This window comes from Dicentrarchus labrax, unplaced genomic scaffold, assembly GCF_905237075.1.
Source record: "Dicentrarchus labrax unplaced genomic scaffold, dlabrax2021, whole genome shotgun sequence".
Classification (NCBI taxonomy): Eukaryota; Metazoa; Chordata; class Actinopteri; family Moronidae; genus Dicentrarchus; species Dicentrarchus labrax.
In genome coordinates, this window is record NW_026136711.1 from 11154296 (window position 1) to 11298474 (window position 144179).

The following is a 144179-nucleotide window of genomic DNA, read 5'->3' on the forward strand; positions in this document are numbered from 1 at the left end:
TGAAATACTCCATGCTTTTAGAGTATGGACACATGGCATCAGGCAATATATAGCAGTTAATCTGCTTGGGAAAATAGCCTTTGTCAGAGCCCTTCCCATTTTTCTGTGAATTTTATGGATATTGTCCTGGGATGGTAGCAGGACCTCCCAGATAACTAGTTTTACAGATTCTGATACATAATCATTGTATGTGTGAAAATGATTTCTGCTACATGTGTATCTAAACACTTCAGTGGTTCAGTGATGTAATCCAGTCTTAACCTCTCCCAATGGTCCTAGCAGCACAACATCAACTCTGTCCTAGTTCAGTACCTCCCAGTAAGTTGGTGTGAAGAGGAAGTATGACGCATACTAAGCATGAATCATATATGACCCACCTAGAGGACTTCGTTGTGTTTCATTTTTTTATAATCAGACCCAGTCCTCTGCTGAATGAAATCACCATTCAAACTTGGGTAGATGGATTATTTGTTCAAATTTTGCCACTCAACTTTACAGTGACAGCCAAAAAAAGACCCCAGACGGCCAGGCTTGGAGAACAGAGGTGTATTGAGAATCTCAAAGTGAGTTGGTTATTTCTCCTCGGGCTGATGTCTCGGTTTGTGATTTTATTCAATTACAGAGTATTTACCTTTCACGTAATGTCAACACTGATGTAGAGCAGCGCCGGCAAGAAATGAACTCACCTGTTCCTCAACACAAACATCATATTGTGTCCAACAGACACGCAATTTAAATGACACAGAAACGCATATGCACGCGCACACACACAGTGGCATGAGTTTGTTTATCCAGCTCGGTCAAGACCAGCGTACACTCCTCGTTCCTTTCCCCATTTGATGTGTGAAAAGTGGAAGGAAATCAAGCCATTTCCTTCATTCTGGCCGGTGTGGGTTGTGGTTCCCTGGGGCAGGAGGGGCGAGACTGGCAGTAAAGTATCGTTGAGCCTGCAGAGTCTGGGAAGTGTATGGAGCACCACGTGTTGCCAAAATCAACAGAGGAAACTGTTGCTCAAAGGCACCAACCGCAGGTAGGGGAAAAGGAAGGTGGTCCAAGCACTGAATTGTAATCTCTGCTCCAAGGAGTTGCATACTTTCTTTCAGTGTGATCAGAGAGCCTAAAATCCCCTTCTTCCATCCTCTCCTGCCTAATTTGTTCACTCACCTCAGGAGATGAAAAAAGTTTGTTCTATGCACTCTTGAATTGTTGAACAAGTTTTATACTATTGAGAGTTTTCCTGTGATCTAGATATGATGCTTTTCTTTTCTCATTTAAATGCTAATAGCTTTTAGGACATCATCTACAGAAAGTGCTGGGAGCAAAGCTTTTCTCCTATCTGGTGGCAGCACAAGGTGAGCACCTGCCTGCTGAATTTGAAATATGACTAAGTCTTGTCGTTGGTGCAACAAGGCAGTTTGAGCTTTGTTTGAAGTCTTTTTGCAAGTGTACGTGCACACAAATATGTGGGTGTGTTTGTGTGTGTGAGTTAGCTGCAGACAAAATACTTTCAGGAATCAGTATTATATTCAGAGGCCTGGCAGTGATGTACTCTTATCCAATGTGAAACAAAGAGCACATTGTGATTTAAATTCACTTTTTTCAGAGAACGCCAAAGTCTGTCCTGGAAACAGCACCCCAGGTTGGGATCAGAAAAGCATTAGGGAACTAACAAGTGAAAATGTGATTTTCAAATGTGACTTTTTCCAGCAACCAGTAGGAATTAGAACAAGAAATTCAGTAACTACACTACAGGCAATCCCTGTAATGATCCATTACTCCAACAATGTGGGCTCGACTTGTTTACTGTCTTATCAGGAGTTAGATGATATGAATTTTTGCCTGCATTCATAGGACAGACTGTGACACGTTAGCTTGGCAGAGGGGTTGGAGGTGTGGCGGTGTAGTTAGCCAAAAAGGAAGCAAAAGAGGATGAATACCTCCTGACTGCTGGGTGGCTGCGTGTTAAACCTCATGTTCTCTACAGCATTGGAAAGTAATATTTACTAAAGTATTGTACTTGTATGATTTTAAGGTACCAGTAGTATTTGAGTATTTCCTTTTATGCTACTTTATAGGCTATTTCTTGTCCATATTGGAAATATTGTAGCCTGTTAATTCAGACTTGACAAAACATGTAATGAACTTATACAATATGATGCATGGTTATAGATTGAACTACCCAAAAGTAGGCTATAAAGAAGCTAACATTAGCTTCACATTGACCAACCATTAAATTGCTACTACACTTTAATACACTCACAACAAAGAATACTTTTATACCTCAAGAACTTCTATAGATGTGACTTGTGGAGGGTTGAAATAAAGTAACAAGTAATGTAACTAAATACTTTTTGTCTTGAGTAATTATAAAAAATAAAGCACTGTAATTACTTTTTCAATTAGTAACTGATTTTTTTTTTGTAATGTGCCCAACACTGGTTGTGATACATATGTCAGTCTAAACAGATGTAAAGAGCGACGCCAACTGAAAAGTCTCATGACCACATTTTCACTTCACCAGCCCAAGATAGAAGCTGAAACTTTACATGGCCCAACACAATACAAAAACACAAAGCAGCCTCTACAGAGCATGTACTAGAGTGTCACATCTCTCCACACACATTGAAAGTGTAATCGTGTTACTTATGATCGCTTGAACTGTGTAAGAATTACAAATGCTGATATAAAACCTGTTCAAGCCCTGCAGGCAGAGCCCTGTAGAAAGCACTGTTCACACCTCAGCTGGAATGCAGGTTCTTCTGCAGAACATTAAAACAACTTCATACACCACTAAAATAGATATCAACGGCAGCTTGGAATCATGCACTGGCAAGATTTGTATCTTATATTAAAGTTCAGGCCCACTTACGTCCTTCTGTTTAATGTAGATGGCTCACCTTGGATTCCCATCAAGCAGAACAGATCGACTGTAGGCAGTCAGGGCTGACAGCTTTTTTTCATATTTCTTTCACCAAACTAGACTGGGCTAGGAATGTGTAGCGATGTGGCTTTGGAGGAGCTGAAGGCCTTGCTTCTCACAAAAACTGCTGTGTCCGTACTGAATAGATACTTGTCCTGAAGAGGAAGAAGTCTACTTGGACTCATCAAACTGATACTTTACTATTTGAGCTCTGCCAAGTCACTTTAAAAAAGACCCTTTATGTTGGGTCAGCTGCAGAGTGAAGGCTACAGACCCAACGTCGTGGCTTCATATGGAAGAAAAGTTGAGCAGGACAGCTTCTTTTGACCCCATTGAGCAGACACATGAAAACCTGACAAACTTTCTCTCTAACACCCCGACGGGCTTCATGGTGAATCGAGTGCACGTAATTTAAAGCTCCAGACTGAATGAGGGGCAGATAAGTCAGGTGTGAAAAGACACTGAATGGAATATGATTAAAAATGGGAAAATGTTTAATTTTCTCAATGAGCTTTAGAAAATCTTCACAGGCGGTAAGTCTGTGACTTTGAAGTGTCCAATCAGTGTTTGAATAGAGGAGCAAATTAAGCATTTTAATGGACATTTTTCATGTACCATCAAACGAATTACATTCCTCAACCTTTTTTCAAATCAGTGGGTACATAACGAAGATAAGACTTTTAATTTCTGATAAGTTGGACCCAACAATCATTAAATTGTCTGTGCTCTAAGTCACTAAAATTGACTTGGCAGGTCAAATATTCAATGCAATGAAGTCAATGTAACACTGTGATAAACTTGTATAATGAAACTTTTACCAAGTGAATGGTTTTTAAAATACACACTTTTGAAAGTATAATAGGTAGAGGTGAACTTGTGAGCATGTAAAAATGCATTTTATTGAGTTCAAATAAAAAAACTGACAATCTCAGACAGTCATATAGCATAACCAAAAAAGGGAAAAAGAATGATAAAATACAAAGAAATAATTGAATAAGATTAAATAATGATACTACAAAAAACAAAAGTAAAGCTAAATATACATTAGAAAAAGTATGTTAATTAGTCATATGAAATTAAGTAAAGTATAGTTTCCACTCCACTTTATGTACATGACTTTTAGGGTGTCGTCATCAGAAGCCATATTATGTTGCGTGTCCCATAAATGAGCTTATGAGAGGGGTCTGCATTTACTGTATTTTAAAGCCACTCGCTTGTTGATTGAGAGAAAAAGAACACATGTAGGCCCCATTTAAGCCAAATCTTGTTGAACATTTTCCCTCCACACCTCATGTGTGGGTGGCAGATGGTAGCTCGCTGGTTGTCACAGCGATAGAAGATGGAAATACAAGCGACTGATTCAAACACCTCCTTTGTGAAAGACACTCTGCCTTACTATAGCAGCTGTAGAAGAAATAGGAGACCTGAGCGGAACACGTGAGCTGATTTGTTTTTTCTCTTATCAGTTACAACAAAGCACAAGTTGTTAATGTCCTGATAATTAATATATGCATTAACAGCAACAGCAGTGGCAGTGGTTACGTCATGCTCACTATACTATGTTTTCCTCTTAACTGCTGGTGATACTGTAACTATTTCTGTTATCATCTCATTTATAATAATAATGTTATTATATTGTTCCTTTTCTCTTCCCCTAAGTCGGTTGCGACAGGTGTTGTTATGTGACGTATAGACAGTGATAATGTAATTCATTTTCTCACAATTTTGAAAAAAACATTTTCAGTGTTCATTTTTGTAGCTTGTACCTTACCTTTGATATTCTGACCAGCAGATTTGATGGACACCAAATAGCCCAATCAGTGACTGAAGACCCTAAAGTGCATCTCCTTTTTCTGTTTTACAAATTCAGGAAACCCAAACCATAGTTAAAATTATGTAAAACTATCCAAGTGTAACCAAGTGTTTTGGATAGCATTAGATAATATAAGAGCCAGAAACATGACTCAGATGAACGCTCATGTTGTATATCTTGTGTTTCCGAACATATTATCTAAATCAACTTAAAAGGTGATACATAATGTGTCAGTGTTGTGTTAACAGCTTGTTTCCATGGCCCAAAGATCGGGTAATGCAGGTTTAAATGTTGTACAACTACAGCATCAGCTCAGTATGCACAGGCACTTGCATCTGATCATATGATTTTAAATTGTGCTCATACAGGTAATATTTTGGTCAATTTGGCATACTTATATATTTTTTATGACCACTCTCTCTGATATGGTAAATAAATAATTTACTAATGCTCAATAGATCCAGTATAAGCCATTAATTAATGTTTGGGCTGCCAGGTCTGCCTTTGGTTGGTTAGACCTTTTGAGTATTTATTTCAAGAACAGGGCTGCAGAAGGAAATCTTACAATTTACAACTGCACCCTTTTATTACATACAACTGCAGACTTGTGGCTAATTATGTAAGAAACCAATAAGCATAATATATTACCACCATTTATAACTGCCTTATTACCAATAATTCATGTCCTATAAGTGATACAAAGTAAATTAATTTTTAACCATTATTTAAGCCAGTAGTTACACCGAATCCTATAGAAAATATTACCACACTGTTTGCCACGTTTTGCGCTTAGTGTAATAATAAAGATCATAACCAGTAATGATCATAATAAAACTTCAGTATGGAATTTAGATGAGCAGTGCTCATTCTTTGCCCCAGCATGCTCCTGTGACAGCACACAGTGGTATAATACCGTGTTAAATCATGTCTGATGGGCGGCTCGGCTCCGCGATGCCCGCCCTGTGGGTGTGTTTAAGGCAAATGGGCCCCTGCATCCACCTGCTAGCGCCCAGCCTCCCTACAGTCAGGAGCGCCCAACTTTCCTGAGAAGAACACGCTGCGTGCCTGGACCTCTGTATGCCACAGGGACTTTGTTTCCAACTGCTTTTTCCCACGAGATGTTGGTTGTGGGGGCGCGCCGACAACATCTCCTCGTTTTGCGGTCTCGCACAAGGTTGAACTAGAGAAATATTTTCATTCATTGTCATTTTTCTGTTGTGCACTGACAACTCCGGGGCCAACAACCACGCAGTGCGCACAGGTACAGACTGCACCTCCTGAACAGGGACTGTCCAGAAGCTGCGCAAGGATTTTCTATTGTTATTATTGATTTCAACTTGGAGACGAAAGTGACCGATCTGTTGGAATTGGTTTGTTCAATGAGTTGCAGGGTTGGATCTGAAGTTCTATTCGGAAAGCTGTAACAATAAGGTAAGCATTATTGTGCTGCTGCTCTTTGCTTGTTATTTTCTATTTAGCCTGGTTTATTATTATAGTATGAGAAAAGGTTACCTGTCTGCAACTGCGCGCTTTTTATTTCTGATTTTGTTATTTGGAGAATGACTCTTTTGTTTTCTCCTATAAACGGTAAATAGACATTTTAATTTCCGATAGATCCCCACACAAGTAATTTCCCCACGGGATTATTAAAGTATATCTGATTCTGATTCTCATTCTGACATTCCTTCTTACATGAATCATAATTACTATTTATTTAATTGCTTTTCAGTTTACCGTGCGCTCTAATACCACACCAGACTGTTTACAGTTCTGTCGTCCATGTGTAGCCAAGGCTGCCAGTCTGTTACACACAGATTTCTATCTATATCATATTTCAGCAACACTGACATTTTTTGCATACATTTTGTATTGCTCATTGAAATAGAACATAAAATATATTAATAAAGTTGTATATTGGTTTCATTGTCATATTTTCTGCGATCGTATCGTTGGTAGTGGAGTCTTTTTATTTGTCTCTGTTGTTGTGAAATGTGACAAATCATCATCAGTGTCTGTAATGTTTTGGACGGTGACCAAATGTAGATCCTTCATTGTCCACTGAATAAACCAGCAGGATTCAGGGGGAGGGTGATGTAGCAACTTTACACACTGATCCCTGTGCTTTTCTCTTTATGTATAAGTTAATGGTGGCATTACATTTCTCCAACATGTGACAGTAAATAACTTGCGATACAAACAGTGAAGAAGCTGAGAGCATCAGTGGTTGTGATGTGCTTTTTCTTCAGTGGAGCAGTTTAAACTATTGTGATGGATTTAAATGCTTATGTGTTTCCATAGATGTTGATTTGTAAAATTGAACTTGTTCCTTTTATGACAAAAAATCTCTGGAGGAGAGCAGATATATTTATCTTTATAGTCTAATGTGAGTGGACTGTGTCTTTCAGTCTCCTCAGTGTTCATTTGTGAGCAGTGCCTTGTTTGATTTCATCTGCTTGTGTGAAGCACTTGGCCTCTGTCTCAGAATAAACAGCTGGATGCTTCACAAATTGTCAGTAAATAGCCGAGGTTTAAACAGCTGGCTACGCACATAAACCCCTTCAGCCAGTCTGAAGACACTTTGGCTCTGCTGACGTCTCCAAAGGTGTGTTTGAGATGGAGACCTGGTCCAAAATGTCCAGTGTTTGTGGTAGAAACATGGGGAAAAGAGCTTTGTGTCCAACCAGTGGGGTCAGGATGCTGGAATAGAGTGCAGTGGAAAACTTTGGTACAACCTTCTGTGAGTGGATGGAGAATGCAGGGCAAGAGGTGACCTGTTAGACCAGTCTTTCTGATGATTTGTGACATATTCGGGGATCTTTGTGGTAGCTCCCTGGGGTCGATCATTCATTAACCAGAGACTTTATTGATGACCATCTCTAAATTGTTTGAAACACTTGTTAAACTGTTTCAGTTAGTGTTTGAGCCTGTCATCATTTGTAACCCCTTCAGCAAGCCTTTTAGCAAGAAGTTAATATTTTATTTTAGATTGCAATCAATCACATTTTTTTGTCTCTATAAGTAAGCATGAGGACGTGATATAACCTGGCATTAGGGGGACCTGTAATTACAGAGCAGCACACACGTGTGGCGTCATGAAGTAGGAATGTGTGCATGGAAAGGAGCAGAAGAAAAGCTTCTCTCACTAGAGTCAGCATGATCTTTCCATCAGTTTGTCACACAGGCACACACTCTGAAAAACAATCATAATTTTTACCAAATGGAAGTGTGTACACATCTCTAAAAGCTTGGCTCCTCTCCATCAGGACTCATCAGTTTTGCGAAGCTCCCAGAGATCTGGGTGTAATCTCCACACCTCGGTGCTTCATCGCTAAAGCTCGCAGGGATGGGGCCCTTGGGAGCCATTCATTTGACATGTCACATAAATTGATAAACGAAAACAGACTTATCGTGGCAGATTTAAAAAAAAATTCTTGCAGTGTCAAGTTGAGAAAGCATCTTCTCTTCTCACATGTTTGTTTTTGTCCCTGCAGAGATTTTTCTTAAACACTTTTTGCGTGCTCCTGGAGGTTGGTCGACCATGCAGCTGGACGGTCTGTGGACGGTCCACACCCTCCTGGCACTGTCCAGCTTCGTTCTCGGGAACCCAGTGATCAATGACCCATTGGCCGCGCCCCGTGTCTTCATCTCCTTCAAAGGTAGGAACCTGAACCTCACCTTCCACTCTCTTGTTCACGCCTGCCTCTCCTCTCATTCCTGCAACTGGTGCTCTGATGTTTCCAACTCTTCTTATCCTCTGCTGGTTTCTTAAACTCTGTTTGCTCATTGTGTGACTGATGACATGACAGTTGCAATTGGAGCGATTGTGGCTTTGATAAATGCTGAAGGTTGTTGCAGAGGAAGAACCAGACTATCATGTTTCACCACAGAGCAGACCGCAAACAAATTATGCAATTCTCATTTGCTGCCCCCTCCTCAGACCTCCAGGCATTGTAATAATCCCCAGATGCTTCCACAGGCTTATATTGTACAAACAATTAAAAACACAAACAACGACTGAGCTGATGTACATATTGGAAATATTGTGTGTGTCTTGTTTGTACGTTTACAAACAATATACATGATTATTGTTTTAGTTAACCAAATGCAGCATCTTTATCTTCAATCATCTTTATTATGGAATCCCTAAATTGGAGCCACAAAGAGAGACGGGATAATAAGGAGCATGTAATGACTCTATGGCCATTATGTGATTATTCCCTGGTGAGGCAGACGTGTACTCTAGGGGGGCTGTGTTTGTGCGTTTCAGCGTGAGGTGGGTTGCCGGGTTCGGAGGGGTGCAGAGTGAGAGAGAGAGGGTGTTATCATGAGCAAATTGCCAGGATCAGCCAAGCAGAGCGACGTCCCCGAGGCCTGTCCTGCTCGAGATCAAGCCTTTGATTAGCATCCAGAGAAAAGCAGAGGGAGCGAGCAGCAGCGCCCCTGTTTGCTTTGCTTTTCATTTCCCAGCGCTCCCTGGTACAAGTTGACTTAATTAAGTGGACTGGCACAGTTCGTTGTTGAAGGCGTTTTCCTGCTTTAATCAAGTAGGATTTAACACATCAGTGAGCGCGCATCCAGAGCTCAGCAGTTTCTTTTTCATTTTCCAAATATCATTTTAGTCAGTTCTTTACACAGACGCCGTGTTGTTTTTAGAGACCTACGTAAATTGTGTTTATTTTTTCTTTTACTCTAAAGGCTTTTATGCTAGACGACTGGATGCTTTTGTATAGGTGCATCTTTGGATGAGCTCACCCGAAATATATTTGAAAGCAGCGGACTACATGCACTGTTCTTTGGCTGACAAGCAGGGTGGAAAAAGCTCGGCTCTCCTGCTTACCTGTGTGTGTTTGCCTCTCCAGTCAATATGAATTTCACAGTCTACTGCTGCTGCCTCTCTCAGAGGAATGCACCCCCTCTCCATTCAATATTATGACTCTCTCTCCCTTAATTGCTTTTTGAGAGGCCCATGTAGTCCTTACCTTGGCAAGCTGGCTGCACTTCCCCTGATGCATCATGATGGTGTTAAGTTTTTGCTTGAGCTGTTTGGAAAGGCAGTTTGCCTCTGAGCAGCAACTTTAATGGAACACAATATGACGACAAGTGTGGACAATGTTTGGGTTTTTAACGTGAGACTGAGGGAAAGAATGTGTTAATTATCAGTCCCCTGTTTATAATTATTGATCATTATTGCAGCGTGTCACACTGTGAGGAAAAATTTTAATTGCAGCTATAAAGTCGAACGTTTCTCTCAGCGTTGAACTAAACACATGTTCCAAACTGATTAACTCGGTAGCTGAAGAGCGAGGTTCAAAACCATGACCTCCATTTGGGAGGCCCTCACTTCCCTAATAAAGAAGGTAGAGTAAATCATGTGGTCTAATTGCTTTGCTTTGGCTTCATGTAGTGTGCACAGCTTTTATGACAAGGAGAACACCTTCTGTGATATTAAAAAAGGCAACACAGACCAAAATATTCAGGGAATATAGTAAAAAAAGAAAAATAAGCACATTTCAGTAAGATTAGAGTTTGTAAAGTCTGGGGGATAAACCTTGGAAGTAGACTTTGTTCCGGCTTATCACGTCTTCTGTGCTAATAAGCTGAGGAGAAAGGGCAGAGTTAGCAAGAAGAAAGAAGTCTGCCTCAGTTCAGACAGCAAATAGGTGTAATCAATGTCAGATGAGCAAACTGAGTGTTTCGTTGAAATAAGGAGAGGGAGCGAAGAGAATGTGCCATAGATAATCAGTTGACATTTTAAGGTTAGTTGAGACGAGACTGCTGTCGCCAGCAAATCCCAAGAGAGGACTCATATTGAATAGTCAACCTGGAACTGCTGAGAATCTGATAGTTTGAGTTAACACACACCCAAAGTGACTCCTGGGATGAAATGTAAGAATATTGTGGGCCAGTAGTAAAGTCAAGACATTTGATGGTAATATAGTTAACTGTTTGGGATTTTTTTTCTTGAATGCATTTAAAGTAGGGCTACAACTAACAATAACTGTCATTATTGATCGGATCTGATCTGCTACCTATTCTCTCGATTAATGGATTAATTGTTTTCCCTATTGAATCTCAGAAAATAGTGAAAAAGGTCTGTTATAATGTCCCACAGGTCAAGGCAATATAAAATATAAATATAAAAACCCAAATATATTCAGTTTATTGACGTATGTATATAGTTAATGGATTTATTGAAATAGTTGCCTATAAATGTTGCCTATAAAATTTCAGACTATTAACTAAACTAACTCATTGCACATCTAGTTTTTTTATTTTTTATTTTATTATTTCTTTTGCACAGTGTTTTTTAAACTTTATTTCAGTTCTCTAAGTTCTGAATTTAGTGACAATGATTTTTCTTTGTGTACAAGAACGTAGTGTAATGTCGTGTAGTATACTACAGTATTGTATAGTATAGAATACTGTGGTATAATAGTAAAGCCATTATTCTTGATTTAATTCTGTTGTAATTTAGTGCCACCAAATCAGCCCATTTTTTAAGCTGTCCATCACTGAAGTGAGCCACTGAATTAACATTTGAAAGGATTGTGTGAGAGCGTTGCCTCTCCGTGAGACTCTTATGTCATGCAAGTGCCTTTGTAGCGTAAATCCATTAAGAGGTCAACTGATTTATATGTGCAGTTGTGTTTAGTTTCTTGCCTGTGTATCACACTGTGAGATAAAAAAAAAAAACATCACATTTTCTGAATGGACACAGCACCCCTGAGGGAAGATTTACGCAGTGTAACACTACTGCTGTTGGCCCACATTCCCCCTATGACATATTTGAGTTCATGCATTAAGCAGATCCATCTAAATCCATGCTTATGGTTCTTCAATTCCTCACAAAATGTCTTTTTACCCTGTGCACCTTAATGCAATATTGAAGCAAGGCGCTGTGTATGCTTTATATGCAGTTGTTTACAAGGAATGTGTAACTGGTGACTAGAAGCCTTTAGTGACAAATAGTAAGAGCTTTAGACAAGGACCTTTCTCAGTCTGCTTAGATAAACAGGCAGCAGGTAAACACTGGTTCCGAATAAACAGAGGCACGGGGTCAAGAATCTCCATGATAGTAAATTTTCACTTTGGAAAGCCGTGCAGATGTAATCTACAGCTGAGAGTGGAGTCATGTGAGAATTACCACAGTGCACCTCTCACCTCCTCTCACTTGGTGTTAATGAAATTTGAAACGGCTGCTCTGACAACTACTGCAAAGAAATTATGGTCTGTCAGTACAAAGGAAGAGTCCTTTAAATACCATAACAGCGCACAGGATTACAGCACACACACTCCCCTCCTCCCACTGAGTACATACAAGGCCAAATCCACACAGATGACAGTAGAATGTGGGTCAGATTTGCCACAACACACAAGCTCACCGCTGCCAGGACAGGTGGCAGTGAAAGGAAGCAGCTCTGGCTCATCATTATCCCAAATATTTCTCATCTGCACGCCCTCCCATGAAGGGCTAACAGCAGGCTCCTATTTTTACTCCTCAGCAAAGTCTTTAGTCTATATCGGGTGCGAGTGTGTGTGTGTGTGTGTGTGTGTGTGTGTGTGTGTGTGTGTGTGTGTGTGTGTGTGTGTGTGTGTTTGGGTGAGTGTGTTTGTGTGGGTGGGTGGCAGAGTGGAGGGGTTAGAAACTCCCCTTTGGGGTTAAATGTCAGGCATTCTGGTATGTGTCGGCCCTTGCTACACAGTAGTTAAGTTTTGTGTTCTTTTTCTTTAAATGCCCAGAAATAACAACAGATGAGGGTTAAAAGTGAAAATGCGAGCTGAAAGCAGTTTAGGACGGTATCAATATAGTGAAGAAGTTGTTTTGATAAGTCAGCAGTTTGATATCAGTTCATCGCTGGGCTTCCCCCTTTACTGCCGCCCCGTCACTTATACTAGTAAATGTTTAAACTGTTGTTCCTGTTGTTCACACTATACATTCCAGTGGTCACTTTCTGCTTGCTCTTGCGCTCCGGAGGCGTACATTAGTGGTCAGAATTATCTTGCACTCTTATCACTGCTGAGCTGAGTGGCTGTGACATCATGCTTTTCTGAGGCCCTGAGCCAAGTGTTTTATCAATATTGACTGAATGAATAACTATAATGTGGTTTCTTTGGCCGCAATGTGAAGCAAATGCAACATGACTTGTATATTTGCTCAAGGTGATCGTCACTAAAACTTCCTATTTAGCCTTCCCTTTCTGTTTCTAATTCACAGAATACCTCAAGCATATTGGCACACCTTTGTCCTCACTGTAATATTGCAGTATTGTTGAACCACATGTAAAAGCCACAAAACCACTGCCCCAGTAGTCTGGCACCACTGCTGATGTTTGGCTGTGATCTCTAATTACTGTTTGTGAGGGCTGAGTCCATATCCCACGGCAGCAAAGTAATGACTGACAAAGCATTGAAAACCACTATTACTTTGGCCATGTCCCAGACCTCAGCCTCTCTCCACAGTGGCTAAGCCAGGTTATATTTAGTGTAAAACTCTCTTCTCCCTCAGCAGGCACACAGCAGTCATTTGTAGCACCGTGGTTAACCATTGAACACAGTCGGCAGGGTGGTGACGGTGGTTTAAGTGCAAACGCAGCTTGGTCCGGCACAACTTGCACTCTGCTGTGATTTAGCTGTCAAGACTGTCACTTTATTGTTAGGTCCCGGTTGGCCAGAAGCCATCCTTAACTGTGTAAAACATTTGAAATTTGATTGAGTGGGTGTAGAGAAGACAGTGCGTGTTGAAGCAAGAGGAGGCTGTGGTGTGAGGTCTTGTCTGAGCCCAGTGTTCCAGAAACAGTGTAAATCCTCCACTGTGGTGCACATGACTTCAGAATGGGGATTTTTTTTTGTGCATTTTTATCTGGGAGGTAACCCAACAGATGCTCCCCCAACTTCCAAAATTCATGCATCACTGTGGAGTAATATAAAATGGATCTGAGTCATGGACATGCCTTGTGTTGATTAGTTTATTAGTCTGGAAAATCACGTTGCTTTGTCTCTGCGCTGAAAAACAAAAAGCAGTGATTTGTTTCATGTAGCCTTGAAATGCATTCATCTCCTTGATAAAGCTGAATTCTGAACGCAGGTCTGTATATTTCAAACTGTCGTACTCTTCATTGCATTTCAATCAAACTCATGCAACAATCGTCCTCAAATGAAATATGATTGCTGACCTGCCGTAGTCCTCTTATAAACTCGAGGTATGGGTGATTATCTAGTCAGAAGTAATCGTTAAACGTATATACGTCCAATAGTCTCAGGCTGACAGGTCAGGAATCGGGAATTGATTAGCTGTCTGCCTGTGAGCCCTTGCTACCTACACTATGCCCTCTATTTGGTGGATGACTGATAGGACCATGTTTACACTTATTTCCAGTTCAGTTGGTTCATTGGAATGCAATAGAGATGATAGTGACAGCTGGAGAAAAAAAATCTTTAGTGCACTTTTACATGGGTTTGGTTTAAAGCAGAGCACCAGTGGAATTCAATAAATCTGCGTAGATGGTATTTCAATGCTTTTAAAGCAAACCTTCACTCTCTGCTTGTCAGTGTAGCAAGTAATCAACATAAAAGAATGAGGGTTTTGCATTTCATTTTAGCATGTTTCATGCACATCAGTAATTAAAAGTAATGTTATGTGGCACAAATTCATCTCCATAAAGCTTTGCTATTAAATCTGTCAGCCATGTGCATCAGTATTATAGGAGACGGTGCTGCTTCTATTCTCACCCCTCTCATCGTCAGGTGTATGTGTGGGACAGAAGTGTGATATTCCTCCAAAAAAGATGAGTATGTTGGTGCCTTTCAGCACATTGACCCTGAATCCAGCAGTAATCTCGTGTCCATCTCTCATGGTGCCAGTTTCCCTCCGCAAATAAAATCGCGGTCACAGTGTCATCTCATAGCTGTGTCAGCCAACCATTAGTGCTGTCTGTGCCTCCCACCCAGCGCTGATGCTGCAGCTCCTGGAATATCTGTTTTATTCTCCCCTTCCCATGGTTGTTAAATGCACACAAGCCTTTCTTTATGATGGCCGATGAATCAAGTCATTGTATTTGAGTGTTACAGAATATAACTACTTGGCACCTTGCTGTACTTGATTCTCATGCCATATGGCCGCAAGGTTGTAAAGTGTATCGCAGGCAGCTTGGGTGGTCCTAATGTTTGATAAAAGAGGGAATAGTATCAGCTCTTGTCTCTGGATGTTGGAACATCTGGCCAATGGTTGCTGGATATATTGTGTGTTTGCAGGTGCAGGTGTGTTAGCAGGTAACAAGGTTCCTATACATCTCCAGGGGATTATTGTGGGCAGGGGAAACTGAAGGTGACAGAGTGCCGTCTAAATATAGTCTAACTCATCTTTGAATGCTCGGTTTCCTGCTGCAGTTCTGTCTGTCGTCCCTCTCCTACTTATTTCTCTTCCCCTGGCATGGGAACGGCAGTAAATGCACGAGGACCGAGGTGTTTGGGATTCCTGGCATGGAAGCCCTGCTCTCTTTTAGCATCTGCAGAAAGAGGGATATGTTGTGATGAGAGCGTGGTGTTCCCTCTTTGGTCAGGGTTTCACCTGTGGAACAGCCTCCTGAGTCGGGTTACGGGCTCTGTCAGTGCCTCGCCTCCAGTGAAACCAAGATCGTCTCTTGAAAAGACTGAGGACCCAGTGTTGTCTGTCCGTCTTGTCTTTCACGGGCATGTTGTTGCATCTGTTGCCTTCCCCCCACTAAACCCCCCCTTACCAGACTGGAAAATACCAGCCACATTGTCCAGATACTGTGAATCACTTTCTCCCTACCAGTGCAGCATCTTTTCCCATATGTTTTTATTTATGGAACTAAAATTGTCCTTTTTTTCCAGCTTTACATGAAATGGCCAAAATTACAGAATTAGGGCAACCATTACAAACAGAGCGCAGCTCATGCAATTATATCTTTTATGTCTATGCAGAACATAGTCAAACATGTTGGAGCTGTAAATGATCCCACATGGTCAAACCAAGTAATAAGACAGTGCTTGGTTATTTCCTGCAATCACAAAACCTGCCAGGGCAAGGTTTTGTTCTCTATTGTAGCTGGAGACCATGTCAGTCACTTCATGGGAGCCCTGTCAGGTGTGATTAAAGTTTATGAAACTTTTCAGTGATGTGGAGAAAACTGTCACTCACAATCTTTTGTTATTATGCAACCCCTTTGTTCAGGAAACTGTTAACAGACAATGTGGTAGCATTCTCAGGCTTGACATATTGGTCGAACCAAGTAGGCAGCCAGGTTTTACGACTTGGTATCTAGCACACATGCCAAGCTTCAAGGTTGGTCCTTTTTCTAGGTGGCATAATTACAACTTCCTTTGGGATTTTATGTCTTTTCTCACCTGTGAAAACAGGGCATTAGTGGAGACTGGATAAACAGGTTGAGGACTCAGACTGGCTTTGTCTCTGTAACGCTGCTGGGGCTCAACACTGTATATTCTTAGTGCTAGTGTTTCTCTTGTGGCAGATTAAGGTGTCAGGTAGAATAATGGTCCAGACGGATTAGACATGTTTGTGGATCCAGCTCAAACCTGCGCCCAGGTTTCATAAGGGATTTACACTTTAAAATTAAGAAAATAGACGGGAAGGAGTCAGTAAAGGTGTAGTAAAAACATGCAAGGGAAAAATTTACTCGTTGCCCACTCTAAATTGAGCCCCTACTGTAAAGTGCTTCTTTGTCTTGTCACCTGGACACATTGGTGATTTTACCCCCATCGTCATTGTGCTACTCACAGACAAATTGTGTTATCTTAGATCAGCAGACAATGAATTGCTCTTAATATATCGGATGATATTCAAGTGTTAGTCATCTTCTGTCAGCCACACAGTCAAAGTCCTCCCTTCCGTCCCTGTACAACTCATCCAGAAGACTGCAAACTGCCTTGTCTTCAACCTCCGCAAGTTCTTCCGTATCACCTCCCTCCCTCCACTGGCTGTCTGTAGCTGCTCGTATCATATTCAAAGCCCAGTGCTGGCGTAACAGCCTTTGAAGGGATCGGCACCCCTGTACTTCCAGGCCTGTGGCTCCAGTCCTACACACCACACCACCCCCTCCCTGCTCTGGGTTAAGGTACAAGAAGCTCGCTCTTTGCTACAAAAAGCCATGTCATCACTTGTTCACTCTTGCGCCTTCCTTCTGGCTCCCAAATGTTTGCAACACTCCGGTGTGAACAGCAGAGTCACTCCCTTTCTGCTGTTGTAGGCTTTGAAGTAATCTCAAGAAGTACCTCATATCACACTCACATCTCTGAATCATATACACTAGTTTCTCTGGAAATACTTTCTTCCTGTGATCTTAGATTATGCTTTATGTGTCATACTTTTCTTACATGGACATTCTGTGGCCATAAGCATACAGGAAACATTGGATCCCTGCTCTCCTTACTATTGGTTGGCAGTAATTCTGTTAATCTCAGACAAAAGGCTATTGCACTGTTGCACATATATGTCCCTCTGGCTGAGCATGTTGGCCTTTAATGTATGCAGTAATTTAAATGTCTCTTTTAGTTTTTTTTCTGGCTTGGATTGTACCTCATTTGTACATTGCTTATGGACAAAAGCTTCTGCCAAATGAATAAATATAAATGTAAGGTCAGTGTCCCCAAATACTCAAGTTTATGGCGGTTTCATTATTACATAGGCCCATTTTATATGGATGCTGTATGTTCTGGCCAATAGGAGTGTAAGTAAAGGTTTTCTTAAAGCCCGTCTCCAAGCATGTGTAGATCCCTGAAGACGTTAAGTATATGGGAGTTTCTTCAAAAGGTCAAGTGGGAGGGCGTGACCCTGACCAGGGAGGTCAAGGCCACTGCCCCCCTCTGATCTACAACTTCAACATAATTTCTCACCCTCTGTCAGTGAGAGATTGAGTTTCAGATGTGTCTCGCTGCCTCAGAGCTGAGGCATGGGCCTTTTAATATGACCTCTTTTCTTTGAGGTCCACAATATTTACACCATGACTGAGACGATGCATTGTAATGGAACCTGAGAGAGAACCTTTCAACATTTTCTAGACTTTAACATTTTCTATTACTACAATTTGGTCTTTTACAACCTAAGCAGAACTTACAAATACTGTATGTAACATACAAATTCCATCATATTAGGAGTAGTTGGAGGGCTTCAAAAGACACAAGCATATTTTTAGATCTGCTGCAGTGTTACAAGGAACCAAGGTATTCACTGGATAAAACAGCTAATAAGTTGTTTTCAGTTCACTGGCACTTTATCTTTATTTCATGATAATCTTGATAAAGGTTGCACAAATATTGATTATAAAAGTTGCGTAAACATTATGTCAAGCCAATGATGGTGAAGTAATTTGCTGACATGTGAATTACGTAAGTATTAAAATGGCTGAGTATGTTCTAAACACAGAGCTATAAATGCGTAGTATGCAAGAATAGAAGCCATGTATAAATAAACTCCTCATCTGCAGCTTGTTCTCCACATATGATGTGTCTGGTTGCTGTTAATCAGTAGCTAATCAGTGCAGTTTCGTGCATTGAGTCGGTTGGGTTAAAAAGCAGATCAAAAGGTGAAACGGAGACTGATTGGAGCCAGACATTGTGTAATTTGGCTTTATATTACAAGTTCAGAAAATCTGAACCTACATGACAAAATACAGACATAGTGCACCATTTCACTGTGTCACTGCTCGGTGACAAATAAAGAATCAAAATGCAGAAGTTGCTGTTGAGTATTTTAAACCAACGTGTGGTCAGTATCAAGCCCTAATCATATGGTTTTGTTAAGAAGACAGAGGAAATGTAGTTTTCAGTTTAAGTTTAGAGCACAGACACTGGATGATATACTGATCATTATTTTAGAGTTCACTCATGCATGTTAAGAGTAAATTGCAGTCAGCATTTCACCCAACCCTCTCATCCAATCCTTTCAGCGTGTTGGTCCCTTCTTCCCACCTCCTCATCTGGTCAGTGATGAGGTCATATACTAGTCCACTTTTGTAAGGGGAAATGAAGCTGTTTGCAAGACACACTGAAGAGTTTAGCCCATAAGAGCACTCAGGCATATTACAATGCATGTACTTTGATGCCTTTGTAGTGGCTTGGTTTTGAAATGCTGATTTGGAGATTTCCCTATTGCTGCCTCCTGCCTGTTGGTGGAGTAGGTGTTAATTGCAATGTGTGGGGATGGACTCTCATTCACATCCATTGAGGCCGGGCCAGGGCCAGCGGTGACCCCCCGACAGGCTGTTTTTGTCATCGACCCATCCTTTCAGGCTCCCTCCTGCGGTGGTGCCTCCTCTTGATTGGAGGAGTGAAAAAGAGGAACCCTGGCATGCAATTCCCCTTGTTGTTGTTGTTGTTGTTTAGCGTCGCCCACACACTCTTCCCCCTGTGAAGGTCCTATAGCTGCAGGGGAGTTTGTGTAGGTTTGCCTCTTATTCACAGAAGTTCATTCACATTCTGGGAGACCTGGGGGTGGGCGTCAAACTGGCATCAGGCCTTTTTTGTCAATGAATGCGGTGCACGGCATCCCGCAGGCCTTTCTCTGTGCTGCCTATAGATTCCTCAGTCCAGGTCCGAGGAGTACCACTGTGGAGTTGCAAAGGGAGGACAGCAGTTTAGAATGGAGGTGAAAAATGAAGTCCTCGGATGGAGGGAAAATGAAAGTCAAGAGGATCTGAGGGCATTGTTTACATCTTCCACTCTATCCTGGCATGCTGCCAAACCAGTAGTGGCCATGTGTTGTAATATGAAAGCACGGAGGATTATGAGTATCAGGGGTATGTTTGTGAAACTATTTGGTAATGCCCTAATGTTGCTCACTTTGTTCAATCCCTCCCCCCCCGTCTTTGATTCTTTGATCTCCCTGCTTGTCTGAATGGGATGTACATGCTCTTGAGCTCTGAGTCCTCTTATTGTTTTGTAAATCTTCCAATGAGAGGGGTTGGCGTTACTGTGTGTGCTAAATCCCTGTTTGGCTTCTTAACTCAGTTGCTCGTTTTCCTGCTTACCCCTTCAATGGAGGGTTAATGAATACTTTATTGCCACTTTACTGTGTGGATCTTAGTGGCCATATTTAATTTCCTCCCCAGGGACGTCCTGTGGCGTTTCCCAGAGTTTCAGAGCAGCCTACTTTGCATTTCCTTTCTGTGAGAAGACAAACGGGCCTAGAGTCCAAGATGAACCGCTCTGACAGAGGGAGGGTGAGACAGAGAAACCAGGGCAGAGAGAGAAAGAGAGGCAGGCACACTGCAGGGTTGGATTTCACTCCTACTTCTTTCCCTCCAAGCTCTGATCAGTCCAAAGTCTCTCTCGTGGGCTACAGTGTGGATCGAATTTTACCCCACTTGTCCAATCCCACCTTCCCAGTTTTGACATACTTATGTTTTACCTTCCAGGGTTGAAAAAAGACAGACAGCAAGGGTTTCCAGTTAGGAATGAAGTTGCAGAGAGTGCTGAAGAAGTTTGTTGGATGAGATTTCCAGGGTAGAAAGTTGCACACACAGAAAGTCCTGTCAGTAACTGTACACTGTTGGACGTGTCCATATTCTGTCACTTAACTGGAGTTCAGCTCCACTGGTGTGTAATCAGGCAGCCGTCCATACATTTGTCACCATTGTGGTTGTATTTCTGCTGCCTTCACTGCTAGAACAAACTTCCCAACTCCACCTCAGGTGGTTAATGACTGATATCATCACCCACCTTTGCAGTGTTTCTCCTCTTCAGCTCATAACTCTGTCAGATGGAGCTCAGTAAGGCAGCTCAACTGTGACGAGTGTTTGCTATTTTAAAGCCTCTAATTAAGTCAGTTAACCTCCCTTTTTTCTGTCATAGTGCATGACCCGAGAGGGGTTCCAGGGGGTCCCAGCGCCCACCTCTGTCACATGTTGGACCCAATGGTGAGCGATGGCTTTTTAATGGAGGCCTCCCTGTAGAAAAAAAAGGCCCTAGCTAGTGGAACAAACCCGAGGGAATATTTAACGGACTGGCAAAGAGAGCAGCAATGAATAAGCAGCTTTTCCTGTTTTCTTAAATGTGGAAGCAGCATTGAGTAAAGGTAATTGAACGGAACTAATTAGCGGTGGAGAGATAAATGATGGTTAGGTGAGATGCGGCACTTTTAATGACGCACTGTGGGGATGGAATGCACTGTGGAATTAACTCTTCAGTGAGTCTGTTGAGACTGTGAGCCCACGGTAAAGCTCAGTCATGTGTTTGTGTTTGTGGGTTAATCTCCAAGGCACCTTAGGACTCACTGGCTGCAATGGAGCGTGTGGAAATTAGTTGTAAATCGGGTGAATTTTTCCAACATGACTTTTGAGTAGCGTCTGAGCTGTGATTAGTGTCCGAAAGATTCTTTTCGTTGTCAACTTTTGCATTGGAAATAAAAATTGCTGTTGGGGGACTGCCTGTTTGGCCTGTGTCCTTTCAGGTATGTGGGAGGTGCTTCCAGTTTAAATTAAGACACGTTTTCCATGTGACAATGTGTAATCCCGCTAGTTATGACCATCAGCTTTGAAACAGGATGAACATTGCATCAACAAACTGCCATCATTTAGAATTAATTCCATGATGACTCCATTTATTATGATTTGCATGGTTGAAGGAAAAACAGGCATGTTTTCTGGCTTGAGCTAAAGCAACAGCACAAAAGGGGCCACTGAACAAGGGAGCACAAACCCTGACATTTTTAAATGATGTGCTGTATGAGGTGCATAATATCAACTTGTTATTTTCACCTTGTCAAAACATGGCAGGAAGAAAAACCTCTTATAGAACCCAAGATCCAAGTTGTGTCAAGTTCTAAAATAGTTTTACCTCGCAGACACCAGAATCGCTGATAGATGTGGCAGCGACTCTTTTCACAGCTGGGGCCGACCTCTGCCTCTTCACCCTTCTTAGTTTAACACATCCCTGGTTCTCTCTCTTAGCAACATGCTTCAGCTGCTTGGCAATGGTTGCCTCTTGAGATGTCAAGAAAATTCACTTTCATGCGTTAACCAGAGGGGAAGTCTGAACGAGCTCTGAAAAGAGCTGTCATGACCCCGGACAATCACTGACACACCTGATGCTTTACATGTCAAAGGGTTTCCTCTCCTTTTTAATTCTCCTTTATAATTTAAGTTTATTGTGATGGATGCTTTCATGTGATCTTAAATGTGTGTTGATACGCCTCTAGACATTATCATTCTTTCGTCAGTGGTTTGTGTGTGTCTCACATAAGGTCTACTGTGAACAATCTCTTAAAAATGAGTGCCATTTAATTAAATGCTATTTCCACAAGAGATGTAAGATACAAGACTATACCAGTGTAGCCTACCATTAGATCTGTATTCTCTTTAATGTGACACACAACTGATCTAATCAGAAATTAGGATTGGCAAAAGATGAATGTTATGAAGGTAAGAGCTACTGTTAAATGCTCCATTTCAGTGGAACTTGAAGCTGCAGCCTTGGTTCAGACTTCATCCTTCACATGCTTGTTAGGAAATAAAAAGGCCTTGAGGTTGATTGTGATAAATATCATCTGAAAAAACGAGCACTTGCCGGTGATACATCATTGTTAACCTCACTGGGCTATGGAGTAAGCGGATATTTATTTATGACTTATATCTCCTTCATGTCAAGAAATCTACTTAGAAAATCTGTTGCATTTAAAGCTATGTATTATATTATGTTGGGGATATAGTGAATATACAATAATGTGCACATGTAGAAATGTGTTTTAGCCCATTGTCTGCATCATACTACAATGAGTGTTCCCAGATCTTTTCTTTTTTGTGGCACATAGCAGCTCACCCACATTATATTGCTGCCAAACCAAGTGTGGTTTATACAAACGATGAAATGGATGATATACTGCATGTCTTTAAAGGATCATTCCAATAATGCATGTCCTACTCCCTTAAGTACAAATTGCACAGACTTTACTGCTGACCATAATGCAAACCATGATGTAATTTTTCACATTTCTTAATGTGTTTGTCATTCTGCATGACATCCACCAACATCATCGTGATGTGAAAATCAACTTGCAGAGACCTGAAACTTGAGATCATGCCCACTTTGATTTTAATCAAAATTATTGTTGCAAGTAAATGCATTTGAGAGATATTAATTAATTTCTGAATAGCAACATTTTACTGTAAGAAACTATCTAATTCACATCTAAAAGGCTTTACTTTTTACAAGTTTCAACCCTATGTAAGGAGATTTTCATACATAAATTAATGAAAACATTTTTGGAAGTAGACAAAAGGGCATAAATCTAGTAACCCATTGTTCGTTTGGAAAGAAAAAAAGCAGATTTGTAGTGAAGGGGCTTAAATAGCGAAAGCACTGGCATGACCCTTTAATGAAGATACACACAAATTAATCTCTCCCTGATCTCAGTGGTGATACACTGCAGTTAATCACACATTATCCCCAAATATTTTCTTTGCAGTGAACTCTCTCTGGCTGCGATACAAGCCATACTTCTCTGATGAATACTCGACATTCTCAAGATAAACTTGCCCGGGGAAGCCGATTATTCTTTCCTCACACAGAGGTTCCAGAGGAGCTCTGTTTTGACTTGTCTTGCTTAATTGCTGTGTCAATTAAAATATTTTTCAGAAACATCATGCAGGCGGGACAGGGGCCGGGGGATCGCGGGAGGCTCTGTCTTGTTCACAGCTGTGCATTGCCTGCAGTGTTGATGCAAAGAGTGAGAAAAAGTGAGGTTGGGTTGCTGTGGAGCAGCCAAACACAACCATTAGGTGTGTTATGACCAACATATTGTTCTGAGATAACAGTAACTGAGAGGCACCTTTGTCAAGATGTAAATGCAATGTGTAAGGCTTGAGATAAAGCTTAGCTGGAAGTGCTGTTGATTTTATTAGTCTAGATCTACTGTCAAGTAAGATGGACTTTTAAGGAAATTGTTAGACATGGAGCAATTCTGAGCAAATTGATAATGAAATGAATGAAAGTCCCCTAAATACAAGGCGAGTGTGTGGCAGTCACCTTTACCATCTAACTGTGAGACTGCTTATTTAAAATGATGTGAAATTATGAGACCATTATTGTCATGGCTTTCTGTGTATCTACTATGTATCACTGGGGCCAATGATAACATACCATATCAACTGCTTACACATTGGTGTTGGATTTGTTCTGTTTGGCAAAAGTATTAATCTTGTCTTTTGGGACAAGAAGGACTCGACCCATGACGGGTTTCATACCAAATTGACAGTTAATTGCTGAATGCTGCAGGGCCACAGAAGAGTGTGAGAACGAGGCAGTTTCTCCACAGTGGAGTTTGCCGGGTATTTGCTTTTTAATATAGCGCAAAGCTGGATTTTCATTTGTTTCAAAGGGGTTATGGCGTAGCTACAGAAAAAGGTAAAAATATAAGTTAGTACCTGTCTAATAATAATATTATTGGCAAATTAATCTAACCTGGTGGGTAAAGTTACACAAAAATATTTAATGTCAACATTGACAACGTTGAAGATTTAAAATATGTTTTATTTAATATTTAACCTCAAAACTTAAAGTGAACGCAGACTTATCATTTGTGTTATTATATCTCAAGTCAAGTCAAGTTACGAGTCTTTAACTTTCAAGTCCAAATCGAGTATCACATCAACCTCATGATAGCTGAGAAGGAGAATAAAATTAATATCACCTTGGTGGATAACTCTGCAGTTATAAGATACTTCTTAATAGTATTATGAACCACTGTGTAGTGTTTTGGCAACTGATAAACCTTCAAACTCTGTCACTCAAACTGAACTAACTAGATCACATTTAATCTCCCCCGTACCTGTAGCAACACGTCCCCACCAACACAGACCCTTGTGTTTTTTACCCCATACTAGGTTTTGTCTGAACACCCACTAAGGTCTGAGCTCCAAGGATGAGAGCCCTCAAGGTCCATCAAAGCAGAACATTGCCTCAAACTGGGATAAAGCAGACATAACTGCAATTATCTCAGTTGCACTTGTCTCCCGCTGTAAAAACTTGTGGGCCTGGGTAGCCTTCTCCCCGTTGGTTTCTTGTCTTTACCATCTAGGAATTCACTCTGAACAAAAGCTGTATTTTAGCCACTTTGCAATCTATACTTCCGGCCTCTCCCGTAGCTCATTACCCGCTGCCAGAGCTGCTCAAGAGGAGGGCTGCAGGGTCACAGAGTAGGATATCCTGCCTGTCAGTCAAATGTCAGTGCTGTCAGGTCTGTCTCGCTGTTGCAGATTTAAACTCAAGTGGGAAAAGACGGACTAGTCATTAAAATCTCGCGGGGAGGCCAAGTTTTGATTTTTCCCGAAGCTCAGTGTATTTTCACAACTGTCAGGCTGTCTGTATGTCTGCTGCCATGTGTGGATGTCACCTCAGGCACGACTGAGTTGAGAGAGACAGCTTTCCTCTGGGTTAATGAGGAAGAGGGATGATGACGGTGGGATAGAGATGAGGAGGTGTGGGGAGGATGTGATCAGCTTTTCTGAAAGTGTTTTCTTTATGTAGACCCAATACTGACTGCGGGTCATATGGAATTAATGTTGTGACCAGTGGATGGATGCAGAGTTCCTGCGCACAGAGTAGATGCACCACAGGATTTAGAGTGTTTTTTAAGGAAATGCATGCTGGGGCTACACCACTCTCCCTCTCAGCCCAGTGACCCTGAAGAAATTATATTGAAAACACACATCATATAGTCTACAGTGTTTGTAGTTGTGGTTCTCTGGCTTCATCATCAAAAATGATGTCTTCCTGCACTCTCAGTAGCTCTGGCCAATAGGGAAAGTAGGCTAAATGAGCCTGCTGATGTATTGTAGCACAATGAACTTGTTTGCTCCATACACACTTTTCATTTACTGTTCTCCTCCCGTTGGCCCTCTCCTCCCCTCCCACTTGCTGCTCTTTCCTATCATGCCAGCCTCAAAAGTTATAAATGGCTGTGGATTTGGGAGCCTTTCATGGGTTTGCGTAGGGGGAGTCCCTTTGTAAGCCTCAAATGTTTGGGGTCAAAGCAAGGCTATCACGCACCCAGAAGAATCATGGATGTGTGAAGTGCAAGTTTGTTATTGAAATGATAAAAAGAACTCCTAGAGGGACAGTATATCTTACCACTCCAAAAAAACAACAGAATGGTTGTTAGAGGGAGTGTGGACCTGTCAAAGAAAAAGAGCGAGTGTTCAGAAAGATACATAAAGCTTTTTTTTTTCTCCACCTGGTCGTAGTGCAACACTACTGGAAAGCGGCAGCGCTGACCTCTAAGTGCACTCAGTCTCTCGGAGAGATTGCAGCCCGTGACACACCATGATGCCTCCACATTAGCCGAGATAAGGCAGGCAGGGATTGAGAAGCTCAGATCAATGAGTCATTATCGGGAGTGCTGAGCTCTGGCCACAAATGCTGCCAGAGCGGGATGCTTATAGTCGTGGCTTAGCGGCAACGCAGCACAGCAATCCCTTAGCCTCTTCCCACCAACCTGCAGTGAGGCCATCCTAGTAAAAAAAACCCAGCAGGATTTTCTCTGGATTAACAGTTGATTCCATGTCAAATATGCTATCCAGGAATGATGAGACAGGGCATCAACCTTTTCACCTGACACTTTTTCAGATTGTCAGAGCAGCCAGTAGGTTTATTACCTTGACGTGGTTTACTTGAATTCCCATTTATGGATTCTACTTTTCTTGTGGAATGCAGCATGTAAGGCTTGGATCGCTTCTTTGCCCCGTGGTCTCAGGTGTTCTTTCATGTGAAAAGAGGATTTAGTTCCTGTTTAAAAGAAAACTGTCTGGCAAAAGATAGACACCCAACAGGTGTTTTCATTGGCTGAGCTCAGTGTTAAAAGGATAATTCTGGTTTATTGCAAGTTAAGTTCTTGCCAAGAATATCGGTAATGATCTCTCATTGCACGGAAAACTGTGAGCGTGCATTAGGTCAAAGTTGAACCAGGACGTTGGTGTGTAAAGTATATTGGATATTTACAACTGACACGTGGCGTAATAATTGTACCCTTTGCTTTCATTTTCTCTTCCAATGATAAGGTTAATGGAGGGTGTTTGTTTACAACCTGTCATATCATCTGACTGCTTGAGTTTGTTGCCTGTTTTCGACCTTTGTTTAGCTGAATTCCCAGATTACAGCAATTCAAAATTTACAATAGTATTATAAAAGACATTATTATTAATCATTGCAATAATTAATCTATCCTATTATCTTATTATAGTTGCTTTATCAGGCTCTACCTCTGGCTCTCATAATGGCTCTGACAATTTTAGTCTTAATAGAAAATATAGTATGCGTTCTTAACAGCGACGCCACCAAGTAAACAGACAATGGCCACTCGTATAGGGTCGTAATGCATGACCAACAATGTCATCCATACACAAGTTGGCAGACGACAGCACGATAGATGCAGGATCAAGTGTGTGTCTTTATTTTAGAAATCTGTTGGTGCAGTTTGATGGGTTGTGTTCTGAGACCCCTCCCTCAACCCATTCTCCTGCATAGGCTGCCCATTTAAAATGCCCTATCTTCCCTAAGGCTCGATGCTCCCTTAATAGCCACTCCTCTGTGTTACTCCCTGACTACTTTTTGGCTGATATTGATCAAACTTGAAAGGGGAGCCCTTAAGTGAATGTGTAAAAAGTCCTGGTAATCAATGATTGACAGTTGGTATATCCCCCATCAAGGTCACTTTGCCAATTTCAGTGTGTAGAAGAGCTGCAGGGCAATCAAATGATGAGTGAGAAAGAGAGTTTGTTTTGTCTCTTCGGATTTGGCTGTACCAGAGGGAGGTCGAGCTGAGAGAATGACTTTCAATCACAGTAGTACTTCAGCTCCAAGAGCAGGACAGAACACGGCTGAGAGGAGAAATGGGGAAATCGATCTTTGTGTCACTAGCATATCTGCACCTGGCTAGACATAATGCTGCTGGGAGGTGCTGTTCCAGTTTGCCATTACAGCTATAGCTTACACAGCCACAGTGCAGTTTTTGTGATGTTAAATGCAGTCAGAATGAGTAAGTGACGCTTTTGAGGGTGTTTTTGTTAGCCATTTGATTCCTGTAATATATCCACATTGTTGAAAAGAAGCTGTATTACCCTGTAGTTAGAACTCAAGACAACCTGTGGAGTGGCATTTCACCCCAAAACATTACTGCATATTTCTGTTTAACCTGGTTGCACCTGAAGTCACTAAATACATTTTGACAAGCACATTTCCTCGTAATGTGTTGAAATAAAAGCTAGTGACTAAATTAGGTCGTACTGTGCTGTCAGTGAAAGGTAAGACCCATCAGGTTCACCACTCCTGATTTAAGTTTACATGCCTGTATTGCTTCTGGTGCAGACAGGCAGCAGGGTTTGGTGCATAAAGGTACTACCTCTTTGGATTAATTCTGTTTGGCTGGGAATGTGAGAAAAAAAGGAGAAGCCTCCCCTGATTTAGAAAGCATATTGCCTGAGTTGGGAATGAAATGAAGTGTTTATGGTGGGGCAAAAAGAGGCCGTACAGAGGGGGTTTGAAAGGAAGAAAACGAGGATGCTTTGGCTGTGTGTCTCTCTTTTTCTCTCGGAGGGCTGAGGTTTTGGTCAACATTGCCAAAGCAAACACCTCCATATTCCACCTCAGAGGAACCAATATGAACCTTTCACACGCTTCTTGCGTTCGCCTGTTCTCTATCTTCCATCTGGGCTTACCTCATTTCTACTCTGCTTGGTGATTTTGCATGTGTAGAGGAACGGCTGTAATGGACACTTTCAGTTTGTAGCCATTACAGCATTGTTGCATCTCATGATTAGATAGTGTTTACATTTCTACAGCTGCCCCGTGTCTAAACCATCACGAGTCACACTTGTTGTGTGCAAGGTACTTAACTTGCGTGTGTATAGTATGTGCATGCTATACATATTATCTGTGAGTGTGTAAGATACAGAGGGATGAGGTCCAAGAAGTCATGCACACACACATCTCTCTCTCACCCACTCTGTCTGCTTCTCTCTTTATCCATCTCCTGCAGTTATCGGGCTGATTCTATCACCCTGTTAGCTGCAGGGGAGATTACCAGTGACAAACTGGGATGGCTAAATCGGCTTGGTAAACTCACTGACCCTGCAAACCACTACCACCCCCGCTCCATTATCTCCTTAACACCACCTTAAATGGAAGTGGAGCGTGGTCTGCCAAAATAACAGTCTTAACAAAGATAAAGCTCAGAGGAACAATCTAGGTGTAGACTGAATTAAAATGATGAACTCCCAAAAAATCAGTCAGATAAAATGCACTCATATGGTGCAAATTACTTTGCTAAATGGAGGAAATGAAATGGATTTTGTTGATAGCAATGGCAGTTTCTAAAGATGATCTAGAGTTACAGTTAACGTGCATAGTAATTTGTAAATGTTCCAAAACTTTGGATTATACTTTGAAGCAACATTTTGCGTCAACCAAAATAGAACCTCTGAAAAGACCCAGAAACATAAATTGGTCAGTTGGGGACAACCTCTCCCAACAGATTGATTCCTCACGTCTTAGGGGAACCTATTATCTCGTTCTGACTCAGAAAGAGGATAAGAGTGCAGAGCCTTAGAAGGCCCTTTAAAACGACCATGGTTTACCAACAGCAGGCTTATAGCATCAGTGAGCACGATGGAATCAGTGACTTTTGATCTTTACTGTCTTGTAACCTCAGACTGGGTCTCCTTTAGTTGCTGTAGAACTGAGCTCAGGGTTTAGGGGTTAGGGTAAGATTATTCTTGAAAGAAGTAGTTTGTACGAACTGTGAGGAGTCAAATGTGTTCATATCTGTTCTAAATGGCCACACTGTAGAGTGGGGGGGCGCTCCTGGCTCCTTTCTCATCTCCGCACAGCTGGCAAATCGCAGCGTGAAGTGGGTGTCAATGTTGGATTGTTGGTTTCGGAAAGTCGTGGGACACAGCCCCTTCAATATGATATTGGAAGGTTAAAGGGAGGGGGTTTCCAAAGTTATTCGATAATCCAACAAGCACTTCTGAGGAAGCATTTCGGCAGCTTTAGCCCTGTGACCCTCCATTCCCATGGGAGCATGTGTTATAGATGCAGACCATTTCAGGCTTTTCCTGGTTGACGGGCCCGGTGAGGCAGCAGCAGCCGAGAACACAAAGCTGTTTATAAAAGGCTAATCACCTTCATTTCAGATGAGCGCCCTTTGAATAGTGAAAGTAAGTGATGAGGCAAAATGCAATGACACTGCTGACATACGCATGGAAAAATGGGATTTGTCTTCTAATCCCACTTCCTGTCCCCAAGGCCTGGGAATCAGGGGCACATCGGAACTCAACTGGTCGCCTGCCTCTGTTCAAAGAAGGGATGAATTAGAGGGATGTCCCATCAGCCTCCTGCTTCCGTCAAAATCATCTGCCCCTTATGTAAAACTGATGATAGAGCAGAGGAACTCTACATGGCAAATAAAATGGTAAAGGCTTTCCTGGCCTAACCCACAAATTCTTCTTCACCCTGCCCCCCAAGGAACAGCAAGATCAGCACTGCAGTGGCACCGCTGCACTTACTCAGGGTGAAGGAGCGATGGGAGCCTGGTGGGAGGAAGAGACCTGGAGCAGAGCCACAATGGCTGCTGTCACAATCTGTCCTGCCTTCCTGTCATTCTCAGGAAGGGGCTGGAACAACTGGCCTCCCACACTGTGACCCCACACTGTTCTAACAAATAAGGCATTCATAAGCACAGGGCATGATAGTGGGTCACTGGTGTCACATACATTAGGTTGCCATATCCTGTGTCTGTTCAATTGTAAATCTTTTACTGGCCTGTCAGGATGCACCTGAGAGACACAAGGATGTATTGTCGGATTGAGACATTTTTCATCTCTGCCTGACGTAGTTTTCTCACTGGTGGATTGTAGCTGCCAAGAAAGCCTTTTTCTTTAAATTCACTATTTTCAAGGAGAAGATGTTGCTCTGTTGATGCAAATAAAACTAAAATCAGTTACCTTCTTTTTTTGGACGGAAACTACTTGGCCTGCGAAAGATGCAGGCTTACTTTACCAGAGCACAGGGAGACAAACAGTTGACATGGAGTTAATAACGGAAAAAAAGTCAGCCTGTGGCAGTTCAAAACCTGCCTTTTTGATGCCTTTTGATGCAATTTGTTGTGTCTGGCAGATGACTTTAGCATAAGATACTCTCTGTTATAACAGAAATATTACAAAGATCAACATTTAATATTAGTTTGGAGAGACAGTGTAAGTGAAGTAAATATTCTTCATGGAACCCCCTGAGCATATTCTTACAAAGTGACAGCTCCACTGTAGATTCAGCTATAAGACAAATCACTTTGGTGCTGCAATTTGACAACAGCTTTCAGAAGTTTGAATACAGCTGAATTTGTGGCATTTTAAGCGCTGCGAGACAGTGGATTCATTCAGCTTTAATGGGCTAGCTGTCCTTAAACAATCTTTCAGTCTGTCTACCATATCTATTCCAGTTCTGTTTTTGCTTAAGCACAGCAGGGTTTCAGTACTTTTTCTTTCAAAGTTCTCATAGAGCCTCAGTTTAAGACCTCTCCTTTTTCACTAGCTTTAACATTTTACAGAGAGAGGGAGACTGAGATCCATCTTCTTTACAACAAGGCTGTTCTGGTCTCAGTTGACATAGCTCCCAGGTGCACCAGCCTCTGGAATCAGACAGAGATGGTAGAGTGTGTCTCTGCCTCCAAGTGTGTCCAGTATGTGGGGATTATAGTCTGACATGAGGCTGAGACAGGCCAGGTTAAGATAAAGGGGGTAACAAAGCTCTTTCACTCAGGGCTTGATGTTTAGTCTTTGTGGCTGCTCTCTCAAATATCATCTGCTTATTCTGCAGGGCTGCTCCTCTGATTCCTCTGATACAAACTCTTGAGTGCATGCTTGCCTGCTACCTCCTGTGGCTTCTGTTCTAAATCAGCATTAAAATGAATTTACCATGCTACATGCTCTCAGGAAACCAGAAGGTATGCACATAACTGTGGCTAGACAGACACCATATACCAGTGATTCATTGGTTCATGGGGTGTAGTAATTCACAGTCTTAGTGCATGTGAATCTCTGCTAAACTGGAACTCAGGGCTGGGAAGTGTTAGAGGGATTGCAGAGAGGTTATAACCCTCAGCCCAGCGAGTCATGCTGGACATACACTCTCTCTATCTTCCTCTTTCTTTCTTTTACCCCATGTTGAACACAGGCTCATTGCGATTCTGGACAGGCCATCCAGTAATGCCACTTTACCCCAGGCAATCCCTGTTTCCTGATTCCTCTCAGCCTGAGGAGAGATAACCCTGACCCTGAGCTAATCCCAGATTAAACCAGAACATAAAGCGCTGCCACTGCTGCCCAGCGACCTCTGACCTCCTCACGTCTCCTGGCCCAGGCTGCAGTAGCCCTGCTGACCAGCACTTGATAAAGCAGATCTTATCCTAGCGCTGTCCAGAGCAGGTTAAAGCATTTGTGCCATTTAAAATAATCTAAAATTGACTGAAAAATATAGTTGATTCACAACAACAGACCGTATGCAGAGGTTGCTGAAGGATTGCGGGAATAGACATTTGGGATGGGAATGGGGCAAGATGTGTCACTGTTGAGCTGGAGACTGTTAATAAAACACATGTCAGTTAAAACAGAGCCATGTTTGTGCAGATGTGTGCGATTAGATCAAGACTCTCATGGGAGGATCTCCTTCCCTACTAGTTCTCCACATTTCACATCCTCCTCAGCTGGATCTCCATCTTTATACGTTTCTGCTAGATTGAGGAAAGAAGGTGTTCATTTCTTTGGAGAGAGAGCTCAAGTTTTCTAGTTTGAGGTCTAAACAAGAGGATTATTAAAATAAGAGACAGCGATGGTATGTGTGATTTAAGTTTTGGTCATAGATTTCTCATCCCCTTTTGTTAGTGTTTTTCAAATAATTCTGTACCAGTGCACATCTGTCTGGTGTTACTTGAAAATGGAGACAGTGCACACCTCCTCCCCCCACACTCACCTCCGCCCCCTCGCCCTCTCTGCCTGTCCGTCAGTGTGCTGGGCTTGGCAGGCAGCAGGAGAGGGGCTTAGGTGATGGGAGCCAGAGGCCCTGTGATAAGGCCATCTCTCCGCATGAGAGCTCATCAGAGCTGACAGTGAATACAAATTGGTGCCATTAGCGAAAGGGGGGTTGGGCAGAGGAGGGGCAGGGCACTACAGTGGATCCTAATTATAGAGCGGGTGAGCCCCCCAGGTTGGAAGGGGAGTGTCGGGGTGAGGTGGTAACGAGGTGGCGACGGTGGTAAACAGTAAGGTGTCATGTCTCACAGAGCATCATGGTGCAACTTCTGGATACTGCGTGGTGGTTAATGATGTGTGATATGGGAGCGCTTTAAGTGCGGATCCATTATGACAGATCACATTCAGCGTGTGTTGAGACAAGAGAGGGTCAGACCTTTTCCCTGGTGAGGGAGCTCACAGCAACAGAATACAAACAACATGCCAATGAATAGCTAAGTAACTTCACTTTATTGTGGTTCAACAGCTGGTAAAGCCCGACAGAGAGTCAATCACTTCTATTTAAATTACAATCAGAATTTGATGTAGTATATTATCTGCAGATTTGATGTGTTTATGATTGTTTTTGGGATTTATTTTTGTCAAAGAATGTGGGGGTCTGCATACTGGAGGTGTTGCCGGTATGACTGATAAACTACAGCTTTTGAGTGCATAAAAACCACTGTTTGTCGCCATAATGACCACCAGAAAATCTTCAAGAAGGAGTCTTTGGAAAGTCTAAACAGGTACACTTATTTTATTTTCTGTTCTTAAGCGTGGACCATCATTTGTCGTGTTTTAGTTTAAACAAGAGGCGTCAGTAGGCTTCAACCAAAGTACATGCCAGTCAATTAGTCTCTGAAATCCCCACTACCCAATACTTTGTCGGATTGTCGCTTTTGGAAAGATACAAAAATTGTAGAGGCAGCCCCAATCCAATGCCAGTAATCACTCTCTCTTCATGCTGTGATTGACCAGGTGTGTAAAAAATATACAGGACTTGAATGTGTCTTTTAGGATTTCTTTCTTTTCATTTTTCACATAACTACTTTGTATGTTTCGTGCAAGAGTGCAACACTGAGTGCTTCTGACAAAAGAAGGGCGGGAACAAATTAGTTGTAACAACTAAAATTAAGTTAGAGACTAAAAATAGGTTAGAGCCAAACTTCAACAAAACCAAAAAGGACAGAAGCCAGGTGAGAGAGGAAGACTGGCTCAATGTCATCAGCTTGTCTTGCAGCTGAACTTATTTTGCAATAAAATAAAAGTAACTATACATGTTACTTTTTAAACTGAGACGGACAATCAGGACTAGTAATGACTTTAAACAGTGTTTTCGCAATAACTGTGCAGATAAGCATTGTAATACCATTCGTGGCCTCATGCCTTATTCAATTTCAAAAAGTTTGAAGGTAAGGTGAGAGCGAGCAAAGTTGCTTGTGTTGATGCTTTGTATGTGTGGGGCAGGTGTTTGTACAGGCATTGTGTTATGTCTGTGTTTTCTCTCCTAGCAGCAAGCTAGTAGAGCCTGTCCCTCCTCCCAAGATGCACACACACACACACACACACACACACACACACACACACACACACACACACACACACACACACACACACACACACACACTCACAGGGGATTCAGTGAAGCTTGACCACGTCGCTGAGAGCACCTCAGAAAAGATTACCATTCTTTTGTAGGCCAGGCTCTTTGGCATTACCAGTGGGTCAGATCATATCTCTGGATCCTGTGCCCTTGCATATTTGTTATCTGCTGAATGATGCGCCCTATCTGATGTGACACAGTGGCCGATCCTCTGACCGCTTTTATTATCTTCCGTCCCACAGAGTGACTAAGCCGAGGCAAGCAGCTGCTGCGTTCACATGCTGTTTTCGTTCCTTTTCATTTAGCAGCACAGCTAACCTCATACCCACTCTCCAGTAATCACACAGGCATTCTTGAACAACTGTGTCACTTCTCTACTGGCTTTGGAGCGTGCAGCTTACACAAACCCAAATAACTCCTGTAAATGTTTGACATGAAGACAAGTTGTGTTGAAAGGAGCTGTTGAAGGAGAGTGAAGGAAGACGCTGTGGGCCCAGAGAGTGCCTGATTAGAAGTGACTCTTCTAACAAGATAGCAGTGCAGGTGCCAGTTCAGCCCACCAATGGCCATACACTTGTCCATGTGCAGGAGAGCGATCTTTAATCTCCATCTTCACGATTGTGAGCTCAGTGATCGCCCCTATATTAGGCATTTCCTTATCTAGCAGATACAGGAAATCACTGTGAGAAAGTTTTGCTAGATTAAGATAAGAAAGAGAACCACAGCTGCTCTCAGATACAGGCATCTGGATAGAAGCCAACTCCACTCCTACTGTGTAAATTCTGTAAAATCTTTTTCTTTAAATCTGTACTCAAAGATCTCATCTGAAAAAATAGTGTGTGAGGTGTACACAAGAAGATTCTTTTTGTGCTTCAGCTTTGTCAGGATACTTTGTAGGAAGCTGCAAATTAATTAACACTTAACAGTTAAATACCACACAGCCAGTTATATGCTCAAACACAATTTAATTTTATTCAGGCCAAACGATCACACACAGAAAAGCCAAGAATATTATCCAGCTGAGAACAATTGGCATGTTCCTAATAGATAAATAAACCGAAATCTGCTGAAGCAACATCAGAAGGTCATGTTACAGTAGGATGAAGACAGATTGACACAGTCCTCCCTGATCACACAGCAGATAGCAGCTGCTCGTGCTCTCAGTCTCACCCTGATTCTCAGGTTCATCTCCACTTTTTTTTAATACAGATATATGGGCGGCAGACATTTCCTACATATTTCACCGACTAAGACAAAATTAATGAGAAAGTCTGGGACTTCCATGAAGTAATGCTTGTCATGTCGAGCAAGTCTCTTAAACTTGTGGCATTGTCGCCTGTGGCGTCTCAACTCATTACTGCTCCTTGTTAAAAGTTGACCCAACCTCGCAATTTTCCCCAAAAAAGCATCTCTGAAGCTATTTGGTACAGAGCTCCATCATTACTGTTGAAATCAAGTGTGCCTTCTGAAGAGTTATAAGACTGTCTTAACTCGAGTTTTCCTCCTGTTGCATTGACAGCGTTCAAAATATTTGGCCAAGATTCCTGACGAGTGCTGCCTTTGATGTGTGAGAGCATGCCACCACTCCCGCCCCCCTCTTAAACACCCTAATTATCACTCCTGCCACTCCGGTGCGTGTGAACTAACACACGTCTTTGTGACGGGTTGGAAACTGCCTCAGGACACTGCTCAGGTAGAGCAGCTTGTTTATGATGTGCCAGGGGCTAACAAGGTATTTATGTCACTTTATTGCATGAACTTAGACTGAATTAAACTCTATTTAATGCAAGATTCTTTAATTTAGTGTTAACTTGGCAGAATAGATGATAGCTTATGTGTTCCAGCTTTAGTGCCTCACTGTGATCTTTGGACAGAAGGACGGGCTGATGCAGCGGCTGCAGTTTCTAATTATCAGCCACACGTTCAACAAGGGAAAAACCACAGACCCCTGAGGTGAGGAGGTGATTGCTACGCACTCTTCTTCACATTGCTCATCGTTCCCTTCCTGTTCAGTGTCAAAGCACCAAACCGCAAAAACTTTTGTCTCTTACCATCCCCATCCCCCATCCTCTTTACCTTCAGTTCTCTACAAGGAGCAGTCCAGGCTTCAAGCAGCAACATGCTCTGCACTGTCATTGGCAGAGGCCTGCACTTTTAATTTACCCAATTTGAAACCAGAGAAATATGCAGTGGGGTGGAACACCCATATCAGTGTCACGTCGCAAGTGTGTACTGCACTGTCAAGTGGCAGGATGTGCGTTTACTTACTCTTAATTCTCTCTCTCTCTTCGATGTTTTGTTTAAACACACAGTCCAGAGTTTTCCATGATCCAGTCACTTCCCCCAGTGCTGCTTGTGAATTTGCCAGGAAAGTTATGAGTGGGGTGGGCTGTGTACTGTTAAGTCACGCTGCATGCAGTAATCGTTTCTTAATGAGAGGAAGTTCTGATGTTACCAGCAGGGTAGGACACATTAACAGCTGAATATGATACATACAATCCAGTCTCCTCTTTACCTTATGTGGAACAACATGGTGAGAAATTATTTCATATAAGACAGCATTAACCAGTGTGCTTTCTCATTTCTGGAGATGTGATGAGAGTGCTCACATGCCAGTGAACTTTTCCTGTCCAAACATATTTCCAAAGTAAACTGGGCCCGTTGGCTATTAATTTAAGATGGAGAGATATGCTATAACATGCAGGCCCACAGCCCCTGAGATCGCCGTCAGCAGCCAAGTATTCTCTCAGGAGGAGGAGGCCTGGCTCAGTCTGACAGTGAGGCATGTCCCTCCTCTGTGCTTTTATACCTCATTTAAACAGGCAAGCTGACAAAAGTACATTCTTATTTATGATGGTCTGAGCAAAGGGCTGCAATCATATGGGGGGGGCACATCCAGTACTTCCCAGTACAACCACTTGTATTGTACTTCAGCCTGCTGACCAACTCCACTGTAGCAGCTGAGGGTTTAGCAAGAAGCACCCTCACACTAGTCTGAAAACATGCATGCGTGATGTGCACATGGGAAGACAGTGTTGCAAATGACCAAACCAGAATTTACAGGTACTCAGTCACAGCAACCTGTTTTCAATCTCAGAAAATAAATCTAATGAATGCAATAAAAATATATTCGCCAATAAATAAAATAAACCATCTGTGTGCTTTTTGCTATTTGGCTCCTTGTTTTAGTGTTGGCCCAGCTTCAGTGCTACTGGATAGACTTCCCGGCTCAGCAAATCAGCATTTTTTTTCATGTGAAGACCATATTTGTAGTTGAAATGTTGTAGTTATATGTGCAGGCAGAGAGATTAAACAAGTCACCTCAGACTCTCAGCTGAGGTGGCGCAGGTAGTGATGGTGTGTGAGATGTTGTGGTGTGTGTAACGATAAATTGCTTTTTTAAAGGTTTAAGCGTTTATAGAGTCTCAGAGTATTCTCTGGAAGCATCTGGACATGCATGTTCATGTATGCCGTGGACCATCTATATCTGCAGAGAATCAAGGTTTCTGACCATAAACAATGGACAATGAGTGTGGGCCAATGGATTCTACTTTAACTTTAAATAAGCTAGGATTGGCTCCTGTGCCCCGTTATCCTGCAATGGATGAGTGAAGATAATAGAAAACCTCAGCAGCAAGGACTTTATAAAAACAATCAGACATGCTTATCTATAGTACAAATGCACTTGTTGTAATGGACCCAAACCTCTGTGTTGTTGCTTGTGGCTGTATTCCACTTTTGTTGTGTTATTAATAAATGGCTCTTCACATTAATCACCATAATTGATTTGGGTTCTTTATTTTCTTCAGGGAAGGTCATGCTGCTTAATCCAGGTTTCAGTAAACACCAAACTGACCATTATTGTTAAGCTTTATTGGCTAATTTTAAACATGTCCCCTGTGACTAATATGGTATTATATAAAACATGAATAGATGGTTAATGCTAATGCATACACATGTAGCATTTTACTGTTGTGGCTAGTCAAGGTGGAGCTATTTTTAACTTCTTTATATACAGTTAGGTAGCTTAGTCTAGTGGTTCCCAAGGGGTCAGGCCCCCTCCAAAGGCTGACAATAAATATGAGGGTCATGAAATGATTAATTGGAATGTAAAAAAGAAAACAAATCTAATATAAAAATGGTAATTTAATCTCTTTGGGCCTCTGAATAATGAAACCATAAAAGTTAGTTGCTAATAACCCATATACATCCCATATACATTACATGACAAGGGTCCACAGCCTTTTCTGTATAGGTTCACAAGCTAAAGGAAATGGGACAGACTGGTTTAATCTTTGACAAGGTAGCTGTATTTTAGCTTATCCTGTGTTGTTTTATGTAAAATGTTGATCAGTGAATTTGAGTACTGCTGTGAAATAAATGTAGAGGAGTAAAAAGTAAAATAAAATGGTAAAAGGTAAAATGAAAATACTCAAATAAAGTAAAGTAACTCAAAACTGGAGTTGTACTCAAGTACAAGACTTGAGTAAATGTACTTATACACTTCCCATCACTGTTCATTGTATCAAGTAAATGAGAAGAGCAACATGTAGTTGGCTGTGATGCTGACATTAAACTAGAATGTGTGCAGGACTCATCTTACTGAACTCCCTGTTCTCAAACACCGGCAGAAACCCTTCTTGCAGCCAGAGCAGAGTGTTGAATTGTGGGAACCGGCAGTGGGCTGTGTCAGCCAGCAGCACCTTGAGATGCTGGGAGAGAGGAGAGGATTGTCTGTGTTCAGCAGACTGAAGCGACGGGACCGGATTGCCTCTCACTGGAGGACTGACTCACTGGTCAGAGCTCACTCCTGTGTAGTCACCTAACTTTTTGTGTACTACTTAAGTGCATTAACAAGAAAGATTGAAAATGAGAAAGAAAAAGAGAGTGGTCTTATAAACTGACCTATTCTCATTTGTGTGCAAGGTCAGGGGTACTAGCTAGCGTTAAATAAAACCTATGTGAATGAGTAAAGGCAGAAAAATAGACTGCAGGGATCAGGTTCCATCACAGGTTTACTTTCACCTCTAATAGAGCCATTGCCATTCCACAGCGGGAAGCGGTGTGTTCCCTGAAAACAAAGCGCACGCTGTGTGTGTGCAGACCCCCCAGAGTGAACCTAAACCGTACACGCAGTAATGGGCTACTTTATCTGGCTCTAATAGACACACTTGTACACTGCTCCCAGCCTCTAAATCTCCAGGATAAGTCTGTGTATGCGGGAAATGCTGTCATGCCCTAATGTGGCTGACAAAGAGCACAGTAGTTCAGCCTCTCTGAGCCCTTCCTGTTCAAATTGTAATCTGTGTGTGTGTGGTTGTGTGTTGCAGGGGAGACAGTGGCTCGAGCACGCAGTCGAATATATCTGAGCTCAATAATATGTGACTGGTTGAATAGATCAGGGATGTTTAATCAACCTTTGTCTTTTTGGTCATTTTAAAATGAACGTACCAACTCTTCAAATTTGTTAGGTAAAACATTCTTCTGCTACCTTCTTACACAAACAAACAAATTCCTCTTAATCTTTTCAATGAAGGCGCCACAAGAGCAACTCCTCGGCATTTGATCTGGCACACAGCAGCGCAGTCTTTCTGCCTTTTCAAGCTGATTGTGACTGGGGTGTTTGCCTGGTACCAGTCTGAGTCCAGGGACCTGCTGGGATTGTTTCCACAGGCGGCCTGACCTCCGGAGCAGTGTAGCAGCCGAGCTCAGTCTGCTGCCATTATACGTCCTCGATCAACATTTCATAGGAACACAATGCCATGTGCCGCTGCCTGAGGCGTGGGTTGACTTTGGGACTCAATTGAGAAAGGCTGACAGAATAGGGAATGATGTCTAATAGTTAGGATGACTTCACACTTTTTGTACCACATTTCTTACTCTTTTTTTCCTGTCTTTTTTTAACTTGTGGTGAGAGTTTCAACGCTTCCATTTTTGTGGTATCAGAAGGCCCTAGGGCCTTGAGGCTTTAGCATGAGCTCCATATGTAAATCATGTGCAACATTACGTCTACAGAGCCTTAGAAAGTGTTAGATAGTTAAAGATAGTTAAGCTCTGATTCATTCTTAAAGTATAAAAGACCAAGGTTTTCTGCAGGGTTTGATTTCTACAACAACACCATGATCTAATAGGTGTAGCTCTAGCTCTGGTGTAGTCTACATTACAATTGGTTATGGAGGATAAATAGAGGATATGGTGTGAGGAAAGCTTTTCCATCATTACAGTGGGCCATGTTTTTGCTGTGATGTAGAATTTGGACATGCTGTGGAATGCATTCAGATCAGACTACCTGTGCATTATCATATGATTATGAGATTACGTTACTTGTGTGTTTGCGTGTGGCTCTTATATAGGGTGTTTTGTTACTATACACCATTCACATTCCCTCTTCAGCTGACAGATGGTCCCATCCAGCTACTCTCTGACAGCAAAACACACACTGAGGAGTTGCTGACAACCTGCCTCAGGAAGGGCTTTGACTGGCCTTCGGAATGTGTGTGTGTGTGTGTGCAATGCGTTGTTATCCGGTGTGTTTCACGCTATCTGCACACACACATAAACACAGCAAGAGTGTATGGGGACTCATCATTCAACTTCAGTCTCCAACACAAATAAGCACAGGGTCCAACCACATGTTGCAGCTCCTCTGCTGTGTACTCTGACAGCTGTCAATCACTCTGCTGACCTCTAAGCATTCCTTTGGTGGGCACAGTTATTAAATCAAACTGTACAAATATAGCAAATCTAATGCCATTAATCTTTGCTTATTGACGTAACCCCGTGGTAAATTTAGATCTGGCTGGAAAGACTGGTAATATCAGATTCCATAGGGAGTCTGTTTAAAAAGGTCTCTAGATGGTGTTTATTTTAAGGCCCAATGGTGGACATGTTGATGGCTTTGCATGCTTTGGTGTCCAGACTTCTTCCGCATAACCACCTTACAACCTCACAGGAATGTTTCTTAGTACCTTCAAACATACTGAACATGACTTCACATACAGAGCCTGCATATGGTTATTTATTGACTGCCTGAAACATGTCTTGAAATGATTCTTATTTTTATAAGTCTAGGGTTCATGCTGACTACATTTCAAACTTCCTTCCCTTTATTATACACTGGCACACCTCTGTTCTGATAGATCATTTGTAAACAGTCACACAAAGCTAACTGTATTTGACAGTTTACCCTCTCATTTCCCTTCACCACACTTTTGGCTGCTAAATACACAGAAGAGAACTCGCGGTAACCTCAAAGTGTGGTTCCCTGGTTCGGCTTTCTGTGGTCTGTTGGTAGTAGAATAAAGCTAAAGAGTGTAACGGGACTTTCCTGCTGTTTGAGTGAAACCTCAGTGTTTGTCCAACAATATGTGAATGCCACCCTCGAATGCCTCTCCCCTATAGATTGTGGAGGAGTGTGTTTGTCTATGGTGTGGCATGGGGCCTTTGCTGTCTTAACAGTGGCCTCTCTGCCCTGCACTAACGTGGCTGCTGAACCAAGATGAACATATCAAACAAACACTCCAACACAGACCTATAGGAAGATTGGGTTACTCTCGACATGAGAGGACGTGTCGACTGCGTTGTGTTACCAAAGGCACACGCTCCTCTGACCTTGTGTCCAACCAGGGATGGAGCAGTTTAAACACACCTAAAGTCAGCTTAGCCACCATACCCTACCTTATATATGATATGAATTTGTAGTAAACATCATACCTAACTGTCAAACTACTTTGCTTTGTCTTCTCTGGCTTCCGACTGGAAGTCCAAGACAGCCAATGATGAGAGACTTTCTAGATCTTCTGATCCACTCAGGAGGTATTAAGCCATCAACACAGTGTGACAGGCTCTCAGTAGCACTTGTGTCTAATGTGCAGTGTTAAGTTACAGCAGTGTTGGTGGAAAACCATCAGATAGCTCCACATGGGGATGCAGGAGTGGCATGAGGAATGTGTCAGTTGTGCATGCATGTGTGTGTGAAAATGTGCATGTGCACCACAGCTGTCATTAATGGATATATTTCTGTCTCCCTACAGAGCTGAGATCAACCGGTACTGCTCATCACTTTGCCTACCTCCTCAACACGTCTGACTACCGAATCCTGCGTATGGATGAGGACCATGACCGCATGTACGTTGGAAGCAAGGACCACATCCTGTCTCTGGACCTCCATGACATCAACAAGGACCCACATATTGTAAGACCATTCCCATGCCCTGCCTCCCTTTACCCCAAAGTATGGCCCCTCAAATGGGCTGTTATACTGGGATGAAGCAAGCGCCTTTACCTCAGCGCTACAGCAGCTGCCCCCTGTGTAAAATGTTTGGCTCTATTGCCCCAGCAGCAGCCATTTTGGTTAGCTCACATCTAGTTTTTGTTGGAGTGCATTTTTTCTGGTGCCGGGTCATTAAAACACTGTAATTGGGTTATGACAATCCCAACAGGACTAATATTAGCCTGGGTGGATATCCCTTTTGCAACTTTAGCCCAGAAATCTAATAAATGCCAGTGATGTATAACAGGTTGGATTGTAACTATAAAATGTCCTCTGTTCCCCCCTGGCAGATCCACTGGCCAGTGTCCGAACGAAGAAGGATGGAGTGCCTTGTGAGTGGGAAGGATGCCAATGTAAGTACGCCTGTTGACAGCACTCATAACCTCAGCAGGGTCGTTCAGCTGAGGTGATTTGCATCAACTTGATAGGCTGAAAAAGGAAAATGTGTAGTTTTTCAGATGCATTGCATTAGAAGCATACAGCTCCCTCCATTGTGCACTTTGGCTTTAATGTGAAGAACCTGTAAAAATAGTGTTCACCTGAGGGGTTCGGACTTGGCCCAGTAAAAGCGCTGGTTCCCTCTTGTCTAGCCAAGGAGACAGGAATGGACTGGACTAGAGAAGCAGTAGAAGCACAGTATTACTGGTTTATTTTTAGTCACTTATACTTGAGCATTCAGTAAATCTGCAGGAGGTGTACCAGTAAAATATGGCTATGACTGGCTTTTCATTTAGATTTTCATGCAGTTTAATTAATGCTGTTCTTTGTGTCTCTAGGAGGAGTGTGCCAACTTCATCCGTCTGATCGAGCCATGGAACCGGACTCAGCTGTACATCTGTGGGACAGGAGCTTACAATCCAGTCTGTACCTTTGTCAACCGCGGACGCAAACCTCAGGTTAGGATTAAAGACTTGAGGAATGTACAAACCACGAAGTTGATCTCTCTGTACATCAACTTAGCAAACAGCTTTCTCCATCTGCATTATGAATGGCTAGCTCAGCCTCTCCTTTTTCTTTCTCTTACCCAAGTTCTTACTCTCCATCCACCTTACGCTAGGTTCTCTTCACAGTGATTTCCTCCATCATTAAGCCTGCTCGTGGTACCATGTCTCCGCGTCTGGCAAAGCAACCAGCACAGCTTCACCCGCACACAGCTGTCATCCCCAGTGAGCTGTTAAATCTACTCTGTTTAGTCTCAGCCTTTAATGGGACCTCTTGAATTTCCTAAACCAAGCCAGGCATCACTACCTCGCCGTACTCCCCTTTAACACCTCACTCTTCTTTAAATATCACACTTGTTCCCTAATGATGACCAGGGGGCCTTTTAAAAAAGGATAAATAAAAAGTTAATTTCCCATCGGACTCTCCCTTGAGATATACAATACAGTGCAGAGAACTTGCAACGGTAAGCGTGGCTTGCACAAGTCCCTTGTTGCATACGGTTCATACATGACCCTTTACTAACGAAGGGCTTCCATCCATTCACTCACCTATCCATTCACCCCTTCATGCATCCATCCAGGCCACCAGCCAGCCTCCACCATGTGAGACGTTGGGTAATTGGAAGTGGGAGCTCCCATTATGGGGTGCCAGTGGAATGTTCCAGTTCTAGTCCATTAATGAGAGAGCTGTTTTTTTCTCCGTCACATTGGACAGACAGGTCTGAGTCGTCCCCCCGTGAGCACCTTTCTCAGCTGGGCCGGGGAGTTAACTGTGATTGCAAAAACATGGAATGACATACAGATGCATGCGCACACTTCAGTCAGGACCACTTTCGTCAAAATATCTTATATTCCAAGCAGAATTACATTTGGCGGTATGGTTTTGGCTGTTTCTGGGACCTCCTTGTCCTTCCTACGTGCCTACGTGGAAAACCTTAAGGCAGGGAGAGCACACCTCCCTGCCCTTCCATGTGTACATGGAAAAGTTTAAGACAAGGAGAGCGGCAGCAGAGACCCCGGGTACAGAACAGAGCAGCATCAATGGCAATCAGAAAATGACATTGATTAATTAGAAACAACATAAAAGGAGGAGCTGGGGTGGAGGTGGGTGCAAAGGCTTGTAGAGGGAGCAGCAGAGATAGGCAGGCAGGCTAAAGCAGCTTAAATAAGGCGCCATGCATGATGTTTGCCAATTGGATGCTTGAGGAAATCAGGTGAGCTGTCAGCTGACTGTGTATGGTATCCAATGGGAAGCTTAGAGGAATCAGCGGATGTATGTTTATGACTAGCTGTGCTCGTATGATATAGCTGTAACTGAAAGCTAAGCCTGACTTCGTGCCCTGCCTGAACTAACGCTATGCTCAATTTCAGTCAGGACCACTTTCGTCAAAATATCTTATATTCCAAGCAGAATTACATTTGGCGGTATGGCTCTGTTCTGGGACCTCCTTGTCCTTCCTACGTGCCTACGTGGAAACCTTAAGGCAGGGAGAGCACACCTCCCTGCCCTTCCATGTGCATACATGGAAAAGTTTAAGACAAGGAGAGCGGCAGCAGAGACCCCCAAAGAACCATACCAGGCAACCTCCCTTCCATGAGCTACATGGAAGTGCCAGTAAGAGGAGCCAGCAGCACAAATTTTTGTAAGAAATAAATGACAGTAATAAAGCCAATAACTTGCAGATACTAGTTTAAGTAACTTGGCTGAGGATTGATAAAGAGATCCCAAAGAAGTTATGCTAGAAGAATATTTAAATTAAGCCAGCAAAACATATTTCCCAAACAGTGTGTTATATTTAGTGGTGTGGCTCTGTATGGGACCTCCTTGTCCTTTTCCACATGCCTGAGTGGAAACCTTAAGGCAGGGAGAGCACATCTCCCTGCCCTTCCATGTGCATTCACGGAGAGTTTAAAACAAGGAGAGCGGCAGCAGAGACCCCCAAAGAACCACACCAGGCAACCTCCCTTCCATGAGCTACATGGAAGTGCCAGCAAGAGGAGCCAGCAGGACTATAAACCAATACGTCTAAGCAGACTCTAGTTGAAGTACATGGCTAAGTATGCTAGAGATATCCCCAGAAATTGCTATACATTAATGAATTTAAGCCGGAATTACAGGGCACTCATTGCTTTCTGAGCATCAAGAATTGCTTGGCCTCAGGCCGGAGATATCGTTCGTAAGCAGATAATGAACATTACCCATAGCCTTAGCATCGAGACAGGAGCTACGGATGCTGCATTGTTGCTGCTCCTATGCGAATTGAATGGAGGAGTTATTTAATGTAGATTAGCTAAGCCAGATCGCATATACTGAGCAGTAGATAGCCTGTAGGATTGCATGGTTGTGTTTAGTCTAACACGGTTTGAGAAAACGGGGGGCAAGTCAGGCTGGATGGCACTGCCTCCGGGCACAGCTGGCGAAATTCTGCAATTCAATCCAGGCCAAAATCAGCAATTGTTATCCAAGCATGGAATATGAGCTGCTCTAATAATGAATTTACCCAACATAGATAACCAAGTGGGCGCCTTACAAATCTATTAATGAATGGAACTGAAGAACGCCCTTGTAAATGATGTTGGCAGTTGCCTCATGTGTCACGAAAACATGATTGTTACCTTGACCAGTGTTTTCCCACAGAAACATGAAACAACAATTGGTACATTCATTAAAAGGTAGATGAGGCATTAGCTGGCGAGATGACAGTATTTTAGCCATATGTCTGTGAACCACTGATTATTAAATACCCCCCAAAACCTACAGAAGGGCGGTTATCATACAGGTCAATCATGCCACTTCTACTGTATGTTTGAATTAATTATATCTCCATTATTTCTGTACACAACACCGAAAACTGTGGATCCATTGCTCTTCCCTAAATGCCCCTCATGTCTGCTCTCTGTTTCTAAGCTCAGCAAAGCTGTTCATTAGTGATCTAGTAGATCATAGCAGTCACACTATTAGACCTTGCTGTTGACATAAAGCGCCCAGGGTGAACTGGCACACAGTGTTCGATTCATTTTATGTACTCAATATGCTCGTCTTTTATAATTAATGGCAAATGATGATTCTAGCTGCTCATTGTAAAATAAGAGATGCCTACCATTATCACACAGAAGAGATCAGGACTGGGGCTCGGATCTGCAGCCCTCATCCAAGCTCTCCATATCATGGAGTTCTCTATAAATCGGAGAGGTCCAGAAGCCTGGATATAAGGGAACTTCCCTGGGGAATACACATGCCAATTTAAGATGTCTAAGCAAGGAGAGCAGTTCTCTTTGAAATTACTACTGCCTGCTGCTTTCATTACCTCTCTGATGCGATTTGCATCAGTACACTATCTAGAGTGAAGCCTAGAACTCTATCCTTACAGGGTCTGATGTTTCTCCTTGGATAGCGGAAGACCTAATGTTTAAGGTATATTTAAGAGCAAAATGCATGGTCTGATTTTGAATTGATAGTCAACTAACAGAAAACCGTCTATGAGATGGAGCATGAAAGCAGTTGCAGTTATTAAAGATCCAGCAGAGAGCCTCTGACAGTGTCAAATATGTGGGGCTGCTGTAACAACCAAAGGTGAGCCTAACTGAGAAGTACATTTCTCTTCATTTAAACCGAACAGATGCCAATGTGAAGGTGTAATACATGACTTAAATGCATCTGTGACATCTGCCTTGGCTAGCCATGTGCCTCTACATGCTTCTTTAATCAACTGATGGCATTGTAGATTATAGCATAAAATAAGGAAAAAGTGCCAGAGGATTTAAACTATTTATACCTTAGTTTCACCTTTGCAAGAGCAGATAAATTAATAATTATGTTTATTTATTTTCCCTGAATATTTCCTGGTAGCTATACCTTAATGCTTGTTGAGAAGGCGATTTATGAATGGACCAATATGAACCTTGTTAACCTTTCTTCAGTAAAGCATCGACTATGTCAGCTCTTCAAAGCAGATTGTAGGTTTGCAACCAAGTCAGCCCAGCTAAGAACCATGAACCAGCCCTATAACAGAATGCTTTCTTAGCGCCTTCCCCAGCTCAGGGACGTTTACTGGGGTTGAAGGTTTATCTCTCTGCCCCCTTTTTGGAGGCAGCACGTTCTTCCCTATGGTGATTGGGACTCCACTTCCCAGCATTCTCGGCGGAAATGTGACGCCGTCAAACAGCTGCTGTGACGTCATCGTCCAGCGCTGCACCTATGGGACCATGTGCTCTACCTGCAGACAGCGAAGAGGGAAACAGGCCAACTGCGGACGAAGACTGGCCGGCCTGACGTGCCGAACCGAACCCTGGACCCTTGAACCAATGACGGCAAGCGACAACCGGATGTTGGACAGAGCTGACAAGCAAGACAGGTGGAGCCGGCCGCTGCGCTGGGACCCGCGCTCCCTGGAAGACAGTGCAGCGCCGGGCCGGAGCCAGGACCACAGCGGAGCCGCAGGAGCAATTCCTCCCCCTTCTGCGGACCCTCCAGAACCAGAGCAGCTTGACACAACTGCGGATGTTGTTCAAGCGACACTCCCCCAACACCGAGATCGCTGCTGAGACTTCACAATGAAATCGACCCGCCATCATACTCACCGCAGACAGGACAAGTAGAAACAAACGACAAACCACAAGTAACGCACACAACATCCTGGTAAACAGGCTTGTAGAGGGAGCAGCAGAGATAGGCAGGCAGGCTAAAGCAGCTTAAATAGGCGCCATGCATGATGTTTGCCAATTGGATGCTTGAGGAAATCAGGTGAGCTGTCAGCTGACTGTGTATGGTATCAATGGGAAGCTTAGAGGAATCGCGGATGTATGTTTATGACTAGCTGTGATCGTATGATATAGCTGTAACTGAAAGCTAAGCCTGACTTGTGCCCTGCCTGAACTAACGCTATGCTCAATATATCCTGACATACATAAGGAAACTTGTTTTGTTATCATTAATTCAGATGGATTGTCACTTGATTACACCACTGCAGGGTATATTCTTAAGTCAAGTTATCCCGTGCTGTAAGTAGGAGCTTTTCTAAACTGTAATAGCCAAATGTTTTGCTTTGGCAGCAGCTTTGAGGGGAATGTATGTAGCATACTGTGAGGGCCTTTATTGACTCAACCACAGGATAGAGAACTATTGTTGCCTTTCCACCATCTGGTCAAATAAAGCTACACACATTTGCTTGACAATCTAGCACACTCGCACATTTATTTTCCTCTTTCACTTGCATTATATTAATTCCAATAGTATTTGTTCGGGCAGTTTCTCGCCGGGTTTGGAAGTCAGGACAGATTCAAGCGATGCGAATGGAGGTCATGGAGGTCAGGGAGGTCCTTAATCCTTCCTCATCAGTGGCGTAACATCCAGACTGTGTTGCTGTCTCCTGTTTTAGACGTCCATGTATCTGCAGATGGCCCAGGCCAGAGGAAGGGCTAGCCGCGCAGCTGAACCCAGCGCGGTGCACGAGACACTTGGACTAAAGGTGCGATGTGGGCCCTGTCTGCACCGCAGCCCTGCACACTGCCTGGGCTCGTGGTCACCAGCAGCATGCTCCCTCTCTTTATGTCTGAGCACATTTTGTCAACACCATTTTTAACTTGGCCATCATTTGTTTATCTCCATAACATTTGGCATGCATCTTTTCCAGTCCGTGCACAATCTTAGTCTTGTTTAATGTGGAGTTGCATTTAATTTCATGTCATTTTGTTTCTCCCGTGTTTCACCCATAATCTCTTTGTGTAAGCCTCATTGTCTGAGCACCCTTTCGTATTAATCATCACCATTGTATCCGTTTTGTGCTTTGCATTTGTGCTAAATGTCATAGTTTGCATGAGAGCTTGGTTATCAAGTCTAAATGGCTTCTCAGGCTGCTTAAAGATTCTGTTGACTTTTGCTAGGCACAAATTTAATTAAACAGGCTTTCACTGCTGTTCAATGCATGGCATATTCATTTTTATTTAGCATATATTTAGCATTTATTTTATTAACGGATACCCAAATCATTCATCCCGCTTATCTGAGGTAATGCAGGATGTTCCACCCATCAGTACTTCACCCCATCGAGCCCTCCACCTTCTGTAGGAATGTGGTGCAGTCGCTCCCACAGAGACTGCAGGACTAGTCAGCATCTGACCCACTCCCACAACAGGCTCTGTTAGCCCAGAGCAAACACCAGCCATCTGTAGCCAACTAGCTGTGCAGTATAGGAAATAAAAAAGCCACATACTTGAACATGTCTCCACTGTTTGAGCTCTCCAAGCACTTTGAAACACAAAAAGGGACTTTTTCAAAGTCGGACACTTTGAAAATGAAGTTTTTTGCAGTCTGATTTTTTTCTTTTAAATATGTTGCAACTTTTCTGAAGGGTCATATTTTACAGCAGGGTTGTAAAAACATGTTCAGGGCACAGTTTCCCTCTGGTGCACATAAATGTTTGTGACCTTTTTTACACGTCAACATCTGGCATGGCTGGGAGTGAGCTGCCAGCACCTTCTTATTTGCACAAGTGGTGATTTTAATCAAAGATGAGTAGGGAATTGCACAAGGGTGCGTGTATGATCCAATGAAGTGAGTTTGGCACAGTGCCAAATTCTCTCTCCCTTGTTTTAGTGCTGATGGACAATGACAGAGATGTCTCCATCTCTATACCCGTTGGGAGTGAAAAATGGGGATTGGACATGCTCTGGTCTGTGGGGCGGGGCTACAGGACATGTCATTGCATGCTACTGATTCATTTTCCCCCACTCTAATACGCAAATCCTGCCAATCACCTTTCAGTGCTTGCGTGCAGGGATGCCACGAGCAGTGAGCATCAGTCATCCAGCCTCCATCCCAGGTTTGTTTTCATTGTGCTGGATTACAGGTGTCAGCAGTACTGTAGGCCGGCACAGCCATAGGCACCAAGAGACTGAGAGATATCTGGCATGCAGCTTATTATGCCAAGAGAAGCAGCCCACGACATTGTTTTCCGCAGTGGAGTGGCACAGAGATGGATTAGAAATTCCCTTCTTTCCCCGCATGTATTTTTCTGTATGAACACACGCTCATTATTCTAATACTTCATCCCCCATCAGGCCGTAAAGGTCCCACAGGAGTCAGAGGGAGCACATTTGCTGCCTCATTTTCCCCTACACAAGGGAATCACAGTGACAAGATGAAGAGCGCTGAATTTATTACCGTCTCCATATGATTTTTCCATTTCAGGAAGAAATCTTCCATTTGGAGCCGGGCAAAGTGGAATCTGGGAAGGGAAAGTGCTCCTATGACCCGAAGCTCAACAGCGTGTCAGCTTTGATCAGTGAGTATCATCTGGGTTTGGTCACATGAGGGCGTAGGCATGGGTACAGTCGGGCCCAGCACTCTTCATAGCAACGACAGTGTCGTTACATATGGATTCTTCATCTTTTATCTCCTGTTTCTTTATATGGCCTTCTCTCCGCTCACAATTTATATTTTTGGCAAACGTTGTTAACAGAAAATATTTATCGTCTGCCAAGAAGAAGTCAAGAAGGCAAGGCCAAGTGTCCTTTCCATCCTGTGCCTATTTCCCACAGTGGGCTGCTTAATCTAATCAGCCTAATCATTATTTTCTAAAGAATTTATCCTTATTACGGGGAGATGGACACAAAATAATATGTGCCTATTAATATGTGAATCCCTTACTTGGGAATTTGTGGTTTCCAAGCAAAACACTTCAGTGCTTGTATCACCATTTGAAAAGTAAAAAAAATTCTTTATTCCCATCTTTACTTCCCATGGATCCTGAAGTATTCATAGACAAACAATGACTTAAAACTGTCATATTTACAGACGGGTGCCAAATGAAAGGGAAAACCTGAATAACTCACTAACTCACAAACTCACAAACACACAAACGTAGACTCTGCCATTAAGAGAGTGAGGAGCCACTTAATGGTTTGATGGGAATAAAAATAATGTGAGTCATACACTATTGCCCTCGCAGTTACCAGAGCTTAACTCAACACATCATCAAATTAATGGAATATTTTTTGGAAGAATGGAAGAATCTGTCCAGTAGAGGTCCAGTCGGGGATTGCGAAGCTGTCCTGAAAGGCTTATGGTAGCCAACACCTTACTAGTGCATTCCCTATTTTATTCACTATCTAGCCATCCTGTTATAGTAAATTTACAGTCTGGATACTGTAGCTTATCATCTGTTGTAGCATTCGTGTAGGCAGTATCCTTTGTCCCTTTGCCCAAGGTCACTTTGTTAGGTCCAGACCACACAGTTGCCACCAGTGAAAGGCGATCTTCTGTCTGTGGAGTGAGACAGCGGGTGTAAATCACTGGCACTGCTTTCCCACATTAGCACAGTGCCAGCTGACCAGTATGGAACCAGTGCTGTCATCCAAGATGGATTTACCTCCCACTTGCACCAGTTAGCATCATACAAGGGACACTGTAGTTGGTGTTGATAAAGATTAAGAACCCTGTACCACAACAATAGATTTACCATTGACCACTAGCTGCTCAGCTCTCCACCACATTAGACACCCCATCATCCGTGGACATTTTAATGATATAACATCAATCTCCATATAGCGCTGCCGAGGACCATGACATTGAATATAATGGTGGTAGGACAGATTTTTTTTGTTTCCTCTGCTCCACCTCCTGCTGTCTCCTCACTCCATCTCAGAGCTCTGACAGTCACACCTGCTCTCCAGTGGGGCCCTTACAGCAGCTGGAGAACCAACACCTTGCCTTCCTGTGGCTTAACAAGGCTGTCGTATACATTTGTCAGTCTGCACACATGGATGTGCTCATATTTTAGGTCTTTATGGAGTGCGTGTGAAGGCTCAGGAAGTTTCAGCTGGTTTTTTAAAATATTTTTATGTCCCATAATTTCTTACTGGTTTCCTCTGAAGTTTCCTGCAAAGAACAGTGTAAGTTGATACTAATTACAAGGATAAGGACAGTAAATATAGATATACATTTATTTTAAGTTTTAAGAAGAGAACTAGAAAAAGAACCACAAAATGTTATATTGGTTTAGAGGTTTACAAGCAGTTGTTGATTTCCACAGTAAATGCTAAAATCTTAATGACAGGAGTATCTAATAGAGATCTATTTTAATTTACAACTACATTACAAATAAAAAAAAACATTTGTTTAGTTCTCTGGCTGACTAAAACTTTGGACTAACTTAAGTAATAGAAGGTTACACAACCAATTAATTGGAATGAAGGGAGTTAAATGTAGGGAATGGATTAAAAAGTGAGTATATCTGCTCTAACATTAGTTGCAAATCAGGCTTGGCAAATATTTAATTGAACAAGGTTTCCGTTTTCCATGTAATTAATAACATATTACACAGTCAGGTTAAGTTATCAGTTCCTCTCTAGGAAATTTTAAGAAACTATGCGACCTCTGCAATAAAGAATTATCCTGCTTTGCAGTCTGTCAAGAATTGATCACTCTCATCTTGAGTTACAGTATCATCCACTTATCATCCACTGTGTGTCTAAATGAAGACAAATGTGTAGATGATGACTTTGTTATGATGAGCTTCTGTATTATTGAATAAGGAGCCCTGAGATGTTGGATTCTAAATATACATTTTGACATAAAATCCTTGTTTTTTGTGCCAAGAGTGGTGCTGGAATAATGTCAGAGACAAGGAATTTCACTAAACTGAACTTTTTTCTCTCTTTCTCAGATGGTGAACTGTATGCTGGGGTCTATGTTGACTTTATGGGAACAGACTCTGCCATTTTCCGTACTTTGGGGACAAAGACTGCCATGCGAACAGATCAGTACAACTCCAGATGGTTAAATGGTAAGTGTCCTATTTAGCCGATAAATGATGTGTGGGGTTTTCATCCAGCTCGTGCAGCCTTCCTGCATGATTTTTCAATATACAATCCAAACGGGGTTGCAAATGTATAGCTGAAATGTAAAGGTTTTGGTGTTTGCGTATGTTTAGAATCCCATCAACAAGTGATAAACAGGAAATGCTGACGGTTTATTAAAGATTTCAGCCAGATGTTTTCCCAAATCAATCCTCCCCTTTAACATCTCACCTCCTCTCCTCCTCACAGACCCCACTTTCATCCACGTACACCTCATCCCCGACAGCGCAGAGAGAAATGACGACAAGCTGTATTTCTTCTTCCGGGAGAAGTCCTCTGAGATGGGCCAGAGTCCTGTGACCCAGTCCCGCATAGGACGCATCTGCCTGGTGTGTACACAGTGAGAGGCGTGTTTATTTTGCGTTGTAAACATAATGAAAAGAAAACCTGCATCGATACGAAAAACAGGCTGGAGTCTCCTGAGGCAAGTCGCCCGCTGTGTCTGAATGTTTACTGGCGCAAAACTAGTATTTGGCTGACGCTGATGTGCTGGAATCCACATGTGTCTTTAACCTTCCTGTCTACAATGCATCCCTCTGTCTGTGAGATTGCCCTTTGACCTCTGACCCCGTGATCTTCTGACCTCTTCTCCCTGGTAGTCCTAAAAACACTTGAAGCTCTTAGTGTAAAATTTTATAAAACCTCTCTTCTAGAGTCCTTCTCAGTTAAACTGGGCTTCCTCCACAAAAGCCTGCGTGTCCTAGAAATACAAACTGAGCTGAGAAACAAACACAAATAACAACAAATATCTCTGGAAAGCTTTTAGGGCATCTTATTGTGTTTATATGGTGCGAGTGTGAGTGTATGTGTTACCTTACGGGTTTGCGTGCATGTGTGAGCGTTACAGTGGGTGTTTGAGCACGGGTATGAGTGAGAAAATGTGGCGTACGTGTGCTCGTCGTCTCAGCTGTTCACCATTGTATTTATTTGAGGGGGTCAGGCGCTGACCCGGCACACAAACACTCATCCCCCTCTCAGTGGGCTCTGCCACGGCCTCCAGAGAGCCGGTCATGTCATTCTTACTTCGACACACATCTGGATACTCTTACTACCATTCTCTGCACCCTGCACACCACCAAAAATACACTCAGCCAAATACTGTAATTACACTGGAAAGTATGAAAACATTTCAACTCCCAGAATGGGATCCATCAGACGTGCATGAAGAATGTGAAGCCTACAACCAGCCTTCTGAAAATGTACATGCTTCCTCTAAAGATGCTGATTATGGAGGACTCTAAAGCACATACTGGTCTCAGCTCTTTCTTACTGGGATAAATTCTGGCCTCGCTCCACCACAGATGGAAGAGTCTAAATAGGAGGAGACAGTGTTTACCATCTCACCACCCTCCCCTCCCTCCTTTTAGCTTCCTGGCTTTGCAAACCAACATGTACTGTATAGTGTGTGTGTGGGTGGCTCCACCTGGGTTTGTTTTCAGTAGGAAGACAGAGGAGGATGTGCGTTTGAGTGATGGAGAAACTGTGTTGTGTCTCCACCCTCTCAAACACAGAATGATGATGGAGGCCACTGCTGTCTGGTTAACAAGTGGAGCACCTTCCTGAAGGCCAGGCTCATCTGCTCGGTGCCAGGGGCCGACGGCATGGAGACACACTTTGATGAGCTCCGTGAGTACAAAGACCTTGAGATGATGCTGTGGTTCATTTCACTATTTCCAGTTGAAGTGGTAATCTGCAGGTTACTTGGCGGGGGTCGGGGGATGTTGTATAGACTTCCTTGTCTATCAAATCTGACTGACAGTCCAAAACCAAAAGATATTTAGTTGGCTGAATGACAAAGAAATGCATTTAAATGCCCACATTAGTGAAGCTAGAACCAGAGAATATGTGAGAATATGTGGTATTTTTGCAATTAAAAAACCTATATGGATAAACGTGTAATCAATTTTTAAAATAGTTGACTAATCGATCAACCATGAGAATGAGAATGATCATGTTTAGAACAGCAAATGTAAAAGCTTATATGTATTAATTGCAGGTACTCTAATAGTGTGACAATCTGTGACATTGAATAGTGAAATGTATTTTAACATAGAAATACTACTTTCTTCCAAAAAGATTAGAATTACTAACACAACCTGTAAAAGTTATTTTTTATTAGCCAAGAACTTTTGTTACACCCAGCTTCTTCTTTTTTTAAAGAAACTAAATCTCTTCTTTGTGCAGTTAATCATTTTGACAGCAGGTATCGAATGACAAAGGAAAAAGGCAAAAATGACATGAGCGGATTTATTTCAGACATATTCATTTTCAGGTTCCTGTCATGTATGATCACATCTGAAATATTAAGTAGAGAACAGTCCACAGCAGTTTCTACTGCAGCACCTGCCAAGAGTGTACTTGTGCAAACACACTCACACTCCAGACCTCAGTCCTTGGCCCATATGGCGGCCCACTCCCATCATATGGCCCATACAGCGTACTGTAATGGGAATGACATGCATAACCCCACCACTGTTGTTGTCATTTTCTTTCAAGATGTCTTAAACAAAAGTATCTTTTTGTGTGTGTGTGTGTGTGTGTGTGTGTGTGTAAGGGGGTGGCCGGTCAGATCAGATCACCAAGCAGGAATGTCTGTGACTGTGAGACTGTTAGCCTTTCTCTCTCTGTCTCACAGGTTTAAAATAGAGCCAAAGAGTGATAGAGGAGTGATGCATGAGGCTACTGTTGATCTTGAACTAATCTCAAGAATGAAAAGTGCCATGCCTGTTGAATCCGATGATACTCTTTTGTCTCTTTATCTGACACTGACTGCTTTTATCTCAACCTGCCTGCAGTTCTAAAGGCACTGCTTTGTTGTTACAGGTGACATTTATTTTATCCCTCTTTGAACGACAGAAAAAGTGACGCACACTTGAAAACTCTGTGGCCTTTTCGTGTGTGAAGCCACTTTACCTAATGATGTGCATGCGGTTCTGAGGGGGAATGGGCTCACTTTGCCTTTACAAATGAGGGCGCTGTCTTTACTCGCCAGGTCAGTGGTGACACGGACATGCTGTGCAGAGTGGTTCTGTGAGAGAGTCAGACAGTCGTCAGTGTCTGATGATGATTTTAAGGCTGTAAATGTGTAGTGGAACGGGCTGGTGAATGACCAGGGACAGGCGTGACTGGTTAGACATGCCCACAGAGTAGGAAAGACTGCACATGTCAGTTTGCAGAGCAGCCATCTCTGCCAAGGACTCCTAGAGGGACAGTAATTTGGATATGATAGAGTTTCATGCTAATAGCTTCACATTTACTGTCTAGTTTGGATGTTTGTAAAGCTCTCATGATGGAGAGTTTGTCTTTCCAGAGGAAAGTGAATTTTTTTAGGATTTCCCAAGGGCAACTTGCTATTGCACACATTAAATGCAGGTCATTAAAGGAATAGTCTGACATTTCAAGAAATCTGCTTATTTGCTTGTGTTTCTTATACTTCACTTGGATTTAAAAGGGCTGGAAGGCCAATGTTTTACCTTTGGACTGAGCTAGGCTAGGTATTTATCCGGTTTCCAGTATTCATGCTAAGCTAAGCTACTATACAGATATGAGAGTGGTGTTAATCTTGTTATCAAACTCTTGGCAAGAAAGCTTATAAGCATGTTTCCCAAAATGTTGAACTAAGCGTCTACACTCATACAGCATGTAGTAAGTAGGCACTGTAGATGCATTACACTCCACAACTAAAGATTGTTCCAAGTCAGGACAAGTTCAGAAAGCTCACTCAGTCATGCTTGAGTGAGAGGATTCTTAAACTTCCCACTTCCTTTAAGAGGTTTAATAAAACGACTCTACAAGTCATTACTGAGAAGTTTGTTGAAATGTCGAGACCAGCTGTATTCCTGGAGTGGTTGTATTATGTAGAAAGGCGTTATGGCAAAGCACGCCTGAGACCTGGGGAGTTTTTACAGTTGGAATATGTAGCACTTATTGGCTCTACCTGACAACTTGCACCTAAATGGCCCACAATGATTTAAAACACAGTGTTAATATGTTTTTTTTACTGAGTAACATACAAAAGTAGAAAGACCTTCTTGTGTGAAACACTTTAAAGTCTAAAATCAATACCTAGAAAGATGAAAAGGCAGAGAATGAGGGAGAAGGGCCAAATTGAGAAAGAAGCAGAGACTAAAAGATATGGACAGCAGATTAAAAAAAAACAAAAAAAAACAAACAAAGGCCAATCAAGTAGAAAATGAAATCTTTTTTGGGGAAATGGCATATATGGCGGCTGAGATTTTATTGCCATTCAAACATAGGAAACAGTTGTGGAATCTAGATCCTATCCTTGCTGTTATTAACACACAAGATCCCCTGCAGCTAAGTCATCCCTGTCCTGTCAGGATAGCTTTTATTGCAAATCACATTGCTTTTTTCCCTCATTTTTTCCTGAAGCTTTGATCGTTTTTTAGCGACTGTCCATTATAGCTCTATCTTGGCCTCAGCGGTATCTTGTCTGCATGTTGCATATCTGCTTGCGTGTTATTGCGTGCAAATCGCCCATTTCTGCAGTACAACAGCTGTATGTCATGACAAGGATCATCTGTTGTGTGACACCCATGGCAGCCCGGCGTGCTGCATCCACGCTAACCCATGACCGTTCCACTGCTTCGGCTAGGGCAGCTGTGGAGGACGGCATGGTGGTGTGCGTGTGTGTATGGGTGTGACTTTGGGGAATTAGGTAGCCACTGAGAAAGAAGGACGGTGTGCCTGCTGTCTCTCAACATTATCCGTTTCTCTAGGAATGAGCTCACAGCTGTAGACAGTCCCCAGAGGAAGGCTTGACTGTACAGACTCACTAATGTGGAGCCCAGCACTTCAGACTCAAAGACAATGCTCACCCCATTCATGTATCATTGTATCTGCGTAGCAGCCTGACAGCTAATTTCTCATGCTGATCTAAATGGGACTGCAAGTGCATAAATCAGAATTGGTATACTTTTTTTGCATCGATCAGTTCTCCCTCTGTTTCCACAGTTCCTGGGCTCTAATAGTCATATTTTTAGCTTGATCCCACCATCTCTCGCTTGTTGACTGTCTCACCAATCACATCTATACTCCACGGTCATTTCCCTGCACAAATAGGTTGGGAGCACATTCTCCGTTTCGTGCCGAAGGCCCTTGTCCTATTGTTGGCAGTGAACATGCCTCCTGGGACTAGTATTTAGGTCAGGTACCGAACAGGAGAGAGACTTATCACCCATCACATGTTTAGCTCCTCTTTATTTGTTGCCGTGGACCTTTCCTCAGTATCAACAAAAGGATCATGTGAATCTGGCATTGTCCAATGTCAGAGCCCTGTAGGACAGAGTATGTGAGTTTCTGTGATTTAGAGACCTCCAGAATTGGCTAAAGAGTATATGATGCAGTTCTCCTTTGGGAGGGAAGAGATATTTCCTTTCTCTCGAAGTGGAAGACATGAACTATGGATGCAGGAAGAGGAGAATCCCTCCACATCGTGTTTGAATTTTCTGCCTCCTCAGGAGCAGTCTCAGGTGGTTCAGCAATCATGTTGTTCTAGTCTGGACTGAAGAGAACCAGACCATTTGATTTCACTGCTCTTCTGTTAAATATCATTGCTCTGGTGCTTGGATTGAAATGCTTCATTTAGGATGGTTAGGTGATAAAACCTCTCAAGGTTCAGTCTGCGATGTGTTATCTTCAATAAAACCTTCACCTTACGTGTCCTTCCTGAGGCCATTGTTCAGTTTCCTGTTGCACAGTTGATTGCTTGGTTTTACACTTACTCTTTCCGTCAGCAGGATAGGAGAATGGCAGGAGGGCTTTCTGGATTGAAGAGACTCACTTTTTAGTTTTTACCTCTATATTATTTCGGTTAAACAGTTTTCTGCTAATGTTTCATCATCAGCATGCTAACACGCACAATTAGTATGTTTAACATTGTAAACATATAAGCAGCATATTGGCATTTTCATTATGAGCCATGTTAGCACCATCGGTATCTGCATCTGTTCAACCAACTAAATTGTCTGTATTTGTATCTTTTCCCGGAATGGGTGAGAGTTAAACCAGACACAGCTGGTGCTTAAACCAGAAGTGGGAGTGATAATTTAAGCCTGGAACTGATATGGGTTGATCAGAAGTTGCTATATTTATTAGAAAACTATTTAGAGAAAAGCCTCAGAATGAGAATTGAGCTTCAGAGAAATGATCGTAATAGTAAGAGAACTATTTCGTTTTTTGAATAGGTTGCTATACTTTTGGGTATGAATATTGACTATTTACTTGGATGATACACCAACCAAGTACCACGGTCAACCCTACTGCAACATGAGATCCCACTTTGCTCATTATCCAAAGCCAACAGTGGGTTCCATGTGTTTTCAACAAAGATGAAGGTTCAGCTTCTTTTTCAGTGCATCATCCTTCCGGGGAGGTGTAGCCTAAAGGTCTCTCTGGCTAAGAGAGGTTGGGTGGACTGAAGGCTGTGTAAATATTAGTTAAGAAGAGTGCTTGTGCTATGGAGCGTAAAGTTTCCTTCACCCATTCTGTTTGTACTGATGTGATTTCTCTCTTTTCTCTTATAGGAGATGTTTACATTCAGCCAACACAGGACACAAAAAATCCTGTGATATATGGAGTCTTCTCTGTCTCTGGGTTAGTGTACTATAACAAATACTGTGTAAATGTCTCTGTTTTAGGATAGAATGTCCAAGTTGTTTTTTGTTTTTTTTTCAATATTTCATGAGATGAATTTCCCTGACCTTTTTTTTTTTTTTTTATCTTCATTTATTTTCTCTCCACAGCTCTGTCTTTAAAGGCTCAGCGGTTTGTGTATACTCCATGGCCGACATCCGCATGGTCTTCAACGGACCCTTTGCCCACAAGGAGGGTCCCAATTACCAGTGGGTGGCCTACACTGGGAAGATCCCCTACCCTCGACCCGGCACGGTGAGTTAACAATCCACATTGACCCCACACATGATTCCCACAGCAAGCTGGCATAACAGCAACTTCTCTCTGACATAGACCTCAAATAGAAACCATCTGAACAAAATGCAGGAATCAGCATAACCAAACCAAATATGCTTTTTGATGTGATTATGTCAATTTCTTTTCCTGGGTTTTGACCCACGTCCAAAATGTTCATGCTTCCTTTACTCTTTCAGTGCCCTGGAGGTACATTCACTCCCAACATGAAGTCTACTAAGGACTATCCAGATGAAGTGATTAACTTTATGAGGAATCACCCTGCCATGTACAATGCCGTGTACCCGGTACACAAGCGCCCCCTGGTGGTTCGGACCAACGTGGACTATGAGTTCACCACCATCACTGTGGATCAGGTGACAGCTGCAGATGGCAACTATGAAGTGCTCTTCTTAGGAACCGGTGAGTGTTTTATGAACATTAAATTTGATTTAATTTGATAGTATTGAGGGAAGGAAATAGATCTCTGGCTTTTGTCTGCTTATAAAATCATCACAGCTTCTTTTAGGGTTATTTTAAATGACTAAGGTGTACATGAAGTCAGTCTGAACCCATGAACCCTTTGATCAGAACGGAGAATGACAGTGTCAGGGGGAAGTTGAATAATGGGGGGAAAAAATCCCCCCATGGAAGTAAATCCCATGTAAGTGGAGGGCTTGTCTCCCCTGCAATCATTTATCATTAAGAGAAAAGCATTCTTGCCTTTTGTGCTTGAGTGGAAATTTAACCAATCAAAGGGTTTGTACCTCACTCTATTCACATGAAGTAAACAACAGGAGATTTGTACCTGGAGGGCAGGGGTGGATCAACAGTGGGAGGGAGTGAAAAGAAACAGGGGGTAAGAAGAATAAGTGGGGGGTTAGTGAGGATATCCATCACCTTAATCTTGCCTACTGGTTTGTCATGCCTTGAACTTTTAATAAGGCCCCAGTATGACAACAGCAGCCACCGCACAGCATGCAGCCCTCACATGTTGTATATGACACCTCTTAGCTGGCTCCTTTGTTCATGTGTGCATTACGGGGAGGAGACTAATGGGTCTGTGTGCGATGGCGGCCACTGTGGAGGAATGTGCGTCCTTTCAGCTGCTGTCAGAGGCAGCCATTCAGCCCTGCACCAGGGCTCAATGCAGAAGTCATAATAAATCTCAGGTATCCTGCTCACAGGAATGCGTAACTCTTTACAGAAATCAAACATGCCAGGGAAGGCCAGCAAATGTCTTACTGCATCCCAGATGAATAGGTCAAGGTTTCTCGCAGAGCTGAAGATGACAGAAAGGGTTTGTCATGGTCGTGGCAGCGAGTACATTAAGTGTAACAGAGATTCATGTCATTACGTTAAGCAGAGAAACTACGTAACAGAGGTGAAGAGTACAGTGGAGCCTGTTGATATGAGGATTATGCCTTGTTGGAGGTTGCTGAGAGAATAAAATGGGAATCCAAGGGGCTGTTGACAGGCGGAGGGGTGTGAGGTTGCAGGTATGTGGCTGACAAGTGTGTGTTCTGGTCCACAGACAAGGGAACCGTTCAGAAAGTCATTGTTCTGCCCAGAGATGACCTGCAGACTGAGGAGTTGGTCCTGGAGGAGGTAGAGGTTTTCAAGGTGAGCTTTTATTGACTCTTTTTCTTTATTACTCTCTCTCGCTCTGTACCATACGTTATCTTACCTTCTGTGCTCTCTCACCGTTGTCCTCTTTCTTACATGCCCACACTTTGCCCTTTTCTCATCATTTTCTTGTCCTTTCTTATCTTCTTTTTCCAATTTGCTCGTTCCTCTGTAAATACATTTTCATCTGCTGTAAAGATAACACACTGTGCTCACAATAAATTGTTTTCTCTATCAAGGTCCCTACTCCGATTACAACAATGAAGATCTCATCCAAAAGAGTAAGCATGTCTGCAACTGATTTTCTTAACCTTTGCTTACATAAAGAGAAAAGAAACCATCTTCCAAATAAAGGGAACGAATTAATGCAGTTTGGAAAGGTCACAAGCTACATGTCTACAGCTGTGCTTCACTGTGGCTCCCTCCATAATTCATAGAATGGCCACAAGTCTGAAGGAGAGGACGAGAGAAACATGGAAAAGACACTAAACGTTTAGTGTTGTCTTTCAATGTGATTAAAATACTTGGCCTCTTCTACATGGTATGACATCATTCCACAGACAGAGAGTTTGTATTACACACAGCCCACCAGACTGAGCGATTTCAAACAGCTGATCATAAAATTATGATGGCAACCTGAGAGAGATGAGCTCAGTATTCTCCCAGATGATCCAGAGCCGGCTGCTGTTTCAGCGCAAGACTAGATTTTACACCTATCTCATTACATCCATCTGGGTTAGTGAGGTCTTTGTATGGGAGCAAATAAAGGCAAATAAATACATAAATATTTGAATCTTAGAAATATGCCACTGAATGCTTTTTAAGGTTCACAAATTCAGATACAAGTACCCTGGCTTGATTGCTTATCCTTGCTTTCCCTGGTCCTCAGGTCTGAATCTCATATCTTGAATGTTCTTGTATGAATTTGATTAAACCAATTTATGCAACCAGTTTATTGGTATTTTTAGATCTGAATTAAACCAATTTAATTAAAGTAATTAGAATGTCATTTTTGAATACTGGGCACAATATAATACATTTATACACTGGAAATAAAGCCTGGCTATTATTTTCCTCCATATATTTGGCTCTTTCCCTCATTTCAATTTCACTATCAAAGCATCCCTCAGCATCGTGTATAACGCCATTTTCCATCCTCCTCCCTCTCAACAGCAACAGCTGTATGTGTCGTCCGTGGTGGGGCTGACCCAGTTGGCTCTTCACCGGTGTGATGTGTACGGTGAGGCCTGTGCTGACTGCTGTCTGGCCAGAGACCCTTACTGTGCCTGGGATGGCAAGTCCTGCTCCCGTTACTCGGCCTCGCAGAAGAGGTGAGCACCAACAGCAGTGTTAGCATGAGCTGCACTATTCATAACTAACTGACTGACTCAATTTGTGTGTTGAATGATGCTCAATTTAGACTGCCTGGATGGCTGAATGGCTGTTTTAATGGCATATTCATCATAGTTTTTGGGAAAACTGTGTTTAAAGCTCCTCTAATAAATTATATACTTGTGAAGTTTAACCATATAAATTCACATCCCTGTAATGCAGTGACATAATAACATAATGCGGTGGTGGTTTGTGGTTTGTGCTGTTAAATGTGATACTTTAATGGCTTTATGTATTGCTGAATGGCTTTGAATGGCTTGCGGTTGCTTTATGATTTTTTTCTCTCCTTATTCGGCAACACTGGTCTGACCCCTTTAGACGTAGCCGGAGGCAGGACGTCAAGTACGGGAACCCCATTCGCCAATGCAGAGGCTTCAATTCTAACGGTAAGATGCCTGTTCTTCAACCTCAAGTCAAGTCAAATTTTATTTATATAGCCCAAAATCACAAATCACAATTTGCCTCAGGGGGCTTTACAATTCAACAGCTGTCCTTAGACCCTCGATTTGGAAAAACTCCCCATAAAACCCCTTTAACAGGGAAAAATAATGAAAGCAAAACCTCAGGAAGAACCACAGAGCACTCCTGAGTGTTCTTTTCTGCTTCTATTTGTTTATTGATGACCTGAGGAGGTTGAAAATAATGACACACCTCATTATTTCTGCAACGAATGTCTCATAGTTTTCATTGTTATGAGATGTAATGCCTGTATTCTGGCACCTTTATGGTAATCTGTGAGAGCTGTATCACTAAAGGACTTTGATTTGCCACAACCGAGATTTTGGTTGTAAGGAGTTCATGGTAATGAGTGTTTTGGTTGCCATGGAAATACCTCTCTCTCTCTGCCCTGCAGCCAATAAGAACACTTTGGAGATGGTGCAGTACGGGGTGGAGGGAAGCAGTACTTTCCTGGAGTGTCAGGCCCGCTCTCCACATGCTGTCATCAAATGGCATCTGCAGAGAGATAACAGCGACCGCAGGAAAGAGGTGAGCTGCCACACAGTGTCTCTCAAATATGCTGTTTGTATAAGAATATTGTATTTGTGGGTACCTTGAAATGCATATGCATCCAGTATAAAGCGCAATATGAGTATTTAATGGGCTTGCACTTTATTGACATGAGTTAGTGGCAGATGAGCATTTCCACAGATGGACTTGAAGAATGTATTTTGGACATGGGGGTGGGGGCCGCAACCACAATATTTTATTTTATTTTGTTACTTTGTTGTCATGGAGAGATTGACATTTATATGCAGTATGACACATTTGAAAAATGACCCGAGAGTAAATCCTCTCCGATTATCTGTTAACACGATTAAGTCATTCAGGCTGTGATTGAATGATGCCTGATTTCTCACACGGACCTCCGACTGTCCTCAGGCCCAGGGGAAGGACACGTAAAGGGGAGCTGTGAAAAAGCCCTCTGCTATGATATATAACCCTGAGGCACTAGTTAAAGTTTTATTGTAAAGCTATGTAGTGTTGCTGCCTCTCTTTTATTGACTATTCTGTTGGATGGTCTCTATTCCCACCGGCAGAGCCGACTTTGCTGCTGCCTCACACATCTGATTCTGAGCTAAAAAGCTGTCATTCACCAAATCATATTCCTGGGTGTGGCTGTACAGAAAAAGATAAATTAATACACATATAGCTGATTGGGTTTTTTTAAGCATATTAATCCACTGTACAGCCCAGATACAAACAGCATCCAAAGTTTGCCCTGTTACCTGATATGCCATAAAAACATCATCCTTCTCACAGTGATAACTCCAATAAAAACCCAGAAAATCATCACTGCTAGTTCTCAGTCGTGGTTCACAGTCATCAGATTAAGACTTTTTCTTGAGTATCAGGGTAATCTAGGTGAACAGGAACTGCTGGTAGACAAAGCAGCAGATTATTCCATCATATATTGTGATACCTTGCATTATACCCCTAATGCACAGGATGTCACATCACAGGTGTTTCATGAGCTGTTTTTCACTCTGTCTCTGCAGATGCGTTCTGATGGTCGGATTTTGAAGACAGAACAAGGTCTACTCCTGCGGTCTCTGCAGCCCTCTGACTCCGGCATGTACCAATGTACGGCCACGGAAAAGAACTTCAAACACTCGCTGGTCAAGCTGCAGTTGGTGGTGTTGTCGAGCCGGGCCGTCAACAACGTGCTGGTGGAGGGCGGAGCAGGGCTGGTGCCGTCTTCTCTCCACTCCAGCAGCACCCAGTGGACCCCCAGCGCAGGCCAGTACAAGGACCTGCTGACCATCCTTAGCCAGCCGGAGATGACCCTGATCAATCAGTACTGCCAGGACTACTGGCAGTTCGGAGACCCGCTGCTAGGCGCCCTCAAGGCCAAAGACCTGAAGGAGCTCAAAGAGCAGAAGAAGCCCCGCAACCGCCGGCATCATGGGGAGGAGGAGGAGGAGGAGGAGGAAGAGGAACAGGAGGAGGTAGAGACATGAGGAGCCCGGCTTTGTGTCTGAAACACCCTCAACCACCCTGCCCCCTGCCTACCCTTTGAAAACTGGGAGAGACTCATTGACAGTAGCAAAGTGAAAAAATCCACAAACCGAAAAAAAAGCAAACTGAGAAAAAAAAAGGCTTACAAACAAACCCCCACATACATCCTCTCAAACAGTAAGATATATGATACACAGTATTTATTGTAGGTTGTATATAGTATCATTCTGTGGATTTCTTTGTACTTATAGAAAAAAACATGCTCTTTGTGTATAGGTACCTTTGGGGCAAATATTATTGTTATTATTGATGTTAATTTTATTGTTGCTGTTACTGTCATTACAAAACTCATCTGTCAGCATCATATGACCTTGGCGACTGTTTGGAATGTGTTATCAGGCACGTAAGCTGTTCCGAGTAAGCGAGCTCCGGGAAGCTCTCTATGATGGGGAAATGAGTTGTTGATAAAGTGGTGATGGGATCTCTGTTGTTTCGTGCTTGCTTTGACTCAACGCCAGAACTCTTTTATTTCTGGACACTCCAGGAAAACGCCTGTGACGCAACCTCCTCAAGGCTGCATGCGGACAGAGACTTAATATTGCAAGGGGACCATTGACACATGGTCCCAGTTATTGTGGGGAAACAATCCTTTCTCCATGGGAACCCAGACGTTCAGATGACTGTTCAAATATTCTCACTGGTGTAATTGGGCCTTTTAATAGGAAACTGGTGCTTGCCCTTTTTTTTTTGTTTCTCTTCTGTTTCCTTCTTAATTGGAGGATTGATTGTAAAATGATGTAGCATCTTTGCTACTTTTCAGCCCAGATTCTGATTATTTAAATCCCACTATACTTTGAGTAACTTGCGGCTTCATAAACTCAAGTTTAAAAACAGATACATTGATGAAAGAAACAAGCATCAGATCAGTTTGAAATCTATTAGAACATATACTGGTTGGGTTCTTTCCAAATGCAAACATCCTTTGAACTGAGACTGAGGTGCAATAAAGGGTCATGGTTTTGCACAAAGGGCATTATTCTTTTATTTTCAAGGGACATTGGCTGGGGCCAAATGCAACAAGCACACTCCTAAGGTTGACTTCTGTAAAAAAATAAAAATTAAAAAAATTTTTAAAAAATCCAGTTGAAAGAGTTGCCCAGATCAGGCAGCAGTTGTTAGCTCTGAGCACACAAGATGTCTTTTGTTGTTTCTTCCTTCGACATTCATATGTGGAAAAAAAAAAGATTGCCCATATACACAACAGAGCATTGTAACAATGTTGTGACACTAACCAAAATATTGGGAAGCTGGCTTTCATTGTGTGCATGAACCTGTATATGTACTGTAATTCTGATAAGATACTGTGTGGTTGTTTTTTTCTGTTTTTCATCTCTAGGGGTGTACAGTATGGTCTCTGAGGGACATTCTCAGTGCAGGAAAATGTGGAAAACAAATGCTTTAAAGATGCCCTCATTTCAAATATACCCTGTATAAAGGATGACGCATCTTTTCATCAACATAGATATCGATTTTGTTGGAGTATTGAGTGAAATTATCTCATGTATGTGTTTGGATAGCACAAAATGTGGGAAAGTATCATTTAAAAATCATACAATGGCATATTAATTATGTAGACAAGGACAGTTTGAATTTAATGAGAGGGCCGTTATTAAAAGATGAATGATGGTTCTATTGATTAGAATTTTTATGCTTACCCTCCAGTACACCGTGCTATTAAAAACATTAGTGCAGCTGTTCTCCAGGAAGTTAAATGAATGGCGTTTTCATGTATAAGAATTTATGACCAGGAAAAAATAATCTGGAACAAGGTGCAAATTCATTTTCATATCATGAAATCTAGCTTGTATTCAGGCTATATAAAAGTCGCCTTGAATGCCTCTGGAAAGATGCATCCATAATTCATACAGGGGGTATCTGTATCCGCTCCTCAATTTGGGATGTCTGTCTTGCATTCCCAGAATCAATCACAGCTCCTGATTCTCTCCTCCAAATGAGACCAGGGGTTATACAGCAAAAAAATGCAAAGAAAGGTTGTACAATTTGTTGGTATTTTTAAAAATGTGTCTGTAGTTTTTGAGTGTTTTTGTTTGTTTTGTATTTTTGCATCATCAGACTTTATGGAAAAAAAAGAAAAAAACTAAATGCACAGAGGTGATGTTATTGTAATGACTTGTGTAAATTACTCTATCTTCCCTTTCCATTGTTGTTGCTGACTAATAAATTAAAGTTCTATATTTTATAAGAATGGAATGCTCCCCCCCTTCATTGTGATTGGCTTGATACTGGATGTTTTCCATGTTCTGCCCAGAACCCTCTGGATCCTTGGAATAAAGTTGTACCTGTTAAAGAGATATGTATGCACATTTGTATAAAATACACATTGCATTTGTGTTTGTAATGAAACTATTGGAGGGTAAAACACCTCCAGTGAAAGGACACAGGAGGAGATTTGCTCTCTGTTTCAGTCAGTGTCTTTACCTCTGGGCCTAATAGGTATAGATTATGCAAGTTCCTAATCCCCATTGGTTAATATGTTGAGATGAAGCTTGATCAGTAGTTAAAGGTTCATTAACTCCTAACACTGAGTGTTCAGTAGCTCTAGATAATCAGAATATACCTGTGGGAGACTGATAGGGTTGTTAATCAATACTAATTTCTCAGCAAGTTGAACAGAGGCAGACATTCTGCCTTTGTAAAATCACTGTAAAGATACCATCTCACATTTTCTAATACTTCAGTGATAAAGTAGCGTAAGAAGCCATGACAAAACAGTTATTGTACATTATTGTGTATTCTGTCTTCATTTAACATAATTAAATACTTGAAACTATTTTGAAAATCTAATTTATTTCGGCCCTTTATAGGCTACAGTAAACCGAAACAAATGGTAATTCAGTTTTCATGGAGGACATTTTGACATGCCACAGTGGGAAATACACAGGTGTAAAGAATTTAATGACGGCTGAATTTAGGTGCTTCAGTGGCTCTCTATCACACATTGTTTGTGTGACACTATGTTGGGACACTAGGACAGAGCCATCATTAATGTAACATCGGTGCTTTTACTTACATGACAAGTCAAAATGTCTGTGATAAGCATATAACAAATAATAACATTATGACCACCTGGAGGCCACACTGTGATGCACTGTGTGTTCTGACTCCTTTCTATCAGAACCAGCATTAACTGTTTCAGCAGTTTGAGCTACAGTAGCACGTCTGTTGGATTGGACCACACGGGCCAGCCTTCACTCCTCACGTACATCAGTGAGCTTTGGCCATCCATGACCCTGTCTCCGGTTCACTGCTTTTCCTTCCTTGGACCACTTTTGATATGTACTGACCTCTGTAACCCGGGAACACCCCACAAGAGCTGCAGTTCTCGCCCAGCTATATGACTTCAGAGAAAAGGGAATGGAGTATAAATGTTAATGCAAGTCTGCTCACCAATAGAGTGAGCAACTCACTGCCCCTTTAAGTATCAAATGAGAACACTATGGCTAACCATCGTCATTCTGTATTCATCTATTGACCAATATTTCATGAATCTCCATGTTTCCAACTATGAAGATCCCTTGGCCAGCAGTATCCATCCCTTAATGAACCATAAAGAATGTGTGATGGGAGTACATGAAGGCAAGTCTGGCTCACGGCACCCGAGGGGGACAGGCTGCTGTCAGGTCAGAGTACTAGTGGTTTCTTCACCTCATAAAAGCCTTGATGGCAGAGTTGACCCCTGATCAGCCCAAGACATTCTCCCACAACAATCTGGGTCAGGAGCAAAGTGGCAAAGAAGAAGAGAGAAAGAGAAGGAAGCCACTGGGGAAGAGCACAGGAGTACAAGAGTGTAAGAAGATAAGCTCACGTCAATATCCTGACAACATCCTTACATTGCTTGGATCAACAGAATATATTCAAGGGCAGGTTGAATGAATGGGCAAAATAAATGTGGGATACTGTGTGATGTACTGTTATAATTTATTGATGCTAAAATGCTACACATGGCACCTTCAACCATAAATATTGGGCAGTGAACAGTGCCATAACAAACTGGGATGTGAATAAGTAACAAGAAATAAATGTTTGCTGAACTCTCAGACCAACTAAGATGTTTCATAATTCATGTAAGTTAAAATATAATGAACAAACCAGGAGAGGCAATGTTGCATTCTTGTTTTTACTTATGAACGGAAACATATCAGAGTGCACATAACATTTGTTTGCGTTCTTCTCCTCTTGTATTTGACTGTGACTTCACAAACATGCTTTATTTGTTTTGGGATCTGAATATGCTCTTCATGCCATGTGTATGTCACAAAGGCCATCCTACAAAGAGAACTTTGCTCAATGTAGCCCCGATGACTGTAAACCCTGCCAATGAGAACATGTCTGGAGACACCTTTTCAATCGTGTTTGTTTCAGGACAGGGCAGATAATAGGTCAGATGGTTTTGAGAACCATCATGGGGTATAACAGGCATCAGATGACATAGAGAACTCTGTTGTCCCCTTTTTATTTCTCTCTATAGACAGAGCTCTGTTCCCTTTACTTATCTGATCCCTACCAAGGAGCAGCAGAGCAGACGAGGAGAGTCAGGGTCAGACTTTGACAGTCTTGAATAGAGGACACCAGTATACAGGGTTTGCCTCCCCCACAGTGGTTATTAAAATTATATCTGTATCATCACCACATCCCTTCAAATCCATCCACCTCCGCCTCTGAATCAGAAACTGGCTTAATACCAAGAAGCTGATGCACACTTTGGAAATTCAAAACGACCCACAACAAAGGTTGACCCATTAGAATCTGATCAGACATTTCTGTGCACCATTCTTCACTACACAACAGAGATGAATTTCTGTGGGGCATTATCTCCACAGTGCCATATCACATGACATAAAGCCAAGCCATGGCATCACTAACATCATTCAATTGACTTTTCAGATGTGGAATCCAGCTCTGTCTTATCGCTGAGTCTGATCTGGTGCTCGGTGGCTCAGAGGCAGTCGAGGCATTCTGAGGTTATCTGCTCCGTCTCTCTCACAGCGAGAGCAGCCAGACACTTACTGCATTGTTGGAGCAGAGAGACTCAGAAGTTGGATAGAGAGAGGCAGAAGTTGGCATGCTGTGAAACTGGCTCTTTGTTTGTATGCATCCCTCTAAAGAACTACAGACTTGGCCACTGTTAGAAACTGAACTCAGTCCATTGAAGACTTGATGAGCTGACATTCATTTAATTCAACCTGGGATTTGTCACAAACTGGGTTAAAGAGTTTAGCTCTTAAAGTAACTGGATGTTTTATTTGATGCATCGCACCACATTCTGGCCATGATGAACTCCTACTTCTAATATTGTCAGACTTTCTCATGCAGTAACCATATGCAGATGAGACTTTGGGGAAAGTGTGGAATAGCCATTGTCGAACACCAATCCCTTCCAAAGTAACATAGAGGAAAGAGGTGCCAACACTGCTCTCTGCTGATTGTGTATGATCACTACAAGAGTCCTGCTTACAGCTGCATTACATGTTGTCAACCAGCAGATGGCAGGATGCAACAGTGTCTACTGGACTGTTCAAATGGAATAATCTGCCTTGTCTATTGAGAATGTATCTACAAAGCATACAACATCTCTACTTAAAAAATGTGCATAATAAACAGACTCATGAGTATACAATTATGACAATTTATACATGTTTGCTGAATAAAACATGGAAATAGTCAGTGCTGGAAGAAGTCCTCAAATATCTTACTTCCGTAATCATCGTTATTGGATTAATACTGATGCCACACTGAGTTAGTAGCACTTTACTGATGTAGCTGGTTGTGGAGGAGCTAGTTGTAACTACTTCATACACAGTTAACCAGCTTAGTCCAGTGGCTGATCCCCCTCCAACGGTCACAAGGTAAATTTGGTGGACGTGAGATTATTTAATGAAACAGGAAATTCTGCTGTGCAAATCAGATCGTGGATCTTATATTGGACAATTTGACCTCTTTTGTGCCTTGAACAGTTCTATAAAAGGAACCATCAGACAAGTTTAAAGCTAACAACTCAGAGACATCCTAAATGTGAGAAGTGGTTGCCCCCTATGCTGAAGTGGAGTAGAAATATAAATTGCATGAAATGCATATGCACAAGTAAAGTACAAGAACCTTAAAACCGTATTATTATTAACCTCATTTAATCCACCTGTCATATAATAGAAAGCCTAATTACTGTAAGTTGATTTAGCCACTTTTGGATTTTTTGGCATTTTTCATTATTGGTGAAGCTCCATTCTACACAGCCACTGACATTGATTACAATTAATTACTGACTAAACTGCAACATTACAGCCATGTAAAATCTGCAGGACATGCAATAACCTGTGGCAATAAACCAATAAGGGGAGTCGTCGTGAGTGCTTGCTTTTTTAACTCGACATGCCAATAAATCAATGCCACACACCACATCCATTCATCACTATCATAATTCTTCACTTGGAATGTTGTCATCAGGTTGAATCTGATGCCTCATTGAGTAAGCTAAAAGATGGAAACATCAATAGAAGTGCACAAAAACACAGAGCTGTATTAAACCCAATGAGTTGTGTAAGTAGGTTCATTCCTGCTTGCTGTATTTCTGTATCGATTGCTCTACATAACTCAGTCCACAATGTGCAGGAACTATTTTAGCTACAGTTTTTTGGTATAGTTAGTATGTAAGTTTGGTTTTGCCTATAGGATGTAATATTTTGATATTCTTGTATGATTCTCTTTTCCTCTTGGCAAGGACAGACTCTGATCAGAAGCCATTCATCTCTACATTGCTAGCTGAGACAAACAGGAAACTGACACTTCTCTCACCCTACTACTCTTTGTAATGAAGTCATCCAATGACACAGAGACAGAGTTAGGATCCTCCCGAGCCCCGATGAGTGCATGGATGGCTGTATAACAGTGTACAATGGGCATGAAAAAGAGAAAATCTCCCAAGAGAAAGCCTATTGAAACCCCAGAGGGCCTAGAAAGTGAGCTTTCTGCATTATTATTCCAACACGATGCAATTCAAGTATCCTGGAAAGTGTCACCAAATGGCACACGAGTTCACACCCCACCAGGATGGGCGCTAAGCTTGTGCTAATTGAGAGTGTGTAACACAGATGCTCTCCTCCGGGTTAGGGGGAAAGCAGAGTGTGATGACGCAAGCTGTTTCCCACATTTTCTCAAAATAATCCTGCAGATCTTCGGCAGAGCCATCATTTTTGAAAGACCCTCTGTCCACTGACTGCCTACTTAGAAAAGGAATGATGAGGATTACAGATGAATAAACAGATGAATTAGAATTTTATTACCATCAAAGTCATCAACTCAGTCAAGGAGTACAGTACAGAGCTCACAAATGCAAGACAGGACCTACAGGTGACCACTGGTCCTGGCAAACATCACATCTACAAGTACACCTGTAAGTGCATGGCAAAATGAACAGACATGGAATACTAAATACAGTGAGAAATGTATTGGAAAAAAGCATTGCTTTAAACTGTGTAACAGTATTTAAACAGTATTTATTTGCCATCTAAACAAAGAGAACGGACTACATTAAATAATCTATTCACATAAAAAATCTCTCATCTGTTTAAGCCTCTCGTTAAAATCTAAATATTTATCTTAAACAATGTAAGAAATAATATAATGGTATACTCTGAATGATCGGTGTGTCTACGAATCTATCGTAGCGCAAATTAAATGAAGATACATGTATAAATAAAAGACTCTGCAGCAACAAAGTCAAACTTATACGAATAATAATATGATCAGTTTCCTCCGGAGCCCATTTTTATCGGAAATGCACATTTTCATATAAATTCACAGGTGTTCACAGTAAATACTCTTGACAACAGACTAGGTAGAGTCAGACAAAGTGGCTGTGCACGAGCCATAACATATTATACTTTATTCATATTATCTAATAATCGTACTGCCAATGTTACTGCTGTCTTTATGTGACCAGGGAATGGTTCAGTGTGTGTTAGCACAGGAAATCATGTGGGCACTCACAGGCCAAAGGAGCAAATATGGTCTTATTCGTCCTCCCCCACACCCACTTATCTGACAGCAGCCTTGTGTTAGTTAAGTGGCCCTGATGGGCCTGACAGTTGGCAAGGACTATAGACTTCTACTCACAGGTACATGGACTGTATCGAAAGGACACCAGGAATCACAGTTTCTGCAGCCAGTCGAATATTGCTCAATTTCCTCTAGAGTGATTACAGAGAACTCCTTCTGTAGCTCATTATTAATGCTCGAGGGGACCAGTGGCTGGAAAGGATAGATTGTTATTACTGTTTAGTCAAGTATAAGCTGAAAAATCTATGGAATAAACAAATGACTTAAAGAGTTGAAAAACAATCAACAACAAAAAAAACAAGGCAAAAAGATTTAAAAAAAAAAAGAAAAATACAAAATCTAAATAAATAAACATTAAGTTGAGAAATGTTAAACATATGCTTCATACAATTTTTTTCAGTACAATACAGGTCAGCAAAGCTGAGTTGGCAAAGGTGACTCTAGTTACTACAAAGTCAAAATGATGCATGTCTTCCTTTAAAAGCCGCATGTGGTCAGTTAATGCACATTTTGTTTTACAGTTTACAACCAAATATTAAGACATATATGGCATCTGAGTCAATATCCTTACACAGAGGACACAAGTAAACCAAAGTAGATACAAGGAGACTGAGATCTAGCAAGAAAACAAAACAATTTCTGTCACGTAATGGATTAAGAAGTGACGTTTCTAAAAAAGAAAGCTACAAATTAATTTGGATGCATAGAACTGCTATGTAATGAAGACATTAATCATATGACTTACACTGATGCTAAGGGGCACTAAATGAACAGTAGTTATAGACAGCATAATGTATAGTGTGCTTTTGAAAAGAACATTAGCCTGGACAAGGCTTGTGGCAAGAGGCGAGGGTGCTGTGGCCTACGATTAAACGAGGTTGGCAGTAGCGCATCTTTATCCACCAAGTGGCTGTAAATGTAAAAGGAACAGCAGAAAGTGAGAATGCATGCTGTTTTGGCTACTTCTACAAAGGTCTCTATATACAGAATCTTTACACTTACAGCTATGAGGTTCTTTCCTGAGCAGGAAGTTAGCAAAGGAACATAGTGTTTGTGTGTGTGCTTATGTGTGAAGCTGCCTTGTTCAAAATACAGCACTGGGCATAATAACTCCCAGTCACCAATCTCAGCATTGTTTAATGCACAATACCTGCTTAGTGTAGACAATAACAGATCAGAAAGATAACCATATTCTCCCTGTGAGAGGAATAGGTGATCTTCTCCGTGTGTGGACCAGCACTTACTGAGTATTACGGTACAAGGTCAAAATTTCAGGAGCAAAACTTTTCTAATGATTTAAAGAACAAATACTGTAATTGCAGGAATGGCAGAAAGAAGTTTCCCAAGTTGGCTCATTAAAAAGAAATCAAAGCCGTTTTCAGCACAATTATGTCTTCATATATTCTCTTATCACTAAGAGAAGAATCAGAAAGAAGACTTTAGCTGTAAGCCACAGTTTGACAGCAAATCTGTTTTTGCCCCTAAAACTGAAGTGTGCGGTGATAGACATGGTTTATATTATCTGACATAAAACACCGGAGGGTCAGTGAAAAAACACAATACAAGTAAAAAGAAAGCCAACGCAGCACTCAGGAAAAGGTAGCACACAGCCTCCATGAGATGATACTAATGCTGCAAGTGAGAGAGAAGCAGAGTCAGTGTCACCATGCTAGCAGCTAATGTACAGTGTGCAGGAGTTGGTGGGGACTGCAGAGGTCACACAGGGAAGGGTTGGGGGGGGGGGGTCTAACCCTGCTCGTCCCCAGCATTGGTGGCTGCGTGGAGAGCAGTTGAAGCTTCTCCATTACAGCGCGATGTGGGCTCAGCCTCCTGCAGCGCCGGGCTTGGCTGCTGTGGCTCAGCGGCCAAAGCTGCCACCCCGGCTCCGTCCTCGGGCACCAGTTGGCCTATCTCCGCTCCAGCGGGGAGCTCTGTGACGACAGCGGGCGCTCCCTCGGGTGTTGCGGCAGAAGAAGGTGCAGAGGGGTCATTGGCAGCCTGGGGAGCTGCGGTGTCTGCTGGGGCACCGGCTGCAGGGCTGGTTGCCCTCGAGTCACTCTGCTCAGGTGCTCTCAGTCTCTTCATGATGGTGGTGACCCGCACAGCTTTCTGTAGGAGGAGGGATAACAAACTGAACTCAAATAGGTGCCTGAAAACTTGCTCAGAGAACAGACAACTCTCATCGGACCACCTTAATTCTTACACAATACTGCGCTACTTCCCTGTTCAAGGACCGTTCAACTGCTGTTCAACTTCCTGGAAGCAAGAACAAAAGGGCTTACCTTCCATTTAGCTCTGGCAAAGTTCTTCTCTATTTGTGCACACACATTTTCCTTGATGTTCTTATCTGAAGCTGCACCGCCAGAGATCCTGTTGTACAAAATAGGAAAAACACAACTTCACAACAGAGCTTTACAGTTCCCCTATCTTTGGATTACAGGCACACAGTATTACAATTTGTTGTTCATTTTATTGACTGACAAACTTTTGCAGCAACTGTTTAACCTTTAAGGGTTATGTTGGTCATTTTTCTCCTAGTTTTTGCCGCAGCGACAATTGATTTGTGTTAAAAATTGACAGTTCGCTGAAAGTGTCTCTGTCGGCTGCACCTAAATGCCACTTGTGAAGAAAACAAAGTGTGAAAACAATGCGATAATGTGAAAGGGGTCACCTGTAGTGATGAACCTTCAAATAATTATCATCTAAATCTGCAACATGGCCTTACAAGTTTTATAGCGAGTTTCAGCATATTGTTTAGATGTCCAACTTGCAACTTTACTGTTGTCAGCCAAAGCAACCAGCTTTCACCCAGGAGGCCACTGTCCCATGTGAAATCAAAAGCCAATGTTCACTTGCACACATAATTTAAGTCATGATCATTTCCAAATGAATGATAATGTTGCTCAGTAACTGCTGGATGTGTAAATAAGCAATTGTTTTCCATATCAGCCTAAAGGTGATGATATGTTGCAACTTGTTCCCACTGCCACCCAGTGGCCAAAAAATCAGCTATTGCAGGTTTCAGTGTGTTAGAATTCCAATACGTGCTGATTACTAAACAATGGCAATGTCATTAGTTTTTTCAGGTATTTGGACAAAGTGAAATTTTGGACTGATGATGGCACTAGATAAAACGTAAAGGAATCACACAGTTATTATAAATCACCCTCAATGTGGAAATCCATATCAAATTTAATGGCAATCCACCAAATATTTGTCAGGATATAAAGTAAATATTACTGGATCAGTCAGTAGAATAAATTATCTGGAAATCATGAATCTGTACTAAAGTTTGTGCCAATCCACCCAATATTTGTTTCAGATATTTCAGACTGCCTATGTGGCAAGCAGCTTTGGCTTTTTGTTAAGTAAAGCATCAATATTGTTGTTACGGTACTGAGCACTGATTCAGAATATAGATTTTGGAAGTTCCTCAATGTCAAACAAGAAAGTCTGCTCTTTTGGAGCTGGTGCGATCACATTAACACAGGTTGATTACACTACTCTGGTTTAAATGGGCTGTACAATATATCAAAGCTGCCTACCATTCATGGTTTATAGCCTCCTGAGCTGTCAGTCTCTGGTCTTGATCCACCTCCATCAGACGAGCAACCAGACTCTTAGCTGTCAGAAAAATCACACAGAAGAAACTCAACACAGAAGAAACTCCTGATGGATGGGAACATAAACATGATGTGTGTTTGACCGCGCGAGAGGTAAGAAGGGAGACATTTTCAATTTTGAATGTTTACCCTTCGTGTTCCTTCCCAGCGTTAACTTTATGCTAAAACTACCTGAATCAGAGATCTCATCCCAGTACGGAGAGTCAAACTCATAATCTCCTGCCAGGATCTTTCGAAACAGGTTCTTGTCATGGTTTTCATAGTCATCGTCATCGGTTTCATCGTAGAAAGGAGGGTTGCCTGACAGCCTGAGGTAGCAAAGATCAAAAAGTAAAAAAACATCTACAGACCCTATTTAAACTAGGTATATTATTTAATATCACATAAAATAAAATCTTTACCAATATCAATCAAGTCTGAAGATGTTACCATCAAAATGATTCAACATGCCACCTAGTGACTTTTAATGAGGTGTAAAGCTTTAGAAAAAAACACCCCTACCTTATGTTCAGAATAATAATTAATTCTAACTTACAGTATGTACATGATGACACCTGTTGCCCAGCAGTCCACAGGCCTGCCATATCGCTGTCTGCCAACCACCTCTGGAGCTGCAGAAGAGCACAGAAACTTCATAAAAATCTTCATCTTCCACATCGCCATTAATCTGGCTGCATAACAATGTCTTATTTGCCATTTGGTACATTTAAATTCTCACCCAGGTACTCCGGTGTCCCACAGGGGTCTTTGATTAGTCCGTTCTCCAGCTTGGCAAGATGGAAGTCGCTGATGACTATTTTAGAGTGCTTCAGGCGGTTGTAATAAACCAAGTTCTCCAACTAAAAAATAGTGAATTGCAGTGTCAACAGTTAATTTAACATTCATGCTCAAGGTCTTTCATTTTCATGGTTAATCATCTCGTGGAAGTTTAGAAGGTTGAATTTAAGTTGTGAGAGCAGAAATATGATGAGAAGACTGAAAACATCTAAAAGTTTAATTATCCAGTGCAAATTAAAACAAATCAAATCAAATGAGAGACCTTGAGTTTAATTTAGTCATTTTCTCATGATTGGATTAATTCCTCAACCAAGTTTGACGTATTTCCACTTGAGAAATGTATTGATTTTCATTTAAACTGACAGTCCCATATGGGGAGATTTGAGAGGTATCGAGGTGGAGAAGCTAATCAAACTATAGTTAGTAATCATTTGGCAACCACCTTTTCCTCTATTACTGGTCTGTTGCCTTGAATTTGCATATACTAACAAGACTAAGAGCTCTATTTTCGTGAAAACTGTGGCACAGCGCAGATCGCATTGCACCCTGCCCAGTGCATTGTGCCGATCACACTTTGCAATTATTGTGGCCAGGCTCACCTGGTGCATCTGTGGTGCACTTGGATATGGGGTGGCATCAGAAAGAATATATTATCTTTCATCCACTTTAAGCACAGGCCTCTACCCTCCATGACACATGTGACACACTGACAGTCTGGGAATCCTGTGGGGAGTTTTCCTCAGAGGAAACTTATTGTTGTCTCTTACGTTCAGAGCAGCAGCTCAAATAGTACCTCAAATAATCAGATGAAGCGCATCATTTTCTAAAAAAGACTGAAACAAATCTCCAGACAGCTAGCGAGCCAACAGCACAGCGCAGGCAGCCATCACAGCACGACACTGGCTTTGCTCTGCTAATCTAAACCATCAGCCATATGTACTATGGGCAAGTTTGCTCAGTTGGATTGAAGTGAAATAAATTTTGTGGAGCAGAGGCTTGTGCTGCTTCTTCAGAGGTTCTTTTCTTTGGAACAGCTGATAACAGCTTGTCTACCACTGTAGAGTGTTACCTTGAGGTTTCTGTGAACAATATGCAGGGAGTGGAGGTAGGCAACAGCCTCCAACACCTGGCGCACCACGTTGCTGGTGTCTCTCTCTGAGTAGTAGCCTTGGTCCAGGATCCAGTCAAACACCTCTCTGCCTGTTGCACTGTGGAAAATGAAGATCCGTAATGTGTTATAACTCTGTTGTTGAAAGATATGAATGTAATTGTATCTCAGCATTAGAAGATTTGCACTGTATAACTGCACTGTTATCGGTTTAAATCTGACTGGGAACCTTTCATTCTCCATTCTCTTCCAATCTTTCCATCTGCTCTCTGTCAATCATTCAGGCAAATACAAAGGCAAAAAACATCTGCAACATAGAAACCTCTAATTGGAATGTTACATTGTATATTTATAGTCAAATGTAAATTACATTGTTCCAAGAATAAACATTTTTGACAAGATTACATAGCACACCCCACCTGTTAAATGTAAATGGTTTTAATCATTTCCCCATAGATGTTACTTTGTGTTTGATCATTTTCTTTCTAATCAGAATTCCTAAACCCACTAATCAGGTGTCCTCGAAGGACGAAGCGACTATCATGCATTTAGCATATCCATGGAAATGTATCAAATTCCCCAAGAACACATGCTGCTGAGAATGGAGCAGCTAGCAAGCAATCATATCTGAATACCAAATGAGTGAAGGTTCAGAGCCGTTCTCATATCTACCAGGCCTCAGGCTACAACAGCTCATTCCCCACAAGTGTATAATCAACACATACAGTTCAGCAGGCCCTAGCGACTGTAAAGACAAGTAGAGAGCCTTTTCCCCCGGCTCATCAGACATCTGAACTCACAGTTCAAGGAAGAGGAAGTACTCCTTTTTGGTCTCAAAGACGTCCACCATTTGGAGAATATTGGGATGCTTCACCCTAAGGAGATGTGACACAAAGCACAAGACAGAGCAAGAAACACAAAGACAGAGAAAATGAGGTCAGGAGTCAGATAGGAGATGACGTCTGCATCATTCATTCAGTTGGAGGAATAATGCAAAGACCAGCTATATTGCTCATGAATAACACTCAATAGTAAACTGAGAGAGCGAGCAACCATGAAGAAAGCAAAATGTAACTGCAAAACAGACTTTACTGCCCACCCATAGATAACCAGATTTATGTAATCTGCTGCAACCGCAACAGCATGGTGCTGAGCAGCTGACCATGCTTTGACAACCACAGCTCCAGATGGACAACTTCATGGTGAATTTGGCCAATAAAGCTATATTTCCTTTCAATTCCCAGGGAGTTGATTCAGTACTCCCTGTTGCCTTCATTTGTTCTACATATGGAACAGGGTCAAAAAGGTCTAAAGCAGTGAAATCGCTTCCTCATTCATTTAAGATTCAATAGGCTACTCAATGAATAAATGGAAAATGTATGCGTTATTATCGTTTTGCGTCAGCACTGACAATTTATATGTCAGGTCAAGGAAAAGCACTGAATTATGTGATTTTTACTAAAACGTAGTGCACATCCTTTGTTCCATTGTGGGGGAAAGGACATACATATAATGTTTGAATAAAAATTTTGAACACTGCAATAAAAGTGAATGTAGTCCAGCAGGTAGGAAATGTGAAGATATTTTTTTGTAACAACATAAAGGAGTGATATTAGGGAGTGGAGTCATTTTTGCAAACGCACAAGTGTACCTCCCTTCAATATGATTGGTCTATTAATTTAACTGTTACCAGTACAAAATATGTTTTGCACAGAACATTAAAGAGCCCCTCAGACTTTCAGACATAAAAATACTTTAAAAAGAATTCCTGTCTGTGATGTGTGTGTTTCACAAAAAACTTCTATTACCTCATTAAAAATTCCTACAATGACATCTACTCTACTCAGTTATTTAAAAAGTCTAGAATCTATAAATATCTAAATTATTGTTCATTTAAAGATATCGTCTGAAGTTTTGCCAGCAATTATTCGCAGCCTTTGACATGTCATCATATTTGATTAGGTTTTTTACTGGAAAAAGCGATAATCACAGAGAAATATGAGAAAATATGTGTCAGATAGAACAAGGAGCTCAGAAACAGTGGCTGTGTGTGATCAGATGAGGTTGGCTTGACTTGTTTATAAAGCAACCCCATAGATTTGTTGCTTGTTCTGGTTTTCTTTTCAAAAATTGCTGTTATCTGTGAAATTAGCTTTTAAAAGGATGAAATAGGGAAAACAAAAAACAAAGAACATGACAATCTCATCACAAAACTAATCATGCACTATTTAACACATTTAGACCCCAGAGAACATTAACCACACTGAACAACCTACATCTTTAAGATGAGGATCTCATTTTTCGCAGCCTTGCGGACTTTCCTTCCATCCTTTTTCAGGAACTTTTTACACGTGTACATTTTCATCGTAGTTTTGTCTTTGGCCCTGAATATCTCACAGAACTCCTCCCTGAAAAGAAGCATTTTATGACATTTCAGGTTTATTTTCAGGGCCATAGAGTAAGCACAGGTCATAATTTTTTTTTGAGAAAAGTTAAGCATCATTCCTCTGTAAATTGATACTCACGATTTAACAATCTGACCCAGGTCATATTTATCTGTCACGTCCGAAGGATTGTTATAATCCTTCTTCTCCCCAATTGTTAAACAGCCAAATGGCATGGCCACTGCTGACCTGTGGTAAGAGAAACAGAAGGAGAGACAGAGGAGGGAGAGAATGAAACTAATAAGAAGACACATATCACACTTTCATCCATTTATCTTCTGTCATGTAGTGTCTCACCTAGATGATGATTTCTCTTCGATTTGGCATCACACTGTGCCATAATATTACACTAAATGATGACTTGGCAAAAAATGTGACCCTCCCTCAGTAATAAAGAATTACTTCAATAATGCTGAGGAAGCTTTTCAAAGGGTGAGAGCTAAAGAGCCACCAGAGGCTGTATCAATGCAGCAGATTGTTTCAGTAACTGTAACAGAGCCTTTCATGATCCTGCATTAATAAAGGGAAGAGCCATAGTAGGCTCAGCTTTATGCTTTATATAAGTAATAAAACAACCAGGGGAATGTTTTTGCAGTGAAGCAGAAGTCTGGACTGAATGTGCTCTGTGGGGTGAAAGTTGCAAACCATAGGGGTCAGGGAGCAGAAGGAACAGCGGCTAATATGAGCCGAGAGCCCGGCAAGGCAACAGCAGCAACAAGTGAAGCATTTCCAATCAAGAAAGGGAGCCAGCAATTACCGGCACAGCAGCCCAGGACTCCGAGAGGAATTAAAGTACTTTACAAGCTAATTGCGATGCAGCCTCTCTGTGTCTCTGTCAAGCAGCATGGAGTGAAACCAGAACAGCCTTTGCAACTTTACTGCATGTTTTTTTTACTGAGAAAGGTTTTATAGTCAGCTTAGTTGGAGTTGCTATTTTTGTGTTTCATGGGAAGAGAAGGGATGGTTTCTTTTTTGTATTTCTCCCCCTGCTGTACAGTCAGGAACAGAGATATTACAGGGAATTAGCTGTTTTTGGAGTGAGAAACAATAAAACATTCATGCTCCCCTGCAATTAAGACAGTGTGTGTGTGTGTGTGTGTGTGTGTGTGTGTGTGTGTGTGTAGTGTAGCTGAAATCTAAAATCTATACATTTGGAATCTACAGTCCCACTGTGGTATACAGTTATATATCAGCTGATTTATTAAATTTTTTTTATAAAAATCCCTTCAAGGTCCAGTTTGTCACATTTAGGAGGGGAAAAAAATCACCTGAAAATAAGAATAGTTGTGTTTTCGTTACCTCCAAATGAGACATTTTTATCTACAGAGGGAGTGGGTCATATTCTACAGGGGACGCCATGTTGAACCTCCATGTTTCTACGGCCCAAAACGGACAAACCAAATGCCATCATTTCTCCTTCAAGCTTGGTTGAGTCAGGATGCAATCTCTGTGCTAGATGTCACTAAATCCTACATACTGGTCCTTCAAATGAATCAGATATGTACCAAATGCCAAAAATGTAACTACAGCAGCTATAGGACACAACATGGTGCAGTGTTGGGGAGTAGTGGTGCTACATGTAGCAATACTACTACTGTATACCACATTTCTCTGTGGCTGTTAGGTAGCTTAGCTATGCGCCAATCATGTTTTCAGTAGCAAGCTATGTTTGCTATAAGTGAAACAACCAAATGTTATGTTGCTACATTTAATTTTCATTTGATGATTAAAGATATCAGATTAAATTGAAATACATTGCTGCACAGATACTGTATCAGCATGGATTCAGCACCAGGAGTTCCACGTCTTCTGACTCAGGACAGAATCAATCAAGCAGTCTGGTTTAACAGAATGAAGCACAGAGAGAGTGCTACAGCAATAACTGGCTTCTAAATGTGATTGATTTAAAAGGAAATAGCTTGCAAGAGGGATCAGTTACAACAAGTATCCCTGGACAGTTTCAGGAAATCTAGAGGGAAAACAGTTGTTGCCTCTACCACTGATGTGTCCTTGATCAAGGCACTACACTACTTATTACTCCAGTAATGCTGCTCAGGGACCTACGGTAACACTGCAGCCTTACTGACAAGCTCTGAACTGGTGTGAATATTCTGTATTGGAAGCTGCTTCAATATAAAGCAGGGCAGTGCTGAAAAATGATTGTGCAGCAAAATTTCTCCAGATGAATAAAGCCTGAAAAAATATTTATTTCCAAGCCACACAACATCCATCTGCGCTGACAGTCTGGGTGATGGATGTCCACATGTAAATGAGCGCAGCCAGCATGAGAAGTATAGCGTTATGTGTAAGAAGGGCAATCTGTCCACTGTAGCTCCGTGAACCGACTCGTAATCCAATCTAAATGAACGAGGCTCAGCACGTCTCAAATTGCCGAGAGAAAACCGTGCTCTCTCTGAACCTGTGTGCTGTGAAGTCAGTGTGAGGGGCTGACCTTTCCTGGCTACCTATCGCTCGCTTTCACTCTCAATGCACTGTACATGTCTCCCCGTGGTAAACGCTTTGTCTCAGTGAAGTTATGCTGCAAAGAAGAAAGGAAAGTTCTGCAGGGCCAAGGCATTAGGAAGCATGTCAGGAAAAATCTATATTATGCTAGAAAACATTTTTATTCTGCAAGTTGCTATAACAGTCCACAAGAGAGTCATTGCATTGCAGAGAGTGAAATAGACTGGAGAAAAAGAGAGTGAAAGAGCAATTCGGATGACGATAAAATCTAATAAATCTAGGTAATAAATGGAGCCTTTGGTTTTGGAAAAGCTTTCTGAGCCCAGACAGTGGCAAACACAATCTGAAGGCAGATTAGTTCATTAAAAACCTAAAAGTACTTCCTCAAAGTATCTTGGTACGCCTCTCCCATTTTCCCAAAGTGTGACTTCCTGTGATGGATGAAGAATTTGTGAAGCATTTCAAGTGGAATGAGCAGGAAGCTTGCAGTATCATATAACAGAGGCTGCATAATGGGCCCATTTGGACTGACCACCATCAGCAATATTCAAGCATTATCGCCCCATATTCCGACTGTTATCAGCCCTTCAGGAGCACCAATCGATGGCTCGCAATGCTTTATGGTCCAGAGTGAGACCTGGGGGGGCCACCGTGCTATATCACCACAGATTTTCTGTAGATGCAGTGAAGATTTACAGGACAGAAGATGGATAAGGATAAAGATCTTGGGGTTGTTAGGCCAGCGCAGTGCCTCCTCCAGCCAGGCGAGCTGATGAGCAAATTAAGTTTTTGTGCCGGTTGAAATCTATGAGAAACTCTTGTAGCGCTTGTGTCTGGGTGAAGTTTAGGATTAGGCTAAATGCAGCGCTTATGTGCACGGTGTCAAGACTTTTTAACTTAAGTAAGGGGGATTATTTTACCTGCTGGTGGTATAAGGCTGGTCTACGCCTCGGGGAAATGGCTGTTATCTATTTGGTATGGTAAGCCTTTACGTACATGAGTGAGCAGCTGTTTGCACTAATCCCACCATGAAATTCCCCAGAGACGGAGAAGTGTTTCCTTGTTTTGGGAAAAATCTTTCATTTACTGTTTAGTTTTCAACTGTGTCTCTGTCCTTCTTTCACCTCTTCCCACATACTCTCCCTCTGGCTCAGCAGCCACTTAATGAGGATGCACAGAGTTCCGACCCTATACATCACAGTTGTGCTGACTGTAGGCCATTACAGATTTACTGAAGTGAACGTAAGCAGTGCTGAGCCTCAGCTGTTATGTACAAATTACATTTTACATAGACAACATTCACCTAAGCAAGATAAACAGCACAAGAAAAAATATGATCAAATAAGCTATGTGAACAATACATAATTCTGATGGATTATATACTCCTAATGTTGCCAAATACTCTAGAGGAAACTGCTGGGTTATGTTCAGTTGCAACCTGTTTTCCAAACCAGAAAGTGTGAGATTCTTACTACTCTAAAATAGAGGATGTCAGGGTGGATGGTTGGGCATATAAAGCAAAGTTTGACATGGACATGAAGCCTCCAACATCTTGTTAAGTTCAGGCTAGAACACAGATTGCGTAAAAAAGATGATTAAAAGACATCACCTGTACAAATTCTGCATGCTGTTTTGTTATCTGAATAGATCTTTATAACTTAAATGTTGTACCCACACAAATCAGATCATCCAAAAAAAGGTGCACTAATCAATATTTTTATAATAACAATGGATCAAAAGACTATGTGTAATGTGAAAGGTGTCATTTGTAGTGGCAAAGCCACAAAGAATTATCACCCACCTCTGGAGTTACCCTTTAGCTCTACAAAGCGTTTTAACAGCTGTTTTTATGACCCCAAACTTTACTGTTTTGGTACTCTCACCATCAACCCAGTTTCCAGCAAAAAAGCCCTGATAGGCCCATTATATGCCACCTGCTCAGCACAGAATAACAGAAAGACAAAGTTGGAAACTAGCTGGTGAACATAATGGAGCATTAAGCATCTAAAGAGACAGATATTTTCTTCAGCAGAAACAAAGTGAGGAGTAAATATTGCACTTATATTTATCAGGCAGCCAGAAGCACAACTCCAAATGAATGCTAACATTGTTCTGTATCTGTTGAATGTGTGAGTACAGTTGTTATACAGCTCACAAGTGGACAAAGAGATTAATGGATGCAGGTTCTGGTCGCCATTTTTCCCACCCCACTCTATATATCTGTCTCTCTAGAGAGAGAGAACGACCGCTTTAAACATATCAGACTTTTCTGGGCCCTTAAACTACTCAAAGTGAAAGTGTGCTTTCATATGCAAAACCAACCACTGCAATCACAAATCTGACATTCAACGTTCTTATGGGATCTTTGCTTTAATCAGGTTATCAGGAAGTGGTATTAATAATTGGTAAAAACATTAAAACTTGACAGTTCCACACAGTACTGTTGTGTGTTGTTTCCCTGGGGTACAAATCCATTCTTGAGTGTTTTGGACAAACTAGTAATTCTTTTTTGACAGGGCTCAGCTTAGCCATCTAAAATATCATCTCTCCCCGTCTCTCTGTCACTCAGTCTTTCCCTCTGTTCCTGGGGATTTGTTGGAGCCTCAGCCCCACAAGGACAGACTCTCCGGCTATTAGGAAAAAACATCCTTGACATTCATTTTCTTTCATCCCTGCTGATCTCTTGAGATTGCCCAAGAGACTGTGATAGCACTCTGCCTTCAACTGAAAGGAGAAGATAAGGTCAACACAGATGGTCTAGGCGACAATTGTGTAAGTCTTAACAGAAACAAGTGTGGGAAAGATGCTCAAACGGTTGCCTCGCTCTTCCTGTGAAAAAAGTTGCTATTGCAAGTAAAAAGTGCAAGGGAACTATGTTTATGAAACTGGAAGCAAACATAAGGACTGGAGGATGATACAAAACAAGTTATTTTTGGATTTCTGTACATCAGCTCGGTCTTGACTTGAAAGCCCTCAACTTAGGCAATGCTGAGGAAACTAGGGTCAAGTAATGGAGCTTTTAAATAATACAGTTACACTTGAAGTTTTCAGTGAGGTTTTTATCACAGGATGTTTAATGTAACAGGTTCAAGCTGGCTCTGCAATCAGATTTTGAGTGAAGTAGCCTGACTGTGATTGGAGAGCTGACAGTCGCACTTTTAAAATTAGGTTTTGTACATTAATTCTAAATTCCAGCTGCATTGAGGTTCACTCTGACTGTTAATGACATTTATCCTGTGGTTGTTCATAACATATTTGTCACACAAAAACAGGAATGAAGCCCTGGCTTTAGTATTTGCTTGTAGCATTACCTCCATGTTTATTTACAATGAGGTCAAATACATGTCATGCAAGGAGTAGGAGGTGAACAAATCTGACATATCATATATTTGACATATCTATATATGGGGAAAATATATGGGGAAAACATTTTAGCTGAAGGATTTTTTGTGGGTTGGACACTATATGTATTGTAATCATTTTTAAAGGTTTACTGTGAAACATTTAGGAGGGTCTATTTGCAGAAATGGCATATATATATATATATATATATATATATATATATATATATATATATATATATTCATAGGTGTGTTTTCATTAGTCTGAAAATAACAACTGTTGATTTTTTGTTTTTATTTTTTTCTACAGAGGTAGAGGATCTGCCATTTTGAACCACCATGTTTCTACAGTAGCTCAGAACATGACAAACCTAACACTGGTACAAGAAAGGGCCATTCATGTTTTTTCCGAAGTTTCATGGCCACTGTAGTTTCTCCTACACGATTGGAATCCTACATACTGGTCCTTTAAGTCAGGTGTCAACACATCAGTTAAAGTACATGGAAGCAGTTCATACTAAAATACCTTCTGAATAATGTAGATATAAAATGTAAATTGTGGATTTGTAGCTTTTATGCTTCAAAAGTACAACAGGCAAATATAAATATGCTAATGATTGTTATTGCTTGCTATACAGTAACAGCAAAATCCCATTAACGCCAAAGCTGTCCGATTCTGAGCGAACTTTTATGGATGAAGGGTTGAACCAAGGGCCAAGAGAACCCATTAGTGCTGAGATTTACTCTATGAACATTATACTCAAGGTGGAATATTGATGTTATGCAATAAATCTAAAGTGCCTCTGACAACACTGGCAAAATTATCACTGCACCGTTTCTTGAATATTTCTATCAATTCAATCTATTTCTAATGGGCACCCAGGATGAAAGCCAAATCAAAGTACTTTATATGTATATTATTTCACAGTATACGGTAAAAGCTGCATTAATTCAGTGGCGATTCTTTGTATTAATGGAAGCGCTTCTCAGAAACTCTCTGCCTCATTACTGCACCTCACAAGAATTATGTCTTTTTACATGTGACTCTAAGGCGAAATGGCTGCTTGGAAATGTTGACATAAAAGTTTGCATGCACTGTCTCGGGGGGGTTTTACTGTACTAATTAAAGTTGCAATGCAGCATATTAGGCTTGCTGTTTCAACCTTTGCAGGGCCAGCAGAGGAGCATGGAGCTGAGAGGTCTATAACGAGGCAAGAAGAGCCATGGTAACAACAGCAGATAGGAAATAAATGTAAAGTTGGAAAGTTGCATCAATCAAAGTTGCATCAATCAGCAGCGGGATCAGAATAAAGATGGCGGCAAAGGTTTTTAAAAGTGGGCGCATGCACAATTGAATTAATTATTCATGGATAACAGTCTCCTTTTCCACAGCATGTCTCACTGGGCCTGCAGTTCGTGTCTTTCTTGTATCGAGGAATTGTTGTGTCCCGGGGTGCTCGCTTAACAGTGTGTTACGAGTAGAAGCATGGCATCTCTGGTAGTGCTGTAATAATTACTAGCCTTCTCCCCTTAGCCTTCCTCTAATCCCAGTTTCGTGCGCTAGTTGTCGTTGTCTGTGTCAGCCTTACACACAACAAATCTCTCAGTAGTTAGGAGGATTGGATGGATTTGCAATCTACTTTATATATAAACAATTTTATTTTATTTTATTTTATTTTATTTTCGGGGACTTATTCATCATTCCTTTGGAAATTGATCACAACCACACTCTACGTGCTGCCATTCATTCAAAACAAGGCTTTGTATCTGACTCATATTGCTGCATTCTTTGTTGAATGAGAAAACACTGCAGTGGCTTCTTCAGCAGCAGAGAGTGAGTTTGAGAAAGCACTCACTCTTGTACACTCTACTTCCTTCCCACTTCCTTCTGTCTTCCTGTGCCATCACTCTCTCACAGTCACACACGGAGCCCCTCTATGATGAATCACTTGCAGCGACACAGGCTTAACCTTGCACTTTACAAGAATCACAAGGCAAATTACAGCCTCCTCTTACAACAGCTTTTAAAGGGGAGGTAAGACTGCAGGATCTGGACACATACTGTACAAGAGTCGCAGTTCTATAGTCTATATATATATATACATATTATGCCCTCTATGACTGGCAGGCTGCCCTTTATACACCTGCTGAACACCATACCATTATTTTTCTGCTCCAGAGTGGGGACACAAAAAGCACAGCCTTAATTACACAGGACAGCACACAGGAATGTCTGGTAACAGCTATATATGTGTTTTACAAAGCCTGTGAACAGCTGCTCAGAGACTGCGCATTACAGCCTAAAGAAGCAAGACAGCAACATGCAGTGGCTGCTTTTTGTATATTGTTTGCAATACAATTGTCCACTATGTTCCTATGACTGTACCTGTCTTTAGTGTCTTCTTTAACCCTGCCAGCACCAACAGCAACATCTTCCATGTCCCTTCCACAGAGGGAATGGTCATGTAACAGCGATAACCAAAGACCTTCTATTTAAACAGGTTATTTAAGCAGCTTTTTGTTGCATTTTGTCTGTTTAACCTGCAAGTCATGAAGACATTGTGAATATGAGACTCTGTGGTTTTCTTGCATGTATTATTAACCTGATTCAAGCTAGTAGATAAGCTGACGCTGCTACTAGTGCTTGAATGGTAATTGTGGGTTGACTTGGCTCGCCAGGGGGAGAGGTTTCATTTCCTGCATTTAAAATTTGCTGTATGGAGATTTTGGGCATATGATTTAAATTATTATGTTCATGACCTGTGCTCATTTACAAGTCTGACGCTCTTTCCAAAATTAAAATAAGTACTGTGTAGTGTTCTACATAATGCATGTAATTATCTTTACAATGGCTTGATGACACAAATAACTAAGAAATAGCCAAAAAGCAATACAATTGATTAAATACCTAAGAAGTTAAGTTTGTCAAGTCAGCAGAAGCAGGACAAAACGATCACAGTGACAAATGAATCCTGCTGAAACTTCAAATTGTATGTTTAGAAATGCAGTCCACCCACAAATGAATGGCCACTGCTGACCTCCAATATGGCTGCCTGAGGGTGCTTCAGTGTGGCTTGGACAGTCTATAAATACAGTATACTACTCTTCAGGTAAGATGGCTCACAAGTGCTTTCCCTATGGAGAGAGTGTGTGCGAACAAATGCCAGCTTGTTTTTGCTAAAACAGCGACAGACAATCCATCCTGAGGGAGAGAATAGTGTATGTGTAGACATCAGCGCATGCCTGAAAGAACACATGCATGTGTGCATTACAGTGTGAATACACATACTCCACTGTACTATGAACATTTGTGTCCTTTCCTATTTGTAAAGGATACAGCTACTCTTTCTAAGTTTAGCCCAATAAATGTCTCTGCTGTCAAAACTCCTGTACCTTTATGTCACTTTCAGTCCGATGCAGGACAATGTTGGCCTGATTGTGGTGAATTGCAACATAAGATGTACATTTTGAATCCCCTATTTCCGATGCAGCTCAGAAAATGTATGATGAAGGCAGGGTCAGGTAGGGTGTGAGACTGGGTTAATGCATGAGTCTAACCAGCTCCAACCTGAGACATTATATCTACAGATGTATACAAATGTTTGAGAAATAGATATGGAATATTCATGCATAGCTACAATACAAAGTAAAAAAAATCATTGTGGTATGTGCAAAAATTGGCAGTACTTAATAATGCCCCCTTTAGCAGATATCACAACTTACAAACGTGTTTTGTATCCAGCAAAAAGTCAAAAAATCAATTCTTGTATTTGGGATTTTGTCCCATTCTAGTTTTCTAGTCCTGTAACATTCTTGGGTTGTCTTGCATTCACAGCTCTTTTAAGATCCATCCACAGATTTTCAATGATTGAATTAGGTCAGGGGACTGAGAGGGCCATTCCAAAACCTTCAGCTTGTGTCTCTTGAGGTAGTCCGTAGTGGATTTCAAGATATGTTTAGGATCATTATCATGTTGTAGACGCCTCCCTCTCTTCAGCTCCAGCTTTTTTATAGATGGTGTGATATTTGATTCCTGAATTTCCTTCCCTCCACCTCTTTGCCACTGGCTGCAACAAAACCCTGCTACATAGCCTGCCAGAGGGGGTGATACTAAGTACTGACAATTTAGCCCAAACTTTTGCACATGCCACAATGATTACATATATGTATTTAATGTGTAACATGGAATTTGTAACTTTGCATTAATGTTAGCTGAAAATTCTGTCTTACATCCATGTCCTAGAAAGGCTGTGTTTACATTTTTTCAATTCAAAAATCACCAAAAAATTTTATTTGTCAAGGGGTGCCTAAAATTTGCATACAACTGCTAAAAAACCTGGTTACTGTAAGTCTGCCAGACAATGCTGAACAAAACCTAGACATGTCAACAAATGCACATGCGCTTCCACATTGGGTGTGTGTGTATACTGTAAACAATTAAAAATGTGTCAGAGGTCATACAGATGCCAAAACAATGGTAAACAATTCCCAATGCAGAAGTTTAAACTTGAATACAAAGTGGATCATTTGTTCCACAGAAATGTTGAAACAACCACTAATTGCCCCTTTTCTTGTTTAATCCGCAATTTACTTATTCCGATTAGAATATTTCAGACTTTGGCACCATCCAGTGGTAGTATTGAAAAATACTACACTGATGAATGGGCTGAAAGCAACACATAAACTGCCCCAATTTTTACTTATATATAAGTATATATACTTAATATGTTATATTTATGTTGTAGTGTTACAAAACATAGCTTTGGGTTGCCAAAGCATCAGTATTTGACCAATGTGGAATGAGACTCAGAATGACTGACCCCACCTTTAAGGTTATCGGCAGACATAAAACAACATGTGAATTCCTCTTGACTCCAAAAAACTGGTCTCTTGTTTAGCTTCTCCTCTACAACACTGAAGCCTTTGCATGCCAATCTCATTAGCTTTCAGCTCCTCTGTGCTGCTTCAGTGGACAGAAACTTTAATTGCCACACATAAAATCGACATTACATGAAATATTATCATCTAAAGGCAGGGATAAATAAAGCCGGCTCGGTTTTAATGTCGAGCTCACACTAATTGAAAGTCCCCTCAGAGTGCTGACTGTGAAATTGATAGCGCAAAAGAGACTCAAATTATGAGCAGTAAATTCAAGAAAGCCCATTAATGAAACTGACAGGAGGAGACTGTAAATTGATGACATTTGAAAGCAAACAATACTACACCACGGTAAATGCCTCCCCATTGTGGGATGAACTATTTCCTGCGGCGAACTTGAGGGAAATGGTGTTGGACTGTAACTGAACCGCAGCAGAAGGCAACCTTAGGCTATACTAATCTAACTCCATATCATCCAACATGTACGCGCTAGCTCACATTCTAACATTTCTGTATCACATCTGGTATTACATAATTGTCTTGTTAGACACAGCATTAGACTCAGTGTACTATAAAGTCTCCTACATTTCATGAGTCCCTGTTCAAGTGTGTGTGGAGGGCACTAAGAGTGCAGATGCATATTCTAGGTTTTTAGATTTCCAGATGACAATCACATAACACTGTCCCTGCTGCCCGCTTTTACCCCAGAGAACGAGCACTTGGGTATACTGTAAGAGATTTAGGATCACCAGCTATCTGCAATAATATAAGCATTTCTTTTTTTGATTGATATCTTTTGGTGTTGGAAAGATGAATGGAGAAAGTCCTGCTAGTTCTCTGCGCAGTCAGGATCTCTGTCTTTCCCTCATACTCTTGGGTTCTTGAGTCCTCACCTGCAACGACAGCCACCTCTGACTCTAATCTCATCCCCTCCCTGAATCTGCTTTCACCAGTCTCAGCTGTGATAGCCCAGGAAGGAGAAAACCAAGAATGTCAGTGCTTTATGAGCTCCAGTAGCTGCACCTGCATTGCAAATGTTTCAACTCAAGTGAAAAATATGTCCCACAGCTTCCTGAATCTGCTTGATAAACGACACAAGAGGAAAATGCAGAGAGACTGGAGGAAAATAAAAGAAATAACTGAAGTTCTGGTTAGCTCTGAGATCAGTCAGACTAAGCTTACAGTTAACATCTATATTGATTTACACAAATGGTGCAGCCCTGGGGGAAGACCCCCCACCAACTTCTGAAAAACATGAAGTTGTTCCCCGCAGTAAATTATTTCTCGGGAAATTATGTAATTGAATACATATATATAATAGAAGCCGACTCCACTTTGGAAACAATTTATACATAGTACAACACATTTGGAAGGTTTCATGTCCCCCCTGTGTATCCTAATTGGTCTGAACCGAACTGCTTGTTCAGTCAGTGAGTGGTCAGTCAATATACATAATCAAAATACATGTGTTTATTTATTTTGAGCTACTTAAAAAAGTAATTAAAAAATAATGTGTAGTGTATAAGTGTGTACATGCAATTGTTATACTGTAACATTTAAAGGATTTGTACAACTGTGTGTTTGGTGAAAGGCTTAAATGGAACAATTTTGTTTGGTATTTTGTTGTTTGGTTTTTACAGAAGTGATGCTGGTCATGCTACTCATCATGTAGTTCAGATATTGATGTGGATCCCCCGTATATTGTAATAAGATCTGCACTCTTGAGTGCAGCAGTCCAATTCGCACAAATAACACAAAGCGGAAATTCATTTTGCTTTCTGTCTGAACTAGACACTGGAGGGACATTCAGTAGGATTCATCCTCTTGGAACACTGAATGTTTGTAGAAAATTTGATGCTAACCGATTAAAGGACCAGTGAGTATGATTTAGTGGCATCTAGCAGTAAAGTTTCAGATTACAACTAACTGAGAACCACTTGTGTCTGTATTTGACGACCTGAACTGGCTGTGAAGTGTGTAATAGAAACTACAGTGGCTGCAAAACTCATGTTGATAGGTGTTTTGTCTGTTCTGGGCTGCTGTAGAAACATGGAGGTTGAACATGTCGGGCTCCGTAAAAGAGGACCCGCTCTCTCTGTAGATAAAATGTCTCAAAGATGATTATACACTAATGAAAGCATACCTATGGATATGATATTCCATTTCTGCCAATAGAGCCTCCTAAATGTTACACACTGGACCTTTAAAGTAGATGTTTAGATATTTAAGTGCACAAAAAAAAAAAATCGGACCTGGTGGTGGTGCTCAATGAACAGTCAGGGGAACAAGTCATTAGCAGTCATCTTCTGAGAACCATGAATGCCTGTACAAAATGTCATTCACAGATTTCATCAACTGAATATAGTCGAGATATTTCAGTTTGGACTCTAATATGACAACAAAGTCTTTCCAGCAACATGTCCTTGTGCTCTCATACAGTCTGTTGTGTTTACCATCTTCTGTGTAGAGTAAATAGATTGTGTCTAATGCTCTCATTAGTTTCCACTGTATGTCCGCGTAGCATTTCGTGCTAGCTCCATTTTTTATTCTCTCTTCTCATTCAGTTTGAACAGCTCTATTCTCCACCGGGGAGAGAAGGCTTCTTATATCATCGTCTCACTGAACTGAAAATAGGAAGTTCAGAGCATGAAAATGCCTTTGACAGGGGGGGGGGCTGACGCTGCGGCTGCTGCAACAGGAGCCTGATGTTTAAAACAAGGCAGTTCTGGAGGGTTTTGTCTGAAGTCCAGCACAACTGAAACCGAATGCGCTGGGAAGAATACATTGCTCAAAGGCAATGCATGCGTGATGAAGATGTGGGTATCTGCTTGGTTTAGATTCATTCCATGTGATGTCTTTTTGCTAATGAAATAGCCTCAATCTACAGGGAGTGGGGCAGTGCAAAGGCTGCACTTTTTAGCAAAATACTTCAAAATATGTTGTGTAAGAGATCAAATGATGCTGAAATATATAAAACATATACATAAGAAAAAGCCAGCTAGAATAATATACAATTGTGGGATTTATAAATCCAGGTCAAGTCAGTAATATCAGGGATAAAGGGACTGAGCAGCACAGATCTGCTGTCTGCCCTGTGACGAACTGCCAGAACTCGAGCCCCGGTGGGGTAGTTTTTGATATTCTGCTAAAAGAGTGAGTCAGCAGAAACAGGAACACTGCAGTGGAAGGTTTAAGGTTTTTGTGCAAAGGCAGAACAAACTATGTATGAAATCAACCCGTCTCACTCCAAAGCTGGAAATCAACATCAAATCAGTACAATACAGTGCAACATATGAAAACCAGTTGGGAGGTAATGATTCAATCTTGTACACGGGCCTCCACATTGTTCACAAGTTAAGCAGTTTTAGACATTGTTAGTTCTCTATATCTTGAAAGCCGTCTGCATGTTCATTTAAATTCTCTTTTATTCTGAGAGAGAAAATAAAACTCAACAGCATGAAGAGACTTCACGGCCAGGGCACCATGCCGCTGCTTGTTAGAAGTGTGTTACGAGGTTCTTGGAGGGGATAGAAACTGATGGGTTGGACTGCTGCAGAGCTGTTGTTGTCTGAGGGCTTGGTGTGAAATCAAAGAGAAGTTTCTCTCTAACGCTTGCTTCTTTGGAGAGAAGCCTAGAAAATGGAACAATGATATTGTATCCGTTCGTGTTAGTTAATGTGATGCTTGTCTCAACTCTTTCTGCGGTTTTATTTTGTGCTGCAGTAAGGATGAAGAGCTAATGCACAGTTGTTGTAATGAGATATTAAATACCTTCAGGACAGTCATGTCTTTTATTAATCCAACTTATTTACCACTTCCTAAGTGTCTAAGCTGTGCGAGTGCATGTACATGTATTGTGTATGTGTGCACTTACATGTGTATTCCATCCTACTGTATATACAGGTCAAGACTGGAGGTTTTAATTCAGTCATAAACCATTACAGTAAATGCTCGCATAAAGCCTCAGGTGGGCAAAATGCATTATACATATGTGTAACATTGTGTGTGTGTGTGTGTGTGTGTGTGTAGGTGTAGGTGTGTGTGTGTGTGTGGTGTGTCAGTGTGTTTTCGATTCCAGATTTCTCTCCAAATCTACGGTATTTGGGCTCAGGGTCGGTCATCAGAGCACACTATGTTTGAGTGAAAGTGCTTTTATTTCAGAGACAAAAAGAGCAGGACAGGGACAGAAATTCTGGCAGCAACCAGAGTTCACACTGAATTGTTGGCCAAACAAAACAAACAATGGGACTAAATACTTGATAGGTTTCATTTGCTAGTGTGTTATAATAACCTGCTCCAAATATGATGATATACAAGTACCACTGGTTTAAAAGAAGCTCATAGACCACAGTAGTAAGCCATACTGTTGTTTGTTGTTCTTTATGCCTTATTTTTAATGTGGATTAGCAGGTATGCGTTGCAAATAGTGTTAATTTTGTCAGCTTTTGTTTTAATTTAGTCTTAGTCCTGTGTCAAATGGTTTTAGTTAAGATTTGGTTGACTAAAGGTCTGGGCATTTTAGTCTTAACTTAGTCACACAAAACGGTAACTATGTAAGTATTAGTATTATATGAAAACTGCTGACATTTTAGTTTTCTTTAGTCATCACATTATATTGAACATTTCAATCTAGTCCAGTCATTTTTTGGTAATTTTAGTCACATAAGTTTTTATCTTATCTGATGAAAAACACAGGTTTAATAATCAACAACACTGCCTACATAAAGTAACCCCACCGTCTTACTAGTTGGTTTAATAAACAGTAGCCTTTTAATTATTATTATTATAATTCATTATAAATTAATCATTAGTCTCATTTAAGCAGCAACAGAGCGTAGTTTGGATTTTTGATAGAACTGCCACTTTCCCATACTCTGTTCATGTTGAGATTCAGTGTGCTTTACAGTCCCTGACCCCACAAGTAAAATCTGGGTCCCTACTACAAACAAACTGTATGGGAAACGTTCATCTACCTGCTACCTGCTTAAAATCTCTCTAGATTTTCTCTTCTGTGCACAGAATCCTTTCATTTATTAAAGGCTTTTGTGTTATTGTATTTATCAAAGGCAAACTCGATGTAGAAAGATAGGGCTGGCAGCAGCAGTAACACATCAGAAGCACTCTCTGTGTGGATAACACGGGCGTGCGGGCTGCAGCAGTTCAGCCAGGCAGCTGTCACGCACATGCCCTGTGGACAAGGGTTTTGTCCCTAAGTCAGAAGGGCAGCAGGTGTCAGCATCTTTATCCGCCTGAGTGCTCACCTGGCTGAACCTCTGTGTGAAGCGTTTAGGTTCAGAGATTCCGCTTTATCGTGTTTTCATTTTCATTGTGCCTAATGAAAAAGCCTACTGCAGGGCTTTTACAGCTAGCGTCAGCCTTTGTGCACTCTGTTAAAGAAATGTTGCAGGAAGCCTAGGTTACCGTATATCGGTATTAAAAAAAAACAAAATATGTAATATCTGACAATTAGTAGTGAGTTGTTTTCCCTTAGTATCTTTGTGGTTAGCTTTAGTGTCTCTTCAGGTTTTGCTTCCCTTGCTGTGATAAAGCAATGCATTTCTTAGCCTCATAGATCACAACTAAAATGGGCCCATATGTTTCTTGCCCAGTGCACAGGTCATGGAAACTCATCTCATCTTTTCTGTCAACAAAACTAAAGAGATTTTTGGTTAAGTTTTTATTTTTTGAACTACATATTAGTCTCGTCTTAATACATCTTGATATAGTCACACTTAGTGTTTAATGACATCAGTGCCACCATGTCATCATCTTGTGTCAGTTTTCGTTTACAAAATTAACACTAATTGCACTATACTAATGCTTTATATTCAAATTAGAATATAATACATTCATGAGATCACATGCCCCATTGCTGCACTTGTCAGTGGTAAGGCAAATTGTTGTGGATGAGAATGTGTTTTGTCTGAGTCCACATCCAGGAAATTCTCTTGCTTTAATTCTAAAGGAATAATCAGTCATGTTTTAACTCCTCATTACACCAAGTGTCAATACATGTGTATCTGGGGGTTGCAATCATTGTTGATCAATTAAAGTCCTTATATTGCTACTCAAAGGTAGCAGAGAGGTCCCTTGTTTAAAAAAATCTTTCAAGTTGTTTTGGTAGAAACACTTCACAGCCTCCAGGTTTCAGTATATCACTCATTTATTTTTCATGGTTGAATAGGTCAGTCTTGACTGACACAATCAAACTTTGGAGTCAACATATTTTAAATACTGGCAAACATGAACAAGACAGTAAGTAAGTGTTTAAGAATGAATGCAGAAATAGCTTATTACCAGTCAATGATATTTAAAATCAGATCATATTAATTAGTTAAAGAAAATGAGTGGGCGTGGTTCAACAACAATGTGCTATGTATGAGTGTGTATAGCTCCACAATGTTAACAATGTACAATTATTAACAACAATGGATATAATCACCTCAATTTAAGGTAAACAAAAACTGAAACTAAAAATACTGGTGCTTGATTGTCACTGAAATTAACATCAGGACACTTGGAAATACAATTACATTTGACTGAAATAAACATTATCTTGATCATTATATCTCTCTAGATTTCTTTTTTGATTAGGCCCTCAATGCTTTTACTTTTAGCTGAGCACACATTGATAGAGCTGATTAATCAGGCATGTTTACAAGATTATGTAAATCAGCTAACTTTAAAATTTACTGCTTCACCTGAAATTCAAAACGCCCAGTGAGGGTTATCATTACATTTCAAAATGGTCTTTTAAAACTGAATGAAAGCAAAACCTAAACAGCAATAAGTTTCAAAAGAGTAAAGAGTAATTTTTAGAAGTCAGGAAAAATAACAATACTAAGATAAAAAAAAATTAACAAAAGTCAGAAAACTAAAAAGGCTTTATAATAAGCGAAGGTCGTACCGCTGCGGCTGTTGATAAAAAACAGCAAATTTTAAGGCAATGAAAACACAACGGTTCTTATTTTCAGGTGATTATACACTAAAGAAAACATACCTTATATTCCATTTCTGCCAATAGATCTTCCAAAATGTTACATACTGGACCTACACTTAAAAGTTTTAAAGGTTTATCAGTATGCATGTGTTGCAGGATTTGTAATAACTATCCAAAGTACTGTACCTTCATCTGACAGCATCACCCTCCCCTGGCACAACTGTGAGCTGAGTAAAGGAAAGCATCACATTTTCATATGCTTTTGAGTGTATTTGTGTGTGTGCGTTGGGGGGTGGGGGTCATATCACAGATATACAGAATATTTTCAGGATGGCGCTTGTGTGTCATGCTGCTACACAGAAACACACAATACTGGGTATGTTTTAATTGAATTAATAAAAGTTGATAAGAGTGTTCCACCGCGACAGTCACAAAATATGACCGGTGGGCTTGGGTAGCCATGTGCAAATGAGCCATCGGTAAATTGCTGCAAAGTCATTAATTAGATCAGACACAACTTGACAGATGCCCTGCAGATAGAAAGCTACAGGCATAAATATGCAGGATGTTTGCAGAGGTCTTTCATACACTGTCATATCCTGATGATTTCAGACGTGCAGTGAGAGCAGGTTAATTCACTGATTGTGTCACATTTGAGAATAATAACTCCCAACATGTTTGTGCATCTCTTATAAAGCTGTGGCTGCAGCTTCTGCAGCATTAATAACCTCACCAGTGCAGTCCTTGAAATTGGGATATTATGATGATTTTTGTCCAGAAATATATAAAAGGTTACTGAGCTCTAGTTTCCACCATGCATTTTACACAGAAAACTGGAGTATCTTAATATGTACTTTAAGTCAGTTCTGCAATATCCTCCACAGCCTCATCATATTTACAAGCTATTATCTCTGGGGGAGAAAACCCAGCAGGATGAAGGATGCGTAATCTCTCTTGACAGAATGTTCATGAAAATTAGGATCGTGTCACTGCTGTGTGCTTTTTGGATTCTTAGTAAGAAAAGGCAGCTTGCACTGAATTTCTAGCTGCTTTACAAATTACAGCAGAGTGGAGCAGCTGCATGTCTCACTGTGTGCAGGTCAACAGATGTTGGAGACACTGCTGAATGGCTTGTAGAAAATTCAAGTCATATTAGCAGACCGAATAACACTGCAGCGGCTTCAGAGTTTCAAATTAGTGTAAATGCAAGGTAACATCCCTGTCTCCATGGTTACACAGTGGTCACACGGGTGAAACAGCAGAAGAGGACCGCCTCTATCTGTAAGAGATGACATATTCTTAGTGTAGAAAGAAGTTTTCCTGCTGTGAGGACACGCTCTCGCTCGTCAGACTGGGGTGAGTACATGTGTTGCAGCCTACTGCAAGCACAGCCCCAGTGAGGGATGGTGAGCTGTCCTGCATATGGCCTCGACAGTCCCGATGGAATCACAGCATCGCCTGCCCACCAGTCCAACCAACCTGCTCCTCAGCACAGCCAAGCAAACCCATTCCCCATGCTGGCTACATTTCCTGTTGTACACACGCAAACACCAAGCTGCCCCAAAAACGTCATCTTGTTTGCATTTCAGCCAATGCTTAAATTGTTCTAGGCATTCATGCATGTTTCACACCCACAGTGTGATCACATTTGTCCTTCTCAAAGGGAAAGAGAGCATGGTAGAGAGCGTGATCCAAAACTTTACCGGTCCTGTGCTGCCCTCCAGCTCAGCTCCACTTACTGTACTGTATGTAGCAAAGGAAATTGTTTAATAAATCCATGCAGTATGCAGTTTCCTTTTTTATACTTTAGTTTTATTTGGAGATGAAGCGTTATCAAGTGAGAGCCAGAAGAACTTACTTTTAGGACTAAACATTTTGTGGGAAATCACGCCTAAAATCAGGAAAGCAGGAGAAAGAGAGAGAGGCAAAAAGGGAGCTAAAGTCTGCTTCCCAACTATTTTATATCCACTCAGCAAAGATTCAGGGAGGACGTGTAAATCATGCACACCCCTTCACCAGACTATCATCTGATCCCAAAAAACACCAATGATTTTCACTACATCAAACACCGTTGCCAACACCTCAATTATATCTGCAGTCTGTTGCTTCCATATAAAAAATGGCTTTTTTGCCTTACATGTTCATGGCCATTTTCATACCAATTTCATACAATATTATCACATACCTTCATTTTGTACATGGTTCCGTTACATACATTTGATATATGGTATATAGATTATATAGAATATTTAGAGCCTTAAGTACAGTGTCACAGAGCTGCTAGAATGCCTTTTGTTTCTAAACATCTACAATTTCATGACAACTGGAAAAACTCTTCCAATAAAGATACAAATTAGATCTTGAGGTTACAGTGTCATGGTTTCCAAGGTCGAGAAAGAATTTTGAACCTCTATATAAACATTATATGTTCTTACACAAAGCATATAATAGTACATTTGAGAACATATATTGTATAATTATTGTTCTTCTAGTTCCTTATTAATCCAACATAGTTGCTGTAATTATGCATCTATGTTGGGTCCTATTAAACTGATATTTGTACGTGGCTCTGTTCTAGTTTTATCTGCATGACGACAGTGTTCCTGGCAGAAATAACATGAAACTGTTCGGGCACAATAAAGCCAGTCTGAACGGACTGACTCATTTAAACCCATGCTGCATGGAAGCAAATAAATGTCCTCAGCACAAATGGGTGCTGGGAAATTGGAGCTGTAACACTGAAAGCCCATGGGATCGGTCTTCTGAAGCATGCTTTGCCTTTCTCAAATAAGTTAATGTGGCTAGAAGACCAGGCTAACCATTCTACAAAAACCTCCTATCCACCACAAAGCTGGACTTCTTTTCGTCCCACGTGAATGAAAAAAGCCTTTCTCCAGTCAATAGTAGCAGTCTGTACCTAAATATACTTTCCTCTGTTTTCTTGCTTTGTCTAGGCAGTGATACAGTTAATCGGCTCTTGGTGTGTTTGGTGTGCTCCATGAGAAGGGAACGAGAGAGAGAGAGAGAGAGAGAGAGAGGCTGACGTACCACGCTGAGAGAACAAGCAGGGAGGAGTGGCAAGGAGCCAGGTGACTCAGAACATGTGACGGGGGGTCAGTGCGGTGGGAGGTGGTGAGATGAATGACTGAGGTGTGAATCCTTGTCGCTAATGGAGGCATCCACCTCCACCAAGCTCTCTTCCTGAAGTATGTGATTAGCTCATCTCCAGCCTTGTGTTCAGCTATGTTCCTACAGCCTTTGAGCCCGGTGTTTAAATACTCCTCCTTGAATTTGTGCTTAGAATAAAATCTCTAGCCTATTTATTCCAATATATATGGTTGTCAGGCAAAAGCTGCTGCATTTGTTTATGCAACTTGAAAAACCGATGAGGTAAACACAGCACCACAAAGGCTGCTACAAGTAATATCTACCAAGATGAAATGTTTTTTTTCAGTTTTTAATACACTGTCTTGATGTAAGACAGCTTGGCCATTTTGCTTTATGTAAAATCTGAAACGCTCCCTCTTCACACTTCACTGGCTAATCTGACCATTCTCTGCGCCTGTTGTTGGTTGCCTTGGTTACAAAGTCCTTCAGTGTGGCATCATAGTACAGTACCGTTTCTGCTCAATGCAGAGAAAAGCATAATTTGCTTTGGAGGGGGGTGTATGTTGTATGCTGCATACTACTAAATTTAGAAGATTTTTTTCCCTCCTTCGTCTTTTGGAGGTCTAAGTGGACCTGTTTATGTCTTCAAACAGCAAATACTGATCAAATATTCATGTGCATTACCACATGGATCAGTGCTACTATTGTGTCTTTCACGCAAGAGGAGTAGGAACAGTTGCTTTGAATGAATTTTATTGGATCTGCTCATTAATGTCTACCACCTGTTCCCTCAGCCCAGTTTCACTCCCCCTTATCTGTTGAGAAAGATTTTGCAAAGTGGATCTCATTCAACGTGAAATTGCTGCGTCTCATTAAAGCACACTTTAGTCTAATTAGTGAAGCACCCTAAGGTGATAAACATAAACTTATTTCTGGTTCTTATAAACAATATCCTCCCCAAATATCTGCCCACTATCACAACACATACAGTACAAGGACAGACATAGTGAGAATGTGCACACTTTACTGTACTACTACACACTTTTAAGCTGGGGTTCTTTCCAGGCTAACAGGACTCAGGTGTTGGACAGACCGAGGCAACAAAAGGATACAACCTCCTGTTCAGAAAGCTCTACATACATAGTTCAAGTACAAGTTCCCTTCAAGAGACAATGATTGATATTTTTATAACAAGGTATCAAATGACAATGTGAAAAGTGTTGCTCGTAGTGATGAACTTAAAGAGAATTACCACGCGAATCTGCAGCTCCCCTCGGCTTTACAGAGCTTGATAGTGAGTTTCAGCCAGTTGTTTAGCTGTCTGGCCCAAACCTTCACTGTTTTGGTTCACTCTCACTGCTCTAATTGCATCTAAAGGCTCTAAAAATCCTCTGTACACTATCTGCTCAGCACCACACAGCAGATACACAAAGTTAGCAACAAGCTAGTGAACATATTTGTGTTCTTAGCAGCTAAGGAGCCAGATATTTCCCTCAGGAGGCAGTAGAGACCAAAAACAGAGCTAAAGAGAGTGAATATTGGTTTTACATTTATTGGGCGGCCAGAAACCTGATTACAAATGAAGGATCATGTTGCTCCGTATCTGCTAGATGTGTAACTGTGTAACAAACAAGCAACAGCTTGCTGACAAGTTTGCTATATTAACTTAAAAGGTGATGATATATCAATGTTGTGAACCTCTTTCTGCTGCACACAAGTAGCCAAAAAATTTGTTATTGCAGGTTCAATGCTCTGTTATACTAAGGCAATAAAGACACTGGCAGATGCCTATAAAGGCTCTTTGTTGCGCACTTTAAACCACAATTAAACCATTAAATCTTTTTTTTCAATTGCAAATTACTCATTTGTAATATGCAACGCAAGTGATCGAGCCCGCTGGGCACATATGATTAATTTGTGTTGTTTAGACAAAAGAAATCTCTCCTTTTTTTGCTCCCGCTGGTGACTCAGACCTCCTTTAACATTTCGAATTTAATTGCATACTGTCTGTAAGTTGCCTGCTCTATTACCAAGCCCTTTCCTCCTCTTCTTGTTTAGCCAGAAGCCAAAACGGCACCTTTCAAAACTGCCAACTAACAAAGCTGAGCTTGTCATCATTCTTGAACTCCCGCTCAAAACCTGAAAACATACAGATCATAAATCCTGTTCAACCTCCAATATGCTTCTCTATCATGGTGTCTAAAAAGAGTATTACTGCAGGCCAATGCCAGAGCATCATTAAGTACCGATTCAAGGGTCAACTCAAAGCACATCTCTACCCGTGTCACCACAGTGACAAACTGCCAGAGCATGAGGGAGAAGCATCGATTGTAGTCATGCAACTGCTGGTTGTCTTCAAGCTCTGTCATGCAACTTTAATGAAAATAGATTTCCCCTGTCCTTCACCTGTGCAACATGCAGTAGAGACCAGTATAACATGTAGAGGAGACAATATTAAAAGGGACCAGGAATGTAATAACAGGACTGACACATGAAACATGACAAACACAACCTGGAATGGATTTTTTTTCTCAGAAAATAATAAAAATGTATGCATTACGTGTAGTAGTTTGAGTGTTCAGCTTGTAATATAATATGTCTCTGGGAATTTTGCATAGAGCCGAACCATGCTGCGGACTTGAGTCGATACATAAAATGTCACCTGAGAAAATCCCTTGCGCGCTCAAATATCATGGAAACTGCCGTGTATTTCTTTAGAACACAGTCAGCAAACACCACAAGTCAATAATAATACCTTCCATCCATCACAGCCTTTATCACTTCAACCCTTGTTATCTCTACCACTGTTGTGAATGAGAAAATGACAGAGCAGACAGCTGGGGTGACAATCTAAGTGGCAATGACAGCAATCCGCTACATAGGAGGCCCATTACTTCTAATGCACAGTGGAAAGGAGAGGATGTGCCAGATCAAGACCGTGGTAACGTCACTGCATGCCTTTGCATAAGCGATGAAAATGTCTACAGTGGCAGCATGAATCAATGTTGAGGTGAAATATTAATCCACTTCCATTTAAAATTCCCCTTCAAATTTTCTATTTGTGGGTGCTAGGCAGGGTGGCTCTTTGAAGCTGCATGGTGCCACAAGTAACCCTTTCACTAAAGATGGGGTTTGAGGGCAGAAAACACTCCTTCTGTTGGAGCTTTTTGGTGGACACTTGCACTGTCTCAATCATGATTGATGACATTGATTAAATCAGTCTTGCCATATATTTTTTTTAGTGACACTAATTGTTTCCTACTCATAAACAGTACAGGCAGTGCAACATGTCATTAAAACATAACTGCTGTTATATGCTCCCTCTGACACAACCCATAATGACTGATGGCAGAGTCATTGTCAGCAAACAGATCCTAGATGCCTGCAACAAGAAGAAACCAGCCAGGACAGAATGGCACAGATGAGACTGAGGAATCCACAGCTGGCCATCCCATAGAGGATATTCACTGACGTTAATGTTTTCATAACACTACTTCCCTCACCAACACTGAAAAACAAACTTCATAAGTCTGCAATGAACCTGAAGAGCGTCAGTATCAAGACGGAAACATCTTAAAAAAGTAAAGAGTGAAAAACTGAAGCAGTGGATAGTCAGTGGTCTTTGCAAATTGAAATGTGGCCAGAAATGCAGTTACTTGATATAGACTGTACAGGTATATATAGCAACTGTATGTAACTCAACAATGGGGATGTACTGTAACATTACACTAAACAAAGTCCAAACGAATATTGACACCTGGTTATTTTACAGCCCTTGAAAACATTGTGTTCTATATCTTGTATGCAGCAATCAAAGTGAAAAAAATAACACCTTAGGTATTGTAAAATGAGATTGTAGATTACTTTATTATTCTTCTCAGGTTTATTGAAAGCATTTGCATATGTTAATTAATGGTAACAACATATACATATATTTGTATTCTGTCTGTAATTTAGAGAAGCAACGACATAATATGGCGTGCCTTGCCTGAAATGTTACTGGTTAGAATTGAGCAGACAGTAAAGTGGACCAAGTAAGAGGAGACGAAGTTTTCCCTGTGCTCTTGCTTTACCCGTGACCTAAAGGTAGTTTTAATGTAGTTACTTTCAGGTTTATAGTTATAACACTAAGAGTAACACACTGTTACAACATTATCTACTAAACACTCAAAAACTCAGCTAATCTGTTTCTTAAGTTCTGTGTACGTAAATATATATTTAAAATATCTGGTTTTCTGTCACAAATTTCATTCAGAGCGTCATTTGGGTCGTTGACATTACCCAGCCATATTACAGAAGTATTACTTCCGGCTTACTTTGGCCTTTTTGTAAAGACTTTAAAAACCTGAATTGTCTCCAAATCTGTTTGCACAGTTGACTGCACAACAGCTCTTTCTCCATGTTTTTTTTCTGCACGAATGCACAAATGAAGCAGACGCTGACTGTTGGGGGTGTGGGGGGACTGGGACTGACTTCCATGGTTCGATGACATCACATGCATTTTTCTTCAATTGACCAATAGCTTTGCTGAGGCCCAACCTGCTTTTGACCATCCACCAAGGGGAAAAATCATGAGTAAAACATGAAGTTACTAATATTTATAATAAACTACTGTAAGATGTATTAACGGAGAAGGTAACCTGAATGATGGCTTGTGTTGAAGCAGACATTTACTGACACATAATGATTAATAAGTTACTGTCAGAGCACAACGTGCATGGATGAGCTCTTATAAAAAGGATGTTGACAATCAATCAGTAATTTATGCATACACTGTATGTTGAGTGTATTCATTTTTAATGCATCCATCATCTCTGACAAAAATGTGGGCATCTTCTCTTTCATGTTGAGATTAGTAGCTTAATGTCAGATGCTGCATGGCACAGCTGCTTAACGGCTGCTACAGGTATCACTGCAGGATTTATTCACTGTAGTATCCCCCTCATTTTACTCTTGCTCACTTCTCACAGCAGGATATTGATCCACTGTAAATGGAGAGAGCGCATGCACGGCTACAAAAAATAACCCATGTATTGCTGCGGATAGTCCCTGACTTCATGCAGTCACTTATTTTTGCTTGGCTGCTTGAGTCATGTGAGGACAGCAGTTTGATGGCCTGGGTTTGATGGATGGACAGCAGCAGCAGTTAAACTGAAGAATCATCAAATGGAGCTCATTACCTAAAATATTCCACACTCAGTCGGAGATAATGGTGGTAGCAATTAACACATGTAGAACTGAATGTCTACTGAATCTGAATGATTTATTTTGTTGGTTTTCAGTATGTGGTTTGCTCTGCAAAAAACAATATTTAAAGCATCATATTCATATTTGCATGACATCAGACTTATGAAACAGATTACATCTGCAGGCTGTTTGGAAATGTTTTCTAATGAGCAAGCATGTATAACATTATTTCATTTCCTCTGCACTGCAATGTGGCATTTTATATGTTCGGCTGTTGAGTCTGGAAATGATATATAAAATATACTGTTTATGTGGCAAAAATCTATATTTATGAGGTGTACCTTACATGTGGGTTATGTAAAGTCAATACAACAGTCAGCCTCTGCAGTGGCTGAGTATCCACACGCTTTTGATTCCACTCTTCAAAGCGAGAGACTACACTCACAATCCACACACTACAGTTCTCATAAAAAGAGCCAGTCCTATCTTATTACTTTAGATCTAACCCTTTCACACTTGAGGGATGCTGTCTCTGACTTAAGTCATTAAACTCCCTTCTCTTGTATAATACGGGTCCCTCACTCACACTCAAAGGCCTGCTATTCTTATTTTCTCACAACGCCGGTGACAATATAATGAAATACCACGCTGGGAGGATATCTGGCACTCCAATAACATCAGCAGCAGTGCCTCCTCTCAGTGACAATTCCTGTGCTTTAGTGTCAAAATGTGTACTCCACTCTCCACAGAGAAAATGATCCTGCCCTCCCAGGTTGACACATAAAAGTTGGGCAAACAAATAGCAAGATGGACAAACTGCATCCACAGTCTCCACTTGTTAGAACAGTGTGTTTTTGATAAATGGAAAGTAAAGTACATCAGATATTGGATAATCTCTCCGGCCCCCCACATGATATCTTCGCTGCAGTACTACATACCCATTTATGCTCCAATATTGCTGCTCAGTGTGTGTTTTGATCTAGTACAAGTACTCAACACAGTACACTTGACTTGACTTTGTAAGAGCACACATGGTGCATTTAGCTTGTCATGTGGCTCTTGCACAGGAGCATTAGTGAGTAAGTACTCTCAGAGGTCCCATACAAATTTTAATGAGCACAAATAAAGCAAGATGCAATGAAGAGAAAGGATATGTGTAATATCGTAGAGACAAAGGATATCTACACAGTACAATGTGTACTGTTCTGTGTACAGAGAAGCACAGGGTAAGTAAAGGCACAAAGTAATAAAAGCACTGTATATGTAATGGTTTTTGCAGTGCTTTTAGAGAAAGCTGAGATCTGAATGAGCAGACTTCCAGAAATTGATCCCACCACTATTTATACAGCAGCATCTACGCGATTGTGCTCTCAATTATTTATTTCCATTAATTTACAACATCACTGTAACCCTAATTATTTTACCAGTGTTCACCAGCAAATCTTTCTGCAGTTGCATTTTCAAAGCAATCCTCACTCTTCCACATTTCACCATCGTGCCAGCAGCTCACACGGAATCAGGAGCAGATGCAACACAAAGTTCGAGTGGCTCTCCCCAGAGATCTAATTGTGTACAAATTGTGAGGCTATGTGGTAATCTGCTGTGCTTTCCTGTAGCTGCTGCTGCCACAGGGCCACCTGGGGTCCATTGCAGGTCTGGACCTCCTCTGAGACTGAACAAATCATTACATACAGCTCACTGGTGACCCAGTGTGCATCCCTCATCTTAAAGGGCCTTAAGGATGTGACATATGCATGGATGGCATCAACCAATGGTAGAAAAGCTCCAATGGTGGATTCTTTTCCCCTGTGTGGCTCAGCTGGCTTACTGGGCTGCCAGACCTGAATTTATATCTAAGTTGCGGTTTATAATAATGAATGTCAAGAGGCAGATTGAGACTTGATTATTTTTTATTAAATCTTAGAACTAAATGTCAGAGTGAGTGTCTGCTCTCTAATGTTCTTCTGAGGCAGGAAACATGCAAGAGTTTGAAGAGATTAGTTTTAGAGTCTCACAGGCAGTTACAGTAAAAAGTCTTCTCTATTCACTGCATGGGGATGGTGGCAGGAGTTATTCCTTATGAACTTCAGCCTTTGCAGAATGTAAAATACTGATTACGCCATGTTTTCAAAATGCTAATTAATTTTAATGTCTACAAAGGTCACAAGCGCTTGTGTTTTGAATAACAAAAAATTCAATTTTTTCATGTGGTATTTGATGACCATTAACCTGAAAAAGCCTCAATGCTTTTATCTCGTTACGCATTTGAGGGCGAGAAAGACCGAAAGGTATTCATTTTCTGTAAAAAGTAATAAGGTTTCTTGCATTCATGTTTGGATGTCTTGTTATCATCCACTGTGGATCATTATGCCGGAGGCTGTCCTGTTTTAACCCATATTTAACCTCAGCCACCTCTCACAAGAGATGAAAAACCAGCATAGACAATGTCAGAGAGCATTACTGACCTTTGACATGGTAGTGTCTGTATGGTTTTTCACATTAAATGTTTGCCATGTGTGACGGGGTGGGTGGGCTCAACACATGTCACTAAAAATGATCATTACATGTTCGAATGTCTCTCAGTGTTGTGGCATCAGCACCCCACAGAGTTGCAGCATCAGCACTTTACAGAGACGTGTGCCTGTGGAGCCAGTGAAGACTTAAGGCTAGATAGACCAGAATACAACCTGGAATGTAAGACTCCTATTGGCGTAGAAATTCATGACAATAAGGAGGTCTGACGTTTCTATTAATTCTTAATTCACTCCCACATTAATGCCGCTCCTATAAAGTTTTTCAAGTAAAATAAATAGCTCATTTGTGTCTCAATTTTGAGAAATTCTTTCGTGGATATCTTTAAATTAGTTTTGGAAGCAATGTGTAGCAAAAGAGTTCGAAATCTAAACCTAAAAACAGATTTTTCTTTACCCAGATGGTGTAATAATCCATTTAAATTCTTGTTTAAGGCATTAGATCTAGAGGCTAGAGCGTTATTTCATAAAGCCATTGTTCTTAATTGTGTAAAATATTACGTAACAAACTTAAACGGTTGGAGTTAGCGTTATAAATAGACTTACATACATCCATAAAGGAGTAAAAATACCTGAACTCATCGCATGTTGTGCCTTTTCTGCGCATTCAGCTCTAGAGTTCATTGATTCCGAAATCTAAACGGCTATTCAGAAAACATCACAACTTACCCGTACACCAAATTCCGCCTCTAAACGTAGGATCCAGAGACTGTCAAAGTCGAGTTTGTCCTCGGAGAACCCCCCCCTACTCCTAATATACTAAACGTTCCTGTGAAGTTTACAGATATAAAAGTAGTTGTGCATCAGATTCTTGCGCTCCTGCAGTCTGTAGTACTGTACCATCTGTTGTGCCTGTGCGCGTCGATCTCCGCGCGGTGAGGAGGAGAGGACAGGGGAGGGAGGTAGGGAGGGAGGGGAGGTAAGTGTCCAGAGCGCACATTGGATAGGACAGCGCACACGGGAGGAGAGGGGTCAGTGGCAACCTGAGCGAGTTCAAACCTACTCAATAATAACACTTTCTTATAGTTTCATAGAATCGTCAGGCGACGTGCAGCCTGTGTTCGCATATAGTGAAGGATGCACCTCAATGCGCTCACTTACACGCACCATTATAACCTGCAGTCAAATATAGTTAAAACACCCTTTTAGACGGGTGTGAATTTTAAAGTTTCAATTCATGCATTAGTATTTCACAGTAATAAAATGTTGTGACAATCATACCTTAAGAAGAATTACTTCATAGCATGAACATTTGGACATAATGATCATAATAGCCCGCCTACAGTCTCACATTTACTAGTACTTAATTTAGAATGATATAGACTCACTCCATTGTAGCCTGCATCAAGTGATGGATTGACACATAAAATACTACGTGGTTCCTGGCAAGTGCCCTCATTGTTTTCTCACAATGTGCATTTAAATATAAGTTTGACTCAGACAGTTGTAAGAAAGAAACAGTAACACTTAATCAGAACAAAAATGAAGGGAGAGCAAACCAGACACCATACAATTTGGGTCATGGTCGGGCCATGGGCAGTCAGTTACAACCAAGTCCACATTGCCGGTCTGCCTGTGTCTGACCAGTGGTTCTCCTGCTGGTTTAAAAGTGGCTCATAACTGAATGTCCAGTCCTCAAAACAGGAAATTTCATGTCTATCCTTTATTTATTAATGTTTTTTGTCATTCAGACATACATTGAATACATTGCTGTCTTACTTATGTTGATCTGTTTATAAGTTTCAGATAAATGCAGAAATGTGGAATCCATTGAAAAAGCAGTCACCTGTTTTATCTGTACTATTGTCTCAGAGCACGTAGTTCATTGACTACTGGGGTGGCTGAAGAAATCTCACAGATAAATATCTCAAGAACCCACATTTTTTAGATTGGATTTCATTTCCATGACTTGGGCGAGCCAACCCTTTAAAGCATCTGCTGCTGCCTCTGATTGTTGGAGAAGAAAACATTCTTGAACAATCTGCTTCTTGTCCAAACCCTCAAGGGTCCACATGTCCACACACATTACAAACGAAGCATGAGGGGAAACATAAACATATGCCCCACATATGTTCAGAATGATGGAATGGTCAAAATTATCCAGTTGCTACTAGAGTAAGCTGGAATCACATGGTGAGGCTTTCTAATATCAGTTCCAAATGCTTAATAGGTTGGAAATTCTTTATTTTCAAATTGAGTCCCTGCCAAGCATAAAATAGCACAAAAGTAAAAGCTATCTCTGTTCAATCACCTCCTGCAAACGGGACTGGATCCCTGCTGCCTCTTAACCCACATGTGCAGAAATCTGCTGAGGCAGGTGAAGATGGAGCCTCCCACCCAGTACGAGTATTTTTGGCGGGGCACAGACAGAACGTTGACCCTGGTGTCGCTGGGTGCCATCTGCAGCCACTGAGAGAAGCCAAGCTGCCATACTGGCCATTTACAGCTCCTGCCAACTGGGATCATGCTTCTTCAGCTGTTCACGATGTGCTCGCCAGGCTTGGTCACTCTTATGATGGAGTGGTAGAAGAGCATCACAGCACAGCAGGGTCGCGCTTTTCTACGCGGCAGTGAATTATGTTCAGGAAGCTTAGAATCCAACTCACCATTTTCAGAAGTTATGGGAAATGGAGCAGGGAAATGGACTTTTTTGGAAACACCCTTATTAGCCTTCTCACTCAATGTTAGTAGAGACCACTCTTATGTTTGCCTGTTTGCTAGAGCCAAGAGATGATGGCTTAGCGTACCATAAAAACTGGAAACAACAGGAACCAGTGCAAAAACTTCAGCGTTTACCCTTCATTTTTTGTATAATTAAATAAAAGAGATATAACTTCATTAGTGAACCTTACAGGCGTGATAGGTTCTTTTTTACCTTTGGATTGAGTCAGGCTAGCTGTTTCCCGCTGCTTCCAATATAATAAACTAAGGTATTTGGCTGTAGGTTGATATTTAGTGTACAGGCATAAGAGTGGTGTCTAAGTTTTTTTTAAATTTTTTTGGGCCTTTTTATTGCCTTTATTTGATAGGGACAGCCAAAGATAGACAGGAAAGGGGGGTAGAGAGAGAGGGGATGACACGCAGCAGTGCGGATTTGAACCCTGGGCCGCTGCAGCAAGGACTCAGCCTCAGTACATGGGTCGCCAGCTCTAACGACTGAGCTAACAGGGCACCCGTTGTCTGACTTTTAGCAAGAACGTAAACAAAAGGAGTACTTTTTTGATGAGACAATGTTGTTTTAATGGGTTTAATGACAATGCACAACAAATAACGCAGTAAATGTACTTCTTAATGCTACCTGTCCACGAGACAAGCCTGAATATACAGCAGACTGGCAGAACTGGCAGAAACAAGACAAGATTAGCAGTGCATTTCAAGTGTTTGGTAACAGTTGTGCACAGAGCGATGTCTGATATCTTCAACACTTACAGTCACTTTTTCTCCTGTCACAACCATATCAGTGATGTAATGAAGCAGGCAGTAGTTATTGCAGAATGTAGACTCAGCTGTCATTTCTCAACCTTGGGACAAGAGAGGCAGCTGAGTATCTGCCACCAGGATGCCAGGTTCTTTAGGGCGGACCCACAGTCTCTCACCATGCAGAAGTCTCAAATGTGCCATGGAGAGCCTGTGATTTTACTGCTCACTTCTTCCTCTGTGGTTGATTGTGAATGTAGTGCACTCTCGGTGGTACATGGTCTGAGACATGGTCATACAGTAGAGGATAGAGTTACTTCAATTCACTGACAGCAGGCTCCAATACTGTGATAAGTGCTTCCTGTCAGGGTTGGTTGTAATGTGTGTTTCATCTCCTCTTAGCCCAGCTGTAGACATTCTGCAGTTTTCACATGGTTTATATATGTTGTTGTTTTTTTAACTGAAAAGTTCCTTTGTTGTTCTTCAGACCTCCAACCATCTTTCCAGTGTTTTTTTTTATAACGCACCCAGTACTTTTGGTCACAGACAGACTGTGCTGTTTGACTGTAAGCGCCTGATATCACAACGACATCCATGGCCTTGTAGCATCACAGCGCTCAAGCTGGAGTTGCTATAGCAACGGGTGATCAGAGGGGTTATTTTTCTGTGTTTGTGAACATATTGAGGATATGATGGGGAAAAGATGATTTTATAATCAGTCACCAGCTAGATAGCATGTGCTCACTGGCGGTGGAATATTACATTTATTCTGTTAAGTACAATTCTGACTTACTGGAATTTTACTTGAGTATTTCCACATGCTACTTTATACTTTTACTTTACTACATTTTGGAGGCAAATATTGCTTCACTTTTTAATCCACTGGATTTCAGATTTACATTGTTAACACAAAATATAAATCAACTAATACATTTATATAAATTATAATATGTTAAGCTATGCAATAGTATATATAGTAATTAGAATGAACCCCTATCTTTACCAGCTGCCACATTAAAGTGATGTACACAATAATGCATGCAATATTAGTACAGTAATACATATGATTCAGTAGATGGACCATTCTGCATAATGAGTACTTTAAGTATATTTTGATGCTAATACAGTAATTCCACTCGTAACAGACTATTGTGACACTGTATTGTTATCTTTACTCAAGTAAAATTAATATTTCCATCACTGCTCACCAGCACCAAAACACCAGGCTGATTCCATGACATGGACATTCATTACGACTCACATCTATCCAGAGGAATAGTTTCCCAATCACAGCCCATCACAGCACTCAGAGGCCTCTTTACAGCCTGTAAATCCATCCACTTCCCCCTTAGCAGGCTTTTTTTTAGCATCCTGCATCATAGCCAGTGGTGAAATTGAAATTAAAATTAGAGCAACTGAGAGGCTGCAAATAGTATATGTAGGATCAGGTTTTTACTGTGTTATAAAATACATTAAAAGAGAGCTGCTTTTTAACAATTTGGGAGGCAAAACATTGAAGTGGCAAAGTAAGAGTGAGATTGGTTCCTGTAGAAAGAACTGTCTGACCTCACAAAGTATATAAAACGTGTTTTACCTGTCATGAATTTACAGTAAATACACTGTAAGACAGAGATAAGTTGTCTGTTGCAACTGGTTTTCAAATTTAAAAATTTAGAAATGTATGGCTTGTGTAATATTTTTTAATCCTTCAAATGAATTCAACATGCCAACTCTTAAAAGTCTCTGAACACTGAACAAATCCCTGAGTGTCAGTATATCTCATATTTCCTGAGCAGCCAAGACATTCTCACTTTAGGATCAATGATGACGGTAGAAATTTAATATTAGATTGTGACAAAAGATGGAGTTGTGATATGCAAAAATGAAAAGCTGATCAAAGAGAGTATTACTAACCATTTCTCTCTTACAAAGCTGATTACCCTCTAGCAGGTGAATGTGTTTGTATTGAACATTTAAGTGCCGGAGCTCAGAGGTTTTTTCGATGCAGGCAAACAGCCAAGTGGAAAGGCTGTTCAAAAATTCAACTGTCTTCATGTCTGTTTATTTATGGCAGGTACTGTATATTAGTACTTGCCAAGATTCTCTGTGCTATTTCTGGCTCTCCTGAAATAACACAGTAAGCTCATTTTTGTCAAAGGCTTTGGGGGCTTAGTTTAGATTATATGAATGAATACCCATGGTCACTGTGGTGATAAAACTCCACAGATTTACTTCTGCAACTTCTGTATCAGAGAAAAGGGCTGTGAGTGTGACATCACAAATCAATTGGAATATGTAAAAGAATACCACTGCATTTTAGGAAATACACATATCTGATTTCTTGCTGAGCATTAGATGAGAAGATTGATACCATTCTCATGCTTTTACAGTTAAATTAAGTTTTGTAGCTATGTTTGGGAACACAGACCGTGCCCCGCACTCATCTCATTTCCGCACAAAAAGTATTTAAACACACCTGGTCCATTCACTCCCTTTGACTCAGTTCTGACATCCCTCCCTGCAAACCCTTTCTTTTATTTTTTTCCCTTTCTCTCTCTTGTGTTCAAATACAGGAACCACTGGGGCTCTAACCTCTTAAAGGGAAGCGTAAAGTCTAAACTCCCTTCTTCAACTTCCCATCTCCAGACTCCTCTATCCATCCATCCATCCATCCATCCATCCATCCATCCATCCATCCATCCATCCATCCATCCATGACTCTGATTTCTCCCCCCATCCCTCATCCTTTACCCTTCCTCCCCATACCCCTTCATTCCTCTAGCCCCAACCCTTTCTCTACATCCCTCCTACAGTTTATCATCTTGGTCTATCAAAAATATGCAATAAACCATTCTAATTCTATATCCTTGATGAAGTGGTCTGTTAGTGAATATGAAGCTACAGCCAGGAGACAGTTAGCTTTGCATTCAGACAGAAAACTTGGGGAAACAGCTAGCTACCTTCGTCCAAAGGTATAATCTGCATACCAGTGTCTTTAAAGCTCAATAATTCAAGCAACCAGCGGAGACTCCAATACATATAGTGAGGCACATAACCCCTTTTAAAACCAAAATGTCTTGTTTGAATGGATTAAACAAACCAGATATAATGTGATAATTAATCCAATGTCAAAGTTGCTGCTAAGCATATTTTGTTGGCTAACTGTTTCCCCCGTTTACTGTTTCTTGTACTAAGCTACGATAAATTGGTGCTGGCTGAGAGGGTAGTGATTTTCTCTCAGCAAAAAAGAAAGCACATTTTCCAAAATGTTGAACCTTTCACTGTAAAAATACTTGAATAAATAATCAACAGAGAAGAGATGACTTTTATGTTGCAAAGCACTGAACTAAGGCTGGAACTAAAATCACGTTTATGGTGTATACCTTCTTGGTTGAACCCATCTCCCAACAGTTCCGGATAGAGTTCAGTCAGCCAATTAACTTGTTTGACACACAGGTTCACATATCGTGTTGTCGATATTTGGGAGATGTGTATGTCAACTTCTCTGCAAGTCTTTGCATCCTACTGTTAACCATAACACTCTTCCCTTTTTATGTACATATATCTTCAAATAAGCATAATTTCAATATCAAGCCAACCTAGGACACACAGTTTGTATGGACCCTGATCCTGTAACAGATTGCTGTGTTTCAATCTACATATTTTGAAATACTGCAGAAAATTCACAAAAACCTTTTTACACTCGACTGAGGTGGTTTTAGCCTTTTACGAAAAAGAGTTAAAGGACCAGGATTAGGATTAGGATTTAGTCTCCACCCTCCCCTTCCAAGCACGAAGGAGAGACTACAGTGGCCCTGAAACATGCAAAAAAAAATGCAAAAATTCCAGCCCTATCTACAACCAGTGTTTTGCTGTCTTTTCTGGGCTACTATAGAAACATGGCGGTTCAACATGGCAGCCTCCACAGAAGGTGACCTGTGACATCTGTACATACAAGTAACTCATTCTGAGGTAACATAACAATTCTTATTTTCAGGTGATTATATACTAATGAAAACGTAGATATGAATAATATTCCCTTTCTGCCAATCGAGCCTCTTAAATGTTACACAATGGATCTTCAATGTGCTGAATGGGAGATATGAAGTTCTAATGTAGTAAATACTTAACTGACATGGCTGATCAGCTGTTTCCGCTCCAACAGTCTCCTCATCGCTCCCATATCCATCATCACGCCACACAGATCTGATACACTCATATTAATGCATGACAGCATGCAACAGAAATGTCTTACTTCCATCATTTTATCTGCACTGTTTTTCAAAGATTGAGGTTCAGCTTCTGTTTATCTCGATGAACCAACTCCTAATAATCCCATAATGGTACTGGAGGGAAATAAGCATTCTTTCTGATTTTCTTATGCTGATTTACTGGAAATTATTTTAAAACAGCCACCACATAGTATGGAAGTGACATGAAAAATTTCACAAAATAGAACTTTGCCAAATCAGGTCTTACAAACTGTAAGAAGGGATATTTTATCATTTACCGACCATTGTGTGTCAAGGATATTGTCATTATATGTATGGGTATTTCTGCAACTCTGTGTGTGTGTGAGAGAGAGAGAGAGAGAGAGAGAGAGAGAGAGAGAGAGAAGAGAGTATTTGAGGGTCACTTCATCTTGCAGTTAACACAAAACAGGGATTACAAAGCAGAGCAGTTTTCCTGAATTGTTTGTAAATACCTGCCAGTGGGTTGGGTTAGTGGGTAATGCTGTCTACCAAAAAGGTTGTTCAGATGCAATAAGTGTTTTTTTCATCCCATTGTATACAGAGCCCCTCTGTCACCACCATGCCCTACTGTTCGCAGCCCAAGGACGCTGCTCCAACTAACCAGCAGTCATCATCTGTGTCAATCATTACACTAGCTACTATCCTATTACCTTTTCAGAGGAAAAGAAGGCTAGAGGAGTCATGTCTAGATTTTTGAGCTGTGCCCTGCAAATCTGCTGAGCTACTGTAAAAGTCACCAGCAGTGTCTCAGGCCAGCCTCTTCAGTTCCATCTGTCAGAGATCATACCATGAGATCGGAAGGATGCCAACATTGTTGTAATCCTGTCGTGCGCAAGGAAGTAAGATGACAAATTCCTCTTGTGCCAAAAGCAGAGGAGTCCACATTATCATCAAAAGATGCTTGCTTGTGTTACATATCACATATCACACTGACCTAATAAAGGCTTTAGACAATCAACTCCAGCATCCTCTATTGAGGCCTTGCAGAACTGTTTCCAGGCTGCAATTATTAACATAATAGCCGTACTGAAATTGTTGCTTTACATCTCATGCCTCAGTAAGATGATTGGCAAACAAGATTGGGCCAAAAATGTCCATTTATGACTCTAAACACTTCCAAAATCAGAGCTGAACATCATGAATAGTGGATTCACACATATGAGCCCTTACTACTCATCATCTCATCTTTTGATCATGCACTATAACCAGGCCCCAGTCCACTAACTCTCTCAATCAAGTCTCTACATCCTGCTACTCCAACATGAATTTGCAGATTTGTGATAGTGCCCTGTGGTGTGAAACTGTGAATGAGGGGTTCCTCTGAAAGGGCTATGTTGTGAGGAGGAAGTGGTGCATATTGCTTGGAGGCGACCATCTGCAGGCGCCTACGGCAAAGAACAGGTCAGCCATGTGGTAATGGCTGCTTCTCACTGCCATGCTCCTGAGGTGAGCTCAAGGCAGGAGACCACATGTGTAGCTGTTACTAACATAGTCTGTCAAAGACGCTAAGTTATGTTTTTTTGAACACTTCACTTCCTGCCCCTGTGTGTTTTGCCAACATTTGTAATTGTTTGCCCTTCCTTGATTGTGTTCACCTCTGCCTAATTAGTCCCCTCCCCTAGAGTGTATATTGTGTGTCAGTCAGTCTGTGCCAGTTCATCTTTGTACATTGTGTCAAACATTTCAGTGTTTTCCCTTGTGTTGTGTTAGACTCTGGTTTGGATTATTTGCCTGTTGTTTTACTCTGCCTCTGCCTTTGCCTACTGGATTTGTATGCTTGTGTTGACTGAACTTCTGTATACCGAAACTTGATTTTGGCAAGAAAAAGATTGTGGTTTCACATCAAGAACTTGTGTCAAGTCATGCATTTGAGTTCTGCTTCTAGATTCCAGTTATAGCAGTTACTTGCTGGCATTGTAGCTTTATCAGTCAATGGGAGACATCTTTGTGGCAGCAAAATGTAACTATCAGGAGCATCTGAGTATCACAGGAGCAAACACCCACCTTCCAAGTTTCTTACCAAGTTTAATTCTTGGCAACCATACCTTCCAGCTTGGTTTTGTGTTCCAAATAACACAATTGACAGTGCTGGGAGGCTGGATGACCCTGTGTGGTTCTTTTTACTGAAGCCCAACGGGCTGGCATCCCCACTGCACTAACCACCTTAAAATGAATGAGGGGTCTGTTTTTTTTAAGCAGGGCTATAGTGACTCCTGTTGCCTGGTTGCACGGCCCTGAGTGGAACAATTCACAATTATGACTAGGCTACACACGTCTGATAGGTGTTACCCATCTCTCAGGTAAATGTTCATGTACAGAACGAAAGAAAACAAAATCAATCAATTTAACAGTGTCATACTGCATACTACTATGAAAAGCAGTGCGTTTATCGGTAGGATGTAGTAGGCGGTCCCAAATTTGCTGATCCAAGGACAAAGGTATGTTTTGCTACAATTATGAAAAATTGTGGAGTTAGACTAATCACCAATCATTATCATTATAGATCAAAGTAAAAAGGTGCACTAAGAGGACATGAACCAGTTCCAATTATTGTTGTATAATGTATATAACTGCTGTATAATGGCAGCATTATCTGTGGTGAAGCTGATCTGACACAAGTCCGATTTTGATCTTGGAAGGCATGGTGCAACATATTACTGACTGTAAGAGGGTATGTTGGTCATGAACTTTAATTTTAAGATCATTGGGAACGCTTCTGGTACATGCAGCTACCATATGCAGAAAAGTCTGCTATATGACAGTTTGGCTCATACCCCAGGTCATGTATGAATTTATTGTTAGATAATCTGATTTGCCCTACTGTGAACTACTTTTGAATCACAGTCGCCTCACCAACAGAGGTGGTTCACAGACAGATGGTTTCCATGACAACGTTATTTGATAAGCTCTCTCAAAGCGATCAGAAGTGGGGAATAAAAAGCCACCTACTCAATAAGTCATAGACTGGTGAGAGCAACTCTATCACTGCTTTGTGTAATTTGGACATCAGTTTTGCACAATGACAGAGGTTTATTCAGGTGGAGGGCAATTATGTCTTTGTGAATCAAAATCCAATTGTATCTGGTGCACAGAGCGCTCATACCAAGGTGCTGCCACTGATGTGCTGCCAGGAAGTGTCACAATAGATCAGGAAGAATTGTGATGATAAATGATAGGGTCAGTTAACTAGTTAGATGGAAAATAGTAGTTCAAAAAGTAACATTTTTACAACTTCTTATTTATCGGGCTGAGGGTAAATTTTAACAGAAAAGTGGGCCATGATTATCCTTATCCATCCATCCACAATGCTGTAAAGATCTACTATTCACTTTCATTTATGACATACAACAAAATGCTTGTCAAGGAAGCTTAATAGGCACCATCTGTCCCTGTTTCTCTCTTCCTTACATTAGGGTTAGGGTTACATGTGCTACCTGTGCAGTTTATGTGTCTTTGCACAGCCTAATTGTAAGCCTAAGACACTGCATTCAAAGTTTTGTGACGTAGTTTGTATGCCAAAACAAATTATGAACGCAATGTTTATATACCAGCGTTAGAGATGATTTGTCAGCATCAACAATTAAATGCAATGATCACAGATTGGATGACACAACTTTACTGATGCAACCATGGCAACCTGGAGAATAGGATCAAGCATCTTGATAGGCTGTCGCTGCTGAGACTAGGCAGCCTGGTTGCATAATGATCCCAACCTTGACTTTGATGTATTCCTCTTTATATCAAGGTACCTGCAGTGAATGTTCATGTAATGTATCTAGACAGATACGAAAATGATTGCATTTAATGGTGAGAGTGGTAAAAGTGAGCCAAAGCAAAAAAAAGGTTAAAGATCAACTGCTGTTTCCGATAGAGCCATTAGTCTGCATATAAAACCTGAATTCCCATGTTATGTCAATGATGTTATGCATTGCTCACACAGAACACAGCAAGATAACAGTGAAAATAATTAGCACACAAATTAACATTCTGTTTGCTGTTCTGTGTGTGTGTGTGTGTGTGTGTGTGTGTGTGTGTGTGTGTGTGTGTGTGTGTGTGTGTGTGCGTGTGTGCAGAGTGGATCGTCCCAAAAACTTTGCAAACTACTTCCAGCAGTCTTGAGCAGCAGAGAGAGTTTAGCTTCTGTCAAAGCCATCTGGTGCTCCTTTAATAAAACGTGTTTGAACTGTGCCACATTTTTTTGAACTGGTCTCTCCGTTTACGCAATTCCACGCGTCAAAGAGAAGAAAGAACACAGAGATGAAGATGAACATAAAGAGAAAAGCTAGATAAATAGTAGTTTGTGTGTGTGTGTGTGTGTGTGTATGTGTGTGTGCGTGCGTGCGTGCGTGCGTGCGTGTGTGTGTGTGTGTGTGTGTGTGTGTGGGAGCTGGTGTCAGTGGGTGGTGGGGGATGGGGGTGCAGAGAATGAGAGTATAAATGTCATTTTAAAATGCAGTGCCTTCCCCCTTACACATGACATACAAACACTGCATGGATTTCATATAAAAGCGAGTTATGAATCGTGAAAGAGGACAGCCAAATTTATATAATTTCAGGGAGTCTATTAACAAGTTAGAGACAAATGATGACAAATTGTACATTGTCTGAAATTCAACGGTTTAACAGTGATATTTATTTTTTTCAGCCACTTAAGTAAATGATCCTTCCATGGGTTTACAGAATCCATAAACAGAAAGCTATTGGAAATGCAGTTATTAAGAAGCGATCATCTTTGTGTGTGTTGGAGTGGAGGGGGATTCATTGGTAAGAGGCAAACAGGGAGCACAGAAGCTGACCTCAGAAGAAGACACTTTCTTTGCCCTTAATTACCAGCAATTCCTGAGAGAAAAAGATGTTCATCTACGCTGCAGGCACTGTGCACTTGTTTTTCTGCTCTGCAACCCCCCTCAACTCTCACACTTCCTGCATCACTGAAACGCAACCTCAACCCTTTGTCACTTCCCCGTTTAATGATACTCCTGCGGAAAAACAGGAATTTTCACCTGCACCAACTTCCAGGATTACTCATAAATATTTTAGTAGCATGTGAGGTATGTGCCATGGTGGAGAAGACTGACTGGATCAGCATTATATCCCCATCATCTTCCATTTATGTTACAGAGGCTAGAGAACCAATCCCCCCCCTACCCAGTGCAGCCAGTCTGTAGCTGTCAGCCATCTCAGTGATGGGAGAACATTGGATGCATGTTGTGGAAAGTGATTGGTGATTTTATTCACTGTGAGAAGGGGTCCAAAATGATCCTACATGTAGAGCTGGATTATCAACACTTGCAGTATTACTATTTTTCATCTTCAGCATCCCACGGTGCCTAATGAGTCTCATTAGGAAGCAGTTACAGATGGAAAAACACATAAATATGTGTGCCCAGACTGTTTTGGGTGGATTTCAGCTTGCACTGGATGTTCCGGGGTGGACTGACCTTGTCATCCAACACATATTTCATACTTAAACAAATTCAATATGGCCCTGAGTGGAATCACTGTGCGGGCAAATTGTGCTGAAGATAATGTATCAAATAACAGGCTAAATCCAATTTCACAAACACAACCCCTCGAGGTAAGATTCAGACAGCTTGACTGCTGATCCTTACTTTCACACACACATACACGCACATAGTGAGAGTGAGAGAAGAAAGAGGCAGCAATCCCTTATTGTATTCCTATAGATATCAGAGAAATTGAATTTCTTACAATGCCTGCTCGCAATGGATTTTCTATCTATAAATAAATCTTCCAATAGCAGTCAGGCGTGCTGAGGTGAAGTTATTTTATCAATAAACCTTTATTGGCTTGTTAATCCCAACCAGATTGATCTTGGATGTAGGCATGAACAAAGGAGTTTACATCCCATGGGTCTCCCAAGCCAAATGGACACAAACATACTTACTTACTTACACAAATACAATGATTTCCCCATGTATCTTTGCACACAATATGGGTAAAGAATAGAAAGATCACTGTTTAAAATGTAGTGTGCAGTGTACTATCTTCTTGTCTCACCAAAAGCACACAGTTCATGAATCATGAGAATAACAATACTAGATAATTTAGCAAAACTGGCATAGACTGAGACATCTGATGCTTTCCATTACAGTAGGCAAAAGGGAATGTACATATCCTCTCAGCAGATAGCTTTCCTATACCCAGTGTGGTGGACACGTTGTTGGCAAATAAAGCCCATTCTCATTACAGCTGTAATCTCCAAGACCTGCTGTGCCTTCTCATCCATTGTTCCGTCCTGCAGAAATCCAGCATGTTTACCTGTCAGCGCACTGCACAGTAAAAACTCAAAACTCCCTCCAACCAAAGGGCTCAGTGAGATACTGTAGCTCTGTGTTTTTCTAGCATACAGAAAGCCTTCAGGGCAGGATCTGGCAGCAGAAGAATATAGAGAGTTAAAAACTGTGAACCCACAAGGAAAGATTGATTTAGCAACAGTGTCTCCGATTAGGTTTGTGAACTAGTGATGCGCCGGTCGGGGTTTTTTCCAACCCGCAGGTCCCGCATTTATTTAATAATTTGACCCGCTCCATCTACTTTCACAACCCGCCCCACCCCGCCCCGCAGCTATAAAATACACGTTAAATATGTCATTAAATAAGGCTTTTATTTGGTCTTACAAATGTGCTTGAGTGGCACTGGAAACTGGCAATTGAAATGGAAGCATTACAACCTGTACCTACCGAACTGCTCCCTATTTGCTGAAGAATACTGAAGATACCACTTGAGGGCTTCAGGGCTTGCCAGAATCGTTCATGCACCAGAGTCAGAGAGTACACTCGGTGCTTGTTAGCCTGGATACTATTTCTGCTTGTTTGGTGAGACACTGCTGAAATTTTGACATAAATATCATAATGGATAAATCCCTTTGATTTTATAAGCTTAATGCAGCCTACAGATTTTGGCAGGATTACAAAGCATACATTGCTTTACTTCCTCTCAATACCAGCAAAATTTGAAAACTCTTGCATCAAGTTTATGACGCTTCTTGAGTTGCGTCAGTGCAAATAACACTAAGGAAAACTGTTGAAGGGGTGGTAACATGGTGTTTTTCCCATAACTGTGACAATTGTCACTGCATGGGTCATGCTACCTTTGCACTTGTCATGCAGCAAGTGCAATGGTGCAAAGCTGCAGGAGTCTCCTGCAGATTTCCAAATAAGCATGATTTTTACATGAATCATTTCAAACAACTGACTCTCAGTCTGACCAAAAGTAAACACAGAAATGGCAAACTACAGAGCAGTCTACATCTGGGTCAACTATTCAGCTGACTAGAGGTGTTCAATATACGTACAAACCATTATCAACAAATCTTCAAAACTCAACTGACTATGCTGAATTACCATTGGCACCACTGACTCACAAATCAGTAACTTGCAGCAGTGACTGAAAGTGCTGTCTGCTGAGTAATGCTTCCTCATTTAAAGCCTACAAAAGTAGTTGGCTGCTCAGCTATTAACCTGATAAACAGTACTTGTATAGGCCAAGTTGTACTGAACTGAACGTAACAGCTTGGACTAGCAGCAGGCTGAATGTACTGCTGACCTGAAGTCAGTCAGAATCAGCGTTGAACGTTATAGTGATATGAAAACTTGATGCAGTCGTTTAGGGCCAGATCATCTAGAAATAAGTGTTTTGTCCAACCATATCAGAAATCAATTGTTTATAGTTATTCCAAACCACCTGCTTGAAGCTATTCAACCATCCAAGTATTTCATTCATACTTTACCTGCTCCGCATTGGCAACATCATTCGCCACCATGGTCTCCACTTCCACTGTTATGCCGATGACTTCCAGCTTTATATCTCTACCAAATCCATCACCCCGGCCACTCACTCCACTGTCTCCAACTGCCTCACCGACATCAAATCCTGGATGCATTCCAACTTCCTCAAACTCAACTGTGACAAATCAGACCGTATCATTATCAGCCCCAAATCCCTCACAAACCACAAACAGTTTCCACCTCATCATTGACAACTCCACCCTGCCTCCATCCCCCCACAGTCGCAACCTCGGAGTCATCTTTGACAATAACCTCTCCTTTGAACATCACATAAACCAAATCACCAGAACTGCCTTCTTTCATCTCAAGAACATTGCCCGTCTTCGCCCATCACTCTCCTTCTCTGCTGCTGAAACCCTCATCCACGCCTTCATCACCTCCAGAATCGACTACTGCAACAGCATCCTCTATGGCCCATCCAAAACTCTAAATAAGCTACAGTACATCCAAAACTCTGCTGCACGTATGCTCACCCACACCCGCACCCGTGATCACATCACTCCCGTCCTCCAGAACCTCCACTGGCTCCCAGTTCCACAGCGCATTCAGTTCAAAATCCTCCTCCTTACACACAAAGCCCTCCTAAACCAGGCCCTTTCCTACCTCACTGACCTGCTCCATCGCCACAATCCATCCCGCAGCCTCCCCTCATCTGAGGCAAACCTTCTGACTCCTCTACCCCGGACCAAGCACCGAACCTGGGGCGACAGAGCATTCTCTGTAGCTGCCCCCCCCTCTGGAACTCTCCCCAAACACATCTGTGACTGTACCGACCCTCCAACATTCAAATCACTGACAAAAACACACCTTTTTAAAATTGCTTTTAATGTTTAGCTTAGTCTGATGTGTTTTTAATGTTTTACTATTTGATGTTGTTTTGCTGCTTTTATGTTTTGATGTAAAGTGTCTTTGAGTATTTAGAAAAGCGCTTATAAGTAAAATGTATTATTATTATTATTATTATTATTATTATTTCTGACGGGGTATACTGGCCCCTTAAGCTTAGAAAATCTTTGAACTGAACTATACAAAATCATTCGAATCAGCAAAGTGACTCATAATTTACACTTAATATAATGTTGGATCATAGTGGGGCGAGGGAAATGTGTAAGCAGATGATGCTGTTTATTGCTGGTCAGACACACGTGTTGCAATCCTTCACATACATTTTTTGATTAAAAAAAGCATACAACAGGAAATCTTTGCACTACAGTAAATTCTTGACATGGCATAATTAGGTATACATGCCTTTAATTGTCTGTAATATTATTTCCATTTTTCTCCTGAGTTTACAATCACAAAGTCATTACATTTCCTGCCCTCACACTGAATATAATTACTGATGTCTTGATCCCATTTAACCTGGCAGCTCACGCACTGCTCCTCCATATGCTATGTGATGCTCGTGCCGGCTTTGTATCTCCTCTCAGTAAAAAGATAAATCATTGAGAGCACAGACTGTAGCCCGAGGGAGCAAAGAACACAATGGCTTAGTTAGCAAAAGCCTCAGGGTGAGCAGTGTCAGTCACTAACTACCCGCAGAGACCCACTGGACCTTAGAACGCTCCCCACTGGGAACATTAGAGGTTTAGAGCCCTGAGGCTAGACACGCATGTACACACTCGCACAAACACACCTCTACTCATGGAAGAGGAAGGAAATTATTATTGTCAGGGTTTTGTAAAAATGGTTTGGTGACTCTAGTAAATTTGGAACCATAGATTCACAGTCTTATTTATCAAAAGGCAAAAACTCATCACCCTTTTCCCTCCCAGAGAGGAGCCTGAACCAAAGACTGTCTCTCCTTGTTTTTTGGTCCTTTTGAGATTACCTCAGGATGTTCACATGAACAAGCTGAACAGAAACATTCATAATGCAGGTTTTTTCGACCCAGCAATGTTATCACACATGCTACAGGGAAACATCATCCATTATCCAGTGTACCTCTTTCTATTGCTCTGCTCTATTCTTGATTTAATCCTGCCACAAGTCACACATGCAATACCAACATACAGCATCTCCTCACTTGGCTTTCTGACTCCTGGCTTCCTGGCACGATCTATATTAGGCCTCATAACAAATACAGTTTTCAAAGATTCAGGACTGTTATGCTGATATTATGACCCAGTTGACTTGTTGTGTCTTTCTTTTGCTTCACACCCTCTGGCCACAAATATTGTTTATCCCTCAGGCTGTCCAGCTGCTCAATGACTGGTAATGGTGGTGGGAAATAAAACTCTGCTACTCTCTCCAAAGATATTTTTGGTTAGAGCACAAGTCACATTCTGTTGAATCACCATTTGTCTTGCATTGCTCAACTCTGGGCAGATGCAGTTCATGACAGCCCACTGGAAACACACTGGTGTAAACATTTAGCAACAAATGAACACAAACATTGCCAACGGTTTCACTGTGTGGACCATCAGGAATGCAAGACCACAATAAAAGCGGCATATTAAACCCCCCACAGATGCTGACCATGAAATTTTAATGCCAGTGCACACGTGCAAATTCCGTTTTTGCTTTACCACAGAGGCAAAAGGGGAAGAGTCGATAAAAAAGATTAAGTTTATAGTGTGGGATGTTGTGTTTCTGTAATCGTCACATTTTGATATGTGTTAATGGAATAATATTCAACCTTCTCTTCAAAGCATGTTTTACTAGTGCATAAACATACAGTGCAGACACACAAAACCATAAAGGAGCATCTTAACTCCTTTATCTAAATCTCTGAAATAATAAGCTTGAAGCTGTTAAAATGTAAACCGCAAGCATTTATAATGAGGTAAACACAAGTGGCTCCACATCTGAAGCGGAAGAAAATGCACCCTGCCTTTTTAATACCTTAGACTAATGGGCAAATTGTTTTCATGAGACAGTGCCAGACTCGTGGGCAGAAGATAAGGATTTGAGCATTTGTTGCGCTGTTGCAGCAAAATTCAAGTTAAAAAAGGAGATATGTTGGAGAAGAAATAGTAAAATATTTAACATGAAATGAATATTGATGAGTTAGGTGGAGGGTGAGTTAAACCAGAGTAAAACAAGAGTAAAACAACAATGATTATATCTGAGTCATACGGCACCGCAATAACCTGCATCACTGCATACACCTCCCACTCTTTTTTGACCTTTAAGTAAAATGTATAATTTTAAGTACAGCATATTTTTATGTCTCTTGCATGGCCACTCTTCTGGTTGCAAGTAAGTTGCTAAACATCAAATTTTGAATCAGTGCTGTCACTTTCAACCCTGAAGGTGAAATGGCGGCGACCCACCAAGATGAACAAACACACAAATGGCAACCACAGGGGGTGTCTTCAGGTATGAATTCTGATCCTATGGCAAGCCTCCCTGTGTTCATCCTCTGAGGCTGTTTGTGTGGTAGGAAATGGGAGCATAAATGCCTACAGACAAACTCTACCAGGAGCTTATCCTTTCAACAAGTGGACCCCCTGCTACCTGTGAGAGCTCTGATGTGCATCACTGACTGAATGTCTGCATGGATGGACTGAGAGACGGCTCCCACAACTTCTACGTAGGAGCAAGACACCCTGACTTAGAGACACAAACTAAAGCTGTGTGTGTGTGTGTGTGTGTGTGTGTGTGTGTGTGTGTGTGTGTGTGTGTGTGTGTGTGTGTGTGTGAAGGAGTGAATGAGAGGCAAAATTGTAAAGTGCATTCATTCCTTCTTGTCCCACTCATGTGATGAATAGCGAAACTGAAGTTCATTCTACATGAATCCCGTGACTGACAGGATTCCTGAAAATAATGTCAGCCTCTAACCTGCAGGTCTTAGAGTCAAAGCTAAGCTCACATTCCTGAAATGGGGTGCCACAGTAAAACATATCCGCTACCACTGGATAAGACCAATTAAGTCCTGAAACAACTCAGTGGGTGATGTGGGATGCTTACATGAACTGAGAGGGAAGAAGAATCGACCTTGTAGGGAGATGAGATATATTGAAATAGTGAGTGCAAGCCGAGCTGAGATGTGAATTAAGCCTCCCGAGCTAGCCTGCTGCTCGCTGCACCCCACACAGTGTCTGCATTACAAGCAGCTGGTAGGTGGTGAGATGTGGTTGACGTCTGCTTGTGGGCAGATTGTCTGTAAGTTTTTTTCAAGGAGATGAGAGGCTCTCCATTGACTGGGAAGATAGACTGCCTTCGTGCAGCCAAAAGTCACAACTGGATATCTGCTGTAAGAAAATATTATCTTCCTTTCATTATAACAGACCCAGACTCTCCTCAAGACTTTGCGGCTGGTTGCCATAGTTATGACTGGCAGTGGAAAACACAGCTGAATGAAATTATTAATAAATGAACAAAACAAGTCTCCTGCGTTGAGCTCGCCTGCGCACATGCACAGCAGAGAATGATAATAACATCGTGCCTAAAAGAAAGACAATGGATGGTGGACGCAAAATTACACGGCTGCATAAATACATCACTGGAGTCGTTGCTTTGGATTGTGTCCACTTAGTATTTCATTAATAGATTTGTGTATTTTTGGCCACATGGATGGTGCATTTGTTGAAAACAGGAACTCTGAATACCCTCCCTTCTCTAAAATATTTTGGCGACATTTTTAATTGTGTCCTTAATCCAAGATTCAAAATAGCATGATTCATCAAACAGTGCCCAGTGCCTCTTTGTATTTCAGGTTTGTGTTTAAAACTGATAACCATGCCTCACTGAGAAGCAATTGTTCTGTGAGTGAACTGAAAAAACAATAGAGTAATCTGCTGCCCAATCCTCTTGACACAGATATGACATTGTTTGATAAGGCAACAAAGATCTGCAAAGCTGAAGGTGGTCAACATGAATACAATTTTCAGTTTGTTTTCTACTTAGATGATGTGTGTAGTAAATTACTATTCTATATAAATGCTTTAAATTTAGCAGAAAATCTGGGATTATTGATGCAAATTTATACATTTCAGATAATAAGGTAAGAAGCTCTGTCCTGGGGGGGGCTCACAGTTGTGCAGCAAAATACCAATTTGTCAGTACCTAACATTAGTTAGTTTCTAACTATGTGATGTTCTGTCTGTTCCTTATTAACCTTATTAAAGACCTACTGGCTTCAACGTGAGTGTGAATGATCACACCGATCACTACTGAGACTCAAACTCTGTTTAACAAACCTGGTAGCAGATTCTGATAATTTATAGATAAGGTATCAATTGGTTGAGGGTTTCTCACACTAAACTACATGTTTAAAAAAGTAAGCTCATTTGTTGACATGTTGTTGGCATTAGAAACAAACATCTAAATATAAAGCAGATAGTAATCTCTTCAGGTGGACATCTCACATTGAAACGGTCATTTATTTTGGAGGACTCTTCCAACTCCTCTCATACACACTGGACTAACAAGGGACTTCACAACCCTTCTCGCTGACCTCTGCTGTACCACTGAAGAGGAATCTGTAATCAAGGGCTCTAAAGCTTCTCCCAAGCATCCAGTTTTCCAGTGATGATTTCTCAGTTCATGAGAGCCTCTCAGCTCAGCCCATATAATAAAGTGGCCACTCAGAAACAACAAGAGATGAGTGTCTTTTTAAGCCCACATATAGAGAATAGGATGATGATGATGATGATGATGATGATGATGATGATGATAATGGGGATTGTGATGATGGTGATGATAGTAGTGATGGTAGTGATGATGATCACGAGGATGAATGATGAGGATCAATAGATTTCCCAACAATAGATCCGGGATGTATGTCGCCATAGAAACAGCTGACGTCAGTGAGGTCAAGAGTGCAAGGAGGTGTGGGGTGGGTGGGCAGGTGGGTGGGTAGAGGATGTGATGGTAGGCAGACCTGTGGAGCGGAGGTGTAGATGGTGCTAATGGTTTTTCAGGAGGGGGAAGGGTTGGTGTGAGGGCTCTTCATGGCACTCCTGTCAGTTTAATGACTCCACAGCGTGATTACTCATGTTAGACCACACAGTTACATAAACCACCATCAGGTTTGTGTGCTAAATGTGATTGTCCTGTTGCTGTGAAGTCCAGCTGGTGACATACAGTAGATAATAATAGTATAGTTAGCTAATGCTAGACTGCATGACGATTATGTGTGATAATCAGTTATCTGAAATTACATTATTATTATTCTTGGGGATGATATTACAAAAATGTATGCAGATTGTGGGTTTGTTGATACTTCAAAAGCAAATGCACTTCAATCATTTGGGTGAAACATGATTTTTTTTTTTTTTACCAGCACTATAATGTGATATATAAAAACTACATAAAACCTTAATCATGAAAATATTCTGCATCAAATCTACTGTATCCAGAAGTAAGACCAGTATGATTGGGCAGCATGATCCCTTCACTTGCCAATAATTATTTCTGCTATGATGGCACTGTCATCCTTTTATATTTCATACCGCGCCTCCAACAAAGCTTTCACTAATTAACAAACTAGCACATTCTTATGATGCATTGTTGCAGTAAAAAGGTTTAATAAATGCCTGCTGAGCTGCAACTTTTACTCCTCTTTGGTTATATCCTGCAACCACTGATACCTTTTCAGCTGTGTACGTGATAATGGGTGATATATTGATTTGTCATTAACAGATGGGATTGGTTTTTTTCACAGCAAAAATTGCCATTTCATTTGTCTTGCTGAAAATGCTTTCTAATTTATGAGCTGTGATTTGTGCTGTTAATGGGTTTCTTAAAGATGTAACCCGATTTAGCTTTGAGATATCCACAGATTGATGCCTCTGCCTCTCAATGAGTACTGAGGAGACAATAGCTGTGGCTACATGCTCCCTTTTTTAATTCTGATTGCAAAGATTTTGTTTAAAAATTTTGGGTCAACTGTGTGCATGTGATAGGATGTGATCAGGGATGAATACAAAATGCATTTTGGCTTCCTCAACAGTTTACAGATGTTTGAATACGTAATTTCTTAATTTCCTACCATCTATGCATCCAATGTTCAGTTCTTTAAGAGTTTGTATCAAAGAAAAACTCTCTGCAGAAGTCCAGTTCAGCTTGGAAGCTGCCATTTTTGGAACAGCATGCGCTGAAAGAGCAAAGGTTAAATCATTTACATGGTACAATTTTTCTTCCTCGGTTTATAAAAAGGTTTAAACTACCTCTCTTATTCTGCTCGAGGTGTTTCTGTGAACATTTTTATTTTGTTTGGGCTTTTAAACTGATTATAGTACTAGGCTCCATGTAAACGTAGCTACTGAGTTATTTCAGCTGTGGCTGGGCCTGTGTAACTTCAAGCTTTGTCTCCCACACTCAGATACTAACAATGTAGATATGCATGATATTAAGTTCCTCTGCCAGTAGCATTGATCATTTTGTTAAACATCACTGCATCCAGAGCCATGGGTAAATTGTAGATTTATTTAATCTACAAAGACACATTTTTCCTACATGACAGTACATTTGCCACTTTTAATAATAGAGAGTATTTGTATAGATATTGATGATTCCTCGTATTTGGTAATAATCAGTGGTCTAATCAGAACCACATTTCGTGGTATCACCCACCCCTACAATAAGGGCCACAGGAAACTGTGAACATCAAGTTGTTGTTTGGAAAGGCTTTTTATAACTTTATAACTATCGTATTTTGTCTTTGTTGTTGTGATTGTTTTAATAAATAGAATTATAAAAGTTTTGTTATTAGTATTTTTCATATAATTTTTTCAATAAATATACATATGAAGATAGATCTATTTCTCTATAAAGCAAGCCTTGTAAAGATATACTGTCATTATGGCAATAAAGGGAGGCAAAGACTGACCTCAGGATTTGCCTTTCACCAACTGTAACACATGTCACATAATAATACTTGGTGTGAATTGATTCAAACCTCCGTACTGACTCAGTTAATATGCTTTAATGTAGTCAAGGGCAGTATCCCTCCATGTAATTTTAACAGGGCTGAGAGAGTGTAGGCCATAGGGGCACCACTTTCCTTGTCACCCTCCACCACTCTCCAAAGGTCGATAGGGTGAGCTCCAAGGAAGCTCCAGCACTCTCCACTCACTTTAATTAAGGACTTATACTGGACAAGAGTTAGCAATTAGAGTGTCTCCTCAACTACTGTATGTCCCAAGGGAGGTGCCGAGAGAAACTCCCACTCACCCATTAATGTTTAAACTGGCCTGATTGAGCTGAATTATTCAGTGAATCACTCGTCCTCTGTGGGTAAGTACCTCCTTGTTGGTTTGGTCCTCAGGTCTGACTCTATGTGACTATATGGGGCAGCTGCAGTCACTGATTTAGTCAGTGGTTGGTGTTGTCACTGAAGGACTGTAAACGTAGATAGACTGTGAATTGGATTGTTGCTGTTGTTAAAACAGAAAAAAAAGAGAAGACAAGGGTTGAAAGTATCAAGGGCCAGACACTCACCAAAAGGAATACCACAAATAAAGTACCAAGTGTTTACTTCTGTGCCGTTGTCAAATTGACTAAAATGAGTTAGGTGAGTTACCTAGATTAAAAGTATAGGTATAGTGCTGTTAGAGCACAAAGGAACGGTACTTTGCCACTTTTATTTCCAAGTGTAATAAGAATAATCACAGTTTGTCTAATCCAGTCAAAATTAATACATTTTTTTAAGCACTAGAGAGCAAGAGACCCAACAAAAACAAATGGAATGGTCAAAGTTGTCATATTGACATTCAGGTGATTTGATTGATTTACAACATCAGCAACAAGCATTGAGTAGCATGCAAGCTATATGCTAGCTAAGCCAACCACCTCCTGGCTGACAAACATGAGAGAGCAGAAGTGCAACACATAAATTGTTACATGTCAAATTCTTGGACTGCTTTCTTTCTATGTCATTTTCCAATGTAGTCTACATCTGTTGGGAAAACTGTATTTCAAGACCCATTGGAGCTTATGTAACATCAGCATTTCAGAAGAAATGCAATTTTGCCTGGGGTTCAGATTGTCCATGCACACACAATACATAGTGTGTCTCATACAGATCCTAATACATTATTCACAACATTTCTCCCTCTCACAGAAGCAATCAGAACAGGCTTTTTTGATCTGTTTTGAGAAGAAATTCCTTCTCAAGTCAACTGACTTGGCTGCATGTTCTTACTATAACCAGAGCCATTTGTAGAACATATCAATTTTTTTACAAATCTGTTGCAATGTGCAAGTAGAGCCTGGGTTATCTATATTGAACCAAATCCTGGCATTGCTTCTGGCATCCTACACATTCTCATTGTGAAAACAGCAGTTACCTTGGTAACAAGCACACCACAATAAGGGCATCTTAGGAGACAAACAAATCGTGCTGTGCCGTGGAGGCTGGGGCCGTGTGATAGATTTACATAATCAAGGACATTTACTGTACAGCCACTCTCACCGTGATCTTAAACATCTCAACAGCAACACCCATGGAGGTTGTTAAATGGACACGTCTCTGCCTATAATAACACCTAGCTCATAGAGATTTTCTCACCAACCAAGTCACTGGAGCTTTTCCAGATTTTAGCTAACAAAAGAATAAATAATTAGAATTGACTCTAACACATGTAGTGACAAAGTTTCCTCAACAATGTAACTGAAAATCAGTATTTTCCTCATGCATATATGCCTGGGGCAGTCTTGATGGGGGTAATTGGATGAGTTTGTTCACTTAAGCTAACAGATGTTCCTGCAATCACAGCTGTTAGCTTTATTTGGTTACTGATGACTCTGAAAGCTGTTATTCCAGTTCAAAGATTTCACACTTTTGAACGTTTTGCGTCGCTTTAATGGTTTTGTACAGAAAGAAGGAACTGTGTTTGCAGTTTGCATTTGTCACAGCCTGTACTGCTATGCCTTCCTTTTTGATGACATTTGTTACATATGAGTAGCTGGAATTGTCTTTCTTGGTTTGGAGCTGTTAGTGTTATCAAGCCAAGAAGCTGTTATGGTTTACCATCTTTATCAAACTCCAGTACTACTGGGACATGTGCTGTATTAGAAGCCCATCATATAGTGCGGACTTCCTGAATGTGTGTGTATGTGTGTCCCAGTAACAAGGGAGCCATGACAGTGGCCTCACACCACAGAAACAGCCTCGGACAAATGTTGACGACCTACATTCTGTATGCCTGAAGGAACAGCACCCATCCAAAATCTAGTTACCACCAACCTTGCTTCTCTGTGCTGCAAACAGGATTTGGTCTGTGGGTACTCCATCACTGAGAAAGTTCATCTTAGGCCCATTATCACATTCTTGCCACAAGGAGGATGTTTCTTCTTTTCTTTATGCGTTAGTTGTATCATTCTTATGTTGATGTCTTATGTTTTCCAAGAGGAATAAAACTATTAAGTCAAACATGTGCATTTGCATTTTCATTGTAAGTATTGAAATGTATATATGTTCGACTTTTTTCCACCAAACCAAATTACACAATTTTAAAGGGTCCCTCCACTGATTTTTACACAGCTTACAAGATCACTTTACCCGTCACAGAGAGTACTGCAGCTTATAAAAATAGTGTCCGTATCCAGGATATTTTGGGTTCATACAGTGGGAGGGAGGAAGGTAGTGCAGGCGTGACATCCATCTTTCATATGTCGATGATCTTGACCCATTCTTGAGATTCTGGGCCTTTGATGCACAGCTTTTTACCGTTCTCTTTTAAATACAATTCTTGTGAGGCCCCCAAATTTAAGACCAATATTGTATCAATTTTATGGTTTTTGGTTGTGGATCAAAGCTTTTTGTACATATTGAATTAAACACGTTTTTTCAGCCACATTTCAGACATTTTAGCTGAATCTCAATAAAATAGCTGTTATTTGCTATTCCATAGTCAGTATACTGTCAAGTGTCAATGTGTGATGTTAAATGTGTCTATTACAGAGCATTATATGATTTGTCAGAAACCTGGTGATGGTCTCTCAAACACGCCAATAAAAGTCCATAAATCCAGTAAATAAATAAATTATATGATCAAATATAGAGCTATAAAAATGACATACAAACATAAAAGTGGTATTAAATTGAATTGGATTCCGTTCTGGCACATATAGGCTGTCACACCTGAATGCATTTCACAATTCCAAGTTACATCTCAGTAATCAGAAGCTCCCAGTCTGAGGAAGTGAAATGATTTACGCTCTAAGCGTCAGCCCCTGAAGACATGACCAAATTGGTTTTATGACAGTGACAACATGTAGCATTGCTTTCCCATGAAACTGTCACCTAATACAATCATTTTGTGGTTCCACAGAAGTACAGTACCCTGATCATGCCACCATGTATAGCGCCAGATGTTTTTCTGTCTTGTTTACACAGTTTAGTTTGACATGCTCTGACTGGAAGCACGTTGGACACATGCTGAAGTGTCAGCCAAACATATTCAGTACAGGTCTATTTTAAGAAAGTAGAGATGAGTCACACATTCTCAGTGTTTTGGAAAAAAACTAAATGTGCTTATACATATAATACAACCAAAGTATGCAGCATGTTTGTGTGGTGGAAACGAGCCAACTTTGTCTGAAAGCAGAACAGTTAGTATAATATAACTGAAAAAAAATCCAATACTGAGATTAAAGGTCAATGTTTGAAGATAACTCTGACAAAAAAATTCACAAGATGTCTCTGTATTGCTGTTGAGAATACAAAACTGCATTATATTTGCTGTTGGTTCGCATGTTTCCTGTGTTATTTTGTTCTCAGTGCTATCTGCTCTGTCAACTGAGTAAATCTCCAATCTTAACATCATCTAACAGCATCTTTATAGTCACATCTAAAGAATATATAAGAATATAAGAGAATTATATCTACTGAAACTGCACATGTAATAGGAAGTCTATGGGCAGTTTGCTATGTGAGTAAACATGGCAGCTGGTGGAAGGGTTGAGTTTATTGGCTGGAATAAAGGCAGTGTTTTAATTGGCTCATGTGGAGAACAACAACATTTTGTGAGAGCACAGTGAGCAGGTTGAGTCGGAATATACAAATGAGACAGAACAGACCTCTGTTCTCCCGTTCTGTTTTTTACCTTCACATACAGTCTTGGATGAAAGAGATGTGGAGCTGTCCATGGTTCTGAACCTGCTGGTGCTGAAAATGAAATATTTGTTGATCACATTATGGCACTTCCTGGTCTGTGGAAGAATCATAACTAGGAAAAAAGTTTATTTGATTTGTTGTTTCAGTGAGAAATGTCTTTTCTATTTTCTTTATCAATATTGTGCCAGCTGCTCATTATGGGTTTATCTGTAAGTCATTTATTAGTCCCACTACAAGCTGTTTATGTGTCTTCCTTACTTTCCTTTCATGCTGAAGGCAATGCACCAGCACCGAGTCTCTAAACAGACCAAATTATTAACTTATGAGCTACAAGTTACAGTAAAAGGGAGCATTTACACTGCACTTTTGCACTAAATGAAGAATTGTTGTTGGCTCATACAGTGTGGCTCCCCCAAGCAGTGAGCATCAGGGACTACATGAAGGTTTTATTAAGAAAATGTTTATTGTACGAAATCAATTTAGAAATATGTCTGCAACTCCTTCAGATGAAAAAAAAACTATTCAGACAGAAGCCAATGCACTGAAAGTAACAGATGGGGTCTGGAAATAGAATGTGAAGTCTTTGTCTGCATGTCAGAACGGAGGAAAAAACCTTCAGACTTCCTCTTAACCCCAAAAAGGGATGGCATCTTTTGATACAACAACTTTACAAAAATATAGTAGTAATTATAAGAGAACGATGAGAGAGAGAGAGAGAGAGAGAGAGAGAGAGAGAGAGAGAGAGAGAGAGAGAGAGAAATAAAATAACAGAAAATATAATAAATGACCAACAGATCAGTGGAGTTTGGGAAGAAGCACCCCCTAAATATCAGCGGGTTCTGACCTGGGCACTGCATACTGACAGAGACTCTGCGGCCCTGCAAAGAGCGCTTTGTACAAAAGCCGGTGTGGATTCTGACTTTTTCTCCCTGCTGCTGTCCGGGAGAAGCAAATACATTACGTCAGCACTGACAGGCTCCCACCCAGGAACTGGCAGGAATACATTTCACAGTGATTTTACCTTGACTGATAACATGTGACACGTGACATGTGACAAATACACTTGATTGATTGATGAACTGATAAAGTCAGAAATCATTGAAAAGGTTATAAAGAATATGTTGAAATGACATTTCACATTTGTAGTCGGCTTCCAGAGAGCAAAGCCCTCTAGGTGCTGAGATGCCCAAATGTCCAAAGCTATTCCGGAGATTTCTTCCACAGATCCGTCCTGTGGCGACAAGAGACAGGCAGCTCACGCCCTCCCATGATCTGATCAGCCGATCCACCCTGCAGTTTTGAAATGACAAACCCCAGGACTGATTCCCACGAGTGTGCTGCAGAGCTTTTTGATTGAATCTATCAGCTTCTCATAGAAATGTCATTTCGTGGCGGAACTCATTTGCTTTTTGTCTGTCTGGCAGCGTCAAGAAATGAAGTCTCATTTTCACTTGTGGTTAATGAACCAAATTTTCTAGCATTAGTCGGCACTAAGCATCCACATTTACAGTAATCATTGCTGAATATAGGCCACACTTCAATAATGTGCAATGGCATGCTAGATGAGCTGTAACCGCAGACTGTATACAAGGCTAAAATGTGATTCAGAATGACACATCAGCACCAGACTGGTAATGAAAATATTAAAGTTTTAGTTTATTCTTATGTTAGCATGTTTACAGTTCAATATTTTGAAGCTCAGCTTTCTCCAGCTTAGCACCTGATTTATTACTGAGAGAACAATTATGCACGTCAGACATGGTTTTTTTGTTTGAATAGCTGGGAGATGAGCAGTGTGTTTTATAAGATTAAACATGCATGGTTCAAGTTAAAGTAAAAATTTCAAGATTGCTTTCTTTTTTCATCTGGCAACTTTGTTAGTGCTTCAGTGTTTTGCACTTATAATTGACTATTGGCTTAGGAATCTGATTTTCTCTTTATTTGGTAAATGCTAGTATTTAACTTTACAGGTAGTATACAGTTGGTTTATGTTTGAAGGAAGAGGTCCCTGCTGCTGCTGAAAATAAGGCTGATCAGAGTGGTGAGACTGAATAAACGTTAAAACATTAAAGGCGTCCTCCTTGGCTCAGCTCAACGTTAGCTAGCTCACGTAGCACCAGCGCCTTCATGAAACTGCTTATGACAAGGTTTGTGGATTGTCTTGAGTCATGATTTCTGGAAAGAGACAATACTGTTGAGTTCCTCAAATGTATTTTTTAGCGCTTTGAGCACCACCAGTACAATCTGGTTCCATTATATTCAAGAGAAGGCAGACACCTCTATGGCTAATATCTCCACAACTCAACAACTCACACCAAAATAATCTAGATGGATAAATAGCACTAAGAAGAAAAATGTGTATTTTTGATTATGAGGTCAACCAGGTCGCAGGCCATAAAACCAAAATAATGGGCTAAAAGAAAGAAACTCAAATGCTCCACAAGGTTGAAAGGAACTACAGAGTCTGGTGAGTTATTTGAGTCATTTTTACGCTAAAGATATTGACCAGCGCAGCTTGAACACCTACAATATCAAACTGTCAATAAAGAAAGCCCCCTGGCTGGAAAGATGCAGTGAAATATAGTGAATAACAAGCCAGTGTTCATATTCAACATCTACACTGTGGTACCTTTTGAATGCAATCCTTCTCTGTTTTTTCTCCCTTGAAAAATGTATGTTTCCCATCTCTTTGATTTTTGATAGCCGGAAGCAGAATCCTGTGTCCAGAGGCCACAGTGAAGAAGAATATTTCCTCTCTGGAAGAAGAACCAGCAACTGCAGCAGCACAATGCCAAACATCATATCATATGTTTATCTTCCGCTGAACTCGTGTCCAAGTACACTTTGTGACTCTTAATCAGCAGCACAAAACATGCATGCAGTTCCTTTCTTCTGCTGCAGTATCTCTTTTTGGGAATCGTTACCTCATGAATTATATATTTGTGTTACAGCAGAATTCTTATGCCCTTCTGCTATACCCCAGAGCTGATAGGCCTCCTGTGAAAGTGAAGCTATATTACATGCCTCTCCTTCCCACCAAGCAATTTGAAGTGTAGTGAGACTGAGACACTTCTGTGACAGCTCCAAGAAATGAAGTCGGTGGGGACAGACAACCTTGTGAGGTCTGGATTTCACTGGTAGTTTATTTTCTTCTTTTTGCAAGGTCTCTACAAGCTGGAGGTAGAGGACTGCATTGCATTATTGTTACACTTTGTTTTCTAGTTTATTTATTTATTTATTTTGGCTTATGCAATAAGAAGCAGGCAGGCAGATGAACACAAACTCCCAGCACTCTGTAAGTAACATATCAGCAGCCAGATACAAATTGCTTGAGGCATCTTTGAATTAACAAGAGGAACAGGCTGGACTGCCAACTCTAGTGCCTGTTGCCTCGTCTAGACTCGGTAAAATCATTGTTCACTGTTTTATACTTCAGTTTAAGCAAGAGCTGTAACTATTAGTTGTGGATGTGGCAGACAGAGTTGAATAAAGTTGGCAAGTCTACAAAGGACTAATAGATTTAACAAGATATATCCTTGAATGAAGGTAGGATTTATTACAGGGTTGTTGTGTAAGACTGAATTAGCTAGCTGTACCTTATAAACTAGCAGCTGGATGTACATATCTCCATTATTTGTGACTGAAATATTTGTGCTGGTGAGTAGGAAACAGTAATGTGTAGTTAATGAAAAAGTGACTGCTGCAGCAGGGATTATTACCACACTATTGCATCATTTATACATACTGTAGCTATTCAGAAAGCATGACTTGTGCTCAACTCTCTGTTGATATTGTTAAAGCCCTGTAGTGTCTGAATGGCATTATGTAATTTAAAGCAGCTATAAGGACCTTTCATTTTGTGTCGATTCTAGGAGGCCCTGTGGACAAAAGCGGTAGTGTTCGAGAGAAATCTGACTAAATCTGAAGGGAAGGGACAGCGAAACAAGCTACATTAGCAACCATGAATGCTAACGTCACTGCTTTTTGCTCTGTTATGGTCTTCACCAAAGGGAAATATCTGGCCCTGGCACTATTTTCACCAGCAGGTCACCAATTTTGTCTGTCTGTTGTTTGGTGCTGGGCAGGTATTGTACAGGGAGTTTATAAAAACAGCGGCCTGCTGCTGGAAATGAGGATGATGCAATGACACTGAAAACATTAAAGTTGTGGGCCCCAAATCCAAAACAATAAGATAAAAAAGGCTAAAACGCTCCTTAGAGACAAGTAAGAGTAAGATAATGCTTCTCTGGATTGTCAAGTAGTCATTGATTCACTGTTAATAATAATGAATAACAAATAACATTTTAATTAATGTTTATATAGTTACACAATAGATTTATTAAGGTTGCTAATCCTAGCAATGCAGACTAACCTTGACTTTCTTGTCATCTTAAACTGCACTGCTTACTGTAGCATAGTTACACTGATGCCAGGAGGGACATTTTCTTGTACTATTAAATTAAGTCTTCAAATCCTCAAATACTTTATGCTCAATTATAGGAACACTTTTTAAAAAGCCAGAGCCTAATATACATTCCCCTAAGAATAAAACCAGATGTGTCATCAATCAAACACATTAACCATAAAAATAACTATGGGTAAACCTACTAAATAGCTAACAACAGTTGTCGTCTTTGCTTAAATCTGGTACAAAGGAGAACGCCGCTGGAACCTAGATTACGAAGAATGTTCGGGGACTTTTAGGTGACTGTGGTTGCCGAGAGCCCAGCTACCCATCCTTGTGATGATTGACAGGAGGGTTTTCAGTGGGAGATAAGAGGTGAGACTGTGTGAAGCAAGGTGTCGGTGGAGCTGGAACATTAAGTCCAACAGAGGCGACAGAGGCAACGCTGCCAACGCAGCACCCAAAGCAAAATGCAGCTGGAGTGTCTGTCTGTCCTGCTGTGCAGTTAAATAGGTGATGTTCATCACCAATTAATGTGAAACCATCTGGTGTCATCTGTAGCTTAAAGTTAATGCCAATTGACTGCATATTGTAGTACAGCTTTGGTTCATGTAGTCAGTAGTGGAGGACCAACACAAGGAACAATTGATGTTAAGTGATTATTTTGAAGTATTGCAACTATTGTGCAAAACACAGGACGTACAGTATATTTGTATGCTGACCCTTGTTTTGAATCCTCTATCCTGATTTATGTTTTTGGACAATCCTCTTTCTCTACACAGAATGCCTTCCAACAACTACTCTAAAAGTTGCCCTACCAGTCTTGTGCAATGTTCATGGTGAATATAGGCACATAGCCCCGTGTGCAAAAAATGTTTTGTTTGTTTGTTGTTCGTTTGGGGTTTTTTGGGGGGGGTATTTTGCAAAGAAATAAGTTTGAATTATCTTCTTTCTTCCCTTGTATTATTGGACATGCCATTTTTGGTGTTTTATAAACTGAGCAGTAGGCTACAGTACATTAGGTATGTGTTCCTGGCACCAAAACCACAGTTAAGTTAATCAGTGCTAATTAATTGCTTATATCCCCATTGCGACATCATCAAAGGCAATCATTCTGAACAGTTTATTAGTTTGTTAATCTGAAGACAAACCCTGGCCAAACTCCAAGGAGTACCATATTTATGTAATTTTCGACAAAGACCAGGAAAAATCCATTTTTAATTATCAAAATTTTACTTTGAACAGGGAGAAAATGCCTCTGCCACGATGGAGCACCCTCAAAGAATACTTCCCCCAAAAGAGAACAAGAAGGTGAGAAAGAAGAGAGAGAGAGCAGGTACTTCTAACATTGTTACCTCTTTGACAGTAGTCTACTCTTTAAAATATATCATAAATCTTGCTCATATATTATAATTGAATGCATTTCAATGTATGTCAAATTAAATACAGTTGACAACGTATAGGCTACTGGGTGGACAAACTATTCCTTAACCATTAATAATGTTGTTATAAAATGCTCTTAATTAATTCCTGAATTGAAAATGCTGCTTTTGTGTCAATATTGTGTCAGATATTGATGCTGACTCATTTCTAGATTATACAATCTCAATGGAGATGTAAAAGTTTTTTGTTTTTTTTGTCATATAAAAAATGTCTGCAGGAGAGACAGGAGAGGAAACAGTGAAAGAGAAAGGCAGCTGGCACAGAGTGTGAAAAAAGAAGAGGAGAGCAATGGAGCCAATTCTTCCAAGGAGAGAGAGACAGGAGCAGAAGGGAGCAAGAGAAAGTGACAGAAAGAATTTAGTCAAGGCTTAGAGACTAAACTAAAAAGGGAGAGAGTGCAGGCAATGCAATGGAAAGAGACCCAGCATAGAAAAGTTGGAACCACCTTACTGATGAAGAAAAGTACAACA

General features: G+C 41.1%; 2 protein-coding genes across 5 annotated transcripts; one reads left to right on the forward strand and one right to left on the reverse strand.

Annotated features, from left to right (window-relative positions):
* Nucleotides 1-5743: 5743 nt before the first annotated feature.
* On the forward strand, nt 5744-68212 carry sema3fb (sema domain, immunoglobulin domain (Ig), short basic domain, secreted, (semaphorin) 3Fb). 4 transcript variants are annotated; one of them, XM_051414880.1, is made up of 19 exons: nt 5744-6164; nt 8225-8389; nt 42401-42561; nt 42930-42992; nt 43416-43535; nt 48959-49048; nt 50770-50863; nt 53246-53365; nt 53628-53767; nt 54950-55064; nt 59984-60053; nt 60203-60347; nt 60566-60788; nt 61900-61988; nt 62231-62272; nt 63165-63322; nt 63702-63769; nt 64237-64370; nt 65381-68212. In XM_051414880.1, exons 2-19 carry the CDS (start codon nt 8272-8274, stop codon nt 65840-65842), a joined length of 2412 nt encoding a protein of 803 aa, XP_051270840.1. In that variant the 5' UTR covers nt 5744-6164; nt 8225-8271; the 3' UTR covers nt 65843-68212. The 4 variants fall into 4 exon arrangements, with proteins under 4 accessions (XP_051270840.1, XP_051270839.1, XP_051270843.1 ...); XM_051414879.1 differs by having other exon boundaries at nt 63165-63321; nt 63686-63769; XM_051414883.1 differs by lacking the exon at nt 48959-49048.
* Nucleotides 68213-73173: 4961 nt separating this feature from the next.
* Nucleotides 73174-111273, reverse strand: camkvb (CaM kinase-like vesicle-associated b). Its single transcript, XM_051415834.1, has 11 exons — nt 111043-111273; nt 82007-82114; nt 81758-81889; nt 80282-80356; nt 79443-79581; nt 78315-78435; nt 78132-78207; nt 77768-77904; nt 77519-77597; nt 76256-76343; nt 73174-76082 (listed from the first exon to the last, which is right to left on the reverse strand). Exons 2-11 carry the CDS (start codon nt 82099-82101, stop codon nt 75720-75722), a joined length of 1305 nt encoding a protein of 434 aa, XP_051271794.1. The 5' UTR covers nt 82102-82114; nt 111043-111273; the 3' UTR covers nt 73174-75719.
* Between the last annotated feature and the right edge of the window lie 32906 nt (nt 111274-144179).

What these genes read in the sequence shown, in the direction of transcription:
- sema3fb (XM_051414879.1), top strand. Translation starts at nt 8,272, where the DNA reads ATGCAGCTGGACGGTCTGTGGACGGTCCACACCCTCCTGGCACTGTCC. An exon ending in GACACACTTTGATGAGCTCC is followed by an intron (nt 55,065 to 59,983) that starts GTGAGTACAAAG and finishes TTTCTCTTATAG; the next exon opens with GAGATGTTTACATTCAGCCA. An exon ending in GGAGTCTTCTCTGTCTCTGG is followed by an intron (nt 60,054 to 60,202) that starts GTTAGTGTACTA and finishes TTCTCTCCACAG; the next exon opens with CTCTGTCTTTAAAGGCTCAG.
- camkvb (XM_051415834.1), bottom strand. Translation starts at nt 82,101, where the DNA reads ATGCCATTTGGCTGTTTAACAATTGGGGAGAAGAAGGATTATAACAAT. An exon ending in GGATGAGATCTCTGATTCAG is followed by an intron (nt 77,598 to 77,767) that starts GTAGTTTTAGCA and finishes TTTTTCTGACAG; the next exon opens with CTAAGAGTCTGGTTGCTCGT. An exon ending in GAGGCTATAAACCATGAATG is followed by an intron (nt 76,344 to 77,518) that starts GTAGGCAGCTTT and finishes TTTGTACAACAG; the next exon opens with GATCTCTGGCGGTGCAGCTT.